The 136606-nt window shown below is 28.3% G+C and overlaps 1 protein-coding gene across 1 annotated transcript; it reads right to left on the bottom strand.

Moving 5' to 3' along the window:
• Positions 1 to 44574: 44574 nt before the first annotated feature.
• On the bottom strand, positions 44575 to 132271 carry LOC129965736 (dual specificity tyrosine-phosphorylation-regulated kinase 1B-like). The gene is made up of 9 exons (XM_056079870.1): positions 131251 to 132271; positions 66495 to 66697; positions 62992 to 63177; positions 60676 to 60841; positions 59397 to 59683; positions 56641 to 56787; positions 55361 to 55501; positions 52795 to 53164; positions 44575 to 47680 (listed from the first exon to the last, which is right to left on the bottom strand). The coding sequence occupies exons 1-9, from the start codon at positions 131396 to 131398 to the stop codon at positions 47007 to 47009; spliced, it is 2322 nt and encodes a 773-aa protein (XP_055935845.1). The 5' UTR covers positions 131399 to 132271; the 3' UTR covers positions 44575 to 47006.
• Between the last annotated feature and the right edge of the window lie 4335 nt (positions 132272 to 136606).

Here is a 136606-nt window from a genome sequence, read left to right as displayed (position 1 = left end):
ATGGATGACTAGTATATTTATGCATTGCGCTGAAATGAAATTTCTTTTAAAATTGAATTTCTCCATTGCCTACATATTTAATATTTGCTGCATTGTTTACTACTTTGAAGTGTCACATATTGTGCAAGATAGTGCTTTCTCCTTTTTTCCGCCCAGTAGGAATGCTAATTAATTCCCAGCCACCCAAAAGCAGTGTCAGTGTTGCTTATCGTGTCGAATTTTTGCTTTCTGAGAAAAATAGATCCTTCTTTTTTTCTATTTCTGAGAAAAATAAAAATTGCCTTGTAGTTCCAAAACGCATGAAATCTGTGTGGGAATAGGCAATCGTGTTTCATATAACACTGCATAAAACTTACGTAAAACAACAACAACAAATATTTATAATTTTTGCTTTGTTAAGATTCTAGTTGTTAATAATTAAATGTGTCCGATCTCATGATTTTTTTTTAAATGTTTAAACTTATTAAAACATTTTTATTACATTGAATTGTAAAATTATTTCTCGATTATTAAAAATTATTTAATTCCAGAAATAAAGACAAAAAAAGAAATGTGTATATATTTGTATAATTTTTATATGAGTGAATTTATTTCTTGTTCATCTATTAAAATATTTGTACCGTTTTTTTTTTGTGGGGGGGGGCATTTTTAAGAATAAGTAGAACTAATTTGATTTCATAGTATCAAAAAATAGTATTGTTAGAATATTTTATAACCATTAATGAATTAAAATCTTACTTATTTACTCTACATTTTTATTAATTTTTGTTATACCACATTCCTTTATAATATTCTCTAAAATTCTGAGGATTAATTAATAAAAATGATTTTTTAAGAATCGAATACTATGTTGGCTTCTCGTAATCTCCAGAAAAATATTTTTTTTTTTTTTTTTTTTTTTTTTTTTTTTTTTTTTATTAATAGCCTTATTCTACTACACTATTCTGCAAGTTTACCGTAGAAAGACTTAGGATTTGAACTTTTTCACAATTTTTCTATGGGTTAAATCTCCTGCTGCATTGCCAATAATATGAATGTATATATTCTTTTGTATTCATAAAAATAAAGAAGAGACTAATTCGATTTTGAAATAAAATAATAACTAAGTAAGAATCTTATACGATGTACAACTGCATTAAAATTCAAATTATAACAAATGGTATTATACAATAAGCGACAAATTTAATAATTATTATCACTACTTGGAATGAAGTTTTCGAGGAAATAAAAAATCTTTAGTGACCATCCAAATGTCATTTAAACACATTTTTTTCAGATTGCTTTATTAATTTTCTTTTTTGTATAAAATCGTATAGTCTCCAGCAATCTTATATTTTGTGGATATTTTGAATTGAAATCTACAATAAACACAATCAAGATTAGTGAATCAAATATATTCGCCAGCGGTTTTCGAAAAAGCTTCTTAAAAAATTACCAATTTAAAATTTGGTGAACAATAAAATAAAATTTTTCTGATTACATTTTTTTTATTTAAAACTAAAGCTTTTAAAGATGCAAGAAGCCGAAAATAAAATAAAACTGCAAATATCAGAAAGAGTGGTGTAGAAAAAATATATTCAAGTCTCCCCATGTGTTTAGTAATTGCCTATTTAAATGAAAGATATTGATCCTCTTTTTCAGGTAGAGTTTTTTCCCGGAATAAATATTTTTCTGAGGAGACTTGATTGCGAAAGAAAACTTGTTTTCGTACAATGAAATAAGCCGCGTATAGCTTACAGCGATAGTCGTTATCATGCGATGGGATAGCAATAGCTCGGATCTGACTCTTTGTGAAATAGGAAGCACTCTGCTTGTGATCAATAGGTCCCGCCACCCCCCACAACTGTTTGTGGAAGGTCTGTTCCTGGAAAGTGCATCAGTGGGTAAGGGAATTTTCCCGTGCATGATTGAACTCTTGTTCGAGAGCTTCCATTTGACAGTTAGTATCGATTTTTCCTTTCAATAGTGATCCAAAACCTGTAATCGAAATATCACCAGTAAAAGGTATCACCAGTTCAAGGATTTGAATCACAAATCACACCCTTCTTTGAAAAGTATTGCTCACCGATATTTGTGACTTTTTGATATTGGTTACTTAATAACCGTTCGTAAAATATTCGTCATCCCTATATTTGCGTTTATTTAAGGAAAAAATGAGAAAAAAATATATTTGTTTACAAAAGAAACGATTTTAAGTTCAATAAAAGGTAAATATCTGCTCACGGTGTGAAAGAAAAGATAATTTTATTTAACGAAAATAAGATGACGAATAATTGAAAAAAATTAGAATTCAATAATATGGTCGCGACAAGCTAGAAATAGCTTTTGGTTCTGTTGGAAATAATATAGAAAATATTTTTAAGTTTTCAACGCAGTTGAAAAATTGAAGATTTTTTTTTAAACGATGGAAAATGGTTGAATGTTTCAAAAGGATACAAGGTTGTTTTTGGTAAGAAGTCAAACAGGACATTTCAGACATGAAAGAAGTCAAACCTTTCTAGTCTCAAGTAATCTATGAAAAAATTTACATTATTTTATAGCAATTCAATCAAATAAAAAAAGGAAACCCAGGCATTATCCTTGCATTTTTCAATGTTATGGCCTTCCAAAATATCAATTTTCAAACGAAAACTCATTCTCTAAGATCAAATGTACTATTTCGTTAAAAAAAAAATAGTATGGAGCCAACTTAAAAGTTGTCTAAGTTTCATCATTCAAAAATCATGTAATTTAAAATCTGTGAAATACTGCTGTTTCATTAATATCTTATAAAAAATAATAATAATTTCTTCGAAACTCCCATACTCTCTAGTAATAATGTTATTCCTGTCCTCCTCCCTTCCCGCGTAAAAATTTTGAAACTTGAGGAAGACCGTAGACATCACGAGTTCTCAGATTTTTATTTGTTTTCAGAGTCCATTACATGAGTATTTCGGGATTCATATAATACGTAGTCGAAAATCGAATATGTATTATTATATGTATTTTCAACGCTTTTTTGTTGGTTGATAGAAACCAAAATTTGGCAGAAGATCATAAACTAAATTTAATGCAGTTAAATTGATACTTTTTTTTTAGTTATTGTGTTTATATGCATACAAATGAACAAGTGAAATCAATGATAGATTGGAATCAAAATTGGGTACAAATATACAGATGACAAAACTATATACAAATTTTATTCATCTAGTTCCTTACTTTTTGTAGTTTTCGTATTCACGAGCACTCGAAAAGTAAAACTTCGTTTGAATGGATTTCATTCAAAATTCGATGGAAATGTATAAATTTACTGCAAAAGCACAGTTTTTCAGAAATCATTTGTGAGCTATCTTATTTACAAAAAAGACAAAATGTATAAAAAAAAAATGTGTTTTTCGGACTCACGATGGCCTGAAATATGGAGATGTGTCAAAATCACGAGGTCTAATTTTTTTTTTTTTTTTAATCAATGCAATACAATGCTAGTATACTTCCTGTACGAGAAAGAAAGAATCTGTAAGTAGCTATAACTATAGATTTTAACCGAAAATATACAGAAAATCGTTTATATTAACATACAAAATTCAATTTATGATTTTGTTGAATTAGTTTAGAGAATTTGTTAAAATTTGTGTATTTAGAAAGTCATTCACAAATTAAAAAATGAACTATTTTCCGATTTGGCATTAAAATACATGATAGGCATTTACTTAGTGAACCGAAGGCTGTGTGTGTGTGTTTGTGTAATGAATCTTTTAATCGAATTTAAATCTTAATTAATTTCCAAATTTCCATCTTAATTTAACACACATTAACTTCATTCTAAAATGTTCTCTTATTCTCTGATCCACTTCCATTTTTTACTTAATAACGTTCAACACGCGCTCTATAAAAATGCTAAATTCTGCATTTTCTCATGCTCCGAGGGAAGGTTAAAAATCTTGAATGCTTAGCGCATGCTTTTAAATATGCTTAAATTTCCTTCTCCTAAATCAGTAATGTCAAAGAAATCTATCAATATCTCATTGAAAAACTACTGAAGTCAAAATTTCGATCTCTTCTGTTTTTGTGTCGCAATGTAAACTGACGTATTTCTGACCACTTATTCTTTGTACAAAATATGCCTCCAGTAGTGAAATAAATTGAAGCTAAAAATTCAAAAGTGTCTTCTCTTCTACTACGCATCTGCTAAAATATGTTTACACACACACACACTAATATATATATATATATATATATATATATATATCGCTATTAGCACAAGATATTGTGCAATATCTCCAGGATTTTGTTTGATATTCTAAATACTGGCCAATATTGTGAAGGCATCGTAAAAATATTTTGTCGTATTTACTGCTAATAAGCACAGTAAGAAGCTTCATCAATGTTTCTTTTTATCGATTATCCTTTTTAACAACCTCAATTAAGCAAAAACTAGATTAACAGAATGTATAACATCAGATCATCTTATTATATATAGGTCCTCGTCGAAGATCATGTATTTCGTAAATCTTTTTACGTGGTGATTGATTCTCGCCTAACTGGTGGGTATAACAAAAGTAGTATTTCTTGTTGCATTGCCAATGACGAGGGTGTACCGGGACGATAAGTAATATTGGAAGATATTATCGACCTCAGTATTCATTGTAGCAGTTGTTGCGATGATTCGATCACTTAGGAAAGACCCTAAAGAAAGACAAGGGTTTTATTTTATGTTTATGTATAAGCATGTAAAAACAGGTTGGCGAGCTGTTATGTAAGCCAGAATCACACAGGAATTTATGGCTGGGAACACTATCCGAATAAACTGGAGTGTACATGAAAGTGCAGAAGTGGCATGCAAAAAAAAAAAAAAAAAAAAAAAAAAAAAGGGTGAAAATGCATAGGTATTTGCATAGTTTTTAGTGGACCCATTGTAGATGGAAGGAATTTTCTGGATAATATGTTCGATTGTTTGTTTTTTCGATAAATACTGGCCAATACTTCGATAAATTTAGCCAAGAGTGATAAATTAAGAAGAGAATTAAATTTAATGCAAAAAAAAAAAAAAATCGACAAGTATTATAGAAGACTTGGAAAAGTCCCGATTCTACGTGGTCTGATTTCTACCACCAAATTAAAATCTGTTTTGAGGGACAGCTAACAGTCTTCCAAGTCGGAGCGTTTCAACGATTTAAATATCTAATATTAGTAAAACAAATCAAAAGAAAGGTGTCAAACAATTTATAAATCGTGGTGAAATTAATAAAACCTGATAAGTATGTATCGTTTTTCTCGAGATTTTTCGTACAAGTTTGTAATCAGGGCTATTTAAAACTCTTTTGAAATCTGCTTTGTTTCAAGCCCCCCCCCCCCCATTTTTTAATGAAAACCAAAATTTGAAGGAGGGAAGAGTCACTAGTTGCGTTACCTGGTGAAAAAAATTAGTATGCTGCGATAGAATGACAGCGATAGATGAGGGGGGACGAATGTGACGCAAACGGCTCGAGAATGATAGTTAGCATCAGTCATGACGTCTTTCATTTGGACTAATTTATATTTTCTTATTTTCGTTTGCTAACCTTATGTGTCTGTATATTTGTGCTTGTATCCTCTAGTCTTGTCGGCGAGAATTAGAAAATTTTAAAAAAAGTAGCTAAAGTTCTTCGTGATTCAAATTGTTTCACTCCCGATGGTTTAATATTCATAAGAGTAGTAACTTCCAGTTTAATAAAATAAATAAGAGTAAGAAATATTCTCTTTTCATGAGATGCTAACGTTTTTTATTTGATTTATAAACTTTTTTTTTACAAATGAAAAATTAATACATTGAATTAATGTCCGATTAGCGAGATTTTCTTATGCGAGATCATGATAGTTTGAGAACGATGATAAATGATACCTGGAACGATATCTGGCCAATTTTTTCTATGATATCGAAAAAATAGGGCAGATATAAAGACCATGGATCATTTGAGATTATCGACTATAGGAGTGCAAGTTGTTGGAAACATTAAATATCAGAACTTATTCCGTATTCAAAAAGTTTGAATTTAGATTCTAAATTATATCAATCTACTTTTCACTAATTACATTACTGAAAATACCTCTGCGGAAATATCATGTATGAAGATCAATCCATTTAGAATATTTCAGATGGCCCGATTCTTCAATGAGTTTTTTGTAATCAACTATGATTTAAAAAACCAACTCTCAGCAATCAAAATTTATATTGAGGGGGAAAAAAATACTCACATAACTGGAAATTTACGATAGCGAATTTTATTTTTTAGCTAGACAGAAATTTTACATTTTAGATGCAAAGCTATAATTTACAAAAACTATTTTAAAATTTGACAAGTACTTTATTCAAAAGATTTAAAGTGTTAGAAATGTGAATTATAAAGCAATGCAAATAATCAATCATACAAACAGAATAAAAAAAATAAGCATAAATGTAACAGTAAAAGTTTGCTGCATAGTGCGAATTTATATCGAGTGCATATTAAACAATTATCACAACTCACTGATTAAGATATGCCCTAAAGTAGCTGCATTGGAGTCGAGTACATTCAAAATATTTTCCGCCGATTTCGTGATGGAACTATTGGTATATTTTCTTCTTTCTGTGGCAATAACTCTGATGGTCGGTAAAAAAAAGGCCAAAAAAGCAAACCACATGGCGAAAAAACATTTTATCGTCTCTTTTTCGAATTTCTGTACCAACCAAAAGCAAACGCTCACTAATAGGAAAACATCCAAAAAAAATTCACAACCTTGGTAACAAGCAGTGGCGATTACCGTCATGTACCATGATGAGGCATCGATATACTCAGGGGAACAAAGGGGCGCTCTGTACATGAAAAACAAACAAAGTGACATTACAAGGAAACTCCACACACTCTGCTGAACTTGCTGGGTGCAGAAAAAATAGAATAGAAAGGTTGCAATGTTCATGCTGTACATGGCAGACTCTGGAACAGTATTTGGAAAAAGGTAAATGCTGATAAGAGCTTTAGGACCGAGATTTACAATGGGCCATATAGACTCCATTGGAGATTCATCCACAATACGAAGGAAGGGCTGAACTATTTCAGAGAAATTTGTCGCCATCTGAAAGCAAAACAGGATATTTCAAGAGAATATGAATCAAAAAAGCACATCAGTACGTTTATTTCTCATTATTATGCATACTGTGTTTTAAATTCTTAATATCACTAGAACTAAATATATTTAAGAATGTAGAATTAACACATCATAGAAATAATTTTTTCTTCAAATTTAGAAGAAAAATATTGCATATTTCAAAATAATATTACTAACATTAAAAGTACTTACAAAATAACTTTCAGTACTTAAAATATAAGCTATATTCAGCCGTTTAATGACAATCGAAATATTAATATGAAGATAGTTAAATTTTCGAATATAAAACTTTATTTTAAACTTAGAATGAATGACTTTATTTTTTTCATTAAAAAATATGCATTTTGAATAACTGCATATAATTTCGAAAAATTATTAAAAACTATTTTTTTTTGTGTGAAATTTGAAAAAAAAAAATTAAAATGTGCGAAAGAGCTACGTTATGAATTAAAGAATATCCCAGTGACACGAATCATAACAATTCTGCAATAAATATGCTTTTACTTTCCTTACTATGTTTACCCTTTTTACAATGCAAGAAAAAATATTTTGACAGTATCTTTAATGGTGGTGATTCACACAACAGCCATCTTGGTAATCTTACAATTTCCTGTTTAAATCTATTTCTAGTAGCGCTTTTGCCTTTATCTTTGCCTTTTGCTGCTATTGGTCTTTTCGATAAATGTTATCAAAAGGCATTTAAAAACAGATTTCCAAAAACTCATTGTTACCTTTAGGAAAAAAAGATGTAACAGAATGTAATGTTTTTCCATACGATTTATAGCATTTTCCTTGGTAAATTTTCATCAATTATGTCCATAGAAGTAAACGCCAAAATAAAAAATTAGTTTGGTTTATTTTTGGTGTTTATGACATAAAGGCTATTTTGTTGAAGCAAATATTAAAGATACCAATGTAAATTTAAAAAGAAAGATTATTTCATATAAATCTATGATGGGTCATTCAACAAAAAATATTGAAATATTGCCAAAATAAAAAAAAAAAAACATTTAAAGTAGCTCTAAATTTTATTCATGGTTCATTAGAGAATGTAATGGAGTATATATATTTAGTGATTACTTGCAGCGATTAAAAAAAATAAATCTAAACAGAAAATTCTATAAGAAAAATAAAAATGTTAGTATTTTTTTTGCGAAATTTAAAGCAACATTTTAAAAAATCCTTTAAAAAGGTTGGAATTTTACTTCAAAGCATGAAATGCTACATTCCTGATAGTATTTTTCAATAAACAGAGCTGAAAAATGTACGATACCTGAAGCTTCTAGGTTTAAAAGTAAAAAACCATTTAAGAGATCGTAAATTTGAAATTTAAGCTAATGAAATGCAGATTTATGAGCTTAAGCATAATATAGATGAGATTTTCTTATGTATACAGAATTTAAATCAAACATGAAAAAAAAAAAAAGTTACTATATTTTCATAGAGCTGCGAAAATACTTTTGTCTCGTGAAAGCTACAATCAACAAGAAATCAATCAAATTGAATTAGATTTCGCATAGAATTAACATATTTTATAAATTTTAAGCTTAGAAATAAATTCGCAATAAAATTTATTAGCAATATCAATTTAACCAGTTGGCTTCCGTCTTGACAATTAAGGCTCGCAATCAACCACTTTTATAAAAACACTTTATTTTTAAATTAAAAGTTTACATTCAATTTGCAATTTTATAAAATTTTGAAAATTTTTCCACATTTCTTTTCATTAAATAGACAAAAATAACTTCCTTTCACAATTTTTCGACTTCACAAGATTTCTCCAACTCAGTAATAACTTTTTTGAAGCCATTTAATATAAGTAGGACAAACGAAAACGAAAGCTGTTCCAAATATCGAAAGAATAGGATAATCCTGTCGGAAGTCAACAATCCATTTAGACAAGCAGGCCACAAGTAAAATGTCCAACATATACTCACAGTTCTTTTCAAAAAAGCATACAGTAAGCAAGAATACCAGTCCACATATTCTTAGATATTTCAAAGAAGCTCTAGGGTTTGTATAAACTGTGGACATGGCAATCATCATCAAAGACCAGATATTGATACTAATCCAAAGTTGTCCTGTGCAGTACCAATGAAATAGGGCAATAATAGGGACCATGAAGTAAATGTAATCTTCTGAAGCCATCTTTGGGAAAACAATACATCCAATCATGGATTTACAGACGATCGTAAGCGTAGGTAAAATCTGAGGTAGGGCAGGATGGGAAGGAAAGTGTAGGAAAGGTTGAACGACTTCAGTAAAGTTGGTAAACTCCATCTGAAAACAATACAAGATTGAAATTCCATATTTTAAAGAGATATTTTTTCTATGATTCCATACAGGAAACACTATTATAAAGTAACTTATTTTACATAGTTTGATGCGCAATATTTTCATAATTTATTGCTTTTTATAAGCCTCTTCGAAACTGCTGCCTTTCTATGTTAATGGGATTGGTTATTTTTCATCACAGCTAGCACTATAGATTAATTCCAATGGCACCACACAAAATTAAATTATACATGTTAAGTTTCCAGAATTAAATAGCATATTTAATTTTGTAAGAAAGTTGATCAAAAAGCATCGAATTTGATGCCTTACTATTGACTTTAAACCACACAGACAAATGGTACTAAGCAAATCTTGATCTCTTCTGCACATGCTCTAAAAGTTGAAGAATCCTAGTATTCGAATTTTCTGTATAGTAGAGCTTTGTAAAATGTACTTTGCTACCATCGTATTTATTATGGTAAAAAAAAAAAATTAAATTGAAAATTATGATGAGAATATTTCTTTGAATGAGCAACACATTTACAATACGTCCTTTTCTACCATCAGTTTTAAATGTTTTAACTAATTTTTAGCGTATATAAGAACATCAAATGTAACTGAAATTCCATTTTCATTTTGGTCAGCAAAGAACAGTTTCGACGCAAACCTGATAATTGCATGCTCTCAAGCTCAAGTTAAAATGGAGTGAACTGAACCATAATAGTGTCCTATATTTTAGACAATTCCCATATTCTGATTTTCACACACCTCATGGATGTTCTGACACTTATCAATATCTTGAAAGCTTGTATTTCGCACTCTTTCATGGCCATGATGGAAACATTTAAACAAGTCAAACTTTTCTCCGGATTATAAGATCTATATATTGGTAAGAAAATCTACAATGATTATACATTGAATTTAGTCCAACAAGATGGATAATGTTAAACTACAATTTATTCCAAGGTATTTTGTAAACAACACGAAGCACGGTTCTACTAGCATAAGATATTGTACGATATCTTCACAATGTCGTTCGATTTTCAGATTGTGAGACAAAATCTTGAAAATATCGTAACAATATTGTTACGATATCTTCAAGATGCTAAGATGTTAGGATTCAAGATTTGGGGCATTTTATGCTAATAGGGGATAAACGCAAAATCAAGATGTATGCAATGCCGGAATAAAAACAGCAGACAACAAATCGCTAACTAAGTAATAGCATTATTGATATTGCTCAGCTCCAACAGCTTAGCAGTTTGTACTTCGGACAAAACTCTAGAGTAATTATCACGTTTAAGCACCGCTGGTTTTTATAGCTTTCAGACAGAGCTTGGTGCCATACGAAATTCTGTACAAGAATATCTAAATATCGGTTTTTATGACATAGCCATAATGCTTACATTCTCCAAAATTTTCATTTTTCGTCTTTAAATTTGTCACGCATTTCATAACGGTAGCCAAGTTCGAGGGTCATTGATTTGGTTTCTATTAAGAATTTACGCAAATCTTTCTAGTATATCAGGGAAATGTATTACAGCTTCGTAGTATATTAAATTGAATCTATTTGAACCTTGTACAATTCCACACTCCCTGATAGGTTCGAATGAAATTTGACGAGCTTGTTCTTAATACCTAGAAGTCATAGCCAGCTATTAAAAAGTTAAATTACCCTAAGAGAGATTAAATGAATACAAAATTACTTTACGTGTTACTGCTTGTCTTAATTTTTGCTTATATTTATATATTTTTAATACGTCTAATTGGCATATCATAAGTCTTTTTAATGATTTTTTTAGCTTTCGCTTATTGCATAAGATTTTATTTCATTAATTGGTCAATTTTCGTGAAAGTATAACACTCGATTTCCTGATCTCCTAAACACAACCGCCAGAATTAGAAAGCGTATTTTTACTTCATTAACAGTCTACAATAAAACTTTGTCTTATATTAATTAGTTCAATCGAGTAGCACATTTTTCCGGAAAAAAATTATATAACAGCAATTTTATTTGGCTTACGTTCTTGAGCACGCTCTATCCGCAAAATAGAATTTCGTTTGCTCCCGGATATGTAATTGGATATAAAGATCCAGGCAGAACAGTTTGTTGCCTAATATTGTACAATATTTAGCTATATTATATTATTCAATATACAATATTGCAAATATTGTTTAATATCATATAATTTTGTACTATATAGTACTGTGTGTTACTAAGTGTGTAAATTTGAGGATTAATTTTAGTACTTAAATAAAAATGTTATACATTATACAACGAACAATAAAATGATAGCTTAATTAGAGACTGAGTAAATTTTGAAGAAGTGCACATTTGTAAATATATCTCAGTTTTTTCCTTTAATTCGAGGGAAAGTTTTGGAATTTCACTGAATAATAAAAATAAAAATGGTCCATAAAGATCCATTTCAAAAATGTAGGGGAAATTAAATTTAAAGTTAACAACTTCTCTTAATTCTTAATCTAAATGCATTTGCCAAAGATGATAACACTCGCAAACGCTACTTAAATTTTTTTCAAGAAACTGTTGGGACAAGGTAAGGTTTATTTCTTTAAAATTACGATTTTCCCCATTTTGATTAATATTGACCATTGCGACAGCATTTGTATAACATTTTAATAATAGGGTCTCCCCCCTATTATTAGGTTCGCAAAATCTGACAATGCAGATATTGACCCGAAAGTTTTACTAGTTATTCCGTGGGACATGAACCGTAATTAAACCTTATGTTCATTTTGTATAGTATACCATACATATAACTTTATAAAAATATACTATCAAACTTATTATAATTGTATAATAATAATAAGTTATATTAATATATATTAACTTATTATTATTATACAATTATAATAACTTATTATTATTATACAATTATAATAACTTATTATTATTATACAATTATAATAACTTATTATTATTATACAATTATAATAACTTATTATTATTATACAATTATAATAACTTATTATTATTATACAATTATAATAACTTATTATTATTATACAATTATAATAACTTATTATTATTATACAATTATAATAACTTATTATTATACAATTATAATAACTTATTATTATTATATAATTATAATAACTTATTATTATTATATAATTAAAATAACTTGTTAATAATTTTATAGCGTAAAGAAGCTACCTATATACATTTTTTTGCTTTTCTTCAAAAAAGCAATCTTGCCAATATAAGGGTTAAATGGAATTTCAAGTGTTTCACTCCGATAAAAAAATATTACAAGTATTTTTCTAAATTTGCACTTTAAGAATTTACTCTTCGTCCAGTTAAGCTACCATTACATTTTATTGTTCATTTCTTGAGTCTTATTAATACATACATTTTTTTAAATTAAAACTTTTTTTTCTGGTGTTAATATTTTATTTAAATGCTAAAAAAAGCTGTTAAAACTTCCCTTCCTTATCTGGTAACATAAAGATACAAATTTGAAAGATATGTTTTGAGTAGAACGGCTCAAAATCTTATGGTAATAAGAATGTTGTGTATTTTATCTTATTTTGCTATTTTTCATGATTATTCGACTGGATTATTATAGAAGACATCGAATCAGGCTTGGTCTAAAATTATCTGCATAAATATCCAAGTTATAAAAATTTCTATATAAAATTAATATAGATTTTAGTTTCGCTGTGAAGATCGCATGTCAAATTTTGTTTATCAAGATCGCGGTATTTTTGAGTTACCATGCTTAATTCAAGACGAACTTCATATCTCGAAAATGCCATTTTCTTTCAGATCCAAGAAAATTGATAACACAGAAGGAAATCTTTATATTGAATTTTTTGATTATTACAACGCTTTTTCTTTTCATGCTTTGTATACGGGAAAATAAAAGTCTTTACAGATCATAAATTTATAAACCAGTATAAGTGGTCTCCCCCAAACTTTCTCGCATATTTTTTAATAAAGATGTTATACCAGAGAACACCCTGCATGACAATGGCGTACAATAACTACGAATTTTGGTGAGAAATTAGCAATTTTACTGAATCTATAGTGTGATCCTAAGCCAGTTTTTTTTTTGGGGGGGGGGTTTAATCCCTGGCATGCATTAATAGTGTCTAAAAATCGAATTTATGTTTCAGACGCGTTTTTCACATACGATTGAAACAAAATTTTGACACTGAACTACGCTTATAGTCACAATCATATTCCAAATTTGATGTATTTAAATCTTTGCGTTTTTCGATTATCGCTTTTGCATGCTTTCTGGAAGTACAAACCGACAGATAATCGACCCTTTGTCCAATACGACTCAAAATTTAACAGGTATTTACATTATAGATGTCAAATTTGTGTTACGAATATTATTCATCTAGCATTTTTCGTTTTGAAATTGTCATGTTGTATTTCATATTGTATCTTATATTCGACTTCCTCTGCGTGAATTTAGTAGAAAATTTCATATAAATCTACAAATTTAGTGTAAAGATCATATATTAAATTTCATCCATCCAGCTCAAAGCGCTTTTGAGTTATCTTTGTCACAGACAGAGGGACAGACAAACATATTTCCAAAAATGTGTCTTTTGATCTCGGGGAGGTCTAAAGCGTGGAAATCCGTCAAAGTCTCAATTTTTTTTTTTTTTTTTTTTTTTTTTTGACGATTGCAATTCTTTGTTTATACTTCATATACGAGGAAGTAACAATTTATTTCTAGCAAGAAGCAATGAAAATAAAAATTATATATATATCAATTAATTGGAAAAAATCTATCCTTTGGCCCTAACCACTTATCCGATTTCGCCAATTTTTATTTTACATGAAAAGTCAGGTTCCCTAAATATTATCGTCCTACAATCAATATAAATATTATCATTGGAAAGATAATTTTTTGAATTTTAAGATGTAAAAACTATTTTCGTGCTGCAATATTTTCGGAAGTTATCATGGAAAGATGCCAAAATTTCAATTTATTTTTAATTAATGAAAATTCTAATTTACATTTTTCAAAAAATCGCTCCCAGATGTATATTCTCGCCCTACAAAGTATGTTTTACATTAATAGTATTTAAATCCCACATAAATAATTACTGACCCTCATGTGTAGGAAAATACAAAAATCGTATCTCAATTTCTCCGACAATACGTTTCATGTTCACTGACAGATAAACTGAAAAGGAGTTTTCCCGAACTCAGAGGGGTCTAAAATCCCAAATTCGAAAAATTGACTCCCCCCCCCCCTATTATAACAGTCTTTATACAGGATGTCCCTGAATTCACGGACCAAACTTTAAGGGTATGCAAAATGCTTATAAAGAAGCATTTTTTGTATAGCAATGTGGATCGAAAATCAAAAGTTTCGGCGGAAAAAATCAAAAATGCAGAGGAAAAGAAAACTCATTACTTATATAATAATACAGTAAGTGCGCAAATATGCCACCGCCAACATCGATACAGGCCTGGTGGCATCTAGTAAGTATACTCTTTCGAAGATGCCAGGTATTCCATGAACAATTGCAGAGGCGTCTAAAAGTTTTGAATGAATTTTTTTCATCAGAGTCATTGGAAGTCTGGTAGACACTATAATTTTGCGTTCTTGCTTGGACTTGCTTGTTCCAACTACACTTTTCATTTCCAATACCAAAATACAATACAAACAATGCTTCTTTACATTATTTTTCCTACCCTAAAAGTTTGGCGCATGAATTTAGGGATAACCAGTATACTTCATATACGTTAAGTGAAGAGTTAATTTCTATTAACATATTATCTTAGGAAGAAAATTTTGAAATAGTTACAAATATATATAGATATATTTGTTATGTTAGTATAATTCTCAATATGGATTATTGGGTTTTTTTTCTTTAACTCTCTTGAAGGTTTCCGAGCATAGCTTGTTGCCCAGAATTATTAGTTTGAAGAAATTCATTAAATTTTTTTAACAGCTACTTCAGAAAGCACCTATAAACTCAAATTCTTAATCGATAAGTAAATGGATTAATTTATAAGACATTATAATTTTGAGCAATGTGATACGAATATAAATTTTGCTCTCCTTTCACTTAAAATTTTAATTTTATTTTTGAACGGAAAGGTGACTGTTCTTTCAACTTATTTAATAATATGTTTGCTGAATCGATTCATGTTCGTAAAATATAAAAGGAGGAGGGAGTCGAAACATTTCTACTTTTTTTTTTAATTGGAATTTTATATATATCGCAGAATACGTTTCATGAATGAATTATTTAATACTTTCAGAGGATTTTTCAATGAAAGTTCCTCTAATTCAATAAAAGATTCAGCATATTATAATAAGAATTTAAGAACAAAACTTAAAACACGAGAATATATTTTTATACATCCGAATATATTATATAAAAAATAAAATCGACAGTATTTAAAAATGGCCTTTATTTGAATTGAAAAATGAAAGCTATTTACCATCATGACTCACTTCCGAAATTAAATTAAATCTTAATCTTAAAGTACACAGTTTACAGTAAACTACCATCAGCATGGTAAAGTAAGCCAAATCTTCATACCTCTGTCATCAGCAATGGAAGAAAATTCCAGAATGAAATTTTATAGCAATAATAAAAACCGATTCCAACTTCATTAGAATAAAAAAAAAATTGCCAGAAATTACTTAAAATATTTTTAAAAATTAATTATAATTAGTGGAAAAATTTTATAGAAATTAAATACCATTAAAAATCCATTTTTTAAATTTTGAAGTGCTGCCATGATAACTTTTGTGCTATTATATTTTTGAGATCTACTGCGGAAAACCATCAAAATTATGACTATTTTTTAATTCATTTTTTTTAATCTGATAGTTTATACCGTAACTCGCAAGTGTATTAACTGTGTCCGCACAATAAACCATAAAAATCTGCAAAACTTCAGCAGATTTATTTTCAGTCCTTTGAAATTTAGAATTTTTGAACCAAGTCATGAAAATATATGAAATTTCTTTTATAATAAATGATTATTCCAAAATTTGAGGTATCTTGCTTTACCTTGGACTATTACGTATGCCTTGTAATAATCCAATAAAAAGTGATCAGCTTTCAGATTTCACTGGACCAATTTTTAAAAAGCGAATTCGTTTTTTAATGTAACAAAAATAAGTTTTTTTCTTTTTGGTTTTAATTACAAGGGGGGGGGGAGCTTGCATTTTTAAAATAAGTTGATCATACTCGAAGTTAATAATGGAAATTCCCCACAGAACAAGATAATCCAGGATAAAATTATATTTTTTTGCATGATGTAAAGTTCATCAGTTGAAGATATAGAACAATTACTGAGCATTAAGAGGGAGTTTCTTGTTGATTTTTAGAATATTTGGAACATCTTATTGCATCATAATGAACAGAAGAATTTTCACTTTAACTAAACTTTCATATAATCCTTCAGTATAAACTAGTATACAATCAATATTGGCTTTACGAGAACCTGTCATAACAAGCGATTCCAATAAATTAAAATAAATTGTAAAAAAAGTGACTCGCTTAGCGAACGATATTTTGAGAACCAGTGGCTAGGAGACATCAACGTAATGCTGGATTAACCTCTATCGGTCTGTTGAGGGCTATTTTGAAGTGAACCATTATATCTTACATGGAAGTTTTGGCAGGATAATGTTGGGGACGCGACTCTAAAAGGTTTGAACAAATGCATGGGATGTCTTAACCAACGAGATTGTGTCTCTGAACAAGATTATGGGGGCTAGAGCTGTATAATAATATCATCGATAAACTGGTGGAAGCCAGAACTACTAAAGAGCTTAAGGTACTGCATTCCAGATACAACAGAAAAAAGCTGAGGAGGTTAAGATTCAACAGAGAAAAAATTTTCAAGCGACATAATGGAAATGCCGAAACAAATTTGAGATATTATTGCACTGTACGTTGAGAAACAATTCTAATAAGGCAATAGCTAGGTTCACCTTTAATTAATTTAATGATAATGCCCTGTCACATTTTTACCAAGTTTTGAAGAGTAATCAAATACAAATGTCCTTAGAAAATTCTTATAAAACCAGCGGCAGTGGTCTCCCCAAAACTTTCGCAAACTAATAAACTTGCCATGCTAGAGGACGCCTTACATGTCATTGAAGTACAATAGTTACGAAATATTAACTTTTGGTGTGATTGGCAATTTTCTAAATTTTTCGTATCATCCTTGGAGTTATTTGGCGATTAATGCTTAGCATGTGTTAATAGCAACCAAAAATTGAATCTGTTTTAGACATGTTTTATTCAACCGATTGAAGCAAAAATTTGATACAAAACTGCACTTGTAGTCACAAAATCCTTTACGAAATTTGATCATTGCGCTTTTGAACTACCGTTTTTACAGACGATCAACCCGTAGTTGTAGTTGCCACAAACTTTGATACGTGTCTACACTATAGAAGATAAATTTGTGTACAGAATCTTGTCTATCTCGCCCTCTTCATTTTACCATTATCGTGTTAGCTTCTATTTGAATAGACGGACTTCCTCTGAACATATTTTACACGAAATTTCGATATAGATAATTTATATAAAATTTAATATATAAATATTTGACAAAATTCGATAAGAATCTGCAAATTTGATGTAAAGACCATATGCCAAATTTCAACCGTTTAACTCAATCCGTTTTTGAGTTATCTTTATCACAGACAGACAGATGGACATTTTCCAAAAATGTGTTTTTCGAATTCAGGAAGGTCTAAAACATGGAGATTCATCAAAATTTCGAGTTTCGATTATTATTTTTTTTTTTGACGATTATTATATTTTCTCTATACTACGTATACGAGAAAGTAAAAATATACATTATAAATAATAAATTACATTATTATAAAGTTGAATATTCTTTTCGGAATGGAAGGTAATTGCCCTATTTTACATGGATTCCTATAGAAAAAAAAAATGTTTCACATGACGAGTAAGACTCCGGATTAGTCACTTAGGCGAGGTTCCACTGTATTTATGATATTCTCTTTAGTCTCATTCCTTTTAAAAAAAGAACTCTCTCCACTTAAAATTCATAGTTAATTTCGAAATTTCTATTCAGATTAAAAGACACGAACTTAAATATGTTCTAAGAAATTTTGATAAATCATTAACATTTAAATAAAAGATCTCCACCCGATGATTCACCGAGCGCTAATGGCACCAGGGACATAGTATTTGTCGACCTAAGGCTATCATCAAGTACAAAATGCATAAAAAATATTGTCTTCATAGTATCTCAAAAATCTGGAATTCAGAGTATCTGTACATTTCGCTACCTATTTCTCTGAAATCAGCTTATGAGCAAAGCTGTGACAATTACAGAAACAAATTCAAAATTTCATATAAAAAAAGTAATCAAATGCAGTGATTATGTTTTCTGCAGTGACAGCAAACATAATCAAATGCATTCTTTTAACTTAATTTTTATTCAGATCATCTGTCTAACTTAAATTCTCTTTTTTTCTCTCTTACCTATAACAGAGAAAGGACAATCTAAATAGGGATTAGACGAGATTCACAAGCGATTCATGTGGTAGCACAAGTGATAACCCTATTTACTTTTAGTCCCGCAAATTAAACAACAGTGGATTCAGGTACTAGCAAAATTGAAGTCTTTTTGAGGATAAAAATATGCGAATTTCATGTAATCAACAATGGTAATTAGAATCTAAATGTCTTCATTCGCATGAACAGTGCCTATACTTTTAAGATTCAATTTTTAAATGTATCTGTTGCAGCTATAATTAAAATGATTATACGAGATTTTTTAACTGAAATAGCCAAAAATCAGATTTTACTAAGGCATGTGGCTCAACGCAGAATAGTTTGTACAATTTTGTATTAAAACTATTTAACATGAAAGGAATAGAAATGCAGCGTGAGCTTTGGTGAAGTATGAATTTACTTAAATGACTTCAGTGACTTTTTAAAAATTATATACACCAATTCTTTTGTCCGGTTTGTTTATTACTCTCGAGAAAAGCGATTCCGCCATGATAATATATTTCGCATCCAATTCCAATGTTGATGAAAATAGCAAATAATAAAAAATTAAATGAAATGGAAGATTGATTTATAAATCTGTTGAGTTACATATTAAAAGATATAAGAAATACAGTAAAACCAGAAGTAATTTGGTAGCATTATGGAGTAGTATACTTAATTATATAGTAGAAGTTTTAAATCTACGAGGTGGAAAGGAAATTACCCTAAAGATATGAATAATAAGCTAAGCACAAGTAGGGCTTTAATTGATAAATAAACGTTTTATAAAACAACATCTCGAAAAATAAAAATCACTTAAATCTCATAATGAAGCTATTTACCTTTTTTGACCACCAAATAGATATGACCAAAATATACTTTTCTTTGTTGAAATCAAAAATGAAATGCAGTATGACGCAGCTTTTTACTAATATCCTTAGTTTACTTATTATTTAAGAGTTGTCTTCTTCCAGTTTTAACGTTTCGCTCTATTATGTTTGGTCTGGCATTCAGTAAGGAATTTCGAACTGACAGTAGAGATGCACAGTGATTAAATGAACTGATTCACTTTTCTGTCAACCAGAATGTCGTAACGAGTGCCATCTCAGGTGCTCGTCTTAAGGAGAGCAACGAAGACAAAATTATAATTCCTTTGCTACATTTTCGAACCAAATATATAGAGGGAATGTTACAATAAAAAATCCTATTTTGGCTGCCAGTTGGTATTGTACAGGTCATTCTTGTAAAATATATCTCAAGATATACTTAGCTTAATCAGGATTCGAATTTTTTTCTTAGTATTTATCTAAAATTAATACTAAGAAAATTAAAATCAGCTTCATGAGATTAGATTAAGAAAAATAAAAATTGTTGGTTAAAATCTCTAAATAGCTCACTTAGTAAGGATCAATAATAAAGTGTTTGTCCAAACATAATTTCCAAAGAAGTTTGGTTTTTCAAGTTACTAATTTTTATTCTACATCATTTAAGAGGATGATAAAAGAGCAGGTTCCGAAATAAAACGATCAATTAATATGTCTACTGACTAGTGTCGTGCAATATTTGAATTAGTTATTTATTACACTATTAACACTAAATCATGCATCATATAAATCAGCGGGAGAGGTCACATCGAAATTTTCACGCATGCTTCTGTGGTTAAAGCTTATTAAGCCAGTTAACAGCTACACTATCCGAGCAATTACTTTTGTATTGTGGTCATGTTACTGGGCTGCGAACCACAAGGTCCCAGGTTCTATCCTCTCGCTCATCCCAAAACCGCTATACTTCCTAAGAAACTTGTCATGCCAGATTACGAAAAAACATCCAGCCGAACTTTTGGAGTGAGGTTGGTTTTGTCTTGTTGGTCAATCGAGAGAGCCGGCACTTTTAAATTTTGAATAGTTTTATACTGTTATTTTTGAAGCAAAAGAGTTTGCTATTATTTCCTTTGTTTTATTAGAAGTTCCATTTTGAACTGGTGGAACTAGAACATAGGGCACTAAAGTCAGGTGAGTCTGTCCACTTTTTTCCCTACCGTTTTTGAAAATTAGTAAAGCTGAGCCATTCCATGGTTATTGCAGTGGAAGAAAATGATTGTTGCTATCCTGTAAGCATTATGCAATCCTGAATGTCGAAAATTTATTCAAGTGTGGAAAATCCACTAACGTCTTGGACAGAATGAATATGAAGAAATAAATACTGTAATGACAAATGCGGATCCTAAATTCAGAATTCCCCAAATGAACGCGTTTACGCTACAAGCTTTCATAAAAGAAAAAATAAATCGGCATGCAAACATACTAAACATGAAATTCACCCGCAAAGGGAAAGTCATGTTTACAACACAGGATCCTGTTTGTACAGCCTAGACACAATTAGTACACATTCCAGTTACGACGGATATCATATGGGGAAAAAATAACCTCTCGTTTTCTCCTCTATGATATCCCCACAAAAGTCCCGTTGCTGGAAATTGCCGAAGAATTAACAAAAAATAATGAAATAGAAATTGTAGAAATTAGGCGATTTTTAAAATAAAACGAGCTCGGAAGACATCACCCGTCCTTAGATCGAAACTAGAAACACGCTTGCCGATGGATATTAAGATCTGGTTTACAAATCAAAGAGTACAACTTTTCACTGATAATCCAAGGTAATGTACAAATTGCTACAGTTTCATGCCTCCTTCAAGGATATGTGAAAAGCAAAAGATTTGCCATCTGTGTGGTGACACTCGTACAGGCATCTGTCAATCGCAACAAAATGCGCAAATTGTAAAGGCGAGATGATCGAGAGGATGTCCATTCTTTATCAAAGAAAAGAACATTTTAGAACTAAAATGTAAAAACCATATCACAACAGCTGATGCGAGACAAACCTATAATCAATCAAAGAATTCTAGTTACGCGGCAGTTGTAAAAATAAATACCCGTATAAAAATTTCGAAGGAAATATAAGCGAAAAAATGGACACTATGATCAATAAAATGAATGAAAGGATTGACTCAATTATTCAAAAAATTAAAAGCAAAATGGAAGAGTAAATTAATATAATCCTTGGGATGTTCGAAAAATTGGTGGAATCGTTGTCGCATAACTTAACCGTCATGAATAATTTTGAAAGTGAAAGTCCATCAGGGAAAGAAGATTCACAAAGCATCTGCTATTCCAATGCAATTTGATGCTTTTGGTTAGTTCTTGGACTCTCTCTCATACCCCTTTTTCGTCCATTCCTTTCTTTTTTTTTTTTTCCTTGTATATCTTAAAACTTTTTCTTTTTCCCATAATTTCACTAGGATTGGTTTTTCGTGAATTTTTGTTGGTTTCTTTTTTATAATGATTTTTGTACAGTGAAATTGTAGAAATCTTAAAAACAAAAAAATTTAGCTCAAAGTTCCTCCTTTTTCTACATCCGAATTCTGAATTTTCCAAGAAACATTCTTCAAGCAGGAAGATCACTTCGTTTGTACAACTAAAAACTGGGCCGGCGTCCTGGCATAGGGGTAGCGCGTCTTCCCCGTAATCTGGGCGTCCCGGGTTCGAGTCCCGGTTTGCGCATGGTTGTTCTTCTATCTGTGAGATGTGTGAATATGCCCTCCTGTAAAATGGGGTTGTGCAAGCGAATGAGTGATGTGTGAGTGGCAAAGTCGTACTCTTGGCCCTAGTTGGCGCTGCTATAAAAAAAATAAAATAAGAGACGTTCCCCCTCAGGTTTAAATCGCTGTCTTCGTAACAGCGGGCTTGTCAGTGGCAAGTGCCATAAGAAACAAAACAAACAAAACAAAAACTGGTATTATTTAGACAGGCAAGATCGGCCTGGAGGTGGTTTAATTACCGGCATTCCGAAAACTCATCTGGTAGAATTATCCCAATTAGTGTTACATACAATACCAACCTTGAAATTCTTGCTGTTGAAGTTTACCATAAAGGTTTAAATTTTATTATCATTAACTTATATGCCCCCCCAAGGACTGAATATAGAAAATGTAAAGTTTTTTTAAAATTCTTTCTCCGTACCTGTTTTTATATTCCGTGACTTTAATTTCCATCACCCTCTTTGGGGACCAAATAAATCGTCTCCTCTAAGTAATGATTTTGTAGAATGGCTTCAAAATTCCCGTTTTGTTCTCCTTAATACTTCAAACCCTACGTAGTCACTTATGTTGGATCAGCATCGCTGCTCGATCTCCCGATATTCTCTTCATCTATCTCTCATGGCATTCATTGTTATGTTTCGGATTCTTCCTTTGAAAGTGATCATTACCTGGTCAAAATTACATGGTCAAATTTAGAGTCTAGTGCAAGGTAATAAAAACAATAGTTTGGAATCGGGTTATGAAGCAATCGGCAAAAGTATTGACTACAAGAACTAATCTAAATTCATTGACACGCGGGATTTCGGAAGTTATAAGAGAAAACACAAAATTAATACCATTGTCGACAAATAATTATCCTCTCTGTTGGAATCTATCATGTCACAGATTTCAAAAATTGAAGATTCTGTTTCGAAAAACAGCCTTTCGTTTCATTTCAGAACTAGACTGGATAAAGCCCCAAAAAGATGCAGCAAGATATCTTTTTCATATCAAAAAGGCTAGTCGGAATTATTGGGACAAAATTTGCAACATTTCTAAAAATCCTAGAATGTTTCACTCGATGCTCAACAAGTTTACAATCATTCAAACCAAGAATTGAATATTTCAAATCTCATTCAGCATAACAATCGTTTTATCGCAAATCCATCTCAGCAAAGCAATCTTTTTGCTGACAGTTTCGAGCATGAGCAAATTCCACTTTTTTATAGCAAAGACTGCATTTCTTGTCTTAATACCCCTATTCACCAACAGGAAGTCAGATACGCTAAAAAAAAACAACAACACTGAATTCCACACTTGGTGCTCATGGTATTACAACAAATTGGTTTAGAAATCCTATTTTCACAGATCTTTCAAACATCACATCAATCTTTCAATCACATCAATCTTTCAAGGTTCTTATAACATCTTTTATTCCGGAGGAATGGAAACATTCAATCATTGTCCCAGTTCCTAAACCTTATAAGGACAAAATTAAAATCCCTTCTTATAGTTCAATAGCTCTCACTTCTGTTTTCTCAAAAACTTTTGAAAGAATTTTGATTCAGAGTATTATTTATCATTTAATAATTGAGAGAAAAACTCCTTTTGTGAATGGTTTCCTTCCCCTCAGGGACAATCAGATTGCAATATATAAAGTCTACACAGCCATTACAGAAGCCCACAATCTAAAGAAATACTTTATAGGAATTAGTTTAGATCTTTAAAGTGCATATGACTCGGTTTACATTGATAACTTATGCTGAAGTGCCTCCAGCTTGGTATCAAAGGCAACATTTCAAAGGCCATATACAACTTTCACCAAAACCGAACTTTTCAAGTTCGTTGGAGAAATACTCTTTCTAGGAGAAAAACTTCTCAGAAAGGTTTGCTTCAATGTAATGTTGTATTACCCATATTCTTTGTAATTTTTCTTGCAGATTTCTTTGAAATTCCCGATGTTAGTGTGGAATGCTCAATTTTCGCTGATGATATTTTTATCTTTTGTGCTCATACATCTCTGGATTACATTTCAAAGAAGCTACAGAAAACAATAGAAAACGTCCACAAATGGTGTAATTATTGGAAATTTAAAATCAGCCCCGAGAAATGCTCTATCGCTGACCTATCAAAAATGAAATTGCAATCGATCCCTCGAATTAAATATGTTGGTTTCCCTCTCTCTTGGAAACAACATATTAAAACATTCAATTCAACAAACAATTAAATATTTAGGCATCAATTTTTCCAAAACGAGCCAAAATGGGGTTATATTAAAAAATATACGAGCTAAAGCACTCAGAAAAATTACTGCTTTAAAATCTATAGCGTATAAAACTTACGGCCCCAGTACAACGGATGTAGTAAATATAACCAATAATAGCATTTTAAGTCTATTTTATTATAGCAGCTCTATTACCAATAAATTCTCCAAAACTCAATACAAGCCTGCAATAAGATTCAAGCTATAGCTCTTAGAATAGCACTTGGGCTGCATAAATGGATCCCAAATATAGTTTTAATGAAACTCGCGGGTCAGGAAAAGCTACCAGAAAAAATTAAAGATTAGTTGTGCAATTCTTTCTCAGACAACTTGCCAGTGGTACTCATTCACCTATTTATCATCATAATCCCAATCCTGGAATTAAATTACGGTTTGGACATTCAAAAGCTGCCTGTCTCGGAAATTTTGTGTGCTCTAGATGTGCATCAGTTGGGCATTCTTCTACTGACTGTCATTCAGAGCCGAAGAGTGCGAATTGTGCGCAGCCATATGAATCAAATTCAAAGTTTTGTCCTACTTGGCTACAAGAAAAACAAATTCAGAAGCTGAAATCATTAAAAAATATTTCGTATACAGAAGCGAGAAAATTGTGTCTTCCACCATCTGTTCCTTCTTTTGCAACCAAAGTGCAGCAAAGAAAATCCTTTGATACAGCTGAAAAATTTATACAAACAGATTTAAGTTTTACCAGCATGTTCTGTGCATCTAAAGTCTTCGTTTCAACTCTCACTGATGATAAAATTTGTAATGTCACACAACCTCCAAAAAAGAAAAGAGCCAAGCAAGATACCAGTATTGATTTTAATGAAAATATTACAAAATCCCAGAATACAGATTTTGTTTCTGAATATAGAGAGGAGTGAAATGACACATTTGTTCAAGATAGAACCGAATTGCCATGTTCAACCAACTCCTTGAGAGAAACCAATAATTTACATCCTGATGTTACAGAAGTTTCAGAATCAGATGATTACATTGATTATGATCCTGAAGAAATCATAGACGAAGACATGGTAAATGTTTATAGACAGCAGCCGTCAACCAGTCGAACAATTATTAATCCACGCTTTTATCCAACTTTTAAAAAGAAATACGCTAAACATCAACGTAAGGAAAAAGGCTAACATTAATTTTAGCTTTTGGATTTTACCTGTTGCAAACAACATTGGCATTTATCCAGAGATCTGTGTATTTGATTATTTTTATCGTTAATTTTAGAATAATAATACTTGTTTATCTTTCATTGTTACTTAGTTTTAGAAATGAATCTTGGATAACCGAAAGCGTGGCACAGGATAACCAAAATTGGCTTTTGCGCCATAAACCTCAAACACTCACTCACCCTGGAATTAAATTAATTAAAAAAGACGAAATTATAATTGAAAATCTATTTGAAAACCTGAATGCTACGACAAATCATATTATTTCTCTACCAGATCCCATTGTCTCCCAAAACAATTTTTGATTTTTCATCTTTCAGACTTCAGTTTTCAAAATAAAGCTCTTCCTAATTATATGATCAAGAATCACTTTGAAGAAACTGTAAGCAAACAGTTTCAAGATTATTATATTATCGCTACTCTCGCATCCAAATCTCAATCTTTCACTTCTATTACAGGTATCTTTTGTAATCAATCCTTCGTTTATAGAATTCATCCTATCAATTCTATATTTACAGCGGAAGCCTTGGCACTTTGTCAAGCTCTGGATAGACTTTCAATATCAGGAAAAAATCTGCTTTTGTTGACATACAGCTATTCGGTCCTTCAAGCTTTAAAATGCCTTACAATAAAATCTCCAAAAGTCATTCATAGATTAGCTAGCAAAATTCAAGCACGGGGAAAATTAAATCAGTGAATATGTTTGGTGTGGTCTCCAGGACATTCACAGATACATTGGAATGAAAAGGCGAAGGTACTCGCAAAAATGGTTACGGTGTCGCACTCAGTGCTGGAGTGGATTGCTTCAGAGGATTTAATTTTTCATTATCCGGAAACCTCATTACAAAAAACGAATCACATTTTTAAAAAATAGCAAATATCAAGAATCTATTGGCGATGTTACCACCATGTTTTCCCTTAATCCATGACTCAAAAATAGAAGAGATCATAACTGCACGACTTTTTACCCGGATAATTATTACTCCAGCTCTGTTGAATAGATTTAGACTACCCAATTATCCTCACTGCCAAGTTTGTAATCTTGAAAATAACAGTGAATATATCATCTTGTTTTGTTCCAGAGACGCAAATCATGGATCAAATCTTTTTGCAAAACTCAATATTGATCTTTATTCAAAAAGCTGTTTCTAATAAGCAGTATATCCGGATTCTTCTCCAAGCTCTGAAGTTTTTTAACATCTATTGAATGAACTCTTTTGGAATTAGGGGAAGACGTGCTACTCCTAGGCCAGGACGCCGGCATTTGATAGGAATCTATAAACGTTGTGTTAAGTCCGTATACCAAATTCCATCCATCTAGCGCTAAGCGTTTTTGAGTTATTTTTGTCAGAAACAGAAGGACATTTTTCAAAAATGTGTTTTTGGAACTCATTGAAATTCAAAACGTGGAGATCGTCGAATCGAGTTCGAATTTTTTGACGATTACTACATACACGAAAAAGTAAAAACGGAGAATGACTATACAAAGAAGAAATATTCGAATGTGTTTTGTGGTTAATTCAGAATCAAATCAAATTTTTTTAAAAAGTTTCTGAATGCATTTATTTATGATACTTACAGAAAGCACCAAGAGAGAGATAGCTGAAAATATCTCTAGAAACAGCTATTAGCGCATTCTATGTAGAATGAAATAAAAATCTAAAATATAATCATGCAATCAGTAAAGACCAAACATTTAAGGTATCCGAACACGTTAAAAAGGTCGATTTTCGCCAAAAATGACGTTTTATAAAATTTCTTTTATTTTATATACCAGTCCTTGAGTTATCCAAAACAGGTTTTCTTTTTATCTCTACGTTAATTAGAAATCAAGATATTAATATTTTCGTAATGTTCGGTAAACCAGAAGTAAACATTTAAATAACCGGAAGTGCCGATTTAATGGGGCAAAAAACATGTTAAAAATTTGTATAAATACAAATTTAGTTTTAAACACGGAACATTTTTTGCACTGCAAAATGAAAAATGCCAACGAGAGTTTTAAAGGTGTTTTGTGAAAATTTGTACCTAAAGATGTGTTTGTTGAGTGTTAAAACTCTCTGTAATACATTTTAACGAAGGTTTCATAGGATTAGTAAATGTTCTTAAGGTTACTGGTGTATATAATAGTGCAAATGCAGTTAGAGCATTCGCTGAGCTCGACAAAAACAGAATATACGAATCTAGGCGCCATTCACTGCCTAACACAAAAATTATCAGAAAAAAAATGATTAAAAAAGGGAAATTATTAAATGCTGAGGAGGAAGAAAGTATAACCTATAAATGTAGTGAATTGTAAGTATGTACACACGATTTATTATTAAAAAATGTTACTGTATACTTTAAATGCATTTTTCACAAAATTGATTTTTACTTATTTTTTGCTCACTTCAAATCAAATAACTCAAAATATATTTATCATATTACTATGAAGTTTGGTGGACTTTGTCTTTATACTATTTTCTAGGGAATAAACTAAAAGAATTTAGATTGAGGGAATATTTTTTTAATTTACAGCCTACTGTTTGAACAATAACTTCATAAATTTACTAAAAATTTCATGATATATTTTTTGACTGGTTCTAATTCTTTGATAAATTCTTTGACTGGTTTCTTCTGGTACGATTGTAGTTCATTCCCTAGAAAAAACTATGTTGTTTATTTTGGTATAAGTTTTGTTCGGATGAGAGTAATAGTTTTTGGTGTAGCCAATTTGAAGTTTTTAAAGAATTTGCTTAAATTTATAGTATTAAATACCAATTTTCAAAAAAGTTTTAATGTTTATTTCAAATATTGACATCCTGTTACTAATTTTGAATATTATTAAACCCAGAAATAGGGTTAAAGTATGTCTACACCATGCTTTTCTAAAAAAGTGCTCCGAACGCTACATACTTAAACTCTAACCCTTTTTTAATGAAATTACATCTAATTTTTAAATATATTTGTTAATTTAGAGAATGAATTATAAAAATGTTCTTTTATTTTATAAATAAAATTTTTAGATTTCTTGAAACTCTTTGCCATTTTTTTTTTCTGCTCATGCTCATATTTACTTTGTTTTTATTAATCATATCAAGTTGTGAGAAATTGTGATGGAGCACATCTTCTATGAAACACAAAAAAAATTACATCTAAAATTAGCGAGAGTAGTCTTCTCGAAAGTTTCTCGCATACTTCATAATAAAGATGTTATCCTCTTACACTTCATACAAAATTGTGAGTCTCGATAAGAATATGAACGCCATAAGAGCTCAGATTTTTATTTTCACATTAAAAATGGTGTGGTTCGTAATATAGTAAAGAAAATCAGTACTTGTGTATTAACTACATGCCATTAACGAATATCAGTTATGAAAGCTTGATTTTAGAGTGAATCTAATGTTTTTAGTGAATTTAACATGCTATCTTTGGCGATTAATTGCTACCAGCGATTAATAAACAAGTAAAAAGAATATACCAGAAAATAGAATATATAATTTAGACATCTTTTCCCCTAACCGCATAAAATCTAATTTGAGCTCGAATTACAATGGCCTAATCTTTATCTAAATCCTTATGTTTTTGTGTTACTTATCGAAATCGCAAGCATGATTAAGTATAGACCGACGACGGTTGTATATAGACTGACAGGTGGTCATCTCTTTGATAGTTGTGGTTCAAAATTTGATACATATACTTTAAATTCTACATATGAGCGCTAAATTTTACCAATATAGTTGTTTATGTTTTGTAGTTAATGTGTTCACTTATATTCGGACAGCTATTTCTCGGAATGGATTTTGTACAAAATTTTGTAGAAATTTATAAGTTAGAGACCATATACCATATCGTCTAGTTCTATGCATTTTTTTTTGAGTTATAGTGTTAACAAACAATTAGATAAACACACATAATTCAAAAAATGCGTTTTAGGATTCAGAAAAGTACGAAATGTGGATTCTCTTCAAAATCTTGAGTTCGAATTTTATTGATGATTGCAATATTTTTTTTTAAATACTTCGTATACGAGAACGTAAAAAATGCACCCCCCCCCCCCATTTACATTCTGATATTGATTTATTTCAGACATACATTTTTCAACTTTTAGATCAATCGTTTCTCAAGCTCTCTTTCACCTGTGTTTTTAAATTTTTATTCCAAGAGCACATTTTTCGAAATTTTTATCTATTTTCCATGTTTTCATGGAGTGAAATGAATGATAACCGAATTGGAAATGCATCTTTTAAATAACAATGATAAGCACTTACATGAATTTGACATTTATCAAACGCAAACTGATATTTTTTTTAACCACTCGAAGTTTAACAAGCTCACTGTTATTCAGATCATCTATATAATTAGACGAATCCTTCTTTGAAGTCTCTTAATTATAGTAAAGGAGACTTCTAATCCCATAAATGGTTCGGAACAGTTAGATAATTAAATGTAAACCTCAGTTGATTCACGCAGTCATTATGTTAAGGTTATTCCTAAAAAATAATTCCTGTTTCACATTTGGATTTATTACATAGTATAATTTCAAAAATGATCATTGTAATAAAAATAAATAACGCCTCAAAAAATCAAACATTTCATTTCCCCCTGAGTAGTTACAATATTCTACATGTCCATTTTTTTTTAAATCGCGATACAGATCTAATTGATAGTCTGCTCTTTCCTAGAGATGGCAGAGGATGCCATTTCCTGTGTTCATGAAAGCGTTGTTAATACAGTTTAGAGATCATTCATCCGGAAAGGTTCTTATTAAGACAAATTGTTACGATTTCTTCAGGGTGTTATACAGTATTCAGAATATTGAAAAACGTTGTAGAGATACTGTAAAATACTTTGTGCTAATAGGAGTGGTATGTATACAGTAAAACATAATCTCAAAGAAAGAAATTGCGAACCATAAAATCTGGAGACCACAGAGGCCAGCTAAAAAGAGCCAAGTCTTTATCACCAAATGGTCAATCTAGTGTTTGAAAACTCCTACATTGATAAAGGTGACCCTGTATCAATGTAGTCGAATCTAATCCTGATCGAATATAAAACGGGTCAATACTTTTTCATTAGAAGGATCACATCAAATATCAACATGTGGATTTTCTAGATCTTTGTGATAATTTACTTTTCAACTCAAATGAAAATACAGTCTTTGTAACTATATGCGGATTGACTGGTGACTGAATTCATTTGGCGATGTGAAGTCTACCAAATAGTTGTGGTATGCCTTACAGGCAAAGTATTACTAAGATAAGAGGTCGAAGGTTGAAAGAATAGTACCGTACTTCAGAAGCCGAAGGGAATCATCTGGGGAGAGTTCAATGCACTCGAACCCCAGTACTCATTAACACTATGGTCATCAAGAACTAAACACCCATTTTTCTTTTATATTTTTTAAAAAGAAAAATTTTATAACACTGGTTATTTAGTGGTGCAAGGGAAGTATTTCTGGTGAATTGATAATACAAATGCCATTACGTAAAATAATATTGTGAAGATTGCGACAAAAGTAGTGTCATAAAGCACCAGATAATTTTCATATATGTTAAATGTTGTTGATCCCGGCCAGTCATTTTGGCAATAACTGATAACCATTTACGACACTTTCTTCACACACCTGGCAATGGCCATGCTGAATTATTCCTGGATTGTGGAGTACCAAATAAAAATGATATGTCTGAAAATAAGTTCTTTCACTGAGGACAGCTTTATGAGAAATACAGTATTTCAGTTTGGAAAACAATATATTATTAAATTATTTATTACAGTTACTTCAAAATTTATAGGTCCAATCATATTAAAATCATCCAACATGAAATGAACTTATTAAAATAAGTACATTTTTTTATCAAATGTGTTTAAAAGTTTATTTTGATTCCTTTTATTTTTGAAAAATATTTGTACCCCCCCCCCCCAAAAAAAAAAGTATTGCACCTATCCCCCTTTTTGGAGATGGCTGACTTTGCATGTCTCACATGATAATTGTGGTTTAAATATTATACCTCAGATGCCATTTATACCCAAATAATACAGTGTTTAAAAGTTGTTTCACCTTCGCTGCACCACTCTGCGACTTGCATAGAAAATGAAGACGAATGGAAATGAAAATGTAATATTGCTTCTCTCCCTGGTCAAAATTCAAGGATACATTGCATATATATACAAGTTCAAAGCCAAGGATTATTTTGTAATTAATGTGTGCCTTCATTTAACTTATTTAAAAAAAAAGGGCATGTTTTATTAGGCAGATCCTGAAACTACAGATTTTAATAATATCTGGTCAATACATGCAAAAATTCCTAACTGATAATGAACACAATATAGATTGGATTACTATTATTTATCTAAAAAAGGGATCGGGCATAGGTTTAGATATTAAAAAAAAAAAGTGGGTAATGTTTCTTTAAGATGAGGTTTCTTTCATATAGAATTCACATCTTTCCAAATTCAGCTCTTGACATGAATGTGCTGTTATAGAGAGAAAAAATTCTCCTTCCATTACATGGATTTTGCTCAAAATTTGATTCAGATTTATAATTTTAGTGTAAAGACCACATGTAAAATTTTACCTACCTGGTTTAATGTCTTTCTGAATTATTATATTCACCTACACAGAATTTAAAAAATAATTTTCTTTCAGCGAGGTACAAAGTTTTGATGCTTCATAAATGAGCAAGTATAAAGAGTGTTGCATAATTTTATTTATGTTGTTGCAAAGAAACCGGTTATTGTTAGTAAAAAGACTTGAATTGTTGTTAAAGAAGGCAGATGAAAAAGAGCGTATCAGGAAAAATGTATGACATTTGACTGAAAAGTCAAAATCCATAATAGAGCTGTGCTTCAGCATATAGACTAGAAACATGTTTAGAACTGATGAGAAAAAATATTTTTTAGTAAATTCCTACAGGAAGACAACCTATTGCAATGATTCTCATGACAAGACTTCGAGAAAATTTATTCAGTTCTTTACCAATCATCGTTCAAAAGTTATATTATATATATATGCGTATAACACCTTGTCCATGTTATCCTGAGAACAGGATAACTAGAGTAATTTTGGCTTGGAATATGTCATTGGAAATGTAAAAATCTCAAAGGATTTCGTAAGTGACCCATCTTGCTCAAAAGGATCGAAATGGTGGGGTGGGGGGTGGGGGGATTGAAATTTTCATTTCACTGTGTTGTCTTCAATATTCTTAATATTGAAGATAGAAAAATAAATCCAATTAGCCAAATTAGCGCTTCATTAACATGGGCAACCTTTGTATTATTTTCGATAGCTGCAATACTTTGAAGTCAGGGCTGAAAAGTGATTTTCAAGACCTTATTTTGATTGTTTCTAACATCAACAATTTATGTTGCCAGATAGTAACTAAGATGTAAAAGAATCTATCTTTGCCTTCCAGCTTTCCGAGATGAATTTAAATTTTATCATGATGATTTTATACTTATGACAAATTATTAATTTTATTAAATCTCTTTCCCATTTTATACAAAAAGGATTATTTTTTATTATGTTCATTTAACATATACATTTTTTCGGCGCATTTCATATTTCTTTACAGATGGAAAAGTGATCATTACTAATACTTGAACACGACTAATTTAAAGTAATCAACATGAAACGTCAGAATAGGCATCAGAAAATCTTGTCAAAATGACTTACTTTTGATTCCTAGGTGGAGAATCAAAATCTGTCAACATATTTCAGTCTCATAGGGGGGAAAAAAACGTGTGTCTAAAATTTTAAGATATGGCAAAATTTATTAAACAGATTAAAACATGCTCTAGAAAGAAAATTAAATATTAGAACCATTAGTTTCAAATATCATAGTAAAATACTGTTTAACAAACAAGCATTTATTTTATTATAAAATTATAATTATTGCAACGATAAAGCTGATACCAAAAATGCGCTTAATACCATTATCAAAATATTATCGTATCGCGTGCGTACAAATGCAGTTACTAAAACAAATAACATTGTTGTAAGAATTTATTAAAATCGCAGAGAAAATTGTACAAAAATAAAACTTATAGCGTTGAAGAGTTAATTTTTTGAACTTTAAAGTGACACAATATTGATCTTCTTCGCAATAATAGGCTCTGAAGTTATGGAGGAGAAATACTAAAATTTTGATTGATTTTTGCTTAAAATCGAAAATAATTCTTTTTTTTAAATCCTTTTATATTACCCGAGAGGTACTATGTTTACTGTAAATCCAATGGCCTATCCTGTAAAGTACTTTGAACGAAAAATTTCTTCATGCCTGTCGCGATTTACAGACAATATGCCAGCCTATAAACATCATGCTAATATATAATAACCGGTGTGCATGGCATGTGTGTGCAAAACACAGATGTGTCATCAAATGCACAAGACAAGTTAAATAACTGGAAACATTTATTCACAGTCCTATGGACTGCCCTTTGAATCAATGTATCTAACAGTTACAATAAATAAAACAAATAACTTTCAACATGGCTATTTAAGGTGAGCAGCTTCCTTCTTCAGTCATTTCATTGTTTTTTGTCAGATTTTATTAACACAAAAAATATTCGAATCTTTGGCTGAAAAGTAGTAAGTATAAAGTGTCATTTAAATAATCATTTTGCATTCCACACAACACCATTACATATTCACAAAACATGAACATAAGGATATAGGAAAGAAGATATGGTAACAACAAAAAAGTAAAACAACTTGTCAAGAGTACATATATGCATTTGCAAAAAAACATATATACCTTTAAATTTAAAAGATTTAAAAAAAAAAGATAATTAATAACAGTCAACAGTTATCTGGAATGAATAAGAATAAAGAAAGGTTATTGAATTCACCCTTCCCAGACGAGGACAAGCTATTTAAAAAAATAATGATTCAACAGTTGGGGTATACAGAGTAGACAAAAGGGAGAAAATTCCAGCAAAGTTTGCAAAATCTGCATTAAAAGAAATGAAGCATAGCCAACTTTTCGTAGGCCAAGATTAACTGCATTTCTCAAAATTTCTTCAATCAGAAACAAGCAACTAATAGTCAAATAAATTTTTTAAAAAACCCACGAAAACTGAAACAATGACATCTGAGGCATTTTTTTTAAAGGAAGTCCAAAACAGTCTCATACTGCATGATGAATTATTTATATTTTATTTACTCAAAATACGATCTATATATGCATCTAATAATTCGGAGTCAACAGCAGATACATAGTCAAAGTCGTGATTTCTAAAACAAAGATTTATCGAGTGCACATTAGCAAAATAAATATATGCACTCTTTATTTTTATTTTTTTATTTATTATTTTCAGTTAAAACTTTATGCATTTGATCACTTTCCCCACAATAAATTCTAGTTACAAAAAAGAGATCAAAGATTCATGACGAATTGAAATTGTAGATAAAAAATTTTCATTAAAAGATTATAAAAAATTCAAATAATCATTCTTTAGCTAGAATATTTCATTTTTAACTTTTTTTTCTTGTTATCACAAAAGATCTGTTTTGGAAAATATCCGAAATCTCCACTTTCAAATATTTTTTGCATTGTAATTTGAAATTAAATCATTTCAGGGAGAAATTAAAAAAAAAATGAAAAAAAGAATTAGTAAGAGAAAAATAATCTACGTAACCTTAAAAGTCTTTAGATAAATGTTTGCATTAAATATTCAATCAACATACAAAAAAAAAAAAAAAATCATATTTTTTGAGACGTCAAAGAAAAAATGAATTTTCTTATCAAATACTTTATAAGGAATAATAATATAGTTATTAAATAGAATAAAAAATAACTTTTCCTTAATATAAAGCTCTAAAACAATTTGTGATCATGTGGTTAATAATAAAATAAAATAAACGAAGTTTTAAGAATAAAATAAACTACAATAATACTTGCAAAACAAAATTTCTTATATTTCATTCTTAAGAAAATTTATTTGCCCACGGAAAATTCAAAACGGCATCTAACTTTCTTATCCATTTTTAAAAATTCCTTAAATTCATAACTAATATGAAATAAAATTTGGACCAAAATATATCTATTTGCTCACAGTAATACTTCCTATTGCATTTGATTTCAAATCTTTGATATTAGTATTTTGTGATAAAATGAGTACATGTATATATATATAAAAAATCCCTGTTTTGCTATGTGCATTTTATGCACAATAATAAAAATAAAATGGCTGCTATTCTTTTGGAATGTAATTGAATATGAAGTGCAAACGATAACACAAACACAAAATTGGTAAAAAATAAAATTTACTTAACTTTCTTAGAGCTCAAAGCATTGTAAAAATTAAAATTTACTAAAAATTACTCTCCCTGCACAATAACTATAAGAATCTAGCTATCTGAACCACTAAAATATACTAACTACAAACGCGATACAAAATATTCTCAACATTATTTGATAATGGAGATGATCGTGCGTCTAAAATTACAGAAGTGATATCCTGTTGCAAATAGTACCGTGCAACTGACTGTGGAATGTTTACAAATGAGGAATATTCAATTGCTGTACAGCAGTAAAATCCAGTTTCGTATGATGTATTATTTGAATCCAGGAATACAAAAAAGCTTAAAAACAACTGATGTATTACGTATGATGACAGAAATTCAGAAATGATTCATGATATCAATAACTTTAAGAACTAATTGATAGGGAAAATACTCTAATTATAATTTTTCTTTTTTATTAAGCATATTTCTTAACATGTTTTATTTATGTATATATTAATTCTATAATAAATTACAAGCATTATACTGTTAGCACACTCCTTGACTAAAAAAAGTCATTTCTTTTCAAAATTGTAACTTGTTGAAGCTAATATTAAACAATTTGATAAACAAGAATTATTTACATTTTTTCAAACAAGATAATATACTTAGAAGAAAATATGTATTGTCTTAATTAAATTCTTCACAAATATTTTAGATTATATAGATGACCACAGTAAAATTTTGTCTCAATGAATTGATGCCAACAAACAAAATACCATTACAAAGGAATCATATACATAAAAATTAAAGAAAAGAAAAGATAAATACAATAAAACATTAATGAACAAAGCTATTTTGTCATTGTATAATACTGACAGTGTCAAAAATGTACATTATTATGCAACTTATTAATTCCTATTTATGGCAGTTATTTATATTATTGTTTGCATTGCCCCCCCCTAAACAACTCAATAGTTAAGTAAAAAAATAAATAAAAGACAAAGGAATTACAAGTAAAATGCATGCCGAAGGGAAATTATTAACATATCATATACTAAGTATAATTTCATATCATTTTAAAATTAAAATATGCTAAATAGGAAACTTCATGTACTATACAAATAATAAGTGAATGAGACTATACAAGGCCAGACTTAAATTCATTGAAAATAATGCTTATAAATTTGAAACAAAAGAAAATTATTAAAGCAAGAAAATATAAATTGACTTTCTATACACAAAGCCAATACTCAGGGATATCATACTGTTTACATTTAAAAAAAAAAATCAATGCTTGTAAGTTATAGACACTTTTCTGTAGGGAAAATTTCTAAGTGGTTATTTTATGTCTGCAACAACAAATGTTAATGTTCAATTCTTTGAAACCACATACACACACACAAACCTAAATAAAGCTTTTTTAGAACAATTTTTCAAAATTTAAGCAATTTACCTAAATGAATTCTTCATTTTCGATTATATTATAGAAGATTAATTTTTATAATAATATTCCACTTATTTACACCTTAATAACCAAATCCCATATGAAACTTAGATTGTTGTAATCAAACATATATATACTACAGAATAGCTATAATTAAGAGTAATTTAATTAACAAAAACTGAGACAAATTAAAATGTTCCTTATTATTTCTTCCAGCTGACCAAGGAAATTTTGCCTGTAGCCTTCTTTCCCCATAACTATGAATATTGTATATATGAAAATTAATAATGAAATTAGTAATAATTAATTTCACAATTTTAATGATAATTGTGAAAAATTATTGGAGTGAAACAAAATAATATTCAACAGAACATTATTTAAATTCAAAGGTTGAATCACACAAATGTCAACTTAGTTAAAAAAAAAAAATGATTTCTCCATTAATATGTATACTCATAAAAAAACTTTTTTAAAACAAAATCGATTAAAAAGTAATCACAAAGTAGCAAATATATTTACAAATTATTTTAATTAACAAATTCATTTCAAATATTGCAGTATGAAGCTTTAAATTCCTTTCTATCAGATAATATTACCCCAGTAAATGGAAATCGTTTCATTAAACTGATAAGTTATTAAATTACTTTCATACCAATTATAACCCAAATGAAATTTTGCCCATATGCCCATAACACCCAAGCTTCCATTGAAAAAATATAATTAATTTTTTAATGATAAAAAAAGCATGTTTCTTTTAAATATTTCATTTTTATTATGATGTTAATTAACAAGTTAATAATTTTTTACATATAATTGTTTTGTTTCAAATTAAAATCAAAGTTATTTAAAAATCCTTTTTTTAAGACATAACAGACATATAGAAATTTTGTATGGGAGTTAAATAAGTTATTGTACTGTATATTTCTCATCCAGCCCAAAAATTTATGAATGAAATAAAGTGAGACAAAAAAAAAAAAGAAAAAAAAAAGCTTCAATAGTTAATCAATACAAATATTTTTTTTTTGTCAGAATTTGCATGTATCTCTATTATCTCCACCCACAATGAATATTTAAAAATTGTATTTGGAGCATTTTATACTGTTGCTAGAATTGAATTTAAATATACAACTTCTTTAAAATGGAACATCAAATTTTAACTATAAATGAAACACTGCTCATCAAAAATCAAACATATCTGCAAATTCTCAGAATGATGCCAAATTTTGCCAACTTTACTTTAATGCATAATCATAAAATCCATTAATATCAATGGATTATATAATACAATATTACTTTCAGTAACTAGCCCCCAAAATAATTCAAGAAGCTAAAGAAAATTCTTATAAAAAGATGCAAGGCAACTGATTTACATTCATGCTCTATAGAATTTACAAAGTTTGTAATACATTCACTTCACTTGCACAGCTATGAAAGTGAAAATAAATATGTGAAAGAGCCAGCTTAATATATAGACTTAAATTATATTTGAATATTCTATTGTCTATTTTCTATGAAACTGCAGCAGGAATAAAATCTTACAGTAAATAATTTTTGAATAAAGCACAATATAACTGTGGGTGAAACAAAAATATTGAGCTCATCAAATGGGTAGAGGTTGCTCATTAGATTTTCAAACAGTTTAATCTTTCAGTAGTTAACACTATTATCATTTTTTTGTACACTTGGGACACAGGACTGAGTTTTCCCAATAGAAAACTTCACATTTAAAAAGATATACTTGCATAGTTGTTGACAATAGTTTGTATTCTATATAAGAAAAATAAATTTGAGCTTCAAGTTGATTTAAGTTTTAATAAATGTTTGCATCCATTGTAGTGCATAAAAACAAATCTGAAAAGATTACATAATTAACAACAGGAAAATCTATTAACATGTAGAGCAACACATCTCATTCAAAAGAATTAACTTCTTGTGATCATTTGTGGAATTCTACATTATTGCAAAATTAAATTTTCATTTAATTAAACCCATATGTATTTGACACAAATATCACAAGATAGCATATAGAAAAACATTTTGTACTTTTTACAATTGTGTACAAACTATCTCTCAATGACAACAACAACAAAAAAAAAGGAACACATTTTCATCCGTCATAGAAGCCGACTATGCAAATATAAGAGGTTCAATAAAAATTCCAGATTCAAAATAATAATAAAAATATATGATAAACAATGGAAATTTACATGCATCACTAATAAATATATAAGAAATATACAAAGTACATTTCCATTTATGCATCTTATTCAGAAAAGTGGAACACAGTCCCAACAATGCATTTAGTTTAATTAAAATTCAATAATTAGAACAATTTTCCCCTTTAAATATTCAGTTCAACATAGCATATTTTATTTGTAATTAAAATTGACATGTAGCAAACACAGAAAGTTGTCGCAAACATCCAATTTTATTTTATTTTAAACTTAACAATGTTTATAAACAATTTTTTTTCTTTGCTATTATAATTTTGTGTTTTATTATGAAATAATTGCAAAAAGGGAAACGAAAAACTTATTCGGATTAAAAGAAAATTTTGTATCGGTTTTTGTTGGAAGATAAGTTTTCCAAGGTTTAAATTTTGAAAAAAAAAAAAAAAAAAAAACTATCAGTATTTTTGATATAATATTAACACTATTTTTTGTTATATAGCAACTAACTAAATCCAAGAGTCAGTCTAAAAATTTCCTTATCTTTAAAATCCAAATATAATCATGCAAGGGATTTCCAATGCATAAAAGTTAAGAAATTTCTATTCTCCATCTGCACCTTCATGTCATTAACTATTAATAGCAAAAGAGCATGTTTATGCACTGGAAATGAAAATTTCTTTTCTGAAACACAAATTAACAGAATTAATAATTAAAAAAGAAATATTTTTCATTAATGGTTAAATTAATACTTCAGCCATTTACCATAATTTTAAAAATAAGCAGAAGATAAAACCAGTATGTACCATATCCCATACTCTGCAACCCCACCAATGAATACAGATTTACAATTTTGTGAATTTGAATAACAAAATTATAGTTACATAATCTGTAACATAACTTTTTCTTCTTCCAAAGACATGAATTCTTTTTCATAAGAAACGTAAAACAAATAAAAGAATACTTTTAGAATATTCCACTTTTATAATGTCCAATAACTGTTTTCTTGCATTTTCATATAAATTGAAATTACCTACACAAAAACGATTTTATGTTATGATGAAATTCATTTTTGCAAATTTCTTTAGCTTTTAAAAATAATATTGAGCTTTTAGAATATAATTTATAAAATTTTTGGCAGATAATTATTTTAAGTAATAATATATCATGATGATCCTATCACCAAGATAGAAACTATTTTATTGCGTTCATGCAGATGTACATAATTTTTTTCACCTGAACAAAGATATATTTAAAAGTCCTATTATTCAAGACAATAAGCAAATACAATACTTAATAAAATATTGTATTTACTTACTTGAACAATAGGACTTGCATTTATTTACTCTCCAAAAGAATTGATGCTGATGAAAACATCTACCCATTTTGCTACATTCTGAATTTTAAAACTCACTCCATTGGTTATATTGATAACTCATTATGGGAAGGAAAAATAATCCCAAATTTTTATATATTACAAGTGAATTTTTATTCTTCTTTTCGAAGAATTGGCAATAATGGCTTAACACATTTTTAAAACTTTAAAAGAAGGTATTTTTAAAATATAAAATATTTGTGCTATTCTTTTCTTTTTTTTGTTGACAAATTTAAAATTTTGAAACAACAATCTGTGTTTGCACAATTGAAGAAATTTCATTATTGGTTTAAATATTTTTGGAATACAAAGTTTTCAATGAATAATAAAACTGCTTTCTCATAAAAATAAAGACCTTTACCATATTGCAAAAAATTAAGATTTATCATAACATACTACAAGAAGCCTTATGTTTTAAAAATGCTGATGCTTAATACTGAAAATCTAAAAAAGGATGAAACCATAAATTCTAAACTTAATCAAATTGCAAGGCTTTTATGTATGGGAAAGGGGGAGGGGGATAAATCTTTTTTTTTTTTTTAACTATATAATTTAACTTTTATGCTCAAAAAATAAAACAACATACCATTAAATATTTAATACTGCAGCATCAAAACTTGCAGACAATCTGTTTTCTTCACTTCACATTCAACAAAATAACAAAATCATCCAATATTTCTACTATTCATGTATAAATATAGCTTGTGAATATTGATATAGCTTTGCTGATCTCAAATGTTAATGAACACTCAAGAAAAAGTCACCTACAATATCTTATCACACACCAGATGGCCATCTTTTTTTATTCATTTTATTTAAAACCAATTAAAACTATTTTCCAGAGACTTTACATAGTTATTTCCTTCAATATTTTTGCATGCTCTGAATCAAATACATCTAATAATTTTCAACAATAGACAGTACTGTAACAAATTTCATAGGTTATTTTTTATATCTACTACAAATATATATATATTTATTTATATGTATATATTTTAAACATGTTTTAGCATTCATAGACATTTCAGGATCAAAAAGTCATTCAATCTAAAAGAAGAAAAAGGAGAGCTGTCCATGAAAATTAATTACTTTTTATAGGAACTGAACATTTCTGATTATTCCACTAACACAATATGAATTACAAGATTCAAATTTCACCTTTTATCTAAACAAATAATACACAATCACTGTAATGATCTATCTATGATCATAAATATGCATATATGAAAAAATCACAATTTAATGGTTACATATTTTTAGTGATTTATTGGTATTTGGCGACAAGCATAAATTAGAATGAATTTCATTCATCAATTTTTTAAAAGTATCTCTTAAAATACAACCATATGAGATATTTAACACAAAACTGTATTTCTACCTCAATAGCAACTGTGAACAAGACAGTTTAAGAGTGCAGAATTTTAATTTGCTGTTATAGTTTCTGCAAGTCTTAAAACTAACCAAAACAATTTATTTCACAAAAGACAAATCTAATCTCAGTTTCAATTTATCTTCAGTATTAAAGGTTAGCTGAAAATTTGGATAATATTTTGATTTCTGGATTTTTAAGAAGAATATATATACAAATATAAAGATTCCACCAGAAAAATTTTAATACTTCACATTACATGATTAAATATTAGCAACAATCTTCATTTACAATTTCATATTTATGAATATTTCCACAGATTTAATGATAACCTGAATTCATGTTATCAATAAAGATAGAATCAATATGAGGGTTCAAAAATAATAAGCAAGAGCGAATTTTATATTTACATGATCAGTCATTAATGGAAGAAATAATTTCATCGACAGCCTCTCCTTTAGAGTAAAAGGAATGACTTCATTTCAGGAACAATAATAAGTAATAATACATATATGTACATGACATTCTTCAACCATTATTGAATGACAATTGAAGATAGCTAATATCTTCCCCATTGAATTAGCAATTTGAATACTGGTTGCAAATTCTTATGAAGCCAACATAATATAGTCAGTTTTGTGTATTGAAGCAAAACATGTTGAGAAATATAAATCAGTCTTTTAGTTTACAAATAGGTTTTTATATATATATATAGAACAATTTTAAATGTATTTCAGAAATACATAAAAGTCACCAGATACATTTAAATACAGAAAAAAAAATTAAATAAATGGGAGAACAGTTTACAAGTTGTAGTGCATTTTTATGTATTAGTAGAAGTTTTATGTTACTAATAGTAGAAATAAAATTAATGGTCCTTTTAAATATAATCTTGGATTCTTTTTATTAAATGAATCCACATTTTTTTTAAGTGAAAAAAAAATAAAAAATACAATTCATGGCCAAAAATACTACAATCTCAATCTTGCTAAAAGTTTTTAAATTTCAAAAAGTAAATTCTGATAACATTTTCGACAATTCAACATCATAAAAATGCTAAAGCAAAAGCAGTTTATTGAATATACACAATTCTTCTCAAATAAGACAAAAATTTTCATTTCCTTAATCTTAAACAATAAAAATATCACTCTCACATAAATAAATAACAGAAAAATAGTGAACTGAGTTCCTTTAAAAAAATTAAAAAGAAAAAGGGTGCCACTAATTATGATAAATCAACTCATCATCACAAAAGTTTACAGTAATCTACTGAATTTAGGTGATACTAAAAAGTAAAGTATTCTTTCAAAGATGCTACAATATATTTCAAGTTGCTTATGATTTTGGAATATTTACCAGAAAGATAATTAAAGTTCTTTATATGAAACTTTTATATTTTCTTTGAAATACTAGCCATTTTGCAGCAGAGCCTGCCCGTCTAATATTTATCCAGTTAGAACATGCACCAATGAATTATATGGAATAAAATATATAAGCAGCTTTGATCAAAAAGTCAGTGTAACTGATAATATGATAGGAAGAATAAAGACAGATTTAGACTATTACAGCATGGAAGACACACATATGACAACAGAATATTTACTTTTGATCTAACATGAAAGAAGTTGAGGTATTAATTGTATGCAAAATAAGAAGGGAAATTGATACAATTTTATTTCAAAAAAATGCTCTATTTACAAAATTTAAAACATTAAAGTAAAATCATGCAGGAAGAAACGTCAAATTCTTCTTTGATTTAAATAATTGACAAACTAAAAATTTTATTTAAAAGAACTTTAAATTTTTGAAATTTTCTGATTATAATTACAAAAGGATTGGAAAAAGAACAAAAATATAAATGTTAAGTGTAAGGACATAAATTCAAACCCTAAGTGTTTGTAAAATAATACATTTTTAATCTTTTGAACTTGAATAAACATTTCCATGAAAATTATATAATATCTTATACAGATGTATATTGATTGAATAGAACAGGATATCTGATTAAAATGCTAAATTAACTTAATTGTTTAAATTAAAAATTATTTAGTCATCAATAATTTCTTTTGTTTTCTAGATGAAAAAATGCATTTAATTCCATGTTTTGAAAGTAGAGTGAAAAGAATTAGAATACTGATTTATTAATGAATGCACTTCTGTTATTTACAAAATGCAAGTTAAATTCAGTAGGGGAAAAAAAGCAACATGCTTTAATGAAACATATGCAGAAATATATACATAAATGTATAAGACAAATAAATACATAAATAAATAAGTGAGATAAAAATAAATAAGAGTGAAAATTATCAAACATTTTGACATTCATGATTTCAAAAATACATTTTAAGGTTCTTTTTTATTTTTTTGATGTAAAAATTTATCAGATGAAATATTTCATTTTCTGACAACCAAATCATCACAGATTTTAGTTTGGCAAAACTGTGAAAATTATGAGTATAAAAAATATATAAAATACCCCCCTCAAAAACATCTATACATGAAGATGCAGTAAATAATACTAAATACCATAATTTGACATATAAATTAAAGGTAGTTTTAGAAGAATGTTCATCAGCAACTAGCAATTTAAAATCATGACTTCCCATACTATCATCACAGATGTGGTGGTATATGCATACTTCTTAAAATATACTTAAAAACAAAAAATATCAAAATTTGTTAAAAGTTTTTCCTTTAATTTTATCTAGCCAACTACATGAAGTACATAATTGGTTTCTTTACTTAGAGAGGCATTTTCACTTTTCCGCAACCAAACTACGCATTTCTACCAATACAGTGAATGTTCTTGAGTTCTACATTTGAAACCTATCAGCACATCTATTGTTGCAGAAATATTTGTAGAACTTATCTGAAAAAAGAAACTTTTCAATTTAAACAGTAAATTTATAATATTACCTACAATGCGGCTAAAAGCATTTTTATATCATTGTGTATGCCAGTGAATATTTACCTAATATATGATAACAAAGTAAAATCAGAATATTATCTTGTACATCAAAACCATTAACTGAAAGTAGCAATAACTTCTTAAGATAAAGAACGACTTACAGTGCTTGTTTCTGGTTATAAAGATTTATTGTAAACAGCTTAAAAACTTTAAAAGAACAATCAAAATGATTCTTCTTAGTCACAAAATGTACCTTCTCACTGATGCCATGATTATTCAGAAATCACAAGAAAATTAAAATATAAAGAAGAGCAGATAAATGCAATGGTGAAGGTAACATTAGCTGAAGTCCAGATGCCTTCAAATCCATATTTATGATGTGAAAAAAAATTCCACAACAAATGAGTTTTAAATAAATTTTTAATGTGTCTGGCAGCACGTAAATGCACATTCATCTTATGATTGTTATATATACAATTGTACAATATTTACATAAATTATCATAACTTTACTTCTGGATCATAACCACATTACTCCGTAAATGTTGGCATCATTAATAAACAGTGAAGGCTAAAGCACACACACAGAAAACGAATATCTTAAATACAATATATACAACAGAAGTTTGATTTCAGCTTTTGCAATAATATTCTAATTTTTCTCAATAAGCAATAAACAGATATAGAATCTATGATTTTTTTTTAATCAATTCCTTGCCAAACAGGAAACTTTTTAAACTTCTGGCATACACTTTAGATAAAAATGCATTATACATTACAACAGCATTTTGCTTTCAGCCTATCTGAAAGACCTCTTACAACAGCTGCAAAATTCCGCAGTTGATTTTTCTTTTAAAAATATGAACAGGCTTGAAGCAAAATCTGCTGCCCTCGGAAATTTTTTTGAATTGAACATAAAAAAGAAAACAGATGACAACTTTTATATGATTTATACATACGTTCAATAATTTACACACATACAAGCTATCACTCTTTGCTTCACTTAGCCATTCCAATCTCAAAAATGTAATTAAAAAAAGCCATGCCATGGTTCATACGCTTCTCAGCTTTTCAAGCAGTAGTTCAAACATTTTTAAAAAGACAGCATGGAATTATATAACACATTGCATGGAACCTATACCTTGGAGATATGATGACTGATACATTTTCTAAAAATGATGTCAGTTACACAAAATAAAATAACTTTTAGCAATAGTTTTAAAGAAAAAGAAAAAATGAATTATTTGCCATGCAAATAATCATATTATATGAATAAAGAAATTCTTTAATTTTAACTAAATTAAAATTATTTTTCAAACAGATAATACACTCATTTTAGTTGACAGTAAAATTCTTAATAATTAAATTTTACTTATGACTTTTTTGTTCACTCTGAGAATAACTTTTTAAAAATCTTATCAGTGCTCACATACGTTTTTTTTCTTCCAACATTTTATTTTTGACAGTAACCACCGATATGAAGTGACTGCTCATCTATCCAATGATTCCAACAACAAATTTGGAAAGCATCTGTAATTAAACTAATGCAGAAATTAACAAGTACATAACCACTTTTATCCTTCAGGACATTTGAACTCCCAAGGAGCGTACGAACCGCGCCATGCACAACTAAATGAAGGATCCACTATTAATGAGTAATGAGTGAGCTCGGGTTCGAGTAGGTCTCTGCGGAAGCCTCTTCCTCTTGCCTTTCTTTCTGCGACGACAGTTGTACTGAAGGCTGAGACGACGAAGACGCCGTAGAAGCTTTCCCGAGGGATGCGGCATGAGTGTTCACGTAAATGTTAGTCTCACTAAACACGGGGTCTACATATGAAAACGGATGATGACTACCAGCGAGCTGTACACTCAATGAGCAGTCCAGTGCCTGCGGAACAGCGAATATGGACGTGTCCATAGGAGTGAGTTCGGAAGACACGGAAGTCCTAGAAAAAGAGGAAGACGGGGGCTGATAAGCACGGACGTCTCGCTCGGTGTCCTTTGCCGCCTGCAAAAAGTGAACGTTCTTCGAGTACTCAAAGTTGTGTCCTGAGGTTTCGTCTGCTGGGAGACTGCTGTCAAGCATCTGGCGTGATGACACTGCTGCAGAACTGAAGGCGCCACTTGAGTAAAACAGGTGGTTCTTGTGGAGGCAGCGATTGCCATTGGGCAGGAAGCATGAGCTGCTGCCACCAGGGCTTTCACAGTCCATGGCCGAGCTTCCTGCAGGTGCGCTGAAGACATTTGTCTGCGTGCAACTGCTTTGGTGCTGGTGCATGGGACTGACAAGGGTAGGATCCCCAACACTGAATGCTTTGGCATCTATAGAAAGAAATCACTTGTAACATGATGAAAGATACATTCTTAGCCAACTTCAAGTGAAAAGAATGATAATATTATGATTTTTTTTTAAATGTTAAAATTTATGGACTAGTAAGTATTTAACAGTATTTTGAGAGAAATTTGATTTCCTTTATGGAACTGTACTGTTTTTATATAAAACAAACAAAATTAATATTAAGAATAGTGAAGAGGTTTAGGAAAATATTTGCACAAAAAAGTCCTATACATGAATATTATTTGATACAAAAAATTAAATATAATGTATATTATCTAACAGACATATTAAAGGAAGCAAGACTTCTTAATTTTATGTTTCCTAATCGTATAATTACAGACTTAAATTAAGTTTCACAACAATAACAACAACAAAAAACATTTAGAGCAAATTTAAGTTCAGAATAAATATAAAACGAAATAACATAAGGATGAAGATAAATTTCAGCATTTTAAGTAGGCCACTATTTTAATGATTACGATATACAACAGACATCCAATTCATATTATCAAAATACAACAAAATAGTTTTGTACTGTTCTACTGAAATGAATGAAAGATGTTTTTTTGAATTACAGGACATTAATCCATTAAAATCTAAAGTCATAGCTTTAAAAAAACCTAATGCTTCTAGATGCATTTTCCAATTATTTCTAGAAACTTTAACTGCTATTTTGGTTCATTCACTTCATTTTACATAAACTTATTTCAATACTAAAAATTTGTAAAATAATTTTTTGAACACTTAGAAGTATTTTTTTTTTAAAACTTCTACATGCAGAGCAACAATGAATAAAAATTCTTAAAACTGCAAAAAAGTATCTCTCTAAAAAGTTCAAGTTAAATAACAGTTCTGCATAAAAGGAAATAACCATATTAAGTCCTAATTAAAAAAAAAAACTATTATTTTTAACAGACATTTTTTGAGTAGCCACATCATTTTATGACTTATGCACAAAGCTCAAAATTCTAAATATTTAATTTATAATGCAGATTTAACTGAGTGAACAAAAAATAAATAAAAAACAGCAATTGTTAAATAGGATGCATGAAAGTTGCAAGTAACATTCTATGCTTTTAAAGAAATAGTTAATATAAAGAGATTTTAGATAAAAAAAAAAAAAATTCTGACTGATTGATTGTAATATACACAAATTTATTCTATTGCCAGAGAGAGTGTAAAGGATTTTTCATAATTATTTGAGGGTGGCAAATATATAACTCAATTTTTTCATAACATTTTAAACTGGAGTCCGTCAGTTAGTGAAAAATACACCACGAAAAAATATCGAATGTTAATATTAAATAAGTAATAAGAATAAATTTCTGCTTGTACTGCCTATAATCTGTTTAATATTTACTTCTTAAAATATTATTATCAAATCCTCTTTATTTTTATTATAAAGAATGCTAGAACAATCGGTTCAGTTATACCTTCAGTTTTTATCAAATCATCTTTATTTTTATTATAAAGAATGCTAGAACAATCGGTTCAGTTATAGCTTTAGTTTTTATCAAATCATCTTTATTTTTATTATAAAGAATACTAGAACAATCGATTCAGTTACAGCTTTAGTTTTGTGTAAGAAAAAATAATTTGCAGATAATATTAGATTTATGAACAAAAATTGTCAATCTCACAGATATTTCATCTCTTTTCTTTATTTCACAACCATATTTTTATGAAAGGGGATTTTTCAATATCACAAGTTTGCCTTCTTAATAATTTTGTGTTTCAGTTCACACAAATTCTTACATTTAGGAACAACCATTATACAAATAAATAAAATAGGTAGAAAGCTTCTAAAATAAAGGTCAGGATTAATTCAAATAAATAAGCTTATTAATTGAATTATTTAAGATAAATTAAATTATTAAAAACTGAAATAAAGCATTAAAACTAAAAAAAGCTGCTAAAAAATAAGACTATAAGCAAAATAATAAATAACCAAAATAAAAATAACAATTTTAGTAATATTATTAGAAAAAATGTGCACTGATTACTTATTAAAATATTTTTAAGAAAATAGAAACCGCACTGATTAGGCATAGTGCTATTCTACAATGTACAGTTTGTTTTTTTAAAAAACTGATGGTACTCTGGGACCTCTGTAGCTTGAACTATCAGAATCAAGACCACCACCTTTTTTACGGGGGCTATAGACGACATGGGAAAAAGAATCAGCAAAAAAAAAAAAAAAAAAAAAGTAGTTCCAAAAGTTGCCGATCGGGGAAAATGTGACGTTTTACACTTTAAGAGAGCTAAAATTTTGCATAAAACACGGGGAAGAATTGCAAAATGCAAAATCCCGATTATGTAGTTCATACCCGAGCCAATATTTTGAGTTATAAAAAAGAAGTGGGGCATTGAAAATCATTTCAAGTATCAGTTGATTTGTAAAATGCGCCTTACTTTAGCACAGCGTGCTTTACTTGTGAAGCTCTTTTATCTCAATCAATCCAATGCAGCGGATGCTCTTCGCGAATTTAGAAATCGAAACAATTTACGTAAAGGGCTTCCATCAATCAATGCAGAGAAAGCAATGATTAAAAAATTTGAAAAAGTAGGTTCTTTTCGCAACGCGGTCAGGTAGAGGCCGGAAATCGGTATCGGAGGATACGATCACAGATGTTGCGACTGCAATCGTTGAAAGAAATCAGACGAGCACTGCAACACAAGTGAAGTTGCCCGACAACTGGATGTTAGTACTTCAACAGTATGGAAAGTTGCAAGAAAAAATTTTCAATTTTATCCATATAAAATTAAACCTTTTGCATGAATTAAAACATACAGATTATAATCTTCGATTAACCTTTGCTTTGACATTTCTTGCCAGAATGGAAGTCAACAAGGCTTGACCTTGGACAATTCTCTGGAGTGATGAGGCCCATTTTTATTTGAATGGGACTGTTAACACTCAGAATTCCAGAATTTGGGCATCTGAACAACCCCATGCATTCCAAGAAATCCCACTCAATTCTTAAAAAGTAACTATTTGGTGTGGTTTTACAGCAAATTTTATCATTGGACCATACTTTTTTTTGAGATTCTTACCCAAGCAGGACAGCAGACCTATTCCGTAAACGCTCAAAGATATCATGATATGCTGAGTAGTTTTGTTATACCACAACTTCAGCAAAGGCAATGCTTAGATAAAATTGTCTTTATGCAGGATGGAGCATCACCACATATTGGTACATCGCACAGCAACTGTTGCACCCTCACTTTACAGAAGAAAGAGTTATTAGTCGCTGTTTTCGTGTTGCATGACAACATCGATTCCGATCTCCCTTCTTTTTTTCTGTGAGGTTATTTAAAATCGAAGGTTTATCTTGGTGAAGTCTCGAACTTATATCAGTTCAGTTAAATGTAATATGGACTGTTTATGAACTTGCCTCCTGAAATGTTGCATTCAGCTGTAGAGAGTATGGTGTTCAGAATGCAATGCTTAGTTCAAGAAAATGGAGATCATAAGGAAAATAGTAGACGTCTTCCCCGGGAAAACGATTCTACTGAATAAAAACAAAAGAGCAAAGAATAAAAAGAAAGTTGAATAGAATCTCCTTAAAAAAAAACATTGTAACCATTTACAGAAGTTATTTTTTTGAATAAGGTACATTTGTGGAAAAATTTATTCTTTGTTGTTCATTTATCTGTTCACTGTAGCTTTTTAAAGTTTTATCGTGCATCTAAATTTAAAATTTAGACCAAAAGTGACAAATTCCCTATCGGCAACTTTTCGAACTAATTTTTTTTTTTTTCAAGGTTTTCTTTTTTCCATGTCTTCAATAGTCCCCAAACAAAATTTGGTGGCTTTGCGGCTGATAGTTCAAATTACAGATGTCTCTCAGTACAGTCAATTAAAAAAAAAAAAAACTTACCCTGTATAGTTACATTCTGTATATATACATTCAGAAATATTTAACAATTTCATTTCCATTATGAATAATATATTTTAAAATTATAAAAAGCTGAAGTACCTCCGAACTTCATTAATTCGAAGCATAATTATATACACTTAAAAATATGAATATTCAAATCTCAACTTCTGTTCCATATTTGAATTGAATTGACAATGAATTTTTATTTTTTATATCTTACTGTTACTTGACAATCAACACTAAAACTTACGAATCTCCATTTACAAATTTAATGTTTTCCGTTTAAATAATTCATATACAGAGAATTTTAAGTTCTCTAGTCAAAATTCAATAAAATCCCATAGATTTCCTAAATTAGAAGGTCAACAATATATTTTGCAGTTAATAATTATAAGATATGAAAATAGGATAAAAAAAAACTGCTTTTTTTTTTACTATACCTCAAAAAGAAGAACAGGAACACAATACATTCTTAAAATATAGACAATTACAGAAAATCAAAAATAAAAGGTTGCAAATTTCAGCAGATTCTTTGCCGGTACAGAATTCAATTCTTAGCATTCCACATTCATGTTCCAAAGGAAGGAAAAACTGCAAAGCAAAAGCATCTTTAAAAAAAATATGCTTTCCTCTTCACATGAAATATCTTTAAAATGGCAATAAAGATATCAACTGCCCAATAAATTTCCGCATGCACTTCAGCATCCTTTTTGTTCTTCAATCTGAATACATCAAGTTTGATTTCTCAAGCAGTCTATAGTCCTTACTTTATAGCTTCAAATACTATAAATTAATCTTTATGCCATTTTTCTCAAAGGTAATAAAACAAATTTAATTTTTTTCCAATAGATTCTTCTAGACTCAATCCGGCTTACGATAGACATTTCATTGTCTTTAATGCATATTCAAGGGCAAATTGTCACTCTTTGCAGATTAGTTGAAAAATAGTGGAACCTTTCAACAGTTTTTAAAATAATGCCATATTTCTGAGCAAATTTCATAACAGTCTAATGGCATCACTATTTAATATATAAATATTTTTTTTTTTACACGTCCATTTACTTGCAAGTCCTGCAACAGTTTCTTTCCAGACAAGAAATGCACAAATGCATCTCCAGCTGGATTACTAAAACCAAAATCCCAAAAGATTTTTTCGAAATCTCAGGTGTATGATGATTTATTTGAAAGGCTAACAGCGATGCAAACCGAAGATGTACCTGTAGGTCCAAAGGTTGAACACGATGCTTGGAAATGCGCCCCATCATCCTTCTTTTGTCGATCACCAGTCTTCCTGTCTGTGTCCTCCTGAGATTCAGGATCAGGTGCCTCTAGCATTGGTGGACTGAGAACAGTGCTATGCAGAGTATTTGTACTGCCATCAGCTGTCCTCTTGAAGAAGCTGTGCTGCAGGGCATGGTAGGGGGTGATGCGTGTTTTTGGATCATAATCCAACATACGCAGGATCAGGTCCTTAAATTTCAGGTAATCAGAAACGCTGTGGCCAGGTTCCCCATGTCGGCGTCCACCTGGTCCTCCAGATTCAACTCCCAGGATTTCATGCAACTTACGAGTACCAGGAGGACGGTACTAAAATGGATAGAAATATTTATTCTGAAGTTAATTTTTTAAATCACATATTCATAAAAGAATTTAAAAAGCTAAACAATTAGTACAATAAAAAATTTCTGTGACATTTTTAAGGAATTTAATAAATTTACTAGACCTTTTTAAGTAAGAAATTTCAGCTATTTTCACAAACATTATCTTCATTTTACTCTCATGGGATTGATTTTTTTTTTTTAATTCTTCAACTTTTCTATTTTGAATTTTCTGTACATTTATATATATATAAAAAAAATTTAAGTTTCGAAGGGGGAAGAAAAAAAAAATTCTCCAGATTTGATTAGATGTCGAGAAGTATAATTCATTCATGTAAAAAGCTAATTTCTCAAAACTAAAAGTTAATAGATTAAAACAACCAGAAGCTAGATGAGTCAATATAAAGGTATATTTCTAGTTACATAAGAACAACAATGCTTAATGTTTCAATTAGTGCAAAATATAAAGCATACTATGCCACTGAATATGAAACAAGAATTTGAAATAAATTAGTTTAGCATATATGTTAAATGAGTAGCATCCGAAAAACTATTAATCCAAGAATATAAAAAGAATGTATGAAGTTATTCAAAAGAGAAAATCTCATCCTTTTTCAAAATAGATTCACCCCCCCCCCTCCCCATTAAAAATACCTATAAAGTATTTCCGAAAAATATTCTACAAGTATAACTTTTTTCACAAATCTGTAATTTTTCAAGAGAAAAATATTTTCAGCAGGTCAAACATTTTCACATAAAAAATTACATATATGTATTACAGACAAACAGCACCTAGGAATATTATAATGTGTGTGTGTGTGTGCATGGAACTTTAATCAGAAACTAAATCACTTTCCAGAATTCTGTGAAACAGAAATTCACAAAATACTGGATAATTGTTTTTAAATCAGTTAGAGTGAATATACATAAGATTTTCTTATATTCTCTTCAACAAAACTCATCCCTCAGTATGAAAACTACAGATCTAGGACAAGGATCTACACAAGTACTTAGATTTTTATTGTCCTTGAAATCTAAGGATAAAGCAAGGCAAAAGAGTCACAACACAAGTGGGAAATCAGCTTTCACTTCTACTGCCAAATTTCATTTAAAAATTATTGTGGTTTTTAAGTTATCCATTTCAAATACACACATATACATAATGGATCCACTTTTAGATAGATCTGGTTTAAAATTAAATACATTATCTGCAATTCTAATGACTAAAACTGTATCAAATTTAATTTATCAAGTTTCTTGCCTTCTTAATTGCCATGCTCACATGTACAGAAATAAAGATAAATTTCATGTTAATGAATTTCATCCAAAATTTGACAAAAATATGTAAATATGTGGGGGCATATAAAGTTTAATTTTTTTTGACGATTATAGAACTTTCTCTTTGTGTACAGGAAAATATAAGTAAAAAAATACTTGCAATTGCAAGAGAAATTGCAAAAGAAATTTATAAAAGCGTGGATCTTAAATGTAAATATTAAAGTGTAGAATAGAATTCAGCAAAATAAAAAATACAAGAAACATGAAAAATCACGATTAGGTAACTAAAATACTTGAAAATGCTGGTGGTGACTGGAAAGGACATAGATCTTTTAAAGTTGAAATTGTACTAAAATGGGCAAAAATTGCTAGACAAGAGCATGCCCATTATCTGTTTACAACAGATAAAATGATTGATTATGCTGCAAATTTGAAAATTTCCAATTTCTAAATCAAATTTGGATAGATACTTAAAAAATAAACATGATATTCAAGAGAAAATTGATTAAACTACTTACACTTAGATAGGTAATGTTTTCAATAGCAAAACACATACAGCATGCATATGATTATAAGCTTCATTATATTAATCAATCTTATCAATGGTAATATTAAATAATAAAATACAGTAAAACATCTTTAAGACATGGTTCAAAAATTGTGTAAAATAACTACAGAAACAATTACTATATAGACATTACCCTACTCTTTAACTAGAGTTCAAAATCATTTTAATATATTATTATGCTAATAATGTCACAAAATAATAATTCCAATTATAATTTTACAAATTCTGATTTTTTAAGTAAAAGAACAATACTTAAAGTAATTACAGCACCTTTATTATAATAATCTAACTTCAAAAGAAGTATCATCTAACATGGTACAAATGAAAAAGAAAATATACCTTATCCCCATCCTTTAATTTCTTTATCACATAAGAACCATTAACAATTTTTTCAAAGTATTTCCTAGTTTTATGACCTTGTTCCAAGATTTGTTTTGGAGGCATTGCTATGACTTCAATAATTTTGTTCATTTGATCCACCTATAAAAAAATAGGAATGCTTAATAACCGAGAATTCAAAGCAAATAATATTCATACATTAAAGCTCTTTAATTTAAACTAAAAAGGTCAAAGTTCACTTATTTCATATTTTATAAGAGAGTAAAATCTTTAATAAATATTGAGAAGGCATTTACAAAAATCACGTATTCATTATTGAACAAATTTCTGAATTGCAAAATACATTATCACCAAATAGTTCAATTTTGTGAAAATTAAATACAATAAATGATATTCTTATACAAGTTCCTTTCACTAAAAAAAAAAAGGTCCAAGGCTAATAGATTTGAGGAGCAAACAAATACTTTTATTTTTTTAATACACTTAGAGGCTTTGCTATCTGGATCATGCATATAAATGGCAATTTACGAATCTAATAATCAATTTTCTATTTCATGAAAACGACAATAGAATTTAATCAAATACAAATAAACTCTCCATTGATGAATCAGTTAATATACTAGCTTAATTAATTTAATAAAAACAAAGTTAATTTTATTAACTGGAATTCATTTGAAGGTATGGTGCATTATGAAATGAAACAATATTAAAAGTTTTTTCCTTCCTTAGAAGGAGGAGCATTTTGTGAAGAAAAAAAAACTTTCTTTTATTGATGCAAAAAGTTTAAAAAGTGTGTTTTGTGAGAGAAAAATTCTTCACAAATACTTAAAAACAAGAATTTGACTTTGATATATATTGATAACAATAATTAAAAAGCTTTAGAACATTCAAGCATCAACAAAAGATAATCCTTTTTAAAAACTTGCATAAAGCAAGAACAATCAAACACATCTTCAACAAGTTTTTCTTTTAAAAAAAAAAAAAAAAAAAAAAAAAAACAATTTTAGGTAATAGCTAAATATATTAATCCGTTCAACAAAAGTTCATTATTTCTGCTGCACATAAAATTCCCTTTTTAAAAGGATCCTTACAGATTTAGCAATCGGGTACTTATGATTGTAAGTGAATCCGTCTCAGAAATAAGAACAGAAATTGCATAATTAAACTGTTAAATTTACATTTTTACTCTTTTCTATAGCTAAGAAAAATCTTTGTTACATGTTATGAAAAATAATGTATATATAAATTATCCATGCAATATTATGAACATTGCCACATACCTCATTATCTCCATTGAAAAGAGGCTGACCTGTATGCATTTCAACTAAAATGCATCCCAAGCTCCAGATATCAATGGCCATATCATATGGAATGCCTAGAAGTACTTCAGGTGATCGATAAAACCTGCTTTGAATGTACTGATAAATCTACACACAGATAAAAAAAAAAAAAGTATGTTAATACAATACTTTATACCAAATGCAAATTAAATCAATTAAACTCTGTTTACCCACAATAATGTCTTATATAATTATTTTGCATAATCTAGATTGACCATATACAAAGGAAGAGAGGGGATTAAATAAAATAGTTTAGATATTATTAGTAAATATTTTTTCAGATTATTTTACAAATGCTTTTTAGCATATAGCACTAGCATGGAACCCTCAAAGGGCATAGCTAATTTATACATAGCATGCAATATGTTCCATTTCAAATCAATTTTAATCACCATAGATATACATGAAACTAAACATTTTTATTACATTTACTTTTCTATTTTACTTTTTAAATTTTTTTACATTTACTTTACAATGCAAAAACATCTACAAAGAAAACATTTAGATTTGAAAATATACTTTAGTATATGGTAAATACATACATAAAATCAAAAAACTTTTTAACTTAATATATTTTATTATATTATCTCAATTCAAAATGCTTTCATTAACATATTTTGCAAACATCATTAATTTGTGTCAAATTTTACTGAAATAAAATATAATGGTTTTAAAAATTTAACAAAAAAACCTAGTTATTTTTCAAGACCATTAAAAGTAATGAACTAAAACTGTGAATGTTAAACTTCATATATTATATGCAATCACTGCATTCAAATACATATGAAGGTTTAAGCAAACAATAGTAATTAATATTATTAAAGTATTTATACATAAAAATACTTTGGAAATCTTTATTGTTGTAATTCAAAAGGTTTAATGCCTTCCAACTTTAAACTAACTGTATATAAATTTGTTTTATAAGCCAAAGAATATTGGTAGTTCCAAGTTAATACTTGTAATTTTAATATGTCAAAAGAAGATTAGAATGAGAAAGTGCTTCATAATTCTTCAGATTTATAATAGAATTTAACTATTCACAGGATAAATTTTCTACATATTTCTTTGCAATGGAAGAGCAGTGCATTAATTTTCTTGCTTTAGATTATAAATTTCTAGATGGGGCACTACTATCCCCAGTGTGAGGCAGCACATTTCAAGGGGGTGATAGCAGGCCCAAAGGCATCAATATTTTAATAGTTGACACTAGAAGATATGTCCATCTAGATTAGCTTTATATCCTATCAATAGTATGTCAGACATGATTGCTGTAGAGCATTAACAGAGTGTTTAAGAAAAATATATATGTATTATTTATAATATTCTTTAGATATAACTATATAGTAACATTAAAAATTTTATTTCCTCGTAATAAGATCTTTTCTATTATAAATACTCAAATCAAAAGTAATAGTTAAAACCAGTTTTAAAACACAATGATTTATTAATGGGGAAAAAAAGATACTAAGCACAAAATAAAAATAACACAAAAAGAAAATATCAGCAATGATCTCTGTTGAACCAACAGTCCCGAGCTCATTAATCTATTCTATGATTCAGGGTTAAAAAAATGAGCAGAGATCTGATAATTAATTTTTATTCTCTTGGCTTTTTCGCTCCTTCAATAGGTAAGCTTCCAATAGGAATCCTCATTATACATAATATTCACAAACACTAGAAATAGCAATTAAAATTAGATTGAAAATAGTGATTTAATAGAAAAAAATGCATAGCTACACATAAAAAATTTAAAAATAACCGCAGAAGAAAAGCAATAGAAATAAATTTCAAATTGTACCATGAAGTTGTGGTGGTAACATCATAAGCCAGCTAACAACTTCCGGAGAAGAGTGTACACTTGTCTAGTGGCTTTGTTACTCGGCTATGAACCCTAACGTTGCGAGTTCGAACCTCAACCCGCACAAAGTGATAACACGATGGATTAATATAATATAAAATAATAAAAATAGCATATTTCATCTCATTTATGTTTGCTATGAGAATGTTAAATTACTACCTGGACTTTTAATAATATTTAGAAAGAGGATATTCAAAATTGAGAAATGCAACAATGAAGCTGATAAAATAAAAGTAATTATATTTTGAAGAGTATATATAATCTTGTGACAAGATTAATGAAAGTTTACCTCTAGTTAATGAGTTAAAGAAGCAAATGAATCGAGATAAGAATGCCACAACTTTTAGGATGCTATTCAAACTTCATAAAAATTTTGGAAGAAATGTTTATATAAAGGTTTTAACATAAATTTTTTTATGCAACATTTCACTTCAAAAATTCCATGAATCAAAAAGAAAAGAAAGAAAAAAAAAGGGGGGGGGAACTATATCATATTGAATAAAATTTTCTGATGGTACATCTTTCTTCTAGAATAAAATGTTACACAATATAATTTTTTTGGATGAGAAACGTTGAAAAGAAAGAACCCAATATATTACATTATTTTTCACCTTGCATACAGCAATTAGCATATGTTTTTAACCCCGTAACAAAATATTTAAAGAGAAAAAAGGAAAGAAATCCCACTAAACTTACTACAAATAACTGTTGCAAAATGTTTAGGGGTTAAAGTTAAGAATAAAATTATATAATTTAAACATAGAAAAACTTAACACATATATATATATAATAAATAATTTGCACAAAACAGGTGGTAAAAGACTGTAGAAATACATACTCTCTGTCCCAGTTGACAAGAGCTTCCAAAGTCAACTACCTTGATTGCACTTCGTTTTGGATTACAGAGAAGAATATTTTCTGGCTTTAAATCACAATGAATAATTTTGAGATCTGGGTGTGAAAGGAACAAGAGTGCTGTGCACATTTGCTGAGCAAATTTTCTGGTCAGATTTAGAGAAACACCACGGAATTTAGTATTCCTCAAGAGGTCATACAAGTTGTGTGAAAGAAGTTCAAAAACTAAACACAAATGATTTTTCCACATAAAATGTCTCTTTAGTTGCACTGAAATAATAACAAAATACAAACAATTAGAATCACATGTAGAAAAACAACTTAAATAAACAAAAAAGTATTTTAAAATCTTAAAATTCAAACTTTCTAATTTATTTATGATATATTTTTTTTAAAATTCAGATCTCTCATTTTATTAAAAGAATAATTAATCACTAGTATAACAAGATAATAACTAATATAAAGATAGTGTTACAAATATTAAGGAAGTTTGCTTCATGATTACTCTAACATAGAAGAATGAAACTATGGTAGGAGACAAACAATTTTATTAGTCCCATGTTTTATATAATTTATTTATCTAATTCTAATATTTTAAATAAAAGGAGCATGTGTTTAATGAATTTAATTTACAAGTTACTAATTTACTCAATCTGTGCTATGTGAAAATAAAATATTAGAAAATATATTTGCATATGTTTTTGAGATTCCTTATCCAGATTTAATTTTAAAAACTTTCAGCTATCTTTACCATTCAATACAAGTAACCAAATGTAATTTTTTTAAACTAAATTATTACAGGCACTGGTGATAATATGATGAATTTAATGAAATTGAGGTTGAAAAAAGAAGCAAAAGAATGGCAAGAGAAAGTAGTTTGTAGATTTTAAAAAACTTGATTATGCAATTTATCTTGAACTCTTTCTTGAATTAGCTGTACAAAATTCAACTTAAGCATAGGACAGTTTTTTTTTTTTTTTTTTTAAGTCTTACAGCTATTTATGTTTTTTTTTAAGCATCTGGAATTCAAAATCCATTTATATTATGAAGTCAGTTGAAGAGATGAATGCAAAAAGGTATCAAACTTTTATTCAGAAGTATTAAAATTTTAATAATTTTACATATTCACTCAAAGACAACAAAAAAAAAAAAAAAAAAAAAAAAAAAAAAAGATGCTTGTTTTGTTAGTCTCTCAGAAGAAATGAGCAATTTTAACAGATAATCCTTTATATTTAATAAAATATATGATAATGATTACTCACCAATTTTTTCCTTTCCCATTTGATAATAGGGATCAGTAACTTCTTCATTGTTCATTAATTCTAATAATTTCACTTCTATTTGAGCTTGATTAAGAAATGGCTTCTTATTTTTAATAATTTTTATAGCTACATGACACTGTTCCTCAGGATCATAAGCTTTCACTACCTGTATAAGAATTTAAAAAAAATCATACAAACATTTTTAAATATACAAATAACAAGAATTTAGCTACACAAAAATCATCATACAACACTCTACATTAGAATTTCAAAATAAATTTTATAGAAAATAAAATAAAAATCATTTGAAGAAATTGTTTATATTTTTCTTAATTTATAGCACAGTTTTCAAAGATAATACTTAATAATCCTTAAAAAATAAGTGTAGCCTTTAGAGAGTAATGTAACGAAACCAAATAAGCTTGTAAAAAGATAAAAAAATTAATGAAAAATATTAAATTTTTTATTTGCAAATGAAAAACACAGTAAAATGCAATAAAGAGGAAAAAAATAATAATAATAATTTCAGAAGAAATGGCTTTTTATCTCATTGAATAAACAATACTTTTTAGTTAATCAGTTTTGTATTTTAATGTCAATCACTTCTGCAACCAAAACTTTAAGAAATAAAGAAAAGCGCATTAAATCCACTAATATCAAAATCTTTTCATCTTTCATCAATCTCAATAGAGCTTAGGAAGAGATTTTCCATTTAATTACGTTATTTGATTAATATATTCTTTGACTGGAATTTTTCTTCCATAAAATTCTATTTTATTCAAAGGAGGGGAGGGGGAAGGACAATATTCTGAGTTACTTTAGAAAAAGAAAATCATTATAATATGATATATATATTATTTGGCAAATAAAGAGAAATTGAGGATTCGGCACAAAAAATGTGAACAGTTTCGGGTGATTAATCACATTTTTTGCCAAATCATAGCTGACAAATAAAAGGAGTAAAATTTTATAAATAATTAAATAATAAATCAAGACTTAGAAAATTTTAAAAATGTATGAATTAATGACAAAATAAAGTTAAAAAGATTAAATCAATATAATAACAGATATTTGTTAAAAGTTTCATAATTTCAAACATAAACTTTACATCAGCAAGTTAGGACTTAATAAATTCAAATCTACACATTTATTGTCATTAGTTATTACAGCAGCCTAAATTAAAGGGGTGAGGGGAGAACACATAATGAAGTAAGGGTAGATAATAAGGGCAGAATTAGGTAAATAGAGGGGTCAAGTAATCTGATAAATCTAACATAATTTTATTAGATGCATTATGATTACAACATGTCTTTTATGTATACAAAAACTGGGCGCTAAAAATAGATTACATACTCTTTAATTTTTATATAAAAGAGATTTTTTTAAATGTTCACATTGTTAACAAAACAGCTGTGGGTATTATTATTTTTTTTTTTTTATCTAATACAAAAAAAGGTATCTTTTGCAATTTGAAAGCAAAATTAATTTTCATATGAAGGAATTGAACTACTGTTTATTTTTTTGGATAAAAACAAACTGTCTCTACTATATATTGAACCACAGTTGCAATTAGAGTACATTTATTTTTAAATTTATAAGCAATTATATTATTTAAGGTCAAATTAAAAATCCTGGGAAATTAAAACTGTAATAAATTTACTCACTTCCTTTCCACTATATATTATATATATAGCAGAAATACCTCAACATTATTGCAACAGTATTAAAAAAGAAATATAATTAAATTTACAACAATATATTTTAGCTTTCCTTTTGATTTTAATTTCATGAATTGTCTGGTACAACGCAAAAGAAAATTTAAAATGCAAAGTTTAATTCATCAGATACTCATTTCACGTTTCCAGCTCTCTAACTAAATTAAGCATTGCATGTGTTTATTTACTTCCTACAAACAATGATTTACAATATAAAAGCGAGTTCATCATTCATTTTTGTACCAATATTCATGATTGGTGACAAATGGCTGTAAAGCTTAGGGGAAAATATTAACAATTCTTATTTCATTAAAAAGTGCATAAATGAGAGACAAAACTAATAATTTAATTGATTTCTCAAAGAGTAATTTTTTAAAAACTTATATAAATATGCAATTTAAAAATATATTCTTACACATTTCAATATTAATAGAATCAATTTTGATATTTAGAATAACAGATATATAAAATGAAAATAGAGATAAAGGACTATTAAAACCTGGAAGAGAAAAGTTGTACAAAATGTAATGAAGTTTAGCTATAATTTTCACAGTTCATAATTAAATAATTTATAAGGAGAAAAGGAAATTCAAGCACATACCTGTCCAAAAGATCCTTTCCCGATGAGACAGTCTATTGAATAACGTTCTATAAGTTCTCCATTCCTAATAATATAGTCATGATTTTCATCATCGTAACCATCATTGTAAACCTTTTTCTCTTTTTTATTTGTAGAATCTTCTCTCTGAGACTGCTGAGCACGTCGTTTCTTTTTTGCATAATATACCTGAAATAAGATTTAAAAAATTAGCAAGAACAATTTTTGTTTGGCGCTATAATTTACATGTCTTTTATTTAAGTCAAAAACATTTTTAAATATTCATACATCATGATTAATTTATTGGATTTTTTTTCTCCCACAAAGAAGTATCTCTATTTAACTCCATATTAAAATAAGATATCAGTTAGAAACAGAAATATATATAACCTCTAATAGGAGCAAGAAACCAACTGGAAAGTATTTGCTAAATCTCTGAATAAACTAAAAAAGAATTATGCGTTAAAAATTATATTAGTGTTTAAAAAATGCATCCCACAAATTTAAGATTGCTTGATAGGGATTTAAAAAATGTTGCATTCAATTAGAAATTTCATATAAAAGTATAATACATAGTCTTTACACATAAAGTGCTTATAAATATTTGCATTTTCAACTTATATTTGCCATCATATTATATTAAATATACTGAGGCAGTAATGTCCAGCAAATTACTTTTCAGCAAAAAAGTTTATTGAGCAGTTGCAATGAATTCACATTCAATACAAGCTAACATTACCATGTCCTTCAATGAACTGTGGAAACTTGTTAAGCAACAATCAATGTAATAGGTGTTTTTCTAAAAGAATTGAAAGAGATGAGAAAAGTGCACCAATCACATGTATGTTTTTTTAAAACTGCATCACAATTAATATTTACAAGTTAACTTTTGAAGCATTATATGCAATCTCACAAAATTTTACAAATGAAGACTAGTAGTTTCAAATCTTATTATTTCTTAACTGGGTATTCATGAATTAATTGTAAGCAATACTTGTAGATATTTACAGCCCCTAGGTTTTATTACCAAGATAGTTACAATATGTATAATAAAGCTAGGTAGTAGTAGTAGTTTTTTTAGGTAGCCAATTTTTTTTAGATAAATCAGCAAATAAACATCATTCATGTAATATTTTTTTGCAAACAGTAATGAAATACAAAAAGTCCTAAAATGTAATGTTATTTTTATAACATTTTTGCTAATAATATGCTGTTAACCTAAAAATTTGCCAATAGCATGAGGTTAATACCCAAGTACTCTTAATTGCAATATTTTACCTGAAATAATATTCAATAATTACTCCCAAGGCTTAAATTAAAATAGGTACCTTGTCACTTTTCATTGATTGATTTATAGAATATTGAACATTAATTCTGAATAAACAATTTAAATCAATATAATATGCAAAATGTGAATGCTGAATGCAAAATCAAAGAAGGTACACTTAAGAACAAATTCTTGAAAATCACTATATGAATACCAATTTTATACAAAAATAGTATGATTTAATATGATGATATCTGGTTCTTAGTAAAGAAATTAGTTTTGTCAAACGTTATTACAATCTCATTTCTATAAGTACTTTGGTAGGAGAAAAAATTTTATTACAAAAATCACAAAATGATTACTGAGAAAATATGTTAATCTAATAAGGATGACAATGCATAGTTGCAAAAATGAAAATCTGAGAGCTTCCAACAAAAGCAGAAATGGAAGATTTTACAGCTACCTGATATAATATTGGTTAAAGGAGAACATGCAAACAACCAAGGCTGGTGACAAGAAAAAAAGAAAATAAATAGATAAAATTAAAAAAAATAAACAATTAATTATTTAAAAGTTTGATTAATGAATCGAAATCTTACAATTATTACTAATAAAAAATATCAAGCATAAAACACCATTCTGTTTGTTAAATTAATAAATCCCTAAATATGAAGACTTTTATTAGAATATATATAATAGATAAATCCAAAAACTCAAAAAAGAAAACACAAATTCAAGAAATATAAAGAGTAAAAACAATGTAAAAAAGAAGGATTTGCTACGAATGGATGCATCACTATTTCATCTTATTGCATTTCTATGTATTTACATAAGTTGACACATTCAATTTAGTTACACCTTTAAAATAATTTTTTTTCTTCACATACTTAATTCCTAGCCTAAATGCACTTTACTTTAAACAGAAAGGTATGAGCAATGAAATGCTTCTGAATTTCTGTTAAGTTACTGAAAAAATAAAAATCAGTGGAATGCTAATTTTGAACATACTATATACTATGAATACATTCCTTATTTCATCTTTCTATAATTTCATGTTTGCTCACATCTCATAACTGCTTTTTCCTAATATCACACATGTATTAGATTTATTTATAATATCATCTATTCAATTAAATTATCTTTTATCTTCGTAGGTAACATTTTATCACTTTCAAGAATATGTCAAAACTTTAATACGAACTATTTCAAATTGCAATAATAATATGAACTATTTCAAATTGCAATTTTAATATTGCTCTTTGGAAATTCTTAACTACAGTTCCAGTCAATTTATCGTTAAACATGCACATACACTCCCAAACAATTCAAAATCATGATGATTAATTTTTTTTAAACATGAAAAATTATTTGAAAACTTAGCACTATACAAGCACTAAAAATTCTCAAATTTTCAAAGCAGAAAGATTTTCTAGAGGTCAACAATGAAATTAAATTAATATTAATCAATATTAAATTCAAACAAATTATCACAATGTAAATGTATCAAATATTTAAAAATAATAAAACAATGATAAATAGTTTATTAATTTGTAATGTGAAAAAAAAATTTCAAAAGAAAATGTACATTGTTTTAGGTTAATTTACGATCAACACATTAACAAAAATATTGCAAAAATATAACATAGCTAACTAATTTAATCAAACATGGAAATTTCTTATCTTATGATTTTAAATTTTGGCTTTTAAATAAAAATCACCGCAGCTAAAAAATTTTGCATATTGCCCCAAAAAATATATCAATGTTCTCAAGTAAAATATGTTTGTACTCAATAATAACTATACAATACCCATTAAGAACAATAATAAAATGAAAAGAGGGAATAAATAAATTCCACCTTTTATCACAATTAAAACAAATGTTATTTTAATACCATTGATAACATATAAATACCAAAACTCAGAGTTGTAGTCAATATTAGAATATGAATCCCTCTCTGAAAGCAAGTTGGATTTAGTGAATTCAATTTACAGATTTCAATAGTGGAAGAAAAAGAAATGGATGGGGGTATGAAAATCACGTTTCCTATCTCGCAATTCAGCAAAGAAAAGAGATCATCAAAAGATTTGATACAAATGAAAAAAAATATTTAATAACACATAAAACTTGCTGTACTTTTCTTCTATTTCTTCATTAATATTATATAGACTACACAACATTTTTGATGATATATAAACAATATTAATTTGGATAATTCTGAAAGATAAGAAACTAACAAACCTCATTAATATGTTTATATGTTTTGATGAGATCAACACTAAGTTTTCTGAGAGGTGCATGGCTTGGGTCTCGGTATTTTCCTGGGATTCGAGCTTCTAAAACGGCCAAATCTGCATCTGGATCCTGAGCAGCAGGAGCCATGCCAGCAAGCTGATCCTGGGTCACAAGTTGTCCATACATGGCTGACTTCTGGTTTGAACCAACTAAAAATAATAATAATGATAAATTAATATGTTTATAAATATAGCACACCTACACAATATAAGAAATATAATCACTCAAAAATATTTTAACAGAACATAATGTCTAAAGAATCATGAAAGCACATGATTTTTGAGCCCCAGTCTTACAACATATATATAAAAATTCTTTTGAAGTTGGTTTTATTTCTCAAGCTATTGATTAAACCCTTAAAAGATATATATTACAATCATTATTAGAGGTTTAAAGAAAATTATTAATATCACTTTTTCTTAATAAAAATTCAGAAACATTACTTAACCAATCAAATTTTTTTATAACATTCTTTTAATGTATAATTTTACAAACATCTCTACCTCCAAAAAAAAAAAAAAGTTTATGGTATATTATACGTCTTTAAAATGTTAAAAATAAGAATTATGCTGTACATCTTTTTAAAAATAATAATAACTACCACATCTTATAAGAATCCCTTGCAACATCAATGTATTTCATTTTACGAAAGAATGTTCATTTATCATAATTATTTTCACATCAGCAAATTAATTTGTGGGAGAAAGTTTTGAGATTTGATAGCTTGCGAGTCCGAGAGCTATATTATGCATCAATGAAAGCAAATTATATTTTAACGGAAAGATAATTTTGTCAAAAATATAATCTAATAAATAATATTTATTTATTAATAATTAAAAACATATATTCATTTTTTTAAACATTAGCACACATGTGGGGCCAATTTGACTCCAAGTTGTCAGACACTAGGCTTTAAAAACAATATGTAAAATGTTCAGCTAATTTAAAACTCATAAATATAACTTCTCTTTTATTCTTTGGGTTAATGCCTAGCATTAAATTAAAAACTTATGTTGGGATATTGAGGTTAATAATTTTTTAATGATAAATGTGAAAAGTTATGAATGTGTGCAGTTATATTGCCTGTTCATGTTTATTATAATTGCATTAAAAAATGCATGTTAACAATTCAGTACATGCAACCTTTTTTTGAACATTAGTGACATATACAAGGTCATTTTGACACTTATTCCTTATCTAATTGATTATCTGCATAAAAATAAATTATATTTGGAACATTAGAATATTTTTACATGTAAATATGCTTTACTTAAGATACAAATGCAATTTTTAACAAGAAAAACCAAAACTGACCTTTGCCCCCCCCCCATCTATTCTGTATTCATTCTCCCCCTCCCCATTCAACACATAAAAAATTTATTATTATTTTTTTTTCCTTTATAAAAATACTGGAAGAATAAGAAGTATTTACATTATTATTATTATTTTTGGGGGTGAAAGACATCACGTGTGTGTGCTCATGGGTAAATAATCTATTAAAAGTTGCAGTTAAAATAGCCAGAAAAATGAACAGCAATTTGCCTATGCAAATAGGAAATTGTTTTCTCTATTTAAATGTGAACAATTAGCATGAGTGTTTGAAAAGCTAATGTCAAAACAACTTTTGTTTCAGGAACAGACATAGTGATTGAAATTGAAAGGATATTTATATTTTGTTTAGTGATTAAAGCTATTAAATTCATAATTATTTTATTTCTTCATTTAGTGAACTTATAAAATACAAAACCCAAACATAGCAGGAAGATAATAGTTAATCTAGATTCCAACATAAACAAGAGGAAAGCTAACACAAAAGCATTCTAAAATTATAAAGTAGTACCTATGTATTTTCCAGATGCCAGAGAATAAACATCAAAGATATTATGTTTATTGCAACCAATGATTACTTAACAAAGTTGTTATATTCGCCTATTGATTACGCTCCCCAATAACATGCAGTGAGGCCTAAAGTTCAATAATGACATGCGATTATTAAACAAGTACATAAAATTTAAAAGTGGAACAAAGTGATTCGATTATAACAAAACAAGATCTTACTGAGCAGGAAAGGTTGCATGATAGCAAATTGTAGTGCAAAAAAGATTTTATTATTTGTTTATTTTTATTTAAAAATTGTGTGTAAATTATTAAAATGTATGTGTACATAGGAAAACAATGCAATGAGAAACTGAATGCAAAGGACATTTGGTAAAAAATTTTTAGCATCAACTTCTGCACTTTAATTTCATAAAATATCTATCTCAGATAAATATTTAGTATATTAAACTACATTAAAAAATGCAGTGAAACAACTGAACAGTAAGATTTTAGATAATGCAATTGTCATCTTCCTTTTCGGCAGTGATAGCAAAAATACAAAAAAAATAAGTGAAAAAGTTCTATCATGACTGCAAAATGTCTATAATGAAATATTCAGTGTTATGATCTAGGGTTGTATTTTATCAAAAATCATAGATACAATTTGAATTCTAGAGAAGATAAATGTTAAAATAGCACACATGTTTATACACCAGTTTAAAGAATTTTTCTACCCAAGTAATACTCAAAATAGAATAAAATTCTAAGCCATATTACAAGTATCTATAAAAAAATAACTTCAACTTGATATCTGATTGCAAAGACGGTCCAAAAATGTCTCATTCATATGAAAAAATCTATGATGTTGGCTAAAGAAATTCTTAATCAGAGATAGCCAGCCATCAAAAGCATTGTAAAGAAAATGCAATCCAATTTTAGACAAAAATATCTGTAAGATTAAAAAGAAGTTAATTTCAATCCATGGAAAAATAAAATTACTCCAGAATAGATGGACACTGTTACTCTATAATTAATGTTGAAATTTACCCTAATGAGTACTAATTAGCAGTGAGAAATTTCATTTGTATAAGTTTTAGAAACTAGTTCACTATTTATAAAGATACTAAAATTTAGCATTTTTGAGTTATGATATAGAGTTTTAAAATATTTCATTGAAAAACAGAAGTGCTGTTTAGTTATCTAAATTCAGAAATATATATATATTTTTTTATGGTTACCACAATTTTGGACACTGCTGTATTTTTTGGGATTTTGATTTTTTTTTTTTTTTACGTACCATGGAGAAGCAAGTTATATAGATTCTAGATTTCTACTCAAATTTGTACATCTATTTGGAATTATCAATACAATTTATTGATCTTAATTATTATGGCTTAATTTTCTTGTAACAATTTCAAATCAATTACTTTAAAAAATGAAAGTTGGAAATTGGATATACTATCAGCAATTGTGGTGAAATAAATGCTAAGGTATTACAAATCTAAGAACAAGATTAAAACGTAATATAAACAAATAGTTGTTAAGTTGTCACACTATAATCATCCAAATTTCCATATAACATTTTAAGAATCAAAGCAGCAAGGTGTTAGTAAGTGCGTTTTCTTTGTTTGAATATATATGCAATTACATCTAAGCAATTCAAGAAAACTGAATCTGTACTATATCCAAAGCATAAACTACTGGATGAAACCTTAATAAATAGCAACAGTTGATTTGTAATTAATCAAAAACTGTTTATCAGCAAAATGTTGTATAGTTCACTTGGAATATGAGATATCAATAAATATGCACACACACACACTCACTCTAATTTAACTAGTCAATTATTCAGAACAAAAGCTGAAAACATAAGTGCAAAATTTATTGATTTCATTTTAACTTTGGTACCAGAAGTCTATTCTACAGCTATCAATAAAAAGATATATGTTTAAATACATTATATTTTATCTATGTATAATGTGGATATGTATGTTGTATTATGTCGCGATTGCATTAAATAATAAAGTTGGCGTCGCAAAAGCTGACTTCAAACACTCATAATTTTTTCCTGCCTTATTCCTGCAAAAAATATAACGCAATTAAAAAATTTCTGAAAAACTAAACCAGTAACTGTACCCTTTAAAACTTCACATAATTTGAAGTCGAATTATTTTGTTCGTGTTCATTTGTGCCAAAGAAGGAACAAACAAAAGCGAGTCACCCGATCCTAATCATCGTGTTTCGCAGCGACCAATCAATCATTCTTGTATCGATCGTCTCTCCAAGACGGCGGGAACAAAAAGATCGGAGAAGTATATGCCGGTTTCGTTGCTAAGCGACGCTTCCACTCGGTGTTAGGAAGGATGTTATTTTGCCTCCGCTGGGCATGGAATTTTTATGCCGAGGATTCTGTTTATTGCTCATCAGCTATACATTTGAATTTTTAAGGCAATTGCTGACTGCCACCACAATATATGTTAATTTTTTTAACAACAAATCGCATGCATACTGTAAACTAGATTTAAAAAAATAATAATAATTTTCCACTAAAGATAATTTCTGGCAACGTTTAAGCAATTTAACAAAACCCATCTTTGTCTCAAATAATTATTACAGGAAATTATGAAAGAGATGAATTTGGAGCTATACTTCAAATCAAAAAGTTTAAAGAACTGTTGGTCAAAATAAAGGCGAATAAAACTCCTTTGAAAGAAACATTTCTATATTTTTTTTATAAGTCTCGTTTCGAAAAGGTTGGCGACCTCCATTATCTATACAAATCAAAACATCTTTCTTTCAAATTCTAACATATTTTTTGCAGAAATTTATTAAATGAAGCTCGTCTGATTGTTTAAAATAAAGGAAGTAGACTTGATGGAATGAACCGTGACAATGACATATGTTATGCTTCGGATATGATCTGTCTTAGTATATATTTTCGAAGCTGTCTGGCATCAACTTATTGCGACAATTTCTGGAAATGAAGGATAGTTTTTGCAATTATAAATCCCAAACATGCTGTTTAAAGTTCAAATCTCTAAATAAAATCATGATTATCTTATATAAACATTTATTTAAATTTTCAAGTTATTATAAATGTTTAAATTTTTAACAAGTCATAAACAAGTTATATTTTAAAACATAATGAATTATATATTCATTGTAATTCAACATTAGTTATTAATTACTAACTGAACCTTCATTCATTCTAAAGTGATATTTTGAGTGATACTAGTGATAGTTTGATTAAAAAGGGTATTTTTATCATAAAGTGAAAATAATCGGTATATAATAATGTTTTTTTTTATTTAAAATAGAAATTTATTGATAAATATCCCTCAAGCATTGATAAAAATATATAAAACTAAATGACTATTTTTTAAATCCTTTCTTGATCCGAAAAAAATTGAATCGTAATATACACCCATTTTAAAGTCAATGAATTGGCAGCTTTCGCAAATATTCTATAAAATAATTATTCTTCACAAGCTGCTTAAGTTTCTAAAAAGTACAATGTAACATTCCCTTTTTTTTTGTCAAAGTAAAATAATTTGAATATTGATAAAAATATTATGATATATGTGAGAGATTCGCAAAAAGTGCAAGATTTTTATAAATAACTATTAATTATCTTTTTCAAAACAATAGTACCTGCATATTTATATTACTGATAGTTTATCCGATGTATATTTTTATGTATTTTCTCCTGAACCCGAAACTGTTTTAAAATTTATTCTGAAATGAAATAAGAATGCTAAAATAAATTTACATTTGGCGAAATCCAGGTCCCTATTTCCCATAAAATTATTAAATACCTAATATTTATTTAGTAAAAATATAGAAGATCGGTTTATTTTAGCAACTGTTCGCGATCTAGGTTGTGTTTCCAATTGTTTGCATAAGAGAAAAATTGACAGAACTATCACCTTTGACATAACTATTCATATAAATAAACATTTTATGCATCCATTTAAATGTAGAAATATTGAAGGAACAAATTCATTTGATCAAGTCTTTAGTAAAAGGATCTAATGAGTTATAATCTGGCTTTAAATCGAAGTCGTTAAAAGAAATTTCGAAAACGATTAAAATAAAAATTCCAAAAAGAATTTATTCACATGATTTTACGTTCATCGATTGAATTAATGAGCTGATTAATATGAGTTTAATCTTTTGTGTACCGATTTACTTACAAAAAAAGCTAGTATTTGGATTTCCAAACTCAATTTTTGTTGCAATGAATAATAAATAAAAATAGTAGATATATTATTTTCCCTCGAATCATAGGCGAGATTCGTTTTATTATGTTTAGGCAAAGCAAATGCATGAAAAGAATTCGCCGTCAATTATAAACCAAAAAATAAAATGAAATGGTCAAAATAAACGGCGTCTAAATGATAAAAACTAAACTGTGCCACTACAATTTCAAAATTGGCTCTCACACTATATGGATGTAATTTCACTAGTTCAATATGTAATACGAAAAGAAAACATTTAAACTCATCCATTTTTCTGATTTAATTGGTCAAAACTACAAATTTTAATCAATAGGCAAAACTATATAAATTATCTGAAATTAAAAAAAAAATTTAAACTAAATAATTTTCTATTTATAGTAAACAATTTTGCAACGCAATACTCTCAGCTGTAAGAAAGCATCTACTTTCGTATAATATCGATTTTATTTGTTCAATAAGGTTTGAATTCTGAATTTTTGAAGAAGTTCATCTTTAATGTGAGATCACTTTTAGAACACGAATGAAAATTTAAGAAAATTATTTTTAAGAAAAAATCTACCTCGATTCAAACACAATGCGTTTAAATGAAACCATCTAGCAGACGAAACAAATAAACCTATAGAACAGATTAAAGTTACACATATTTAGAATCTGCTAATTCAATTTTTTAATAGATAATTTTTATTTTATAACTGAAACAAATTACTAAGATGTAAAGGAAAGCAATATCATCCTTTACAGTTATTTAAAAATAAAATAACAGAAACGCACATGCAATTAAAAATACAATTTGCAAAATTTGAATCAAGGTTAAAAAGATGAACAATCCATCTATACGAAAAATAAATAATAGATTTCTCTTAAATCTATTCATTATTTGTTAATTATGATGAAAATTTCCTGATGATATTTCTTATAACTTAAAATACATAAAGCATTTGTTCTCAAAATAATAATAATAATAATAAAAACATCTTTTAAAGCAATAAATATTTTTTTTTATTATGATGTTGGATTTTTATATGTATGTTTTATTCGAAGACTACATAAAGAGTTCAAGACCATTGCTTGTAGAGATTCCCACATAAATGAACACATTATAATTATTTGATGCATAATTAATACAGATTACTATTATTTTTGTTTCATAATCAACAGACTAAATTACTTCGTTGCATTTAATAAATGAATTGTTTCTATACTCATTTTCGCATTTAAAAAGAAAACAAAATTCGCTCTTGTTATTTGCTTTGAAAAAATTCAAGAGTATAATGAAAATTCTACGATCAAAATACAGCATTTCATTTTATTTGTAAGTACTTTCATATGAAATGCTTTTTCTTTAAGCAAAAGAAAGATCCGAAATGAGTTCAAATGCTCCTTAAACCCTAAGGCACTTTTTGCTCATTGAAAATTTTTGAACAAAAATTAATAGAAAAGTTTAATGCTTAAAAAAATTAATAAATAATTTTCATTCCTGCTCAAATAATTTTATAAAATAAATCAAATTATTATCAGTTTAATAATATTCATTTGCAAATGGAATAAAAGCAGCAGCTGCTTTCATCTAAAATATTTCCAACTACTACTGGTATAGGCGTGCAGCCATCCAGCAGAATATAAACACAAGCAAAATAATCGTCTGCAAAAAACGAGGAAGGATCGAAGTGACCAAGCCTCGTTCGTTCCATCTCGGTGTCTGAGAAGCAGAGCCCCGGCCCCGTTGCACTAGCTGCACGTTATTTTTAGACGCGATCAATAGTGAGGGGGGAGCTCTCTCTCTCTGTGTACGTCTGGACCATAGAGGAATGGTGGTCTCTATGGTCTGGACGGGGTGGATGCGGCCCGAAATCGTCTGCGTCTGCCAACAAACGTCCTGATGTTCTTTTCACTCAGTTTGTGTATGCGCTTTGCACGCACCGAATTTTATTTCTTATTAGCAACGAAAATACAGATATACGATGCAAAATGGCGGATTGTTTTGAGTGCTAACATTTCTATTTTAAATATCTTATGTTATTTTTCAATTTATGCAACACTGAAAACTGAGCTAATTAAGCAATAATAATTAATAAATGATTAGCATTGTGTAATTAACAATTATTACTACTAAAAAGAAAATAATAGCTTATATCTTGATGTACTTAGAAATGCAATGGTAAACAGATACAAACACAGATGACCTTATGAAATATAATTCATACAATGATTCAAAACCATGACGTGAAATTGCAAAATATGAAGGCAATATGTAAAGTTTATTTTATCGCAAAAAATGTTAAAATTAACCGTATATATAATTAAAATCGTACTTAGTATTAATCGTAATCGTATTAATCGCAATCTGAAGATTCTATTTATAATTAGCTGAATTAATTTTGCATAAAGCAACACTTAATTGCATCGCTTTTCATAAATAATAGAAAAGAGGGGTACGCAGTTCTTTTTTACATATAATAAGTGCAAAATAATAAGATTATCTAGAAATGTAATCAAAACTGGTTTCTATATCAATATTTATAAATGCAAAGTTGCAATTCTATCAGTCAAAAGTTCATTTTCATTTCATAAAACAAACGCTTTTTAAAAACATTAAAGCGCATTTTACAAAAATATATTTCATTTTTGAAACATAAGCATTTTGCATTTTTTCATATTCAAACTTTTTTCATTATTTTTACAAATATTTTATTTGATTTTAATTATTTATGAAAAAGACATGAAGAGTCCATTTACTTTCCCATGTTGAGTAGATGTACGGTAAACGTTTTAAAACTTTTTTTTGAAATTTTGTTGTACTTGCAATTAAGATTCAACTTCAGCATCAAGCAATAATGATAATTTATTAAGTGCCTCATTTTAAAATACCGCTATTCTTTTTTGTCATAATATGGACCTATAAAGATAACAAATTAGGGAAATGCTCAACACCATAGACAGAAAAGAGTATAAGCAAAGCTACATAAGAGACAAAGGCAAGCTGTACGAAATATTTAATTGAAAATTTTAGCAATCATTTATTTTGGCGAACCAATTAATAGCCGAAGGCGGCTAATAATAGCAATAAATTTAATTCCACACAAAATATTTACAAAATTTCTTATTTTCATATAATTTTTCTTTACTTCACAATTTAAAAATGAATGGCAATCAATCCTTCGAGACTTCAATTTCCTCCATCAGACTTGATTTTTTACCCTTATTTATATTAAACGCTAATATATGATTTGGTTATTTATGCAAAGTCATGAATTTTTATTACGAACTAGCACGAACTGACTTCCAATTAGTTTATTCATATTTCAAACCCTTTTCGATCAGAGCGTTGTTTTTAAATTACTTGTTATTCATCTACTTATTATTTTGACTATTTGAAAGCGCTCTATTGAATCGAAAGTAATCGGGAGAACTTTTAAATTGCTGAATCAGTTCATTAAACTCAATAGCGAACGATTTCCATTTGATTTTCATCAGGAAACTTGTGTGAGGGTATTCTAGTCCCCCGCCCCCCGCTTTGGTTATACAAAGAATTACATGCATATTTCCTATTTTTTTTTTTTTTTTTTTTTTAATATAATGGTCATGGGTGGATCGTACAAGTAACTTTAGGGCATACAATGGAATTTTGAAAAATTCCTCATTACGAATATTAAAAAAAATAATAATAAAATTAAAATTCTGAATTTATTATATATATTTATATTTTATTGCATTTATTATTATATTTTTCTTATTTAGATAACGTATAATTAACTTAGCTAATCATTGAATGCGCAAAACATCATGTTCGGGAACTCATGAGCGATCCCCAATGCAAACAAATATTTATGACGTTTTCACATGTGATCACTTTTTAGTAAAAGAAAATTTAATCCAAAAAATCTTTTTTGAATTCAAGAATTAAACTATATTATATATATTTATATTTTAAAAAAATCCGAAAATATCTGTAAATAAAAGTGCAAAAAAAAAAGTTTGTAACTATAAATATACTGTTTACTGAATGGACTTTCAAATTTTACGCACAAGGGAAGATTTAGTGGAGGTTTAACACAACCTTTAATTAGATAGCGCCTTTACATTAATAATAATAATAAAAAAAGACTTCTTCCTCTAAATCCCATTTATGTATACTGATTGATAAAAATTTAACATTTAAAACTAATTTATTGTTTTCCCAATTGCCACTGGAAATATTTAGTTAAATAGTGTATTAACCGTTAAAAATTACTATCTAAAACATTATCTTTTAGCAGTATTTAAAATCACTAGGCACATTTTTTTTTGAAAGCCTAAAAGATTTGAAACTTTAATGCTCTAGATTTATTTATTTTTGCATTTTTATTAAAAATAAGGCAATAGATAGGTTCAGCTGTTATAATTATTTACATTAAAGGATAATTTGTATTAAAAACTTTATTTAATTAGCGAACACTTTAACCTTTGTTATAAATATTCAAGTCAGAAGTATAAGAAAAAGCTTTAATGAAGTGATAATGAAACAGTTAATTTTTCATTAATAAAAAAACAAGAAAATAATTTTTTCCTGTCTAACGATGCACATATAAGCTAAGTGAGATAAATGTAACACACACACAACAGGCATTAAAATATTTTCATCTCGAGCAACGCTGGATGTATTAGACTTTAATAAAACTGCGATAGTGAAGCTTCATTTAACAGGACGGTCACTATAAAAAAAACCTTTCCTTTTTTAAAAACAAGTAATATACAAAACAAAATTTTTTAAGTCAATTCCTACTTAGTCAACAATTTTTTTTAGTTACTTTTTAGTAAATAATTACAAAATTGGTGACAAACTAGGCGACGGATTTGGCGAGCAAATAGAAATTACTGGATATTAATTAATTAATTAATATTTTAAAAAACTGTATTAACATCAAGTGTCATCCACTACAAGTTTAAAAAAATGTATTTGAACTTGAGTGGATGAATAAAAAGTATTTTATTAACGATTGAAAATTTGAACAAGAGATATATATATAGAGAGAGAGAGTGTGAGCTAATAGTAGGAATTGAATATATATATATATATATATATATATATATATATATATATATATATATATATACGGCTTTTTTTCTCAATTATGTATTAAAAAAGAAAAATAAAATTTAACCATCACAATTATTTGTAAAATTGTAACATATCTAAGCTAGATAAAGCAAACGACATTAAATCTTTTCAGTTTAATTTTTTTTTTTCATACGATGTTTTAGCAAAATAATAATTAAAAAAAAAAAAAAAAAAAAACTGGAAACAATTTCAAAACTGCAGCGGAAGAAGGAGAAAGTATCTTTATTATTATTACAGTCTGGTTTAGGAATGAATTGGCGATAAAAAACGTGGGCAATGCTGTTGATTTGGAGATTGTCCAGTGGAGCAAGGAAACGGCAACTGTCTGGTCAGCACGAGATAACAAAATATAAATCCACCATACAGATGTTATATACGATTATGGTCAGATTTATTTACAACTAACACATGTCTCCTCCGCCTTTTTCTTAAGCGCATTCTATTTAATAGATAGGGAGGGCGAAGTATTTGAACCAAGCAAGGAAGGAATCAATGTTGTGTGTGTGTGTGCGTGCGTGCGTGAAGCTTTTCAGTTTTCTTCGTCCTTCCTTCATCCCCCCCCCTTCCTTCAGATGCAATCAAGGCGGTTGCCATAACAACTGCATCTGTTGTTTATTTTGTCCGCAGACTATGCGATATTTACCTTAAAAGAACGAGACGGAGTTATATATATATAAAGCTTATGGTTTTATGAGTCTAAAACGAAGGGTGGGATGTACATACATTAAAATATTTGACGTTCAAAGCGGAAATAATGCATTATTAAAACGTCTTAAAAAACAAATTTATAGTTAACTTTGCAAGAAATAATTATGTGCTATGAATGCAAAAAAAAAAAAAAAAAAAAGATTATTAAAATATTCTACCAAAAAAAAACATCCCTTAAAATTAGAAATTTTATAAGAATAGCGATGCCCGACACATTTGATCATAATTACATAATTCAATAAATCTTTGATATATATACGACTAAACTTTATTATTTTATAGATGATATCACACATATTAAAACCTTTATTAAGATTTCGATAAAGCCAGTTCAACTATTTTATACTATACCGTTTTTAAGGCATGACATACCACCAGTATTTTGAACGTTATGCAAAAATCCTTCAAAATACCTCACAGCGCTATCTGTTTAAATGTAGACATGGCTTTAACAGAACGACTTTTTATTATAATAATTAGTAAATTTACATTTGAAAAATACATCATTTTCAACACATATGTCGCATTTTGTATTATTCTGATTTAATTTCATGAATTTGCAAACATGATTTAGAGAGAGCAGTATTAAAAAGAAACAGATGGTAAAATTTATCGTCTTCGTTTAGACTTAAGCAGAACATTAAAGTAAAACGATATTTCAGAAAACAAATTCGAATCGCTTTCTCCTACATCTTTAACATTTTCAATTAAGGAATTTTTTGGAAGCCTATTATTTGTAGTTTAAACCCTTTCGGCCCTAACACGGTTATTCTTGCACATAAAACGAATGTGAAATTACAACAGTGGGAGAGTGGCATTTTCAAAATGCCTATAAATAAAAGTCGGAGTTTAGAACACATATCAACATGTATAAAACATTTATAATAAAAAAGATCAATTATAAGAGTTCATTTATTACTAAATAAAAATATTTATGAGAACATCTAATTTCATGAGGGAAAAAAATAGCATGCTTTGTCTAGGATTCTTTTAAATTGAACAATGAATTATGCGAAAGCTATTTATGGAATATTAAAAGAAATAATTTATTTTCCCTTCTAAATTATTATATTTTACATTAGTCAGGAAGGGCAATTAGAAAAATATTGTAAGTTAAATAAAAAAAATACATTAAACGAGAATTAAGTCTCATGATATGGCAGGAATAAATTTTGCCACTTTAAAAATAAAATTCTGTTATTAATTTAATCGTGATTTCATCTTCTGACTTTCTGCTCGCAGGTCATTAGAGAAGAAAACCACGATCGTTTGGCCTATAATTTACACTGAAAACAGCAGCCATTTAATAATGGTCACAATAGTATTTCATTACATACTGCAATGATTCAAAATTTCATCATGAAAAATGTATATTGCACAATACGTAAGAATGGTTGATAGAAAAAATTGATTTACTCCAAAGAAATATTAAAAAAAAATAACCAATAACAAATTTCCTCCTACAAATGGCAACAAGCAGAAGAAATTCTAAAATTTTTGAAAGTGAATAAATGAAGACGCTAAAGTATGAATAATAAAGTGATGGTACTATAAAATAAATATTAATGGTATAATAAATGGTACTATAAAGTACACTAAAACTTTCTCAGAGATGTCACGTACAGGGAAAAAAAATACATAAAAAGTATATATTCAATTTTAATGTAAAAGAATAAAAAAGATAAAAATTAAAAGTCAACAAAAATAAATAGTGCAAACGGTTATATTTTGGCGTTCCTTAACGATGGTTAATAATAATCTTCACATATTATAAACAAAAAAACAAAAAATGTCACGAGGGAAAAAAAAACACAACATTATCAATATGTATTTTTCCTTTTCTCTATGCACTGCTTTAAATTTTATACCGCCATTTATATTCCTCATATCACTGGCGCCAAACGACGTTAATTGTCGTTATTCGAAACCCTCACATTCATTACCACCAAGAACAATAAAAATGAGGCAGCATTCTTAAAGAGATTCTTTTCGATAAAGAAACCAGAAAGTTTATTAGTAGCTTCACACAAGAAGCTAAATAAAATAAAGCAAATAACTGATAAACTTTCACAAATAAAGGACATTAAAAAAACAAAGCAAGAAATTCTTCGCTTACATTATATGGCCCGCCCTTTACTAAATTCACTACCCTACAGTTTGTTTATTAGTTCCGGAAAGAACTTCATGTAGTTCGGGGGATACGTTAAGTCAACAATAACGACCAAAACTTTTTTTTTTCTTAACTTATTCCAACGTGACACCTATTTTACATTTTCTGGTGTCAGATGCAGAAAAAAAAGTTTATGTTCTTTTCATACTTTTCTTTACACACCAGAGGCGTTTTGCTCCGTTCCTGTTATTCGAAAATCATATGCGCGGTTCCGTTCGATTCACGCAAGGTGCACCACCCCAGGTTGTGTTACACCTTTCCCTTCCCTCCTCCACTCCACTCTATACTTCTCGCCGTCTTTTATTTTCTTTTCATAGTAACTTGTCTTTCATTGGAGTAAGTTGTAAAATAGGGTTGGTGCTTTGCTAATAAGATACGTAAGAGAGATTGTAATTTGGGGCTTCTGGAAAAAGTTATGAATGATAGGCAGGGTAAAAAGGATAAAGTATACTATAAATCTATAGTTTTCATCGATTGTGCTGTAGGCATTGGTTTTTATAACAGAAATCTCAAGGCGGACAAATGCGCCTCTTCGAATCCGAATGTTCAGATATCAATCAGAACATTCAGAATTTTGTATAATGAAACCATATTTGGAACTTAATAATAAATAATCAACCTAAATTTAATAAAATAATCAATACCAAATACAGCAGTTTGGTAATGGTAAAATATATATATTATTTCTCTTAAAACTGTATTCATAAAGACAAATTCTATAAGAAATACTTTCCGAAAAAAATCAATTTCAAAAGATTAGATAAATATATTGCGCAAAAAGCAATAAATACAGTTTTGTTTTTTAATTTTTAATTTAAGAAAATATATTTTTGGAACAAGAAGTACAAATGAAAAAGTTTCTAATTTTTATTATTATTAGAGCACCACTTTATTATTATTATTAAAACATTTATTTCCCACTAAAATTATACAAATATATATAGTTGGACTAAATCTATTTTTTTAATAAAATGTTTTCTTTGTCTGTCGTCGCAGGTAATTATTATTATTTGCTTTTTTTACAAAGTTTTATTCCAGTCGACTTTGTTTCGATTAATTTTAGATCAAAATTTAATGTCCATCATTTTCTTCTTCATCATTTGTGTTCTTATATTCAATAATTATTATTTTTCCATATTTATCAATAATTTTTCTATCTTTAAATTTATCTACAGTTAAAATGCACATTTCTCATATATATTATATAATTAGTTTCCTCCCTGGATTCTTTTGACTTAAAATTTTTTAGCACATGAATTACATCAACATTTTCTTCTTGAATTTCATCTAATAAACTTTTAGTCAACTTCGAAATTATTTAGCTTTTTAAAAAATTAATTACCAAAAAAATGATTCTTCAGAAATATTAAATTTCTAAGGTTACTTCTCTATAATATAAATTTATAATTATAATAAAAATAATTTTTTTCGAACCAAAAGCAACTTTATTAGACTAATGACGGATTTTGAAAGCAAATCCTTATGATTATAGTAAATCATGAAAATTATCATTCTTTTATTGATAGCATCGGTTCTATTTCAAAAAAGAAAAAGGTTTATGTGATATAGAAGCTAAAAATTTGAAATATAGAAGATGTATTTTAGAATCTTTTAAAGGAATTCATGTGAAAGGAAGAAATGATTGTGTGAAAAAAAAGTAGGCTGATGTTTTAAAAACTACGGATGAATAATTTTTCCGTATTTGAAAATAATAAATTAATTTTAAAAAATGCAACAAAAATATAATAATAATAGAAGAAATAGAAATAATAGAATTGAACAATAATGATACATATAAGTTAATATTCGAAAAAAAAATACAGAAGTGGAAGTTAATGAGGGTAAATAAATTTAAGTGATATTAAATGGGACAATAATATTGTTAGTATTAAAAATTGAAGAAGACGAGAAAAATATTTTATAACCATTAAAGTATATATTTGAAAAAAATACCAAGATTAAAAAAAAAACACATTTCAAGTTTTTTAAAAAAATTATAACGATTTAGTTTAATTATATTTTTAATTTAATAAACTGAAAGTGTAATTTATAAATTATAAAAATTTCATAAATAAATATTTTTTTAAATAATTAGAAAATTGTTCAAGTGTCGTGTCTTACTAAAACAATACACTAAGAATAGTTCATTTAGTGGAATTTATTAGAAAATCGGAAAATACTCACAACGGTTAAAACCACGATGATGGTATAAAATGTACTGAATAAAAGATTATCATAAAAATAAAAGAAATATAATTAAAAACGATTGCCAAAAATGATGATATAATAAAGAAATAGAAGAATTTAACATACTTTATCCTGAAACTTTTAAATAAAAACAAGGAAACATATGAGCAACTATTGTAGAAAATTTGGAGATAATATTACTGCTGCATTTCCAATCAATGACGGCAAATAAAGAATCAATTTACTTCCCTAAGCACGAATAAAAGGTTTCAGTTAAAACCATTCAATAGATTAATAATGGCAATTTTATTTTACATTTTAAAAGGAAAATTGACGGATTACTATTATGATTTATCGAAGATTGGGATTAAACACTCCTTCCTTATTTCCTTAATTATTAAGATTTTTAAGGGCGGCAAAGCAAGAGATTTTAAATTAATTTCATTATTTTTTATTGAAAAAAAAGGTATGCTTTAAAACTGACATTTTAGAACATTTCTCGAAAGCACAGGCAAATTAGCGATATCTCTTATGTGGTCAGATACGGCATTTTTTAGAAGCTTTTAACTCTCTCGTGAAAGGTATAACACTGGAAGCACACAGAAGAGTCAATTGAATTCTCTCTTAGGAGTATCTTGATGATGAAAGCTCCCTCTTTACCATCAGAGCAATATTGTGTTGTGCTATTATTCATTTAAGGATTTATTGTTTGTGTTTCTTCAAGTTTACAAAATGCTGTCTTGCGTTCGCTTCGGTTATATTTTCCTACCCATGTTCCATGCTTTCTTAAGGGGGGGGGAGGGTATCTTTGTGAGTTTTCTGGACTTTTCACTATACTCCCCCTCGAAAGATTTTTCGTAACAGTTATGTTTCATAACATAAATATTTAATAGGTCTAGAAGAATAAGAATTTTTTTTATTGACTGAAAGCTCTATTCTTTTCAGATTTAAATGCGCTTGAAATTAGAAAAAATTACATAAAAATTTATAACCCAAAAAAATAAAACTTTCTAGTTTCGAATTTTTAAAGGTAGTGAAAAGTTAATTTTAATTGAGAAAAACGCGAAATTGTTTAGAAAATTCAATGCATACGGATAAAAATATTTCTAAAAAAATTAAATTTTAAATAGAATTACAATATAATTCTCAGTTTTGATCCAAACGCATAATGTGGGGGAAAATAAAAAATATTACTTCACATGGAATAGTTTTACAAATTTTTAAAAACATTTTCATAATTTTATATTAATAATCAGCCCAAAGTCGAGAATTTTAAATCTTTTTTGTTTAAAACTGCAAAAAGGAGGGGAAAAAAACAGCACACAAGAAATTAGCCAATTAAAATTTTTCGGACCGACTTCTTTTGGGAACTAATATTTCAAGAAAATCCCAGCTGAGATCTGGAAATGAATAAAGCATAATTTTATCTTTTATATTACTATCTTGCAATTAAACAAACAAAAAAAAAAGAAATTTAGAAAACAAAACCAAATTTATTTAATTAAAAAAAAAACGCATGGGCTTTTATAATTTGCGGATTCAGTACATTTTGCCTAACATGGGTATAAAATTGCTAACACAAATACATGCACACAAGCAATTATTGATTCATCTCCAACTTTCAATCCACGCCCGCATCGCAAATGATTAATAATGAATAATACATAAACAGATCGATAAAAAGACGAAGTAATTATTTTCTAAAAATACACTACGTTGGGAAAAAATCTAAACATGCGACTGACTTTTTTTAAAAACTTAATCCTTTGATCGCTGAAACGTTGGTACGTGTTCATCAGCTTCAGCTCTCATTTTACAGAAAGAGATACCGTGTGTCGTTTTCCATGTTTTTGGCTGATAAAACGCCCGTGAGACATGGAAAATGCGTGTAATGCAAATTTGTAGAGGTGGGAAGGGCAGTTTACAATGACGTCGTACGTGCGGAGTTTTAATTATTCATGAATGGAGAGTACTTTAAAATCCAAGCACAGTCTGGTAACGATTGGTTAAGATATAACATTTTTAGTCAATAAAACAAGCCTTTAAATAAAATGCTCCTTTTATGTTAATGAGATTATAATCTTCAAAGACTACTGAATGACCAGAGTAAGGGAAAGGGTGCAAGTTTGAATTAAAAGACACAAGCTATTAGAAACTTAATATATTTTTTTTAAAAAAATCCAAATTTATGTAATACTAGCTGTCGTTGATAACCCGTTGATTCGCCGAGATGAATGGTTGCAAAAATTTAAATTAAATATTTTATTTAACTAAGCTTTGATGCATTCCTCAACAAAACACATTTTTTTTTTTTAATTTCAGATTTTAATGCACATATAATTCAAATTATTTTAGACGCCTTAAGTCATTTTGTTCACTGTGCTATGCTATTTCCCCAATTTTCTGTCTATATCTTTATACAACAAATTATATCAGAGGAAAGAGCATCAATATTTAAAAATGAGCATCCTTCAAAATATTTTCACTATTGCTTAAAACTAAAACATTGTTGTACTTACTTGTGAGTACAACAAATATCAAAAGTTTATTAAAAGCATAATTATAATGGAAATATAATCATAACGGAAACATTAGTCGTAACTTCATACTTTGATCATCAACAATGGGGGGGGGGGGGTTATATTTAAATATTCAAGTGTCAATGAAAATGACTTTAGTTTCACTTCAACAATGAAATATATTGTTGTAAAATGCGCTTAAAATTTTTAAAAGAAATTATTAAAAAATAGAAGAAAAAAAAAATTGTAAGAAAAAAAAGATTGGTTTTATTGCAAAGATAATTAATAATTAAAAAATTGCTAAGAGATGCATATTTCCTTTCTCCAAATTATATTTGAGCCAAATTCGATAATTCTAGGTCACATTATACTGTTAAAATATAAATACTGAATGAAAATATAATTTTTTAAATTTATTTTTCTCAACGGCCATTGACATTGTTTAGTTAAATATTGCATTAAGTTTAAAGGTTAAATTTATTGTATAACTTCGTAACCTTCTAATCACAAGTTTATGCAAAAGAAAAAGATAATAACTTTATCAGAGAAAATTCGAGAAAGTTTTGAAAAGAACCATTGTTTCTAATTAATTAATGGAAGTAAAATTTCAACTTCGTTTATAATATTTTTTAAAAAAGCATACGGAAAATTAAAACATTCATTTAACAAGCAATCAATTAAAAATAATAATTTGTTCACCGTCATGTTAAAATATTAAATATAATGAACTTATATAGCCTTCTGGCTATCTTTTTTATAAAAAAAATTTATAAACCTGTAGATCTTGTTGAATTTACTGTAGCCAATTTAGATTTCATTTTTTTTATTACTAAAGCGCACATGCATAATATGTAGGCACATAAAAAAATAAAGAAAAACTAAGAAAGGTACGAAAGTTTTGTACTATGGAAATTTTATTCAATTAATAGAAAACATTTCATCAGTTTTCCTAGACAACATTAATTAAATCTTAGTTCAAAATTTTAAAACGTAATAAAAGTTTTGAGATTCAAACTGGATTACATTAAATTTCCAGAAAATTGAAAATTTATTCCAAATATATGTGTAGAATGCAAAATTATATAATAATTTATTTCTATATATCATTGTCATAAAAATAAATTATCAATTATAAAAACACATTTATTAGTGTACTAAAAAATAGAAAAATCTATACTCTATAATTCACCATTAACCAACTATAAAGTCACAAAATCAATTTTTCTCTACTCAGCTTAAAGAATAAAATTTAATTGAAGGAATTGATTAATTAATAAATAAATTCTGAAAATGTTTAAATAATGTAATATTATTGAGAATACATTATACAAAATTTAAAAAGTTTATCACATTAGGAAGTGAATAAAATATCGACAGTAAAATTTCATTTTTACAAACAAGAAATAAGTAAAGTTAAATAAAGGTATAGAAAAAGCGAAGCTGACAGAATCTAAATTGCAGATTTCATTTCAACAGGAAACTTGACAGAAATTTAATTTTGGTATGAAGCCAATTACGTTGTACCTCTTAATGAGAAAGATTATAAAAAGGTTATAAAGTGAGATAATACAAGATGAACATCCGATTAAAATGTGGCATTATTATTATTATTTCCTTCTCAAGAAAAATATCTGAATATATATCACTGGGTAACGAAATAGTAAAACTTTCAAACTGACTTTTTTTTTCTTCGCCATACTATTTTCTTCTTATTGTTGTATTTAAATATACTGTACATCAACAAAAGACAATCTCTAATAATAATAAAAATAAATATGTCTGTGTGTGTTGAAGTTGAATAAGACACACTACTAGACTTGCAGCTACCAAATTCAGCGCATATATGCCTTGGAAAGTGGACGCACTTCGGAATGATTTTTTTCTACGATAATTTCCACTTTCAAAAATATTATTGTACAAAACTGGGTTTTACACCGTTTCAAAATCTATATAATTATTTTTTTAATAATATCAATTCAATAATTAGACATGAAAAATTTTTCTCGATTTTTGACAACTTTTTAAAAAATATTTTTTGGTAAAATTTCCTACAATAGATCATATAATTGCTTTAAAACTCAAACCATTTTCATCGTTTCATCAAATATCTTATGTGATTTTCTTCCCCTGAAAGTTAAAGAGAAGAAGGATCTATGCAGCCTACAAAGCGAACAATAGGGAAGAAGAAGTCGCAATACCGAGAAATTTAGAAGACAGATGAACAAGATAACTTCCGTTTTTAATAATACTTATGGTAACATGGGACTAGTTTCCATTATAAATGTTTATGAACAAAATATATGTAGGACAGTTAAAATAACACAGCTTTAATATTTGATAATTTGATGGAATCATGGACATGAAGTTATATTTAAATGAAATTAAATATAACCAACATTTTCTGTAAATCAACTGATTGCCAACAGTGATTAGTTTGTGAATCGTCACGTTCCATCAAGTGTTCATTTCGGAAGCTTTCCGATACGCTACCGGTCAGAAACTCACAGTCACCTGAGCCCCCATCCGGCCCCCCCAAAAAAAAGGGGGGGGAGGGGAGGGGACATTATCGCCATATAAAAGAACCTAAATGGGTGATTTAAAATTAGATGATGAGTAGGGTAATATGCTGTTTCCAGTTACTTTAATAATCTTGCTGCAATTATGCAAAAAAAATTTTAAATTGGTGGAAAGAAATGACAGAAATGTGACAGAAAGAAATTTCTATTATTGTCACAATGTGCATGTATATAAACGAAGTTAATAAAACTATAAAACTTATTGTAATAATATATAACGATACGACGCATAAAAATCGTTCTTATTGCTCACTGCTGAGTGGCAACAGTCTAATATAAACAAATAATCGCACGAATTTCAAACTGCTTCATTGAACATTTTTACAGCTGCATCGAACTCAAGTCTATGCTTAGCTATACTCTTTGCTTTAATGCGGTTATAAAATATTATCAAAAATGTTCTGGAGAGGGTTCGCCGAGTCATCAAAAAGTCCATTCTATTAGAGGAATGAAGATGTAAAAGAAATCAAGAAATAGGCTCCAAGCAGAAAGTTACTTGAGCGCAAAAAGAGACTTAACCATCGCCAGAGAGTAATCGCTACGAGTTTACGGAAATTGATGTGTATTTTTTCCAAAACAACTTACAAAAATAGTCTTTGTATTAACTTAAGATTCAAAAATTTACCTTTTTAATGATATAAATTTTAATTTCATACAATTTTTTCCTTAATTTAAATTTTTTTTAAAAAAAATTTAATCTGATACATTACTTGTAACTACGTTCTTAAATGCTACAATAGAATTCAAACTCATCTATCAAAACATTCAATCGCATGCTTTTGCTAAACATTATCCCTGTATTAAGATTTTCATTTCTATTTTTATTTCGTAATATATATTCTTTTTGATCTGCAATAAACTGATTCACTTGATTTCATGATTTTAAGTCGCACAATAAAATTCCTCTAGCTGAAAAACTAACTTTTAAGCAATGTGCAAATATGGTTTCACGCGATAATATACCTCTAAAATATTAGCAAACTTTAAAACTTCAATTAATTTTTAATTAAAAATCTAATTTAAATTTTGAAAGAAAAATTTCTTAAAGAGCACTATTATCTATGAGGTGACTAACTGTCAAATTCAGTAGTTTGGAGAATTGCTATGTATAATATTTTGGTCGCTTTTTAAAAAGTGCATGTCAGACGTTGTCATATATAGATTGCACGCCAGCCTGCAAACATTATCAAATAAAAATACACAAAATTTATTTTTAGGTATTAAAGGTGTCTCGTTAATTTTTTGACATACAACCCAAATAAAAATTAAATAAATAATAAAAAAAAATTCACAAAGTTTTAAAATGAAAATTTAAAACTTGTTTTTTAAATTTTTGATGCTTTTGTTTAAAATTTAATGTAGTTTTAAAGATTTTTCTCACTCATGACCGGAAATAAATACAAAAACGAAGTATTATTCACAAATAAATTTTAAAAAATCAGCACTAAGGTAATTTAACAAATTACCTCATTATTAATTAATAAGTTAATGTGATTTTTTAAACAATAATGATATAAAAATCAAGATACATTAATAGGAATCGAATGGAAGAGATGTTGCCATAATGGCCGGTTGGAATCCAACTTAAGAAACCATCAACAAAATCGGGAACTTGTGTGCAGCGTGCATTAGCAAAAACACTAACAATCGCATCACAACAGCTGCAGTTATGAAAATAATCGGTCAATAATATTCCCCTCTCTTATAACACGCGTTCTATTCCAGCCAGGGGATGGGCCGAGGGGAGGGGTGCAGGTGAGTGACGCGGTAGACAGGTGAATCGATAGGAATTGGCGGGAAGCGCCGACATGGGTCATTTCCCATCCACGGCCTTCAGACAGCCCGCTTCCGTTCGCACTCCCCGCGACGTTCTGTTGTTGGGTCCTTTTTACAATTGCGAGGAGTGAGGGGATTAAAATCCGGAGAGCTAAATACTCCCCACCCAAAACGAATCGGAATTATCTTGCATTTATCCAATGATCATTTCGAAATAGTTATTGCTCTAACTTACTGTAAATATACAAATAACATTAGATTCAATGACCACTTCAAGATCCTTTGAAATCGTATACATGTTAAAAGCGGCAGAATAATAGATGCTTATAATGTGCAGTGAATATCACCAGCAATATAGATTCATACATATGTACTATTCTATTATTGAAAATTCATATTAAAGAAATAATGTAAAACGAGGGGGGGGGATCGAGTTTTCTAAAATCAGGAAGTTAATCAGGATAACGAACATCAAAAATAATATCATCTAGAAGATGAACAACTAAATATTTCTATTAATAAATTTTTTTTAAATAATTCAAAAATTATGTTCGTTAAATTAGGATTGATGTTGATGATTTTCGTCATGTATCTTTTATGTTTACTGTCAAAAAGAAATTATTTAACCAAGGAAAATTTTTTAAGTCACCACATTTTTGTAAGAGGCAACATCTATATCCCTTATTACAAACATAGCAATCTTTCATACCAAGTATTTGTTTTCTATGAAATTGCCATTTTCTGGCAATTTTATTATTAAATCACAAATATATTTTTGTTCATAATTTTATTTCCATAATATTACAAAATTGTACTTTTATGAAATCAACCATGATCCTAGGAAACAAGGGGGGGGGGGGCTAATATTAGTCACGTCGATAATTTTTTTAAAGAAATGGCAAATAAAATTCAACTAGTATTCAAAAGTTACAATAATAAACAATTTAAAATATATGTACTAATAATGAAGACGAATGTTTATGTTGGCGCTCAATAGGCAGGCCGTTTGATCAATAACGACGAAATTCGGTACATATGTACTTTGGATGATAGAAATGAGCACATCAGAGAAGTTTAATTACAGTTTTAATTAATTAAAAATTGTACTTAATTCTGACATTTTTCCGTTTTAAATTTCGAAAATATTACTGTACAAAACTGGTTTTCACACCGTTTCAAACTATAACATTTTTCTCCTAATTTTCAACAACAGATTACATCGTTGACCTGAAATTCAAAGAATTTTCATTGTTTTATCAAATATTTAATCGTGGCATTTTTTCTTCTTCTATTGTTGAAAACTAAGGAAGAAAGATTCTATTTGATTTCTGTGTAGTTTATAAGATAAATAAAAAGTGAATTTGCAATATTGCGGAAGTCAGAAAAGAGAGAGTACACAAAGGTTAATGTATTACATTAGCCTCCGGCTGGGGCCTTCAACAAATTTTCGTAAATATTCGATTTTTATAAGAGTAGAAAGTTTTTCTCGGTTGATTAAACATGTGCAATGCGATGAACCCAATAATTTTAAAAGAAAGTTTAAATATCATAATGATAATTTAATTTATTTATTTCCATAAGGAAACAGATGAATTAAGAGAAAAACTGTTTGATGGAATCATAGTCTAAGCGATTTAACTGAAATTAAATATAATGAATATTCCCGGCGAAGAAATCAATCAGCAAAGACGACTAGTATAAAATAAGGGATGAGTACTCAGAATGCGAGTGGGACGATCTGAAAAATTGGAATTGTGGTTTCCAACCATTGTTGAAATAAGATTGAAAATGTACCCTAAAAGTTTAAGAATAACTAAAAGGACACGGATTCACTGTCAATCGATCATAAAGTGGAAAACAAAATATACCAAAGCGACTTAAAATTAAATTTTAAAAAATCGGAAGTTCTAAGATTTATTTATTTAATGTCAATTTATAGCATTAAAAGATTTGTTGACAGCATTTTCAAAATTTTAAATTATTTATGATAAAGTGCACACAAATAAATGGATTTCCAACAAGCAAAGAAAAGTAATAAAGAAAAATGTATAAAATAGTTTCATTCGACGTAGGACCCTCTGTATGTTTGTAACTATGCCGCTATTTTATTTCATTTTCATAATATAGCAATGGAAATCGAGTATAGAAAAAAAACATTTTCCCGTTAAAGGAATTAGTCCAAAATTTGATACAAATCATCGATTTTAACCTGAACATCAAAACCCCCATCATTTATCCATCAATTTCTGTTAACATCGTGCACAAACTGTGCACAAATAGATAAACTGTCAATCAAATGCCGGATTTGTCCTTAGATTTTATACAGGTTGCTCTAAGAACATTATTTAGCTATTTGGTACTAAGAATACATATCAAGTTTCAGTCATATAGTGTTTTTGATTTATCGCGTTCCGATACATCACCCTAACAGACACAAGAGATGAAATTCTGAAAATTATCCACGTAAATGAACAGGTAAAAAAATCTATTATTTTAATTGAAGCGCGGCATTCTCCGGTACATTAAATGTTCTGTATAATATTCAAACTCATGTAGAAGTCGTACAATAAAAATGGACTGATCATTGATGTAAGTTATCCTTTCCTTTCAATCTCGGTAATGCAATTCGACATCACCGGAAGCATTAATAATCAACAGGTGTCATCACTTGCACTCGTATTGCACACATATGTTCTTAGATGGCAACACGATCTGGATATCAACGGAATGAGAATGAATAATTTGAATTGATTAACCTGGATCAAATGAATAACGTTAAACAAAGTATTTCTTACATTGCTTTTTCCCCCCTTTCAAAAATCTATAATTTAGAATAGAAAAAAAATAAATTATAAAGTTACTTAAGCCAATTTCTCGATACATACTTTTGAATATAAATATATTAACCGCATAATATATACCTTCAGCCAAACTTTTTCCTATGAAAATTTTTGTTATAAATTCTTCATATTTTTTTTACTCGTTTTTAACTTTTAATTTCAAAATACCTGACTCAGATCTGCAAAGACAAAACATATAAGAAAATAACAGAAATTCAATTAAAAATAAAAACGCTAAATAAATAAATAAAGATAAAATAATTTTTGAAAGTTTGAGTGTAAATTGTTTCATTTTTCTATTTATAATAAGCTATGTGCTGTCTTATACTATTTGATTTGTTAAATATATAAAATTCTTTATTTAATTTTTTAAAATTTTAAATAATGCAGCTTTATTATTACATTTATTTCTACATCCAGTTTTTCTTCCTTCGAATTTTTAGACTGATACCGGATTTCTGGTAGATCTGTGGTTTCATCAAATTTTCGTTGTACAAAGTTCTAAAATTCTTCTGTAGTACAAATAACCCCTGTTCATTACATACGCACAAGACATGTTCAATATTTAAAGACTCGAGCTAAGAGATGCATTTTCTCTGAATTGAACAATTCAACGGATTTTGTCTACATACTCAATATATTTCAAAGCCAAGTATTTTTATCACCTTTTTTTAGTCGCGGTTAAGCAGATGTGGAACAAAGAAAACATCTGAATGGTTGTATTTTTAGGTGTTTCAGCGTTGAAAAGAGCTTTCATTCACACGTCTCGACAAGAGGTTAATGTGTTACTTGGAATTCGCAAAGCAAACGAATATAACTAGAGAACAGGATTATATGTTTATCAAAAGATAAATTCTTCCCTGAAAAACATATTGGTATTTAAAATATGATTTGATTTTTACAAATTAAGTATTATACCCACACATTTGTAAAGTCTTGACATTAAAGATATTTTTGGTGCTTACAAAAAAGTTTTTAAGATAAAGTGTTGTTCTATAGTTTCAGTTTAAAATATTTTTATTGCAAAAGCTTTCCTTACATTGTTGTAGAGATAATTAAACTATTTAATGAATATGAATCAAGTTACCATACCAACCATGAAGAAAAGAAATCCTTTAAAATAAGTTTGCAAAACGACTAATGAAGCTTAGCAATTTATATACTATAAATCATTGTATAATAAAAATAAATATTTTTAAGCAGCTCTTAAATTAAGTACATTCTAATTCGACAGGATAAGAAAGTAAAGTGTAAGCATTTGAATATAAGAATTAAATTGCAAGACGGAAATGGAATAGATACTATAGCTATGTTTTAAACTATAAATATATGAAGTAGATTTATGCTTCAAATATAATTTAAAAAAATAATTCAATAATAATTTGATAACGAGAGCTTCGTTCAGATTTTTTTACATTAATTAAAGTTTTTTTTAAAAAAAAGTTGCTAGAGAATTAAAAAAAGAAATTTTATTTTATTTTGTAATTAATTATAATAATTAATTTTGAAATATATTTCTCAATGTCCCAACTAATTGCTGCATATGCATGGAATTAAAATTCCTCATAATCGATTAACCAAAAATTAACATCTGCATATTTAAAATTGCGCAAAATACGCAGAAGTTTCAAAATTCTAGCATATCGGGAAATAACTGCAAAATCGATTGCAAAATTTCATTTTTTAAAACATGAAACAAGTCGAGTTAAATAAAAACGTATAAGAACAGAATTGCAAAATTCAAAGATTCCGTTAACATTTCGTACATGAGTACAAATCCCTTAATTTATTTTTAATATTTAATAATTCATAATTTTAAGTTTGTTAAATGCAGTAAGACCATGAAACGGTTGGTGATACAGCTTGGATTCTAATCCCAAATGTATCTGCAACTGGAGAGAACTTGACATCTTGATTCCCAAACTCCAAAATGTGGATTGTTCTGATAAAAAAAGATTTCATCATTTTATCCTCTGTTTTGTTCCTTGAGGATTTAAAGTTATAGGAAGAAGATGTTACAGCTCTTGTTTCATTTCTTCAGAGTCATAATTAGATATCAACTCACTTTTATGAATAACGAGTTCATCCAAGAAGGCCACATCTGGTCAACAATTATCTTGAAAATATTTGGTGAATGAACTAAATAATTTGATTTCCGACCAAACATTCTAATGAGCTCATGTTGGACGCGCTTTCGAGAGGGTTTGCAAAAGGCCACTCCTTTCTATAAACTATACAGCAGCTGAGAATTCTTCTGCTGCAGGAGTGAGACCAACTGTCACAGGAATCCATCAATTGTCTCGTTTCCAATGGAATGCTGAATCGTGAGAGTTAGATGAAGTAAGCTTAATCACATCAAAACCATTTATATACGTACTATCTTTCAACATGCTTTGCAATTCATAAATTGAAGACTCTTAAAGGTAATCATGATGGCATGCCCTGATCATTGCATGGTATCATTTACAAAACTTTGCAAATTAAATTAGAAAAAAAAAATGGCTCCATTATTTTTAAAGAAATTTGCGAAACTGCTTAACCTAATTTCTTTTAACTTTTCATTACCAGAATATAATACCAACATGCATAAAAATACCAAATGTAAACTAAAAATTTTTATGACGAAGGGAAAAAAATTACCCCAAGACCAAAATAGATATATTTTATTTGTCACGCAATTTTTTTCTTCCCAAGTTTTTCCGGTAATGACTGCGGTGGTAAAACCCAAATATATGGGGCAAACCCACAACAGATTAGGGAATTTCCCGCTTTGTACCTCCCGTGCAAATCAATCAAGTTGAAAGAGTGCAAGTGGACACTCCCTATTTGCGTATGTTAAAAGTGTTGAAAAAATTTCTGCAGAAGTTTAATAAATCTTATAATATACTTTCAATAATTATACACGATCAAATTAACAGAATGGAATACAAATTATGGGCGATGCCTATATGCACGTATATTGTAGCACATATGGTATATTACGATGAAGTGTATTATCATTCAGAAAAATATTAATAAATGGATAAATAGTTTCCGATTCATACATTTAGTGGCATAGCATATAATTTATAATATGTAAATTGAAATATGAGTATCGCCAATAAATTGTACATATAAAAGGAAGTGTTTGCATAAGTGCGCAAGTGCCATGTCTAGACAAACCTATCGAAAGTACAACTATAGAATTCGATACATAAATAACTGGTGTTAATTGGTGATCCAATCCATGTAGGTAGGATCCAAGGTAGATTTTTTTATTTTACCTTTTGTATTGGATAATATTCCAAAGTATCAATTATAATAATAGCAGGGAAGAGTGGATGGGGGGAGGGGGGGGGGAATCGATGCACAATCGTATAGAACATGCAATATTGAAGTTTAGTTTGCTTAACTTACGATATATTAAAACAACAGGAGGGTTGTTTTGGACGGGCATCGTAATTTAGAATCATAGTTAAATGATGGAGATCACGGCTCGGCATTCTCTTTCCAAACTTCCACACCATATCAGTGAGAGAACGTTTGATTTTCGAAACTGAATTTGAACGTGGGCCCTCCAGTACCAGTCAAGATCTACTAGAGCCTTTTCTAGTAACCAGCAAAGAAAGACGCCTTTATAATATCAAATACACAATGATAGTGCCAGACGTTTCTTCTTATAAGGACATGGCTAGCAATTTAAAAAGTCTTGATCTACTTTTCATTTGAAAGTTTCCGGAAACCTGAGGAGAAAATAGAGCTGAAGTTTTAATTTATGAAAGCATCTTAAAAAGAGATATTGTCAAAAAATAATTTTAAGAAAATCTAACAATTTCGACAAAACCTAATTTATATAAATGTGATTTCCTGAATAATTAAGAAAATCAGCAAAGAAAAAAAAAAAGAAGTTTCTATGTCAAGCGTTAAAAAATTTAATATTAAAAGAAACAATGATTTTTAATTTAATTGTTAGCCTGAAAGCAAATAAAAATCTCATTTAAAAAATAAGACAGGTAATATAATAACAGGACAGAAAATAAGACATTATATGCAAAATAAGCCTATCGTATGCGAAAATATCAAGTCTATTGTAATGCTAAAATTTGTAGTAATATAACAATAATACTATAAAATCAATAATAACTCCCGACAACAAAATGACTTTTTTTTTTTTTTTTTTTTGCACTAAACCGAGTTTATTGAACTGACTGCCTGATAAAATCAAGCATTTTCTCAAACCATGTCAAGGTCAATGTATCAGGATCAAGGTGAAGGACAAACGTTTAGAAAATTCCGCTTCAATGAATTGGAATTCAAGGATTAAATTATGCAAAAATGGATTGATTAATTTAAACAAGCGTGTCATTGAACTATTCAATTTAAAATCAGTTAGAAGGGCATTTTTTTCCCCAACTTCATTATATTCACTGCGAATTTTTGGTTGTTTCAATTAAAACTGCAAGATAAAAAGCAATTTAATAACTACATATATTTTACTACATTAAAAAAGTATTACTAGAAAGGAATACTTTAAATATAGGCACGTTTAACTGAAATGAAATAAGAGTTACAATATTAAATTTTACTTGAAAAGCAATAGCAGAAAAAGTGTATAAAATCGTGACATTCAATAATACATATGTGACAAAAATTCTACAAAATATAATTGCCACTTCATTTGTTCCACACTAGCATTCCGAAACTATCCAATAATTGTCTGCAAGGGAACAATTTCCCTCCATCTTATTTGAGCCTTTAATATTTGAAAACAGGGAAGGGAACGATACCAAAAACTAAAACTAATAAAAAGAGGTTTTAATATCAATCATATATTAATTAAAGTTACGTAGTTCAGATAAACAATTTAAAAACATATGCAATGCTATAACATAATTTCATTTATTTGATTAACAAAACTCTTCAAATCAGTCAGACGCGATAAAAATAATAAATATAAACGACTTTTAAACATATTATATTAAAAATATATTTTTCAATCTAAAATCTGGAGGCCAAAAACAAAATCTTAAAAGTATGAAGCGCAGGAAGGAAAACTTTAAAAAAAGGAAAACTGCATCTGTAATCATATTTATTATACATTTTATTTTATATATGATGAATGCTTCATGATATTTTTAGTGACTTCATAATCTTCAGCTATTTATCGCCATACGCACTTTTACGATTTTTGTTTAGAAATGCAGATTTTTGACAGAGAAATATTTTTCCCCTTAGAAAGGAACTTTTATTTTAGTCTTACCTCTTATAGTGTTATAAAAATTTATTAATCTTTCATTTCTTGTGATATTCACAAGGGACTTTAAAAAATGCAAATACTTAAGCTTTATTTAGGAATCGGACGCAGTGATACTAGCGCTGAAACCATACGTAAAACATTCTAACAATCGGCCGGCTGTTCTTTAGTTAGCATCCATATTCTATGCAATCATATTAAATTTCACCACGAAATTAATTACCTTTTACTTATATTCTAGATTTCTCAAAATAAATAAATTTTTGGTCAAAATTAAATTTTGATCACTTTAATTTCTGGTCAAAAATGCCGATATCGAAAAACGTCAAAAGCTTGAGATTTTGATAAAAATATTCTAAGTACTTTGAAATATATTTTAACAATCAATGCATATTCCAGAATTTTCTTTCTTGTGACTACACTGCATCTTAATTCTTTTATAATATTGCTTGCTTTTCGAATGAAAAAATATCATTTCCTACTTTATTGAAGACTAATCAATTGGTCTCTTTAATTCTCAACAACTCTTTAATTTATTATTTTCTTCCGTCTAGTCTATAATCTATTTTATAAATTATGGTAAAACAATATGAAATTTAAAAATTGATGTTTTTCAACATTTACAAAAGATTACTTCGAATAATCAATTCTTTTAATAAATTAATTGATAATTAAGAGCTCTAAAATTATTTAAATATTATATCGCCATCAAGAACTACCAACAGCCCTATTTCCAATCTCTAGTGTATGATGGAAGTGAGCAAAAAATAATGTCTGAACAAACAACGTAGTATAAATACAATATAACCATCTTAAAGTATCTTTGTTGCTTTTTTTATGCCATTACTTTTTCTCTATCAACAAAAAATATAGAAATTGTACACAGAAACTACATATTTCTAAAAAATTTGCACGTATTACTCGAAATTATATCAAAAAATTGACCCACTGAAACTTGAAGAAAGTAGTGTCGTGTTAATAAACATCACTTCAGCGAAGCATTCCAAAAATCTGATGACACAAGGATTACGCAAGAAGAAAGATTGTTTTAAAAGTCGAACATTCTCCATCGGAAAATGTGCTTTAAAATAAATATCCCCCCGCCCCGATCATTCGGCCAAGCTACATATCCCTTGAGCGAGCAACTGTTTATAAGTATTAAAACGACACAAAAATGTAACTTCAACCTTGGTGACTTTGAATTCAGATGCACATCAATATACACCTCAGATTAAAAAAATATATATACTACGTTATGAGACTGAAAATTTGGCAAGCGAGTGAAGCCATCAAACAAGAAACAGCCTAAATAGTTTCTGGAGATTGTGACTATACGGTTTATCACTACTACTCATTCTTTTCAATTAAGTACTTTGTCTAACATTTCTCATTATAATTGTATACCTTGACATATTGAAAATTAATATTAAAAATTCCCACCAAATAAGACCAGACTTAATAATATACTTCTAAATTCCATTGAAAAAAATACTGAAAGACTTATTTTATTGCTTGTTTACAAATACAAGCAGAGTGAATTCACAAGGCACGAAAAGCCAGGAAATCGCTGGAACCATCCACCAAGTCTCCTTCCCTTCAGCTGATCGCTTGACACTAGCCCCCCCACCCCCTCCTCTCCAGTCATTTTACGCGCCCGCCTGCGAAGACACCGGAAAATGCCTGCTCACACGACCAAGAAGTAGGTAAGGCCATATATTTAGGTGGTAAAGGGAAAAAAAGGTACAAAAAAATCTATTTTTAAATTCGCGTAGGCAAACGGATCGATATTTGCTGTTGCCAGATGAGATATCGGAAAATAATCCGCGGCATTTTCTTTACCTCATAAAGAAAATACTGCAGACCGGACAATTTCTGGCATATAGTTTCTCCTCAGTTGCATATGTTTACGGAGCTATGGACATGAAAAATTAAAATTTCAGTCGTTGTTCTGGTTTGTTGCTTGTCAGAAAAAAAATTAACAGGTCTTCAAAATATCGATGTGAAAACAGTATATTGGCTTTGTGCAATTACAATCACTAACTGCTCGTTTTAAACTGCCCATTCTCAAAATACAATGAATGCAACATTATAATTCCTGACTATATCACAAAAATTATGATTACATATAAAAATGCACTATTTCATTAAAAACTAACGCTTTTTGGAGAACCAAATGTTATCAAGTTGTAAAAAATTAAATCAACTGAAAAATTAAATATAAAATTTAGATGAAATTCGAAGATGAATTTTCAGATAAATAATATGACTAATGAAACAAGAGGAAATACGATTAATCTAGATTTTTATAAAGAAAAGAATAGAGACCGAAAGTTATTTCACAAATTTATCGGAGCAGTTTCACAATTATTAAGAACTTTTTAAAATGAACTTTTAATTTTACAATTCAGATTCAGAATTGCGTTTCATAAAATTAACATAAGCACTGTTCTTTTTAATATGGCAATATTTATGAGTTGGCAAGTTATTTGTATATTGCAACATGTATGGTACAATATGTATGATGTAAAATCATTTAAAATGCTCGAGAGGGCAGTAAACGGAGTTATTTATTCATTGAGTTGTAAGTTTTGAGTAACATGGTGAGATCTCTTCAGAGCACTTCTAATAACTATTTTGCAGCTTCAATAATTAGAAAAGAGTTTAATAAGTGCAGATGTAAAAATGTTCAATAAAGTAGTCTGAAAGTTTTATGCAGATATTTATAAACATTTGATTGTTGTCATTCAAAAATAAGTATTAAAAGCCATTTCTGTGCCACGTTCCATTAACAATTTTTTTTTATTGTTTTAGTAACTGATTTTCACGCAGGTACTGCTACGACAATATTAAATACACTTTTCCTGTCTACGTTAATGCTACTGTATAGTCAAGAACAAATTTTAAAAGCAAACTAAGTTAAATTAATCATGTCTGAAATATTATGGTACGATGTTTCATATAAAAATTGAAATAAATTTTCACACTTATCTATGCTTACGACATTTCACAAGTGTTTAGAATTTTCATCTGAAGTAAAATCACACCTTCCTACCAACAGAGTTAAATTTGTTTACTGAAAAAAGTTCTAATACTTGATTTTTGTAACAAGTGACAGAAATATTCAAATGAGAAATGAATAGTGCTACATAGTTTATGGCAAAAATGTTTACTATAAATTTAATACTCCCAGAAAATAAGTCTATTTCTGAATGATTTTACATGGTTAATTTTAAAATTTGTCAATGTATTCAAAAAAATTTCAATCTACCAAAAGAAAAAAAAATCACTGCGTGTCTATTGAAGCACAATACGAACATAACAGAAAAGATCAAAATTAAATAATAAACACAACATAATATTCTTTAATTAATATTGTTTTTGAATTTAAAAAAGAAAACAAGCAATTTAATATTTAATTTAGAAAAGAATTTGGGGAAGACTTCAATACATATTTACGACACCATTATTATTATTTATTTAATTTATTTTATATTAAAAATAAAAATGGATACCCTCTCCATTTTAAATGTTTTTGCAGAAAGAGGTACTTTTATAAATCTCAGGCTCTCCGTTGTCTAACGGCTTCTATACAAACATTCTCTATACCGCTAATTTTAAAATTTTGCAGATATTAATAAATATATATTCTTGCAATTTCATTAATGATTATGATTTTCACCCACACTTTCTAATAAAACATAACAGATAATATCACACGATGATAAATAGGATAAAAATACAATAACTTTAAACCTTTTGTTAAATGTGTTTCAAAATACAGAGACATCCGCAAAATAATTATAAACTTATATTGCAGATTTCTAAGATAACTTTCTTTTGTTAATTTTATAAATATTCATTCACACACAATATTCTGATTCCTTTTGTTAACTTCGCAGTTAACACGCAGAACCTTTCCTTCAGCAATTAAAAAAGATCACGCGATTAAATATTTGACGATACAATAAAAACTCATTGAATTTCATTGCAAAAATAAAATCTATAGTTGAAACATAATATAATTAAATCTTTCACAAATAGTCCAAATTCAGGGAAAATATATAAGGCAAAATATTACCAGTGTATATAATTATATTTACATTTAAAAATAATTTCTAAGCTATATATTTTCGGAAGAAATTGTGAAAACACTTCGCTTAATTTTCATTTAAAATTCTGATTTAAACACACACTTTTATTATTTAGATAAGATATTAGCTAGAGTATACAAAGAACATGTTTTAGTGTCCTTAGAAATGTGAAGAAGCGCAACATACTTCCGCGCAGAGAGTAGAACTTTAACATTTCCCACCCACACATTCGAACATAAAGGGATGGGGGAGGAGAGAACATTACGTCTACCGCCCACGCACTTCAGAAGGGGATATTCCAGACCGTCGCGCGTAAAAGGCAGCTCATTGAGAAGAAACTTCCAATACGTCGAACTTGATCAAAGGATGCAGCGCTAAATAAAAGCCCCCCCCCCAATTACAGAAAAAAAAAGTATTTAAAAAAGCAATTATGATTTTATTAGTACAGAAAGAATAACTTTTTTCTCACAATGTATATTTTTATACGACTTCACTTTATACGAATTATTTTTGTTAAAATGAATAAATCTTAATAACAAATTAAGCTTAAATTTTAATCTTTCAAATTTTTATTAAAAGCTGCTCCAATAATAAATGTGAATAAAACACTGATCCATTGTAATCAATAGTTATACTGCTATTTTTTTTTATTTATTTTTATTATTAATATTATTTTTTGTAGGACAGGAAAAGTATGAAAGTTAATTTTTCTAAGTGAAAATAAGCACAAATAATAGTCACAAAATATTTAGAAAACCATTTTTGAAAGGGGGAAAAAAAAAGCATTATTTCACAATATAAAATATCTCTAACGTTTTATTTGATTTGCCAGAAATAAAGATGAGCTAATATGACACGTTTATCTAAATTTTAGACAAAATTACCATCACTTTTTTAATTATTTTTAGTTTTAGGTTATTAGAGGGTACAAGTTCGAAAGAAATTATAATTGGCTAATATTGCATTATTAACTAATCATCTACACAGTGGATCAGTCAATGCAATTTAATATGTTATAATAGCCGTTGAAAAACAGGCATCCACTGAAATTAAAACAAAAATAAAATTCCATCGAATAAAAAAAGCTACATTTTGACATGTACTTAAAAAGGTATAGTTTAAATCAATTATAATAATTAAAAAAAGGTATTTAAAAGGGCAAACATGATTAATAAAATACTATAAAGCGCCATTTAATGTCTTTCAGGGCAATGGTATAAAACAAACAAGCGAAATTTTAGTAAACAATCTCAATAATTACAAATTTAATAATACTCAGCACAAATTTATTCAGGAGTAAGAATTTTAAAGTTTATTCAAATGGTACTATTAAAATTATGAGACATTAATAAAAAAGTAATTAAATTTTTAAAATTTATTTAATTTATTAAAATTGAACATTCATCATAAATTTGGGTTTTCATTAATACTTTTACTGCACATGCTTATACATTTCTTATTTCATATGATTTACATGCAAAAACATAAGTGCTTGATTCTTAAACTGTTCTTGAGTATTAACTACTGCATTTTGAATCGAATTAAGACCATTGAATACTTTTACTTTCGTTTTTTGATAAAGAAAATAAATTTGAAATTTTATAACAGTTTCATTAGGTCTTCATTTGGGTGAAAAGGGGAAAAAATCTTTTCACATTCTTTTCCAAAGCTGCTTAATTTAGCTACAAACGATTTGTCTTCTAATAATTCAACGATCAGGTATATTGCCGATATTATATCGGTTCATACAACTTGAAGGTGATCTCTGCTCTCAGGAAATTCGTCTTCTCCTAACGCCAAAAACGACGCACTTCATTATTACAATAGTTACGAACGAATCGGGACTAAGAAGAAATGTTTATAAATAAAAAACATACATGGTGCTTTATTGTACTAAAATAATGAATTAAAAGTACTTTTTTTTTAGACAGAATTTCATTAATCTGAAAAAATGGAGAATTTCAATACCTTATTTTCGTTTAGTAAAAGAATAAATAATAGATATGAGAACAAGATAGTCCGCCGCCATTTTGATGTTCTGAAATATTAAAAATGAAAACGACGGAAACCGCAGGAATATTGCTATAGGGTATGAATGGGAAAAAAAAAAAAAAAAAAAAAAAAAAAGGAGAGAGAGAAACTGTCGGTGCACTTGACCTACAAAAAGCAAACTACCAATGCTCGCCTTCAAGGTCGAGGTCACTGTTACATTTCGTGAGAACTCATAGGAGTGCCATATGGCTCATTTAGATATTTCATACCGGGTAGATCTGAATTCTGGATAAATTTTTTTAGGTACATGGTCTCAGCAAGAAAGGTTCAAGTCAAATGGGAGGGCCGAGGGAGGGGCTTTTATAGTAAAAGCAAAATGTGCGGTAACAGCATGTCGGCACTTAAATATTTCCTTATATTTTAAAAAAGAAACAAATGGATTTCATAAATTCTGGCTGGAGCTGAAAAACTTTCTCAATTTAAGTTTACTTAATTTATTTATTATTTAATTTTATTTAGTTCTCAATGTTGTGAAAGCTCTGAAAGTGAGTCAGAATTTTCTATACTAAAATTTAAAAAAAAAAAAAACTTAATGAACTTGATTTTAGTATTTAATTAAAATCTGGCAATTTGTATACAGGGAAAAAAGAATTTGAATTTATCTTTTATTAATACTTTAAAGGAAGACCCCCCCCTCCCTCTATTCAAATATATATACCTAGGATCAAGATTTTTCTCCTTTGTGCTGAAAAGAAAACAGATTTAAGTATTCATGTTATGAAGCCCAGCACGAGATTGTTAGCATCTGTTTTTGAAAATCTTATTATTTCAAAATCTTAATTCCGACTTTTTTTATAAGTTAAAAAATATTTCTAATGGCATTTTTAAACAAGTAAAGTTGTGAACCGTGAAAGGTCAAGATTGGCCATTGGCGAACGCGAGTTTTGAAATATTGATCTTTGTCTTGAATTTAATTATTTTACTAAATTTATCGTTTGCTCTTTTTTTTTTTTTTGGCGATTAATTTCCAGCATTTAACAACAGGTATCCGAAAATAGAATTTGCGTTTTAAATGCGTAGTTTATAACCGAATAAAAACGAAATTTGACATAGAACTGCTATTGTAATCACAAAATCATATACCGAATTTCATATAATCAAGATACATAAACATAAAATTGCGTTTTTGATTTACACATTTATATGCTTGTGAAAATACAGTCTGACAGATGGACAACACCTTGATGGGTTTGGTTTCAAATTTAATACGAATCTAAACTTTAAATGTTAAATTTGTGTGCCAAATTTCATGAAATTAATTTTCGCATTGATCTTGTTAACTTATATTCGGACATCCGGATAAACAGACTTTTAAATAGATTTCGCCAAAATTTACACCAAACCTACAAATCTGATGTAATGCCGATATATCATAACTCAAAAGTGTTGAGTTATCATTGCCGCACACAGATGGACAGATATAATGCCAAAAATGTGTTTTTCTAACTCGGGGAGATCTGTCAAAATGTCAAGTTCCAATTTTACACCACGTAGGGGAAAGTGAAAACGATTGTTTTAATTAATTGCTCTAATATTCTGCTGAGAATACGAATGATTTTATATCGAATGCTTCAGAGCATGGCTTCTTAAAGTTCTTCTCTATAACAACTCTAATCGAATGAAAATAATTAGCAATTCCATTTCAATCACAAAAATTTTGGAATTAGTTTTTCCAGGTAGGGATATAAATAAAAAAGTATTAAACGACAGTAACTAAATGGGAAATTTAGTTACACATTTTAATGAAATTTATTTAAGTCAAGAATCATTATTTGTTAAAAGTTTAATTTTGCATAAAAATATAGACGAATCTAAAAGAAGGAAATATCTGAGTTTTCGATGTCACAATATTTTTATTATTTATTTATTTTGTATAGACTGGAAATTTGGGTCATAACACAATATTAAATGCACTGTAATAGAAAACATAATTTAAATCTTTCATATTTTATCCATAGTAGCCATCATTTACAACTATTAACACAAGGCGATACCCTGTGTATTAAATGTGCGTTATTTACAACTTCCAGAATTTGAAATCAATAAAATTGTAATATTGCACTTCCGGTCAAAGGCCCTAATTTTTATCTAGAGTCCTGGTCTCATACATAAAATTTAAACTAGTAATAATGTCACACCACTCAAAACTAAACACAGACTAGTCTCGGAATCAGTTTAACCCGAAAGCAAAGGGGGGGGGAGAAAATATGTATAAATATATATTCTGGCAAAGGTAAACACACTCCTATTTTTCAACAAGGAAAAATCAGACAAGACAATGGAGCTAAAGGATTGAAAGTATAACCTAACTCCCACAACACCAAACAGACGACCCCCTCTAGGAGTGAATAAAAAAAAAAGAAAAGGAAGGGGGAGCGCGCGTCTCGCCGGGTTAAGGCACTGACTGAAGAGAAATCGTCTGGCGTGGAAGAGTTGGACTACTGTTACCTCGGTCGGTGTGAGTGACCCAGGCAGGGGGATCGATACGCGCGGCAGCAGCAGCGAAGTAAAAAGCCGCCATTTGTGATGCACCCCTTCCCTGCTCCACCCCCTCGCGAGGAAATGACGTCGACGCCTTCGCTCGCCGAAAGGGCAAAGGTAAAAGCAGAGGAGGAGAATGACTGCTGCAGCTCTCCTTCCTTCCCAGACGGCGTCTAGGCCTTGAACTGGATTTACAAATGGGTCTTGGACTCGGTCGGGATCGAGACCCACAATTGTAATAAGGGAAGTGGGAGATATGATTCTATAATGTTGCTATTGCGCTGGAATTATACAAGGGAGCATGTCACAAAGCGATTACAATATCGCAGCACTAAAAGTATTTTCTGCGATGTTATTTAATATTTTCGTAAATTTTTTACCGAATAATTATCTCCGTCACTAATAATAACGGAAAATGTATGTATCTGTGTGCGCTAGCAATCTTCAAGATAAAATAGTTGACCCAGAATTACAAATTTGGCATAGATTTACATTAGAAGATGGAAATGTGCACAAAGGAACGATTTTTTTTTTTTTTTTTTTTGTGCATGGAAATCTTAATTAAAAATTAAGAAATATTCTGCCGTTTTTTAGTGATAACTTTTGAAATTATTATTGCATAAAACTGCTTTTTTGATACCATTTTAAAATATCTTAGTAGAAACTAATCTGTGCAAATTTTTAAAATTTTTAAAAACTTTTTTTTGCATAATTTTTAACAATAAATTTCACTGTTGCAATAAAATTCAGAAAATATTTCATTGTTTTTATCAAATATTTAAATGCATGATTCTCTTCCATTGCTGAACATTACAAAAAAAGAATCCGAATAATTTATACGAGAAATAAAAGAATGAAGTTACAGTAAAACGAAAGAAAAATATTCCATACAGTTATGTTTTTAATGCCACTATGATGTCATGCTGCATGACTCTATTAAGTTCGTTTTATATAATAAATAGAACAGACGTGAGGCTATTAAAATAAACATTTTCAATATTTATCACAATATGAGACTTGGGGTTTTTTATGAGGACCATGAATATCAAGTAATGAGTAAAGATTTAATCGAAATTAAAAGGAATCAATATTCCTGGCGAATCAGTTAGTCGCCAAACGCGGTTAGTATATTAATAAAAATTAATAGTGCCAAAAGGGTCTCAGAATACCTCGAACTGCAACAAGGGAAGTGAACGGGTTAGGTGTTTTCATTCTTTTATTAGCGGCATGTTAGATCGATATTACATACAAGTCGCAACAGTGGACTAATTGCACGCGCTTGGAACATTTTCTGGATCGTCGTAATGGTGCTGCTATCAATCAGTATATTACTTATAACAATGTTAATGTTATGATGTAGCGCTGAGTAATTTGTTGGTGTACATAACTAGTTAAGAGATTATTAAACAAATATCGTTATTTATTTCAGTAAATAATAACTGAATCACGATAATTTTAAAATCAGATTTTTTTTCTTTATTAATCATAGCCATCTATGAATATCTTAGATAGAACCTGTGACACTAACACTGAGGACAATTTTGCAAATTCCAACAACAACAACACTTCCTTTTGTTTGACATAATCTATAGATTTTCGAATGGCTGATAAACAGCTTCGTTGTTTTCAAAATAATGCATCGGTGTATAGATAGAAGCTCAATTTTGTCAGTGATTGAGTTCTGAGACAACTAAAAAAAATTAATTAAATGTTAAAAAATAAATCATAACTTAAATAATAGCTAATGTTGGAGTAAATAATAAATTAAAAAACCAAGATTGGAATGATAACAATAAATACACTATTCGACGTCCATTCTTAAATGCGTTTTAATATACTCACTCGCACACTGTTTCATGTCTATAAAAACTAAAATATTGAGTCGATTTTCAGTTGTTTCCTGATGCAGCTGAATATTGATTTTTTTTTATATCGTTTTGTTTCTGAACATAATACAACACTATTAATTTCAGAGCATTTTTCAAGATTTCATAATATTTATATTAATAAAAAAAATTTGAAAATTGACAAAAATTCTATTTTTAATACACTTGCATAAATGCGTCTTTGAAAAAGGCTAATAATTGTAAATTTGCAGTATATTCCATAAACAAAAAAATTCTTAATAGATGCAAAATAATAAGGTTCTATTGACAGAAAAACCACCTAATACCAAAAGGAATATACAATTTTTGTTTTAATTCAATCAAGCAAGAAACCCAGAAGACAGAAAGAGAGGAGGAGGAGCAGGAAAGAACCTGAGAAATTAGAAATTCGTAATGTAAATTGCTTTCTTTAAGAAAATATTTTTTGATATTAATCAGTTCTCACATGCAAATTTGCAATGCTTTTATAACTGTGTGTGGGATGCGGTCCACAGCATCATCAGCTTGTCCCAAATCGACAGAATAAAACTTTCAGTGTGGGGAAAAATGAAAAATAAAATGGAACATACTCTGTATATTTCCTACAAGAATATGCCTTTCTTGCATATTGGTATCTTCTAATCAACAATAGGAAATTCTGGAAAACAAATTCATGGCTATTTTCTTAAGAATCACCAATTTTCACAGAAAAATATGCGCATGTCTGTTATTTTGTTTTAAATTCTTTGCTTTTTATTTTAGAAAATTTTAAAAGCGAAATATCAAGTATTTTTAAAAATATGTTTTACTTAACGATCATCCAGAAACATCAGATAACACATATACGAAAAGAATCTTAGCTTGTAATCTCATTTCAAAACGTCGAAGACCGTGTATATATATACACCATCAGCATACTAAACACCTTTTCCGACCAGATGATTCACCGGGCATATTGGTTACATTTAATCCAATCTTTAAGAAATAACTTCATGTTCATATTTCCATGAAATTGTCAAGCTGTGTTATTTTAATTATTCTGTTCATTGCGTACATAAATTTTTCTAATGGAGATTATACCGATATTAAAAACATAAATATCTTGTTCATCTATCTTCAAAATATCGCGATATAGTAACCACTTTACTTGTCTTGTAAACTATAAAGATATTAAATAGAATCAATTCTTCTTCAGTTTTCAACAATAGAAGAAATTCAAGAGTTTAAGTATTAGACAAAATAATGAAAACGGTTTGACTTTCATAGCAATAATGTATTAATATTGTATTGTAATACCGTTAGATATTAAGCCAAGAAAAATTTTAAGAAATTTGTCCAAAAAAAAAAAAATTACATGACTATTATATTGGTATTATTAAACGGATTTTTTTAATTTTGATTTTGGAATGGTGTAAAACCAGTTTCGTGCAATAATATTTTCGGGTAATTAACGTGAAAAAGTGTCAACTTTTGCTTCATTTAAATTCTAATTAAAATTTCAAAAAAATAAATAAACGCTTTAAGGTACACGTTCCCATCTTCTAAGGTATATATGTGTCAAATTTGGAATCTGTAAGTCAAATGCAGCACCCAACACACGGATATATACATTTTATTAATATTATTATTAGAGACTGCTTTTAATTGACATTTTAACGTGCAATATATCTTATAAAAGCGCAATAAAACGAGAACTGTATAGCAAAAAATAAATAAAAGATGTGGGGTGAATTGAGTTTTAAGTCTCTTTATCAAGTTGTGTAGGCGTATTCCGATATTTTTCTCAAGATTTAAGCAAAGAAATGAAAATGCATATTTTTAATATCTATACTGGTTTATAAGCAATCAATTGCAAAAATAAATTTTAACCCTTTGTCAACTCAGCTAGATTTCACTTTGTAACTTTTTACAGTTTTCCTCTTAATACATTACATTGTATTGCCTACATGCATAAATTAAAATTTCTATTAAATTTCCTGTTGAAATACAATAACCTGGATCAAATAATTGTATCTTTAAAAAGACAATTTCTTGAAGTTTCAAAAGTTAAAATTCATTTTTGTGCAACAATATTTTCCGAAGTTATCGCAGGAAAATGCCAAAAATCCACCTTCATTTTTAATTAATTAAAATTCAAAAAGAAATCGCTAAGAGATTTATACTTTCACCAATAAATCCAGTAGCTATAAGTTAAAATGTCTGGACTGGTGAGCGAATTACACGCACATATTACATATTCATCTTTATTAAAAGTAAAGATGAACCATGCTAATTGTTGGGAGGGATTATTTGAATTCTTTAATTCATAAGTGAAAATACAGCTATATTACAGGACCTTTTCAGTTCAAGTAAGATGGACAAGATCTAACAAGCATATACCCCAAATGTCCTATATTATCAACATAAGGAAGTCGGAAAGAAATATCCAGAACACCATGAACCAAGGAAATCAAACATAAATTGCTACTACGATGGAACTATCAGAGCTACACGTCCAATGAAATAATTCATGTTAACACCAGAAGAACGAAAAACGTAACTGCGCACATCCTTTAAATACGCAACTCGCATGTATATTTGTAAAATAGTGCGCGTGCGTAGTAATTAAAGTTATACTTCAGCGACAAAACTTGAAGAGTAAACAAAGTGGAATATGGTGACAGAGGCTGTTATCCCCTGGGTGCCGAGAAGTTATAATTAGTGAATATCAAAATATTTGAAAACTTGAATAAAATGAGACTTTAAAGAAGATAATTTTTAAAGGTTTACTTTTGTTTACACTTTGAAAATAATTTTTTTTTTAAAAAATGCGTTCATGTTCAGCTTATGCGTGTTGAAAAGCAAATGTGAATGATTGTTTTATGAAACCATTTTAGTTTTCCACTTCACAAAACTGAATTTAAAAAATGTAGATTATAAAAATAAAATGGAAAGGTTTAAAAAAAATGTATCATGCTGTATGCACACTGTTCTTTTAGGGATAAAAAAATGCTCCAATTTAATCGTTGGTTGTAATTAATGTTATCATACTAATTAACTTTGTTATTTCCGATAAATAATCTCATAAGTAATTCAAATACATTAAAAGCCCATATTCTTTTTCTATTAATGCGGAAGAACACGAAAGACGCTAATGCAAACAGAAAACGGTTTTAAATAAATTAGACAGCAAATTTAGAAAATATTAAACAAGGTAAATTTATTTATAAATTAACAGAAAAAATATAAAGCCTGAAAATTATTTGGAACAACTGTTCTTAACATTACAAGCAGCAACAACGGTATAGACATTAAGGCTTCACGTGTGACTTAAATTGGACCCTTTTCCTACTAGCATTTATCACGCGAAGATGGAAGAATTCATTACAGTCATAAAATAATTTGAAAATGATGTGAATGTTTATCAATCGAGCATATTATCTACCTTACTTTTTGAGAAAAAAAATTATTATTATGACAGAACAGTAACTTGAAATATCATGGCTAGTTCGAAAAGAATTATTGAAAAAATGTATTCTCTTCAACATTATTTTGCTCGCGCATTTAGTGCAAACTACACAAAAGACTTCAATTCGTCACATGACAACTTATAGATTTTTTATGTAATATTTAAAAAAAGAAAAATAGTTTCTTATTCAACAGAATTCAATGATGTATTTAACAACATAGCTTTAATCTAAAATACTACTTTTTATTAAATATTTGTTTCTTCTATTCTTTCTTTTTTCACTTTTTTTTATATCGTCATAATAAAGCCTTTTTGCTATTATGCAAAAACAAATCAGTAAATAGACAGCGAAAGCAAACGTACATTCTTTCTTTATCTGCCCGCACCTATCTCATACTCTTTAGACACAAAATGTATAATTTCAAACAAATAACAAAGATGTAACAGCAAAGAATAGACATTTTTATTTTATTCATCTACACAATACGTAGGTGAAAAGGAAAAGGTTAGAAAAGCTTAAGTCTTTCACTGATTCAAAATTCTTTTTGTTCGCGGAACAAAACACTTTTTCTTTGAACTCTCAACAAAACACTTCGAAAATACTGCCCATACAACAGAATCAAGTACAAATTTCCAATTGTACCAAAATTATTATGTACAATATATAATTCCATCAACGCTATACGTCCTAATAACAGAGAGAGCCCCTAATAACGAAATTTCGATTGAAACCTCCCACGCTGAAATTAACGAAAGGGTAGCAGACGATAAATAACCAAAAAAATAACTGCAAAAATGGCAGAATAAACAGAAGCTTCTGAGAGGGAATAATTTAAATATCGAATGCATAGAATGTTTTCCCGCCCCCACTAACTAACCTATGAAAAGGTCAAACGTGTAGCAGAGTCTGCGCAAGTGCTTTCCACTGTGGGTGTGTAGCGAAGAGAAGAGAGATGAGGGAGAGGGTGAAAAATGCGATGATTTCCTTTAACTAGTGTTTGATTTATAGAATGGAGAAGAGACTGCGGCAAACGGAAAAGGCTTACGTGGAGTCCTCATCTCTCATTCATGGCGATGAGGAGACGTCATTTCCGCATCGCTCCTACGTCACCGTGCACCCTTTCCTATGGCCGCTGTATCGTGGAAAGCTATTAACAGATGTCGCTGCATCAGGATGTTCTAATTAAGAACGGGAGGGATGATGGCTTACTAAAAACTATGATTGGCAACAGCAACAGTGTATGAATGAGAAGGGACAGCAACATGTAGTGAGTTGCAGGCAGAAACAAAATTCTCCATCGTTCACACATGGCTAGTAAAATGCGCTGATGCTAAGTTATGCAACGCTATTCTGATTGAAAAATGATGCGATTTAAAACTTTATTAGTGTTCTAAAAATAATTGAAATTTAATATTGAAGTAAAATACAATATATTTATTTCTATATTACAACAAAAAATTCAAACGCACATATTACTATTATTTGTTTCTATATAAAACAATATTATTGTCAAAATAATTTGACGAACAGCAAGCACGAAAAATTCAGCTTATTTCAGAATTCACCAAATCCAAAGCACTTACAGAATAAAAATCAAATACCTTTTCATTTAAGTTGTAATGATGTAATGAAAACGCATACGAATAATATTTTCATTGATTTTTTAAAAAAATGGAATTTTTTACAAATATTTATAAAAAATTATCGCCCATATATCAAATTATAACTGAAAAAGTAAGTTCTGATTTCATGCTTCAAAAATTTGTTCATTTGGATAGAAATATTTGAAGTCTTCTTGTTTCCAGAACCCTCATAAAAGCGAATAGGAGATGGGTGGATTATTATTCATGATTTCGCTGAATTATTTAATTATTTATTACAGAATTAATTATTCTACTTTAATAAAATTCATTTCAAATTATGGTTTTCAATGAATTGTGATATAATGCAGTTACAGTAACCAAAATGTACCTCAACAAAGGCTACTTGCTGTTTAATTTACTTACTTTAATGCCCCTTTGTGAAATTACATTAAGGTTATTTGGGAACGGTTCTGATGATTTTGAACAGTGGTCAGACGACAAGAGCATCTAAGACGAAATCTAGATGTTTTTTTTTTTTTTTTTCCCCTACAGTTTTTTACAACACCAGCGATAGAACATTTTGATCTAGGAGGGTTTAAAATTCAGAAGGCCTACACACATAACGGATCTTGGTATAAATAAATACTGAACCGACCTACAGCCTAGTCTCCGTCACTAAGTTACAATAATCTGGCAACTCCCCCCCCCCCAGTTTTATCGCATACGTAATATATTAAGGAAATACATAGTAATCATGGAAAATTCCAATCTAGAAATTTTATTGAGCCACCATATTCCAGATATCGCTGATTCGAGAGAAAAGGGATTTGGCATTATGTCTGTACATAAACATGGTAACTCAAAAATGCAATAAACTATATAGACAAAATTTGGAAAATATTTTATTAAAATTGTAGTTTCTACTAAAATCAGATGTTAGTCCATTCGTCTGCATATTTGTACATTAGAACTGTTGATTAATCAAATTTTGGTTCCATAGATAGAAAGGAACACCCCTCAAATGCATACTCACTTTTCATTATAAAGCACAAAGTCCGCCATGCTGCATAAGTAAATGAGAAAGTTGACAGAACGAATCTCTTGCTTGCGTGAAACATAGTCTATTCAGTTATCAGAAAATAATATGTTATATGCTATGAAGAAAAAAAAATAATTTGATTTGAATATCATGCTAATTTTAGAACGCCATTTGATTTTCCGATATAATAATGAAGTGAATTTTGTAAATAAAATGTAGTAAGGCAAATTGGTTCTTGGAAAATACGCAATCGAAATTAAAGGATATTCAAATAATGAAAACTGCTAATGTTTTTTTTTAATAAAATTAACTGGGTAAAAATTCTATTTAAATCGAATTATTTTCATATGTCGTTTGAGCAAACTTATTAAAACTCGAGAAGTATACTTTACTGTTTGTATAATTCGCTTGCCATCTCGGTCATACAATATATGTATAATATCATCTAACTTCCAGTTGTAAAGAAGCTATTTTCTTCCTGCAAAACGTGGAATAAATAGCAAATTAAATAGTCAAAATGCATCCCCTGTCACATCATCACAATGCCAAAGTTTCTTTCGAAATATCTTTTAATAAAAACTTACAGGCAAAGAAGGATTTTCTTTTAACCGAATTGTTGCCAGACGCTCAACAAATGATCAAATTCAGCAGTATCGCTATATGACCGTCACATTCTCCGTACTTCATAATTAAACCATTTCGCACACAAAGACGGTTCTGAGTCGTGCATCGAATCAAAGAATTTTTGATATTTAAATTTTAATTGTCACAACAATTAATTAAAAAAAACAGAAAAAAATGTTTGAGCATGCTTAAGTATATCAAATGTTCTTTACATTTTTGTATGGATTATGACAATAAATATGAGAAAAAGAACGTACCATTTAATTACAAGGTTAAATTCATTAAGAATTACATTTGGAGTTCCAATTGACAGGCAAAATTTTGCCGAATCTTAGAGCATCAATTTATACAATTTGACTGTCAAGAAAAGATTACGTTCAGTTGCAGACAGGAGAGATTGAGTGATCAACCATTCATGGCCAAATAAGCACAGTTGACAAATGATCGACGGCCGCAATGTGGGTCAAGGCGGTTGAAGGTTATTCACTGCAGTTCATTTCTACCAGTCGACCCGATCAACACAAACAATTCCTAATGAAAATTTGGAAAGATGCATAAAAAACAATGGAAAAAAGAATTAAATAGTTCACGAAAGCAATATTCTGTAAATATTTTTTCGTTAATATATAACAATGAGATCAATTTATAACGAAAATATTTAACATAACGTATAAAAAAGCGAGACTCTATACAATGACACTTCAGACGATAATGTTTAGAGTTTATAAAAATGTAAAACGTAAAATGAGCAAAATAACCAGTCAAGAAAAAAGAAAAAATCAAATTTTTCTTTGAAATCGATAACAGCCAAATTCGCTTTCTTAAATTTGTAAATTAATAAATTCCATTCCTCCTTAAAATTAGGACACATACAAGTCATAAAACAAAAACTTATTCCTGGATATTAATGGTGGAAATATCCGAAACTATTTTAATTAAAAAAAAATTAGCAATTTTGTCTATGACCTCTTTTTCTTTTTCCAGGCTGTATACATTGTTTATAAAATAAGGTTAACTCAAATCGAACAAAATATCTAGCAAAAATAATTATTCTAAATAGATTTGGTCTCAATCATAACCAAACCTGTGATCACAAAAAAATATCAAATTTTACAAATATATAGATATCGCTTTAACAGTGAGAGCATAAAAAAATGGTGCTCCCGTGAATTTTTATATTTTAAAAATGAATTTATTTAAGTCTATAGTGAGTAATTTACGATTCTGAGGAGCGATAAAAAAAGCAACAAAATATCAGTGGAAAAACTTTTAAGACTTTTAAACTTATTTTAAAGAATTCAATATTATATATCAGCTTTTAAAGCAAGTGAAGTAAAATGATTTTTAAATAAAATACTTCTATTCCTAATTGCATCACTTCATTTCAAACTCCAGTAATTTATAAATATCTTTTCTTTATATCTTTTTAAATATAATATACAGGAGCACGATGATCTGAATGCTCTGCAGACTCGAGGATTTGAGATTCGCTTCATACATATAACTGTGAAGCAGCTAAATGTTTCATTATAGACATACATATAAACTTTTAGCTGCGAAACTTGTCAGTGTAAAATACTCTCACGATGCGTAAAATTGGATGCACTAGCTCTGTGAGCCTCCCCCCCCCCCCAATGTTTCTATGGCCTTTGCAGATTACGGGAACATTTGAAAAAAGAGATGTTAACAGCCCTTCGTATCTAATGGCTTGTTTCAAATGCGTGGAATTAAAATTTTTATATAGGCATCTCATGTTTCGATTTTCTCATATGGACTGAAATAACTATTTCCAGATGATGAGATGAATTTCCAGTTAATTAATTAGAATGTTTGAAAAGCTTAATTTGTAAGTAAAATCATCAATGCACATTTCAATAAAGACGTAGACGAAAGATTCTTTGATATCCATAGCTCGAAGCGATGTTACCCACGATCAGTGATGGTGAGCTCTGGGTTGGTAGTTTCGCTGGAGTGGATGAAGTCTGAGGCTTGAGTGGAAACCTGGTTCGATGTTGGAGTGTATGTAGTCTTGGGTCTTAGGCAGGAGGCATGTCCAATCCGGATGGAACTTTAAGAGAAGGAGCGAAGATGCATCCTGCCTTGGTATGGGAGGTGTGCAGGGGTTGGGGTATTGTCTAGGTTTTTGTCCAATGAAGGATTACGGTATGGCTCATGAGGAACTTAGATTGCACAATTGCGATAGATATGGGGAATTTTATAATTGATTTTTAATTTAATATTTATTTCAAATTAATGTGGTCGAGATGAGAAGGTTGAATTGTGAGTATTAGCACTGGGTTAAATTCGGTTACATTAGAGAAGAATTAGTCTGGGTCTTTACTTCAATAAAACCAAAAATTACAGTTAAATATATATGTTAGTATGGGAATGCCCCAAAGCATGTGTGACAGATTCTGAACATGTAATAGTATTCGTCCTTAAATTTAACCCTTTGCACTCGGATGGTGACTCTCACTCACCATTTCAAGACGGTGCTTCATTTTGACGTTTTATTTATTTTTGATTATCAAAAATACCTGCAGGGCAGTAAGAAAACGGAAATTAATTAAGCGGGAGAATTCAAATTAAAACAATTATATATTTATTTTTCGGAGCAATATACACGTCTTTGTATTAGGTGAATAATTATGCATCGAATTACTTTTCCGAGTACAAAGGGTTAATACTGATGGTCCAGAACTAGGTTCTAATCTGTGGTATGCGAAAGTGAAGCTATTAATAGCGGAAAGTATAATGCAACAAAATGAAATATATATATATATATATATATATATATATATATATATATATATATATATATATATTGATATAAAAAGTGAGAGTAGTAGAAAATCCAAAAAGCTCTGCACTTTATTGCATATTCTTAAAGATGCTGTCCTCCCTGCATTAAAATTAGGAACCTTGGGCAAGGCCACGAACACTATAAACACCCAGATTTTCATAACCAACGAATCAAATGCCAGAGTAAGGCGGAAGTGTAACAAGAGGGGTAATCCCCCCGCCTCTCCTTTTCCGTTACCCTCGTTTTGCGCTTCGTAGTAAAGTGCAGATAATCGAGAATGTATTTATTGGAGCGCCTTGTCTGGCGATTCAACCTGAAATTTTATGCACATCTACAATTTTAGGAATACTTACCGAAAATTTCATTTACCTAAGTCGTTGGGTTTTCAAGCTATCACGTTTATATGAATTCGAATATACAAATCAATATGTGGTCAATTCGCAGACGGATCTAGATAAAAATCTGACACACATCTACACTTCGGATGACAAAAGCGTGCACAGAAATTCTCTTTACATTTTTTATTATTATTATTTTTATTATTTATTTACTTTTTAATTATGGTGTTCACTTCACAAAACTTCCTAAATATATATTTCATACAAAATTTGATAGAAATCACCAAATTTGTTATAAAAACCATACAACAAATTTCATTTGGCTACTCAAAAATGTTTTTGGGTTATCTTTTTTTTTTTTTTTTTTTTTTTTTTTTTTAACATTCTTCAAAATCTCAAAAACAGAGGTGTGTGTGTGTGTGTTTTCCCCTTTTGCTTCGATTTCAATATATTTTCTTTGTATACATCGTACACGAAATGCTAAGGTGAACTATGCTGCAAATATATAGATCACTTACACATTCACATCAAAACTGATGACAAATTATTTGTACTCTTTTAGGTTATATTCCCGGATTTTTAATATTATAAAAATATATATATTTAAATATTTAAAAAATATAATTGACAATATATTTAAAATTTTAATGTAATTTTCGTTGCCATGCCTCGTCCAGTGAAGATTATTTAGCTGTCTTTTATTTTCATTTTAACAGAATTCTTAAATATATGACTGGATCAGCAGATCATAGTTTCCTAATGCATCAGTAATATAAATTTCAAATATTAAATAATTCACTGTAGCATCGACATAAATTGTCCTACATCTTTTTAATAGATAGAAAATGATAAATATTTGATTCAGGGTTGCTATAGTTTTTTTTTTTCCCTCCTACAATTGTGAACAGTTGAATCATAAGTTATTCGTTGTTACAGACCACTGTGAATCCAGAATCTTTTCAAAAATCACCTGTCATTCTTATAAATTCCGTAAAAAGTTTAGTTTCGATATCGTTGTATATGAACTTCTCTGCAAGTTTTAAAAAATAAAAATTTTTAAATAAAATTAATCTCCGATAAACTGGCTTATTTAATATACTTAATTTCAACCAATCAGCTGATATGAAGCAGAACCCTTTCTACCCCCCCCCCCCCCGTCTTCTCCTTACTTTTGACTTAATCGAACAATTTAAATGAGAATACTATACTAAAGTAGATGTTTACAGAAGAGTAAAGCTTTTTTGTTCCAACTTTTTAATTGCATTCAATATTTATTGTTCTTTGCATTATGTTTTGAACTAAGCTTTAAAAATATAAACAGGAATGTAATCAAGAAAATGGGATATTAATTAACTGAAACTCCGTTGAAATAAGGACATTAAATTAAAAATAATTCGAAAAATTTCAATGAATATACTAACGTTAAAAAGTTTTAAAGAAAAGTCACGTAAGAAATTTTACAACCATAATCTTCCAAAGCGATCCAATACTTGAGGTCGCGAATTATAATTTAAGAATATCTTTAAAATATGCTAAATAATTATTTATAATTAAGTTACTTTACACCATTAACATTTTATATTTCTTTATTATTATTATTAAACTTTTATGCCGTGGGGAAAAAAAATTGAGTCAAAGAAATTTTTTTTATCAGGAAATAGGATTACTAGTTTTAAAATACCCAGTTTTATATTAAAAAATAATGATAAATATCTGGAGAAAATAACTTAAAAGCCAAACCACTTTTTCGGAAGAAATATATGAATATATGATGAAAGGTACGAAAAGGGGAGGGGGGATTCTATTCGAAGGTGTATTATCAAAAATATTTTTAAATGAGCATTCTATGTCAATAAATATTAAAAAAAGTCATCTTTACATCACAAACATGAGATTCAAAGACTAAATGTAGTTATCAAAAACAATGATAATAAAAATTGAGGAATGCAAACACGTGAAACAAAGTAATAATTCATTAAAAAAAAAGAAGAAAGAATGCATTCTATTACAATAAATATAAAATAGCATCAGTTAAAATAGATAAATTCATATTAGTAACTAAAATATATACATTATTGACAGAAGTTATTTGCAATTAAAAAAAGACATTACGAATATAACGCAGTTCATTGAAAGATTATACGAAAACTGACGTATTTCAATGGACGAATGAGCAAGAAAAAGGTTTAGTGCTATAACAACCGAAAAAAATAGAAGCCGTTGTCCACTAAAAAAAAAATAACAGTTAAAGGCATGGTCAGAAGTCGGGTGAATGAAATGTCGCATCCAGACTCTTTCCGGGAATCACAGATGACCTTTAAAAGACAGGTCAGGGACGTAAAGTAAGCAATCGATGCACGACGGGGAGACAGTCTGCCTCGGATCTGCTTAGCCTAATAAACATTCGTCATCGGACGGTCAGGTGGATTGATTAAGTAATAAATACAACACGCATAAAAACCACTCCTCACACCAAAATTAGAGGACTTCGAGGCGCCGAAGAAGACTCGTTCCCAACCCAAAATATGCCCGGAATGACGACATTAATAAAGAAGCCTTCGTTATGCCGCGAAAATTGGATAAAATTCTTGCCGGACTTTTCTTAATACCAACTTTAAAAAGCTAAGTCATAAGTCATGAATTTGGGATGTCGGTGGAAGTGAAATTCTGCATTGCGGAATTCTGCATGTCAGGAACTTTGATTAGACGGAGCATCTATAAATCGGTGTGTATGAATGGACTAATATAAATTGCTTCGTATATCAAAAGGCCATTAAATATAGCAAAAGTAAACTAAGTAGTTTAAAATACAGATTAATATTAAAAGAAGAGCTTGTAACAAAAATCAAAAACCGATGTTAAAACTAACATGTAATAAACGATCAATAGTTTTGTGAAATAGAAATAAATGGTAATAAAAATGCATGAACTGAAAATTTTAAACATTGCGTGCGCAAATTTGAGAAGCTATGTACTGATTGTATATTGTTTACCTTCCATTCCTTAATTTCATGGCATAAAAAAATAAATAATAAACTATTGGGCTTGTAAAAAGAAAAACAGTATTTTTAATATGATTATGTTAGGGTTTGGACAATACCCGTATATCGCATGACTCAAAATTTTTTTCAAAATGTTTACAGGACAAATCGTTGGGCTTAGAGCTACTATATTCGATAAATTGTTTCCTTCTAGGGTACAAGATATTCCTAACTAAAAACAATTCAATTACAAATTAATTAAAATTTAGTCTGATGTTATTTCCTCAATAACATCAGAGCGCAATATCATACAATAATTTTTATACCACTTAAAAAAAGCTTTTCTGTAACTGCCACAATTTTTTTCCCCCATGGTACCAATTTTATTACTGTTTAGCATTTCTTCTAATTTCAACAAGTTTTAAATATATTTTACTTTTTTTTTTGTATAATCTTCATAAGGTAATAATATAAAACATTCCACAATATAGTATAAAATATTTCACAGAATGTAAATATAACAATTTCAAATGATTATACTTTTCAGCAGATATCTTCCAACAGCTATACCAGAATTTTTACAGATCCTTAAGATTTTATATAAAAAAATCCTTTTTTGAAAGATTACTTTGAATTTTCTTATAACAACAATAAAAATATTTTTACTTTACATTGTATCTTTAAATTTACAAAAAAAAAAAAAAAAAAAAAAAAAAACTTTTCCATAAATATATAAAATGCAAATTTAACTGAATTTTTAACAAACAAAAAATCATTTACAGAGCTATGATTTGACAAATTCTAAGACATAGTGAATAATAAAATACAAGACTGAAAATAATTTTAATATTTTTTATATAGAAAAGATTTTCTTTCAAGTTAAAAAAGAAGTTTTCATACCAAATGAAAATAAAGAGGAAAAAATTACTCTGCCTGTCACAAAAATTATTGCAGCAAGGAATATAAACTGGATGCAGTTATTATTCAAGATTTACTCAAAACAACTATAAAAGTAGTTGTTTTTGCAAAACATTAAAAAAAATTAATTATTATAAATAGTAATTGTATAACAGGCCAGAATTGTTTTAATTATGCATAGCAAATTAATTAATTTCAATAATTTGTCTTTAATTTTTACAAAATTATAGACAAATTCCACTTGCATAAATATGTCACATTTCTGATTCAATAAAATTCAAAGGAATATTTTGAGTTTTGTTTTCTTTCTCAAAGTTGAATGCAATTCTTCAGAAAATGACCACCAGCAATTTATTCAAAATCAGCTTCTATAATAATTTAACAGCAAGCAATAATATATATAAGAAAAGTTGCTTTTTATTTACACTAATCGACATTTTAAAAATTTTCAGTTAAATATCTAAAATTTAATTTTTACCTGAAATTCAATTAGGAAATAAAATTCATTTATAAAAATTATACTTTGTGCAAAATGGAATAATATTAGAAATTAAAAAGAATACTTTTTTTTTCTTTCAAGTATGAAGGAGGCATAAATTAAAATTAAATATCACTCAGAAGAAGAAAGAATACACTACATATATGTTTACAGAATAATAAATTTCCATTTAAAATTTGGCTATAAATTTTTTTAAAAAATAAATTAAGAGTAATATTTTGTCTATTTTTTTTAAAGAAATAATTTTTTCTCACTTACATTTCTTCTTCCCTAATCATATAAATATTCAGTTAATTACAATGCAAGCTATATATGATATCATTTAGTTTTAACAATACAGCTGGTATACATTTTTTTTTTCTCCCCAATATGGTGATACAGTAATTTTGCCACCAAGTCCACACGTTTTCAGAGGCAATGTTACAACTTGATTGAAATTGTATTTTCAATTAATTCCATACATAATTAAACTTTTGCAGAATGGTATAAAATTTAAATAAAAAAAGTATAATTATTAAAGGAATGTGACTATAAATGTGTCGGGTTGTGTATCTTTCTCCAAGTACTCTAAAAAGATGAAGATTATTGACTAGAAATACTATGTTATTAAATGCATGTATATGTAAAAATGGTTTTCTCTAAAAAGACTATTTATTCATGATAATGATTAACTAAAAAATTTTGAAGAAATAAAAAGAAAATATTTCAGAAATAAAGCATTTAAACGAACAATATAAAAACTTCAAAATTGCCACCATGACTGACACATTTCCAATTATATTACAACAAATAAGATAAATCGACATAGTCTAAATATTACAAAAAAGTATAACCCTGATTCTGAATAAATATGTATATTTCACATTACTGTTTGAAAATTTGAATGAAATATCTAAGAATAAAGATCAAAACATAATTAAAAATTAATGATTAATTTAAAAAGATATAAAACATATACAATTTTGAGTCTCATAACAATAGTAAAAAAAAAAAAAAAGACATTCATTTCAAAAAAAAGGTAAACAGGATCTTAACACACACACAAAAAAAGATATAAATGTCTGGTATGCATTAATACCAACAAGGTTTTAAAAATCATAATTACTAAAATAGCAAAATAAATACAGAAATTATCTAAAAAGTACTCTTAATTTGGGTCATATAAAATTTTTTTTCATAGCAAATAAATTATATAGTACACTTCTACATTAAAATATATATTGATTGATAATCTGAGCAACATTATTACTTGGTTGATTTTGAAATAAACGCTATCCCCAAGTAATTTCATTATCAGAGATGCAATTTTATACCAAGTACACTCCTAATATGTTTCACTAAAAGCAAAAAGGGCAACTTCTGAAATTATCTCAATTTACAAAAGAAAATCAAATTATAGCTGATGCAACTCAGAAATCGATAAGAAAATGAAGTTTGCGATATTAAAGAAGAAATTAACTCAAACTGAATGTCAATTGTTTATTTCATTTCCAACAAAATAATGAAAAAAGAAAGAAAAAAAAAATGGAAATTTTAAGTAAACTTTGAGAATAGTCAAATTCAATCAGTTTAATTAATGGTCAATAAAATAGTGAACATGCAATTCTTTCTTACAGGTATTTTTTATTTCTAACCAAAGTTTCAAATAATGATTCCAACAAATTTCAAATTTTTGACATTAGTCTAGTCATTTTAATGAAATTTAATTTTTTTTTTGGTTCAAAATCAAAAAATGCAATTGATTCCAATTATTGTTATAATTTTTTTTACTATTATTATTAATTCAATAGGGTACTGTAACATGTTTCGTCACAAAATATTTACACATAAAAAAAAGATCATTGCTATAATATGAAGAATTTTTTAAAAATGCATTTCATTAAACATTTAACTTGGTCTAAATAATTAATTTAAGGAAGTAATTCTTAAGCAATATGTCTTCCCAGATACTGCAATGAAGGGAGAGATTAAAAACTGCCACTCATTCTTTTAATTGTAATTTTTACGACAATGAGTAGATTCTTAATTTAATTCCAATATTGATACGTTTTAAAAATTCTTATATCTATTAAATACTCAGCAAGAATGTGTTAAGAAAAAAAAAAATACAACAAATAAACACTTGGTGCATTAACCTAGAAAAACTTGTCTGTAAATTTTACAAAAGCTCCAATTAACATACATTTAATAAGCTGATTTGCATCTGCCTATAAAAAAATGTCCAATAAGAAATCAAAGCTGATCAATAATAAATCAAATAAACAAATGTAATAAATCAAAATCCTTTAATCACATATTAAATCCTGTGAGAATTCATGACTGTAAAAGACTTTGAAATCTCAGTCATTAGTATTGGGCCTAATGGATTAAAATCCTCTTTTGTTTGTGAATGATAAGTACATACACATACTATTTAACAGGTACATATTTTGATGAATATCAGTAAAATGAAAAAAAAAAAAAGAAAAGAAAAGACGAATTTATAAAGATACTATGAAATCATCAAATGTTACTCAATATAAATGAGAAAAAAAAACCAATGTAATGTAATTAGGAATGTAAATTCATGTAATCAGAAAAATTCAAATTTCATTCATGTAATTAGGGGGGGACTACTTTTCCCCCATTTCAAGAAAAAAAAGCATATGATTTAGAAATAACTATATTAAACAAAACAAAAAATCTATTATTTAGGCATATTATTTAACATACAATTTACCAGTTATTTACAAACCAATTTGCAGTTTAATTTAAACTGAACATAAAAAAAAAAAAAAAAAAAAAAAAAAAATTTAGAAATTGCTGTATTGTAACATTCAAAACATTAGAAAGTTATAATACTGAAAACAGAAAAGCTTAATATTTCTATTAGCATAATAAAAATATGCACAATACCAACTACTTAAGAGATAAAGTCAACAGTAAAAACAAACTACCAGAAATATAAATCTTGATAAATATGAATTGAACTTTATTTTAATAATTCCACAAGATAATTATCCTAATTTCAAATGGAGCAAAAGAACCAATATTAAAATTAAACATAAACTAAAAAAGTTTATCAGATTAAATTTAAAAAAAAAAAAAAAAAAAAAACCATTCGTTAGAATTTTAAGTTGTAAAACACTACATTTTGAAGTTAAACAATGATTAAATAATTAAATAATTTACAATTCTACAATATGACATTTTTGCTTAAAACGATTGTTTTAATTATCTAGTACAACACGAAGAACAATATAAAATTAACATGTAACATTTTTGTTACAACATTATACGAAATATATTTAGAAAAGAAATATATTTGAAGAAAGTTCCAAAACAAACAAAAAATAACAAATTTTATTTGATACAAATCTATACTTAGTAGAAGAAATACAAAAATTCTTTCTCTTTAATGATGAAGATTTAATAATGTTCAAATAAAAAATAATTAAATGAAAATAGCTCAGTTTTTCTCAATTCTAAGCAAATAAAAATGTAATAACGTAAGAAACAAGCACTCATAATTCTCAAGAGTATTAAAATTGATTAGTAATTAATTTCGCTGGTGTATTAAGATTTTGATGGGAAAATATTTATTTATCAACAGTAAAAATTTGAAATTGCTGTTCCTTGGTCCAACATTATTAAAAATCAAATAAAGTTTTCCAGAGCACTAAATGCATAAATAAAATATAATGTGTCAAAAATTATTTTTGTATAATTTGAAAATTATTTTTAGTAAAAAAAATTTTCTATGGCTTTTTAAAATTCCAATGCAACAACACACTGCACAAATAGCAAAAATTTTACCATCCAAAGTCAATATCAAATGAAAAAAAAAAAAAAAGTATTCTAAAAAATACAATTCAATATTTAACAGAATTTTTATATATTAAATCCTTATTTTTGTTATCCTTGCTTCCAATGTTAAAATGAATACCAATTAAAAGAATATATATATAATTTTCATTGTCTAACTATCATTGTCCATTATTAATATTTTTGGATAATGTGAATAGAAATGAGAGGGGAAGAAATGAAAAAAATGTTTTACAAATATTCAAAATAACCTAGGATGGAAAACATTTTAATACATACATACATATAAACCATTTAAATTTTCTAAGAGAAATATTTTGTTACATTTTAAAATTCTAATGATTTCTATTGAAAGACAAACATGCAGCTCCAATCAGATGTTTAAATCGCTAATCTAAAAACGAAGGCTTCTAATTTTGGGAGTTCACATTAGTTGGTGCCCTTACTTTTTTTATTAAATCATGAAAATAATAATAATGTTAACTGAAAATAGGTTTCATCTATTTCTTTTACAATTTAATTAAAAGAGTTTAAGGCAAATCTGACATTAAGAATGCTTTCTTCTAAAAATTTTTAACATACACATATATATTTGATATCAGAATATAAACAGTTATAGCTTATCATTATAGCAAGCAATACTGCTAATATTATTTTAAACATTGATTTGATTTCTATCAAACCAAATTATTTCATTTGATGTCTGATATTATAGTTTCACAATATCATATTAGAGGCACCCAATATTTATTTAAAATCTGCTCCAAAATATACTTATGCTTCCTCTTTGAAAATGCAGTTTTAAAATGGGGAAACATTATACACTGAGCAGGAAGAACTTTCTCATGTATATATTAAAATGAATTGATCAAAAAATTAAAGCAAAGAAATCACTTTAGGAAATGAGAAGGAGAAATAAAGTCAGGTAAAGATCAAATAATTGTAAATCTCCAATATTTCAATAATTAGTCCTATAAGAAACAAAAATGTCCTTCATACTATCTATATATCGTTTTATCATATAAGGAAAGATTTTTAAGTTCTTGGAAAATTGAGATACCATGGAAAAGTAATAGATTTTCACAAACAAATTTTAGTAATAAAAAGTTTTTTAAAGAAGTAGCTTTTAATTCCAGAAGTCAGTTGTTATTGAAGTTGGGTATCTTCAATGAAAGTTACAAAGAAATAAAGAAAAAGAATATTAAACTTGAAATAATGACAGAAAGGGCTGCAATTTTATACGCCATCAACATATCAGATTTAATAAGCCACAACAATTTTGATAATTAAATTGTATGGTATTTAACAATGACTTTAATTCAATGTGCGAGCAATTAATGGATAATTATTAATGCCAATCCTGCAAATAGAATAGTGGTAATGATAGAAGAAAAGTTAATGTGTGCCTCAAATCAAACAAGAAAACACAAAAACCTAGATTCACATCAATTTAATCTGGAAATTCCAATGGCAATCAAAATATTGTTGAATCCTGATGATGAAAGAAAGACACAGTAACTTCATATGGAATTGGCTTTAGTTTATATGCAATGGTATGAAAACTTTAACATTTTATATCCATGTAAAAGTGAGCAGTAGAAAATAATTTTTTAAAAACCCACTGCATTTCTTTTTTACATATAAACAAATGCATATTTATTTATGTACACAGTCTTCTAAAGGTAATAGAAACATTTTCTTTAGGATAATATGAAAAACATACCAACCTAGTTATTGTAAAATAACAATTAATATACAATTTTTAACAATATGCTAGGAAATACGGGAATATAAAAGTTTTGGCATGAATCTATCATTAACTAATGAGAATACTAAACAAATAAAAAAAAGGAAGGGGCAATAAAAGTCTGAAGGAAGAGAATATAAAATAACACACAAAATACTAATCATAATAATTTGTTAATCCATATTCTGACACCTTCATTAGCAAAAAATAAATTTAAATCAGCCTATTTCTATAATGCAAAATATGTTTATAAGGATAATTAGATAACTTTCATCCAATTACAAACATTCAAGAAAAATATTAGCCTAGTCACCATTTTTGATAAATCACAAACCATCAAAACATGTCAAGAAATGCAATTTAAATTTAATTAGGCAAATAAACTTGGATGTAAATTCTTTAAAACCATCGTCAATTTATCATAGATTTTATTATGAATTAACAGAGATATATCAGCAAGATGGTTGCATTACAAGTAACGGAGTAGACAATCTTGGTAAAATCTGAAAATCACTCAAGTAAAACTCAAGACCATTATAAGACATAAATATTCTAATTTAAATAAGCAACCACGACAACAGCATGAGAATTATAAAGATATTTATATATAACTATAATTGTTATCATGAATCTCAAAAATAATACATAGCAAGAAGTGCTTACTCTTATTATCTCAATAATAATCAAAAATAAAAGTATCTTTTGTTGAAATATTTTAAATACATAAAAAAAAAAAAAAATTCAGAGAATTTTATTATCATAAACTCCAGACTATAAAGGTTTTTTTTTTTTTTTTGCAAATGTTAATATTTATAAATTAAAATGTACACATGCATGCAAAGCAGATAATTCATCTTATTACTATCTCAAATTTATCTCCTTCACAATTCTCCTTGCTTTAAATATTAAAATCACTTTTTATATCAAATATTGCATAATCATTCTTTCCTACTAATTGAAAAATATCTACATCAGTTTAGAAAGGAATATATTTTTAAACTGTAGTGTATAAAAAGTCACAAAGTGCTTTTAAACATACATTAAATTAAATTAAAAAGAATAAAACTGTCCAAAATATTTGCCATTACAGTCATTATAATTAGTTCAGATATAATAAAAGTTCTCCCATCTTTTGTTAATACTGACTATGAATGTTTCTTAAGATAAATATAGAGTACTTTCATATTAACTGCTAACCAATGTTTAATGACCAAAGACTTTACTGCAATGACAATTTAAGTATAACCAATGACATACAGTTAATATGCAAGTACTAAATATAATAAATACCAAATGTTATTTAATTACCTAGAAATAGCATACAAATTATGTTTTTATGAACATTTACAATAAATACTCTAATAAATGTTTGTGTTGTTAAAACATTACCAAAAATATGCTCATCATACATTTTTTTTCTAGCAGTATCTTTAAGAAATTTCATACGTAAAATATTTCAATTATAAAATTATTTACTGTAATCTTTTAAAAATTTAAATAGTACATCTCTAGTAATTTAATAGATAATTTCGAAATCCATTTTACAAAATGGATAATGAAGTGCTTAAGTGTGTAAAATACACATGTGTTCTATAGTTGAATCAAACATTTCACAGAATACTGACAATAAAAGAGTAAAAGGGGGGGGGGGACAATTAAGAATAAAAACCAATCAGTATTTAAAGTTTTATAATTATTTATTTAATATAAAATATCTGAAACATTAAGTTCTTTAGACCAGAATATTTAATTCTTTCAAGGATATCAACCCAAAAAATTCAGTTAAAGGAAGATAAGAATTATTATTAAATAACTGAAATATGGAAGAGAGATTCTATGTTTCCCGAGAAAATAAATTCATTGTTATTCTGCAATCAATTAATTAATAGAATACATAGATAATGTACGTCAATTCATAATTTATTTTATTTTTTAGCCGACTTCATCCATTACTTCATGAAATAATTAGGAATATTATGACCGAATTAGATAAAATTTTTTAAAGGTAATGCATAAATACAAAGCATTAAGGGTTATCATAGAATTCAAAATAAATAACAACTTTTAAAATTATATCCTATTACGAGAAATGCTGTAATCAGAAAGAGATTATGTTGAAGAAACAGTATGTTACAATATAAGTTTATAACTAACATTTCTAGATTCTAAAAGCTATTTTAAAATTTGAAAAAATAAGAGCTAGCCAATTAAATATTTTACAAAGAACTACTCATAATTATTAAAATGAAATTAAAACATTACAAAAGAAACCAAGTATTTCTTGCAAAATGCTTAGAAAACAATATATATATAAAGTCACTATCAAAATTTAATATTTAATTTTGTTTATTCATCAAAGTTCTTTAATAGTGCTACTTAAAATCTTTCCTACAATTATCAACTACATAATTAAATCCCTAATGATTAATATTGAGTGAAAATAAATAATTAATAAATGAAATATTTATATTTGCAAATTATTCATTCCTCATCTAGTCAACAAAAACAATGAAAATCTCTAATCTTTTAAATGAACTCCATATATTATTAAAAAAAAAAGAATGCAAGAATAATGGATTGCGAGAGTGAGTGAAACATAAGTGGATGCACTACCATAAAAATAGTTAAATATATTTAATATTATTCTAATTAATTTAATTAAGTATATTAATTTTAACAAGGTATACTCAAACTTTCTCAAGTGCATTATAAATATTTATGCATAAAAATAGTTATTATTTAATTGTATATCATTTAAAATATTACATAACCTAAAATGAAATTACTTTGAATCTGAAAATTCTATTTTCAAGTTTATAACAATAACAGAAACTACACTCGGACTATCAAATAAAAATAATATTGGACTAATAATTACAATTAAAGCTAAGATTTTCTAAGTAAAAAGTCCCACAGTATAAGGTGCCTTAAAAAGCACATTTTAGAATTAAAAAGAAAACAAAAAGTTAATTTAATAAATAACAAAAATCATGATTTTCATAAATATAAACATATGCCTTGGATTTCTTTTTAACCAAGGAAATATGGTCACTGATTATTTTTTTTAATATTATTTAAAATTGTAAATAAATTATGTGCAAAAAACACTGGATTCAAAAATAAAATAACTCAGACGAGTTCATAATCTGAGGAATAATAAAGTGTGAATATTAAACATATCTATGTTAAATAAGGCCTGTATGGGGTACTGCGTCAGTCACGGTTGACAGCCAAGTAAACAAAAACAGAAACTGTGGATACTTACGTTCCCCGCGTGCGTTGTCCAGATATAGCAGCTGCTGTTGTTCCTTGGCCCAGTCAATCAGCTGGCCACCAGTAACAGGAATGTCCGGCTTGTTCATGGGGGGCCGTCCTTGTCTTCCTGTGTTATCAAGTTCACTCGTATCACACATCAAGAAGTTGCGACATTTTGTTTAGTACCGACAAACTACACATCTCACATTTCAAAACAGTTTCGATACAGACAAATATGGAATACAATATTTATACAAAAATAACCCGCAGGACTTAATTGATAGGGTATTGGAAATTGCAGTTTAGGCCAGAAGCTCGAGATAGACGTCGATCGATTTTATCCACGAACTTCAAAACACAGACACGCCGCAAGCCATGCCAATCCTCCACTGCCGAGATGCAGTTTTTGACGTCAGGATCTTCGCATGGTTCAAAAATTCAACTTTAAGAAAAGGATAAGTAAAATGATATATCTAATCACAGCAATAAAAACATCGAATCATTTTCCTCGACCAACACACAAAGCGTCAAGATTTACGGTGGAATCCAACGAAAACACTATCTTCATATGACACTCCAATGCACAAGAATTTCATCTCGCGTTCGTTAGATACCACACACAAACGGATTTTATTTTTTAAGTAGATTCTCCACAAAAAAAACGCATTCGTTACCATCCAAAGTAATCCTTCACGGAGATTTGAGTAAATACACACACAACTATTCGTTTAGTTATTCTCAATTCAACCCAGACAATGTTAGAGCACAAGCGACGCCAGCTGACTGTGAGACCGGGCGAGCCTAGTTCTTGTCAACATGGATGCCAGCGATATCTTCTGTCTGCTTCTGGAATTGTGGAAATCTGAAGCAGTTTGTAGTCGATCCGATCGGCCCGGGGTCGGCGTAGGTTCACCGAATTGAGTCCGGTGATCCCCGTCTTCTGAAGCACTAGGTCTTAGAGGTATTCCTGGAGATATAATTTTGAGAAATTGCGTAAAATCCAGAGAGCTGTATCGATTCAGCGCTGCTCCCGATTCGAAAAGCGGGCTGGGGAGGAGGGAGGGTGAGTCATGTGTGATGAGGCATCGCCCTCGCTGTGACGCTCGCCGTGATTGGCTGTTGGCTCTGCGGCATCAGAACAAAGGTAACCTGCTCGCCACTAATGCCAACTAGTGGACAGATCTACAAATTTGGTTGAGTTGCCGACAATAAGCATCCTTTTCTCATCTTTTCCAGTGTTCTTTGTCTACAAGGAAAATAAAGATCTGTCTCATCAATATTTGATACTCGGATGTGAGTAAAGTAAGTTCGATTTTTTTTTATTAGATTTCAGAAAATTTTGAAAATAAATTTCAAAATTTATGTTATATCAAAATAAGCCGAATTTTCACTTTACAAGATGATACAAATATATATAGAGAGAGAGTAAGTTTTAATTTGTTTTCCAATATCATAATCAATGAAAAAAGAAACAGAATGTTACATATTAATTGATATGAAATACAAAAACATTCGGTATTAACTACACTATTTTTTACAAATGCCGAGGTTTAATTTTTTCCTGGAAAAATAAGTTTAATTTTCCATTTGAAAAGTAATGGTAAAAGTAAAGTTAATGGTGATTTTTTAAAAGTATGTATGAATATGTTCAGTTGTAATATTTCTCTTTAATATTTAAATTTACAATTTTAATATTTTTTTATCTTAAATGCATGCTAGTGAATTTTAAATTGTTGAAATTGTTCAAAGACATGAAAAGCAGCTTTGAATTAAATATCAGTTATTATTAATCTAAAAGATAAAATGAAGAGATGATAACTTTGTAATGCTAGCTCTTGATAGAGGCTCTATAGTGTTATATTTTATGCTATGGTTTGTGAAGCTTTAAATAGATATAATCAATCTCCAAATTTTATGTCATGGCCAAATTAAATAAGTGAATACCTTGTAAATGTACATTATGAAATATAAAAATTATTTGCCTTAAAGTCCCTTTACATGTATGTTCAGTTTCCAATTAAAAGTAAGAATACAAGAAAGATTGATAAAATAAGATTATTATAAAGTGAAATGTATTTGTATATTTAAGAGTGGGCTGATATTTAACCAAACCAAGAAATTAGACTTTTTATTAAAGCTAATCACCCTGGACATTGTTTGGCATTATGGCATACATCAATGTTACTATATTTAAAACTGTATCATAGCTGTCTTTCAGTTCTTCTTTTTTTTTTAATTGTACATTTTTGGTTCTGAAAGTTTAGTTTTGCTCTTTTTTTTTTTTTAATGTCTTTAAAATTTTTCGAGAAGTAACATTTTCCTGTAATAAATTCTGCTTCTTTTTTTATTTTAATTATGTATAATGCTAAGTATTAATTAAAATCAATTAGATTTTGCTATAAAGGTGTATAATTTATGAAATCAAATAATAATCTGTAAGCTAAAAAAATTTTTCTTTGTATCATGTTAATGAATTAATAAGCCTTCAATATCGGTACTACAAGTAGTATCGATTCCTTATTATTTTTGTATTCATTAATATGATACAGCTTGTATTAAAAAAGAATCAATGTCAAAACTAACAAAATATAAAAACAAGAATTTCCTTATCATAATAATTAATTGGTTAAAAAAAGTCACAAATAATGTTTAATAATGGTTGGAAAAATTAAAATAGTAAATCGGTGTTTTGTTTTGTCAAAAGTACAGAATTACTTATTAAAATGTAATAATTTTGTTTTTAAGATGTTTTATAATTTTCTTATATGTTATGCTAATAATATATGTGATATAATTTTTATATGCTTCACTTATGTCTAAGTAAGTATTCTTAATTGTTTGTGATAAAGTAAGAGCAAGAATGAACTACATCTTGGAATATTTTTTCACAACTTTGTGTTATACTTAAGAAAAATTGACTTATTTATCTAATGAATAATCTATGTAGTTCAATATTTTCTTTTTAAAATTAATTAGTTTTCTTTAAAGTAATATTTATTATCTTATGCATTGTTTTAAAATTATGCCTTCATAGATAAACTTTCTCATTTGTCTTCTGTACAAGACTGCTGAGAATGATAATCAATAGTGTCTTTTTTCAAATGTCTGCTATTTTTTTTTCTCAACTTCTTCTCAAATGATCAATTATACTATCAGTTTCAAGCTCTGGTTCTGTATCAACTAGAATAATAAAATATTAATCATTTGCATATTTGTTAGATAATGGATACAGATCAATCTACTGAGATGCCTTGGGAATGCTTCCCTAGTCTTTTGAATTACAGTTTGCTAACTCTTTTTAGCTGCATCTTTTCACAGTGATTAGTAGTATTTAATAGACTGCAATTGTCAATTTCTTTGATAAGAATGACCTGGTAAATGTTTTCAGCAGTGACTTTCATTGTAAGATTCTTTTGTACTCAGGGTTTTTAAATATTTGATGTAAACAAATTCTAGACTTGTTGATACTAGCAAAATAATAGAATATTTTGTATTTACAACTTTCTAGGTCTTTGAGAACAATATTTTACTTCCTTTTTCTGACAGTTTTATACATGACCAAAAGGTTTAATTTATTCATTTTCATATTCATTGCACGAGCTTAAATATTGTTTTTATAGCCTTGCTGTGCTATTTTTTTAAGTTCTGGCAAGTCATATAATTTAATTGCAATAATTAAGTTTTGTTTTGAAATTTTATTTTGTGTCTTTAGATCAAAATATTCAAGTTGCTGACAAGGAACCAATCAGGAAAACATGAATAGAGAATAAAATTACATCACTGAACCAAGATCTCAGTCAAGAACATTCAAAACATGATCGAGATGCCATCATTTTGAAAAGGGAGTAATGCTGCATTTTACACTCTCTAATATTTAAGTAATAATTAATGAATATTTAAAATTAAATAATGATTTCTTTTTAGGAACATATAAAAATAGTTATATAATTTTTAACATTTTTAAATTATTTATTTGAAATATATATGGGTATAAAAAAAATATTTATAGTAGACCAACAAGAAACAAATTCACATCTCATGTAGAAAAAATTAGAAAATCCTATTTAAAAAAATTTTAACTCCCATCATCAGTGATATAGAATAAAAGGTGAAAAAAGCCAGTCTAAAACAAGATTTTCTGATATTTCTCTTTGCTTTATATATAATGCAATATAAATTAATGTGCTACAAATTTTGAAATATAAATTGAAAATAAGAAATTGCAAACATAATCCTTGGTTGCTCTATTTTTTTAACATAATTATGTGAAACACTTTCTTGCAATGAAAGGAAACAGATAGATAATTAAAAAACATTTTTCCAGGGCATCTATGACAAAAAAAAGGGGGGGGCATTTTATTTAAAATAACATTATATTAATTTAAAATGTAGGTAGGAAATGGAGGAAAGGATTTATTAAAAATAATTTTTAGTCTTTTTCTACTGAATTTATTAAAATACTGAAAATTTGTATCATTCATTGCAAGCTGAAACAGACAAGGATATCTTAGACAACAGAAGCAAAAAAAGGAATCAGTTGTAGTATATGACGTCTTAAGCATACTGGCTAGTAATGATTTCTATTCTTAATATTTTCCAAACAAAAACAAAAAAATAATTACATTTTTGCATGTACCATTAGGCTACATTTGAGAAAAATGAATCATTAAATTTTAATGTACAACAATAATCATCTTTTTAAACGCTTTCATAACTAATATGTGGCATTTAGTTATTAGAATTTCCATAAATATAAAAATGGTTCATTTCTTTCTATCTACACTTATGATTGTGTTTATTTTTGTACAAGCATCTCATGTTTTTTTTATTGCCTTTTGATTTGCAAAAATTATATTCATACGAGTTTAAAATGGGAATTTTAAAAATTTCTGTTAATTATAATTTAGCTAAAAAGTTAATAGTCTTACATACCTGTTGTTTACTATTATGAGGATTGATTAGTTTGAAAAATTACCCATGAAAATATGTCAAATACAATAAAAGTTTTTCAATGGTGATGTTTGATAGAGTACACTGATTAATTTAACACTTTTCTATTTACATATCTGTAATATATTTATACAATGACAACAGATAAAAGTGATATCTCTTATTTTATGATTTCCTGTGTACTTAACAAAATTTTTCTTTTTCTTGATTTCTTCATCATTATAAAGAAACGTCATATGTCCGAAATAAGTTTATCTTATATGTCAGAAGTTATAAACATAAATTTGGTGATCATCCATCTTTTACAAGTTACACCTTTTATATATCTTTATGATGCAAAATCAGATTTAAATTTCTCACTTTTCATTAATCATCAAGATAATAAACATGATTCTTGCTTGCAAGAAGAAAGATTG

This window comes from Argiope bruennichi, chromosome 4 (assembly GCF_947563725.1).
Source record: "Argiope bruennichi chromosome 4, qqArgBrue1.1, whole genome shotgun sequence".
Classification (NCBI taxonomy): domain Eukaryota; kingdom Metazoa; phylum Arthropoda; class Arachnida; order Araneae; family Araneidae; genus Argiope; species Argiope bruennichi.
This window is presented reverse-complemented; position numbering and strand designations above follow the sequence as displayed.

Excerpts from the sequence above, each read along its gene's own strand:
- LOC129965736 (XM_056079870.1), bottom strand. The coding sequence starts at position 131,398 with ATGTGTGATACGAGTGAACTTGATAACACAGGAAGACAAGGACGGCCC. Across the intron at positions 60,842-62,991 it reads GGAAAGGATCTTTTGGACAG|GTAGTGAAAGCTTATGATCC; the intron begins GTATGTGCTTGA and ends ATTCTTATACAG. Across the intron at positions 56,788-59,396 it reads CTTGTCAACTGGGACAGAGA|ATTTATCAGTACATTCAAAG; the intron begins GTATGTATTTCT and ends ATCTGTGTGTAG.